The sequence below is a fragment of the Eumetopias jubatus genome, unplaced genomic scaffold, assembly GCF_037043125.1.
Source record: "Eumetopias jubatus isolate StellerSeaLion01/CBP00866 unplaced genomic scaffold, mEumJub1_p1.0 scaffold_15, whole genome shotgun sequence".
Taxonomy (NCBI): Eukaryota; Metazoa; Chordata; class Mammalia; order Carnivora; family Otariidae; genus Eumetopias; species Eumetopias jubatus.
In genome coordinates, this window is record NW_028274821.1 from 56,901,941 (window position 1) to 57,044,813 (window position 142,873).

A 142,873-nucleotide genomic window follows, 5' to 3' on the forward strand; every position below is an offset into this window, starting at 1 on the left:
TGACCAAACCTGATTCAACTCGTGACCTTTAAATATCATACCTGTCACTAAAGAGAAAGAAAAAAAAAAAAGTTCTGTCTATCTGTTGCATTTCTACCTGCCCCCCAAAGGCATCTATTTTACATAAGTCTTGAGACTTGACACTATTCACAGAATTTTAAATAGCTCTTGCATTCATTTTCTAGAGCTGTCATAACAAATACCACAGACTGGTGGCTTAAACAACAGAAATTTATTTCTTCACAGTTCTAGAAGTTCAAGTTCAATATGTCAGCCAGGTTAGTTTTTTTTGAAGCCTCCTTCCTTTGCTTGCAGATGGCCATCTTTTTCTGGTGTTTTCACATGATCTTCTTTCATGCATGTCCTAATCTCTTCTTATAAGAATACCAGTCATATTTGGATTAAGGCCCACCCATATGACTTCATTTTCCCCTAAGTACATCTTTAAAAGGCCCTATATCCAAATACACTCACATTCTGAGGTACTAGGAGGTTATGATTTCAACGTGAATTTTGGGGTTCATAGTTCAGCCTATAAGTCCTATACACTGCCTTCTAGAAACATTTCATCTAAACATAAATTAACATAAATGAACAAAAACCAAATTAAGTAAGCACTGAGCTGTGCTGTTTGCAGTGGATTAGCATTAGTATTACGCATTTTACCTTACACTATCTGAATCATGTAATGAACCATGTCATAAAGGAATTCCTAGAGTCATGCTTTTCTGTTTCTGTATCCAACCTCATGACATGGTGCCATGAGCTCTCAGATCCTTCTTGCTGGGCCCTGAACTGATCTTGTTACTGATCTTTGATTCTCCCAGAGTGGATCTTACAAACTGATAAAGAAGACATGATTTTTTTTTAAAGATTTTATTTATTTATTTGACAGACAGAGACACAGTGAGAGAGGGAACACAAGCAGGGGGAGTGGGAGAAGGAGAAGAAGGCCTCCCGCCAAGCAGGGAGCCCGATGCGGGGCTCGATCCCAGGACCCTGGGACCATGACCTGAGCCGAAAGCAGACGCTTAACGACTGAGCCACCCAGGCACCCCAAGAAGACATGATTTAATCACTCCATAAACACTTCTAGATACCTATTGTGTGCACAGGCCCCTTCTCTGCTAGGGGCTATCGGAAACAAAGATGAGACTACCCAGTGGATTTGGTCCCTACCATTAAATGGCCTTCAGGCTGCTCAGAAATAATAGCAGAAGTAAAAAGGCTACCTTCACTACATACACACTTAGGTGTCTACTGGATTCATAGTTATCATAGATGAGACAAAATGATAAGGAAAATAGCCCAAATTTTCAACAAGTAGAAGGACTTGACAGCCTGGCCACAAGCATGTCTCCAGAAGAAATTCCCATTAGTTTTTATGCTTTTCCCTTTCAAAGAACAAGTTACAACACCTTCTCCCAAGTCTCACAGCCTTACCTTTTTAAATACTAATCCTTCCTTTTGACTGCAAAAGCTTTTCACTAATAGATAGCTATCACATCTGAAGCAAATAATTAAAATATGGACTTAAAAGATATTTTTGCCTGCAAACCACTCATTTTCAAAAGCATCATCAAAAAGACATCTGAATTTGTCACTGCTAGGAGGACCTACCTTAATAATCTCAGAGCAAGTTTTCTTTCCCTCCTGCCAATCCAGCATGTCTCCCTCCCCATCCTCAAAAAAATAATTTTCAGAAATAAATTTATGTGTAAATCAAAGTATGCCTATAGCTTGTCATTTCAATTAATAAAGTGACAAACTTTTGTTAAATGCTTCCTCTGTGCCTAGCCATGTTCTAAGTGCTCGGAGACACAAAAGAACCACAAGGAATCTCTCTGGATCCATTTAAAACGTATTGTCATGTTAAAAATGCCTCAAACGTTCCAAAGAAAAAAGAGACAGAACCTCTTCAGGAAATTTTTTTCCTTTGTAAGCCTTTGAAGCTCATGTTAAATACTAAAGAAGAGTTTTTGAAACTTAGATTCTTTAAGGGGAAAATAAAAGGTTGGCCTGCGGTTTGAAAGAGAGGTTGTAACAGCCACTATGAGGCATTCTTTAGGGAAAATAGTGCTTTCAGTGTTTATGAGTTATTCATTAGAGAGGCAGGGTCTGGCTGACACTGTGGGTACTAAGGCAAAACTTTTTTCCTGGCTGGAAGGTAAGAGCTATAAAGCCAGGTAAGGGCTGCCATGTGTTTCTGGAGGGCAATTCTAAATCACAAAAACATAGAGAAAGAGAGAAGAGGAAACATCAGAGATAGGGAAGGCTTTGCTGTTTTGTCCACAAAAGGAAATGACATGTATCAGATGCAGAGCTGCTCAAGGCCTCATCAGTGGAGGTAGGAGGCAAGGAGGAGACCACATTTTGAGAAGACAATCAGAATCAGAACAGCTACCATAATTTTTAAACTCAAAGGCTAGAATGGTAGAGCCTCAAGTCTGCCTCAAATAAAATATTCAGAGTTAGTTTAAGACCTAACTTTGTTAAGCAGATGAGACTGAAAGATACATGATTAATTGAAATAGATTATAGGCATCCCTGACTTTGCACTGTTCCAACATGTATAAATTTCAGTTATCATGCTTTAGTTAAATTAACACCAGCCATTCAACAAAACAGTTACCACCATTCAAATTTCAGTTACCAACATATATTAATTGTGAGTCATCACATAAAGTGCAAACTTTTGCTGCTAACCTTCAGCCCACAAATCACTACATAGCAGATGGACAGCATGATCAGTGACCAGTGACATCACTTCTTTCAAAGTTTGTCAGTAATGAAACACCGAGCATTTGTTATTCATCTCTTCCACAGACAGAAAAGAGTACAGTTGCATTGCCTCCTTGCCCCCCACTGATAAATTCATGTAATATTTTACAACAAGGATTAAAGTGCCACAAAGAGACAAAAAGTGATAATGCTGGAAGTGAAATTGGATGCGATTAGATTTGAAAAATGGTAACAGAAAAGCAAAGACAGGATGAGATCTAGGCTTTCATGAAGCTGCGGTATAAACTATGTTGATAAAATATAATGAATATAAAAAACAAGGTAGAGGTGCCTGGGTGGCTCACTTGGTTAAGTAGCCAACTCTTGATTTCGGCTCAGGTCATGATCTCAGGGTTATGAGATTGAGCCCTAGGTCAGGCTCTGCGCTGGGCATGGAGCCTGCTTGAGATTCTCTCTCTCCCTCTCCCTCTGTCCCTGCCTCCTCCCTCTAAAAAAAAAAAAAAGAAGAAAAGAAATAAAAATTAAAAAATTTTTGAAAAAAAGGTAAAATTTCTCTAACATATTTTAGTTCAAATTGTGGTAGAAACAGAAAGCCAATTATGGTTGAATGGAGCACACCTACGTTGGACTGAAGGCTGCAATCAACGATAATCCAAATTAGTTCAATTAGCATTCAAGCCAAAGTGTTAACATTAGCTGCCATATTGAAAGAAAAATGTAATTATAGCGAGACTGGAAAAAAGCCTTTTATTGCCAGTGAAGATTAGTCCCACGGTTTCAGATGTCGGCATAAATTGATTAATGTTAAACTATATGATTAAGTAGCTAGCACAAACAAGGATGCTGCTGTGAAATTTGAACCCAGATTGCAAGGATTAGTTAAGGCAGGTAGTTATGATGCTCTCAAACATGAAAGGGGCTATGACAAAAGCATGAGGACATACCAGAAGAAGTGACACTGACAAAAAACAACAAAAACAACAACAAAATACAAGTTAAAGGAACTCTCAAAGGTATTTCACAACATTGGAAGCACAAAGAATAAAATATTGAAAGCTGATCCAAACTTAGAAAGGATTATGACCATTTGCCAAGGCATAATATTGATATAAGCTACAGCACGGTTATATATACCTTGAAATATTATACTAAGTGAAAGAAGCTGGTCACAGAAGACTACATATTATATGATTCCATTAATATGAAATGTCTAGAATAAACAGATCTATAGACACAGAAAGTAATGACTGCCTACAGATTGGGAGGGCAGGGTATGGAATTGGACGGTGATAGCTACAGGGTACAAAGTTTAAGCCATCTGTTTAAATATATCAGAGACAGAGACCTGTCAAAATAGCCAGGATCTGAAGGGCCAAGATTTCAAAGAAAATAGTGAGTCCAGTATTCTTTGCTTCTTTTCCCCTCAAGGAAATGATGATTCTTAGCGTGGTAGGGGTTGTAGTGGGTCAGGGGGGTGGGAATGCTGAAAAGCCAGGCAGAGAACAGATGCTAGAGGCAGAGAAGCCAGTAATCTGATGGAGACCGAGAGAAAACACAGGAGTCAGGGCCTACAGAAGCAGCTTGGCCTTAAGTAGACGAGACCCTGAGGAGGGGAGGCCTAGGAAAGAGAGCCTAATATCGAGGGATTTCCCATCAAGACTAATAAAACTGATGATCCTTTGGGGCGCCTGGGTGGCTCAGTCGTTAAGTGTCTGCCTTCGGCTCAGGTCGTGATCCCAGGGTCCTGGGATCGAGCCCCGCATCGGGCTCCCTGCTCAGCAGGAAGCCTGCCTCTCCCTCTCCCTCTCCCCCTGCTTGTGTTCCCTCTCTCGCTGTGTCTCTCTCTGTCAAATAAATAAATAAAATCTTAAAATAAAATAAAATGTTGGAAAACATTGCTTATGGTATTAAAAAAAACTGGTGATCCTTTATTTAGCAAGACTAATCAAGAAAAATGAGAAAAAGCACAGATTACCAATAACAAAAATTAAAATGAAGACTGACTCACTACAAGACCTGCAGATATCAAAGAGATACTAATGGAATATTAGAACAACTTTATACCAATAAATTGGAAAGTTTAGATGAAATGGACAGGGGTGCCTGGGTGGCTCAGTGGTTAAGTGTCTGCCTTCAGCTCAGGTCGTGATCCCAGGGTCCTGGGATCCAGCCCCGCATCAGGCTCCCTGCTCCGCGGGGAGTCTGCTTCTCCCTCTGCCACCCCTCCCACTCGTGCTCTCTCTCTCTCTCAAGTAAATAAATAGAATCTTAAAAAAAAAAAAGAAGATGAAATGGACAAACCCCTAGGAAAATAAGGCTTACCACAACTGATACAGGAAGAAACCGAATAAAATAAAACCCAAATAAAGCTGTAGCTATTAAAGACACCAAATCTATCATTTAAAAATCTTTCCACAAAAGAACCTCCAGATACAGTTAGTTTCACTGATGAATTCTTCCATTTAAGGAAAAACAAACACCACTACTAAGAAAACCTATCTCAGAAAAGACAATCTATAAATAAGGGAATGTATCAAATTTTCCAGTAAACAAGGTCAATATACAACAAAAATACCAAAGATAAACTATTAGAAAATGACACTTGAAAAATGACACAATAGTAACTCTCATCTCTCCCTTCTCCAGTGGAACTGATTCTTTTTTTTTTTTTTTTTTACATAATCATCTAATGCTGAATTTAACACTTTAAAAGAAGTCATAAAAGAAAGTCTATACTTAAATGGCTGGACTCCTGTTTATCCAATAAACATGAATACATGCATGTCTTCATTTTAGACAGGACTTCAGAACATCTCTCCTGGCATTCAGCTCCAAGAAAACCCAACATATCCCAGGTGTCACCATAGTTCCAGGTATGTCGGCCTGATACCTGGGAGAGAAGACAGGAAGTTAAATCATGATATGATCCATGAGCTCATCCTCAGCTTATTTTCAAGGGGGAACCCTTATTTTCAAGGGACACTCATTCGGTAAGGAAAACTTCCTTGGGCCCAGCTGAAGAACCTGCCAAAAATGTAGACAAAAGGGTAAAGGCCAGAGGCCAAGAAGCCTGTCTGGGAAGTCTCCAAATTTGATGGAAAGCCTGTTTTTAAAACTGTTAACACTTCCCTTCCACCGCTGATGACTGGAAAAGTGATTATGACAAATATAACAAAGGGTTATTAAAGTCCTTAATATATAAGGAACATGCAATTATCAATCCAAAATACCTTTAAGACCTAAAATACAAATGGACAACAATCCTTAACAGAATTTACAGGAAAAAAATATTAACACAAATGTCCAATAACCATCTCAAGAGTGTTGGGCTGGTGTAGAAATCAAAATTAAAATTAAAATGAGTTCCCTGTCTTTGCCAAAATTACTAGCAGAGTTTTTTTTTAACAATCTTTTTTTTTTTAAGTAAGATGGGCACTGTCATATCTACTGGTGGGTGTACTAATATATCTTCAAACTCTGTAGAAACTTAACAGATAGGAGAGAGAGAATTCTATAACAAGGCTAATTATAACCTAAATGCTATAAAGAAACAAATGCTGTGGGGATGGGGGGTTAAGATGTCTTAGCCCACCTTACGTCTAAATAAGTTAAAATAGCTTTTACTTGAAATAAGTACTTTCCTCCAGCTATAACAAATAGAAAAACTACTAATTTCTTTATGCTGTTGACCAACCTGGCCTTTCTATCATGATTCAAAAATGACCTTAACAGAGAGCTAAATCTGGCAAACTACAGTTAATCCTTGAACAATATATATGGATTTTTTTCAATAAATATGGTACAGTACTAAAAACGTATTTTCTCTTCCTTATGACTTTCTTAATAACAATTTCTTTTCTCTAGCTTACTTTATTGTAAGAGTTCAGTATATAATATATAAAACATACAAAACATGTATTAACAGACTATATTATCAATAAGGCTTTAATCTGGGCACCTGGGAGCTCAGTCGTTAAGCGTCTGCCTTCAGCTCAGGTCATGATCTCAGGGTGCTGGGATCGAGCCCCGCATCGGGCTCCCTGCTCCATGGGGAACCTGCTTCTCCCTCTCCCACTCCCTCTGCTTGTGTTCCCTCTCTTGCTGTGTCTCTGTCAAATAATTAAATAAAATCTTTAAAAAAAATAAGGCTTCTAATCAACAGTAGGTAATTAGTAGTTACGTTTTGGGGGAGTCAAAATTTATAGGCAGATTTTCAACTCCACAGGTTGTTGGTGCCACAACCCCTGCACTGTTCAAGGGTCAACTGTATCGTAAGAGTTTTAGCAGAACATATTTCAACAGTCAGACTGACAACATAGTCCCAATATGTCCCTCCAACACACACACACACACACACACACACACACACACTTTCACTCACTCACACACATTCACACACATGCACACATACTTCCTGCAATTTTGCCTTTATTTTCAGAACTTTTCATAACATACCTCCTGTGCATCATCTTCTTTTCAGCTACTTTCTCTCTCTACCAGTTTTCCTCTGTCTGTCCTTTAAACACACCAAAAGGGGGCACCTGGGTGGCTCAGTCAGTTAAGTGTCTGCCTTCTGCTCAGAGTTCCTGGATCAAGTCTGGCCAGAGTATCCAGAAGCTTCCTGCTGAGCAAGGAGTCTGCTTCTCCCTCTGCCCCACCCGCTGGCTTATGCTCTCTCCCTCTGTCAAATAATAAAAAAATAAAATAATAAAATAAAATAAAACACACCAAAATGTTTGCATGCTTGGCTTTCTTCTCTATAAGGTTTGTATCTTCTTTTTTTTTAAAGATTTTTTATTTATTCATTTATTTGACAGAGAGAGGCACAGTGAGACAGGGATTCTTGATAAGTAGTGTCAGATTCTACTATTGCTTCAAGAACTATCTCTATGCTAACTTCCAAATCCATATCTCCAATTTGGAAGGAGATACTGCATGAGCTTTCCTCACCAATACTAAATCAATATTTCTTGTATTAACTTCAAATATAACCTCTAAAATGGAATTTTCCTTTCTTACTCCAACTCACCTACTTTTTGTCCTATATTTATTCACCCATTCATTCAGCAAATAGTTACCAAGTGCCAGCCATTATTTTTTTTTTAAAGATTTTATTTATTTGACAGAGAGCGACACAGCGAGAGAGGAAACACAAGCAGGGGGAGTGGGTAAGGGAGAAGCAGGCTCCCCGCCAAGCAGGGAGCCCAATGTGGGGCTCGATCCCAGGACCCTGGGGCCATGACCTGAGCTGAAGGCAGACACTTAACGACTGAGCCACCCAGGCGCCCCAAGCGCCAGCCATTATCAACCATTCATTCTTCCAAACTAGATACTTGAGAGCCAACCTTCATTCTTCTCAGCCCTTCTCCTGCTTGGGTCAACTGTGTATCCTAACTCAGAGACGTCTCTTAGATTGAGTTCTTCACCCCCCTAACACTTTAGCCCCATTCATCATAATCTCTCACTGGGATGCCTGCTGCTGCAACTTCCTATACATTTTCCCTGCTAGTGAAGTCAGTCTATTTTCCACACAGTTGGCAGAATTATCTTCCTAAAAATAAATCAGGTCATGTCACTCCCTCTTCTGAAAAGGCTTCATAGCACATAGTGGTGGTAGGGTCTGTGAACCAACTGCACCTGAATCAGCTGCCGAACTCATTAAGCTGTCGCTTCCTGAGCCCCAGACCTACTGCATCCATCTCCTTAGAGAGAAGGCCTAGGAATCCCCACTTTTAACAAGCTCCCCAGGTGATTCTTGTGCCCACTGAAGGTGGAGACACGCTGGCCTGCAGGAGAGAACCCAAACTCCTTAGGCAGAAATACAAGGTCCTTCAGAAGCCTCTGGGCCCAACTGGTCTCAAATACTGTGCACCCTACATATCAGTCACACCAAACTTCTTACTTCTGTCTAGACACTTCAGGCCCTCCCATATCCCCCTGCCTTTCTCTATACAACTCCTCTGCCTCCTTCTTCACCTAGCAAAACCTTGGCCTACCTTCTTCAGTGAATCCTTCCCTGACCACCACCCCTTTCTCCATCAGAATTTTCTCTTCCTCCTTTGTTCTTCTGAAGCCCCATCCTCATACCTTCATCGTGGCCAAACACTAGCACTGAAACACAGTTTACCTGGTTCATGTGGTGGTCTCCCAAGTAGACTGTGACCTAATGGTATTATCTGGCAAATTAAAAAATCTTCATAAATGTCTAATGGGTTGATGAATTACTTGATTCACTAGGTCAATTAATTTATTCATCTAGTGTTCATTTTGGCAGACTAACTGGATTCAGCTCTGCTTAAAATCTAAAGTTCTATGAGAAAAAACTAAAATTCTCTCACAATCAGAAAAAAACAACTATTGTCACACAAGCCAGGCCTGCCTCTGGAATTTACAGGTTCTAACTTTATAACAGGTTAGATCACCATAAAACTCCTTGTTTTAGCTGCACACACTCCTCACAGAATTATAATTTGATGTAATGTTCTATTGTCACTGTAATGATTAATTTTATGTTTCAATTTAACCAGAGCATGGGTTGCAGACATTTGGACAAACATTATTTTGAGTGTATCTTTGAGAGTGTTTCTGGATGAGATTAACATTTGCTCTTGCGCTCTCTCTCTTCCTCTCAAATAAGTAAAATAACTTTATTTTTTTAAGTTACTTTATTTTTTTAAATATTTGATTTATTTATTTGTCAGAGACAAAGAGAGAGAGAGCACAAGCAGGGGGAGCGGCAGGCAGAGGGAGAAGCAGGCTCCCCACTGAGCAAGGGGCCCGATGTGGGACTTGATCCTAGGACCCTAGGATCATAACCTGAGCCAAAGGCAGACAGTTACTGACTGAGCCACCCAGGCATCCCAATAAATAAAATCTTTTAAAAAAGAAGGAGGAGGAGATGGGGGCGGGGGAGGAGAGGTGGAGGAGGAGAAGAAAAAGATGACTGAGTAAACCAGATTGCCCTCCTCCGTGTGGGTGGCTCATTCAATCAACTAAAGAACTAAGTAGAACAAGAAGGCTGAATAAGGGGAAACTGCTACCTGTTTGAGCTGGGACACTGGTCTTTTCTAGCCTTTGGACTCACACCAAAACATTGGCTCTCGATGAAATACAACCAAAACAAGGCTCTTGGGTCTCAAGCCTGCCTGATTTCAAACAGGAATTTACACCATCAGCTTCCCTGGTTTTCAGGCCTTTGGACTCAGACTGGAACTACATACATATCAGCTCTCCTGGGTCTCCAGCTTGCGAACTGCAGATTTGGGGACCACATGACCCAATACTGTATAATAAATCTTCTTTATTTATTTGTTTGTTTATATACATATCCTACTAGTTCTGTTTCTCTGGAGAACCATGGCCAATACAGTCACCAGGTGGCCATTTGAGAATTGTTTCTAGGAGCATCTGGGTGGCCCAGTCAGTTAAGCATCTGCCTTTGGCTCAGGTGATGATCCCAGGGTCCTGGGATCGAGCCCCACATCAGGCTCCCTGCTCAGCGAAGAGCCTGCTTCTCCCTCTCCCTCTGCTGTTCCCCCTGCTTGTGTGCTCTTTCTCAATCTCTCTCTGTCAGCTAAATAAGTAAAAATATCTTTAAAAAAAGCAAAGAAAATTGTTACTATGTTAACCCCCATTGAAAACCTTGTCCAGGGACACCTGAGTGGCTTAGTTGGTTAAGCGTCTGCCTTCAGCTCAGGTCATGATACCAGGGTGCTGGGATCGAGCCCCGCATGGGGCCCCCTGCTCAGCAGGGGGCCTGCTTCTCACTCTGCCTGCTGCTCTCCCTGCTTGTGCTCTCCCTCTCTGTCAAATAACATCTTAAAAAAAGAGAGAGAGAGAGAGAGAGAGAGAGAAAACTTGGTCCGTTAATTTAAGTGCTCCATTGAAACAGTGATAGACACAACTTGAGAGTGCTGCTGATACCCAAATGTGTATCACATCCCTGAGTTCCAAACTCATGGATCCAAATGTCTACTTTACATCTCAACTGAGTTATCTCATAAGTAACTCAAATTGAACATGTCCACAACAGAACTCCTAATTTTGCTCTCCAAACCACCTTATGCCCAGTCTTCACTATCTCAAAAGATGGATCATCATCCATCCATATGCTCAAGTTGAAAACCTAGAACAATCTCAATTCCTCTCTCTTATTCCCATCATGCAGCTAATCAGCAAGTCGTGTTGATTCTGCTTCAACCTGAACACTTAATAGCACCTCTACTAGCTTTATCCTGAACCAAGCCACCCTTTTCTCTCACTCAGACCTTTGCAATAGTACCAATAGGGACTCCAGTAGAAGACCCAATTATTTTCCCTGCTTCTACTCTTGCCTCCTGCAGGCTATTCTCCACATAGTAGCTAGTGGGAATCAGAATTAGACATTTAAAAAGCTAACAAAACTTTACCTGCTCAAAGTTTCCAAAAGCTCCCCAATCACAGTTGGAGGGGAAAAAGGTCCAAATCTCTACAAAGCCAAACACTGCTGCCTTCTCTAGTTTCATCTCCTACCAGTCCCCTGCCACTCACACAACTGCTGTATCCCTCCCCAGCTGTGTACAAGTTTTCTCCAGTATTACTGGTTGTTTCTCAAATATATCAAGTTTTTTCCTACCTCTGGGCCTTGGAACTTACTATTTCCTCTCATGAAATGCATTCTGCATGGTTCACTCTTATCATTTGGGATAACTGCTCTTATGTCACCTCCCCAAACAGACCTCCCCACTGTCTCCCCAACACTCTCTATCCCATTAGTCCACTATATTTGCCTTCAGAGCACTCATCACTACCCAATGTTATTTTTTATTTACTAACTTGTTTGTTGACCCTCTCTCTTCACTAAAAACCTCATGAAGACTGAGAATTTGTTTTTCTTGTACACTTCATACCCACAGTGCCTGGAACAGAGCATATGCACAATAAGTAAATGAATGGACAGATTCTTCTTAGTATGTAATACCTAAAAAAAAATTCAGTGTTTGCAAAATGGTATGTATCCTATAAGACATATATATAATGAGAAATTTCATAATGCATGTTTCTCTTTTTTCTTAATTTCTAGGAAGCCCAATTCTAAATTTGTACTCAAGTCCAACAACTTAACTTAAATTGGGTTTCCTTTTTAATTATCTATTACATGCTCTTGATCATTCATGATTATTGTAACATCCTATAGAGCTAGCTATCTTTTATTATAAACCTCCTTAATTCCTTGGTGTAGGCAGACTATAAAGATTAATGCATACATACTCATTTATTGATACATGAATGTTAATATTGTTTCTCTAATATGACTAAAATTCTTGAAAGCAAGCCTATTTATAAAGCCCTTCATATGTCCTCAAGCACACATCAAAGGGCAGAGTTTAATATATTTGCTCAATAACATTCTAAATGTACTGATTTCTTTATTGATTGATCAAGAGCAAAACCACATTTTGGTTACAAGTGAATAAGCTAAGGTGTAGAGAAAATTGTCATCTCCCTTTCAAAAAGTGGACAAGGATTTGTTAGAAGTGAGAGAGCAGGAGTTATCTGCATAAAAAAGAGAACCTGACTTAGTGAGCTGGATAGGGAGGGTCCACAGGCACAGCTAAGCCTGACACAAAGTTTAGCAGGAGAAAATCTAGAAAGGCTGAAACCTTCTCCAATAAAATTCTCCTGGAAAAACTGGTGGGGAGAGAGAGTGAATTAAAGGGGAGAAAATAATTTGATGATGTCTGAGGACAACCTTGAAGAAAGGTGAAGGTATTGATCCAAATCTTGCTGGAGAAATAATGAAGAACTCTTGGCAGGGTGGATGGGGTTAAGGGGAGGTGGGATAAATCTGGGATTAAAGGAATGGGTGCAGTAGATGACTGTCATTAACACTGATTGAGGACTACAGGTGGGGACACTAAAGACATCCCTTTTATCTACCTGTGGGCCCCAGACTAAGGTTAGAGAGACAAGAGAGGGGAAAAGAAAGAGAGAGCTAAGTTCTGCTAGAAACCTGGCAGGACTGCCCCCTCACTGTTAATTCTTTTTTTTTTTTTTTAAAGATTTTATTTATTTATTTGAGAGAGAGAGAATGAGAGATAGAGAGCACAAGAGGGAAGAGGGTCAGAGGGAGAAGCAGACTCCCTGCTGAGCAGGGAGCCCGATGTGGGACTCGATCCCGGGACTCCAGGATCATGACCTGAGCCGAAGGCAGTCGCCCAACCAACTGAGCCACCCAGGCGCCCCCCTGGGTTTAACAAGAATGTTAATTCTTGACATTCAGCCAAAAGTCCAGCAGAGATGTTAAAGACCAGCACTAACCATGAAGGCCAGTGGCAGGAGTAGATGTCGGCATGGTGGATATAGCAGTTGTCCCCACTGGCATCTTTCCAGCTGGCTGGGCCCTCCACATCTTCACAAAACTCTTTGGCAGTGGCCATAGTACTAGACAAGTGCAAGGTTTTGGATTTCTGTAGGTATTTCCCCACCACTCCCCATATGCTCCAATTCCACAATCTGCATCCCTCACACCAAGAGAGGGCCTTGAGATTCTCCTCATTCAACAGGATGGACAAGCTCAATTGAATAAAAATGGTAGACATCCTGCATCCCCAGTCTGTTTCAGCACCCAGAGCCCTCTAATGGATACTTTGCTCAGACATTAATGACTATATAGGGGCCCAGAAATAGCAAGGACAAAATGTGAGGTTTCCTCTGAAAATTGGGCTAAATGACTGCATGTTAGTCAGAGTGACTTATATAATACGCCAGGGTCTTTGCACGGGTTTTTTATGCTCTCGGAGTACAGTTCTCCTTTGCCGAGACATTTACCTAGTCCAGAGCAGGGAACAGACGGTAGGGGCAGTTTCAACATGTGAGGGAGAGAACTTTTGCTCAAAGGACCTTTGCCCTAACACTGGACGAGACCTAGAACCAATAACATTTTTTTTTAAGCTATTGATTTACCAGCAAGGTTTTGTTTTGTTGTTGTTGTTTTTTAATTTTTTATTGTTATGTTAATCACCATACATTACATCATTAGTTTTTGATGTAGTGTTCCATGATTCATTGTTTGTGCATAACACCCAGTGCTCCACGCAGAATGTGCCCTCTTTAATACCCATCACCAGGCTAACCCATCCCCCCACCCCCCTCCCCTCTAGAACCCCAGTTTGTTTTTCAGAGTCCATCGTCTCTCATTAGAACCAATAACATTTTTAAAACCCCTTGTGGTTGGTTATTCATTAAGAGATGCATTATTAACCCCACTAAAAAATCAGGCTACACTGATGCAAGAACTAAGAGATCCTTCATAAATCTAATAGGTATAGGCAGACTAAATGGAATACCTTCACGATAAATCTTGGAAGAAATCATCTACTAACAGCTTCCACTCCCCTCCATATGGCATAGCCATATCCATACAAGATCCCCTCCATCTTCAACACACATGTTCATACATACTTACCATATTCCAAGCACAATGTTACAGCACCATCTCATATAAGCCTCTCAACAGCCCTGTGAGGTAAATACAACTATTATCCCATTTCACAGATGAGGAAACTCATCAAGGTTGAGCCCTCACCTAGTTGAAAGAGCCAGCATTTAGACCCAAGTGTTCTGACTCAAGAACTCCCACTCTCAGTCTCTAGGCTACGCGGTCTCCCACAGGATGGCACAAAGCCGTTGATAGAAATGTCAAAATGAGGCACATCATCCCATGCAATGGTTGCAACTGACCAGGGTGGATTTACACGTCAGAGGCAGAGGAGATGGGTCCTCTTGAAGCTCTGAGTATAATAACTCTGAATACAAGCGGTTTTGTTTGCTAAATTAAACCATATTGCCAGCTAAAATTACAGTAACACAGCAATCACTTTCACTTTCATCTAGTTTATAGTATTTGAAGTTTCCTCCTAAAAAACAAACATTTTAAGCTTAAGAAAATACCTTCTAAAAGATTTCTGAAGAGATGAAATAATTGTAAAGACTCTGCCAATTGATCTCAATGCAGAGATATGCTTAAACCAAAAATTTTAAGCTCTGGGTCTCAAATCCCTGCAGAATATACCACACACACACACACACACATACTTATCACATAAACATCAAACATATACACAAACTACACAAACACCACACACCACAAGCAAACACATTCACACCACACACAGTACACACCACACACACATAACCCACACACCACACACATACCACACACTCCACTCACACACCATAGCACACACTCATCACAAAAAAATGCACCATAAATAACACACATATACCACACACATATACATAACATATATATACCCAACACACAAACCACATACCCATTACTTGTACACACATATACCACAAGACACCCATGCCATACAAACCACCCACGCAACACACTCAACATATACACACAGCACACACACAAACAGTAAAGTTGCATGTGCTGCCTGTGCTTGGGATACTTATTTGTGGTGTGAGATTATTTATGATGAAATTCATTTTAAATTTGAAGAGTACAGCTCTGTAGGGGCAACTGTTTTAAACTTGAGAATAACTTAATTAAATGACAAATTTAGTTAATTGTTATAGACAAAAATGCAGTTTAAATTAGCAAAAAAAAGTATGGGGCTTCAAAAAACATACTCTATTTTTTTTTAAGATTTTATTTATTTATTTGACAGAGAAAGAGACAGCGAGAGAGGGAACACAAGCAGGGGGAGTGGGAGAGGGAGAAACAGGCTTCCCGCTGAGCAGGGAGCCCGATGCGGGGCTCAATCCCAGGACCCCGGGATCATGACCTGAGGTGAAGGCAGAAGCTTAACGACTGAGCCACCCAGGCGCTCCTCAAAAAACATACTCTTAAGCCTACTAAATCACTGCAATTTTAAAATCTTGAATCTGCCATTAGAGGGGGAAAGGAAATCTATTTTGCAATCTGGCACATTCTTATTATGAGTTTCTTACTGTGACTCATGCCATAGATGCCTTGTGCAAATGTATAAGAAAATAACCAGACTGATATGTGAGGAGAATTTCAATGATGGGAGAAAAGCTGTTTGGGCGAACCAAGCCCTTCCCCAGCCTTCCCAGCCCTCCCAGCCTTGCGGCTGCTCTGACTGTACACATCATGCTAAAAAAAAGAAAAGTATTCTTACAGAGTAGGGAAGAACTTCATAGGACACCAGTAGGTGGAAAAAAAAAGAGAATTTTTAAGCTTGCCCTATGTCCACTGAAAAACACTCTTAAACCTAATAGCCTCTACTCTAGCTCTTTTCTTCTCCTAATTCAAAATCTTAAAGCTAAATGCGAGCAGCCTCAACTGCCTTCAAGCTTAAAGCTGAGGAGAGCAAATGAAGGTGAAGCAAAAGAAGGAAGTTGAGGAAATTAGTTAATGGAAGATTAGGCTGAGTGGCTTCCTCCCTGAGCGGGATTCTCAAGGGAGGGGTGGCAGAGAAGAGAGGGTGAAGAGCACAGGGGTGAGGAAAGTGCGAGATGCACATAACTCAGAAGTTCTTGAATAATTCTTTTTTTATTTTATTATATTTAAATTGAGTTAATTAACATATAGTGTATCATTAGATTCAGAGGTAGAGTTCAGTTATTCATCCACTGCATACAGTTCTTGCCTACTTCTTGACACAGTATGTGCCAAATAAGTTTATTAAGTCCACTTTGTACATTGCCCTAGTGAGTTTGGTTTCCATTGCAATTTGGGGTTATCCATGACCATGTAACTATCTCACCCCCATTACTTATTGCATTGTGTTTAAGTTTCAGGGGGCAAAACTGTCAAGAAGTTTTATCTTTTCTTATTTACTAAGATAGAAGAAATCAGGTGTATGTTTTTATATAAATGTTGATTAAGATCAGTCTTTAAGGAAGGTCTTAGAAGTTTACTGTGATCATTTACAACAACGTTTGAGCCATTCATTAATCTTCTTAATAAAAACCACTATTAAAATAATTTGTTTAAACAATATTTCATAAGTGTTAGAGACAGTAAATTAAACAAAGGGTTTATTGTGTGCTACAGGAAAGGAAGAGATTTTTTAGTACTAGGAAAATTCTTATCTTCTCCTTGGGTGTCAGAAGCTGCAGAACAGTTAGTTCAACCAAAACAAATACATTTGTCTTGGAGACTTTTCTTGAACATTCAAAATCTAGCTAACAAGTATTTTACTGATAAGTTGACTTCTGTTCTTAAAGTAAAAATACATATTTCTGTTCTTATAATTTGTTTTCTTTCTAAAGAAGGATTTATGTGATTTTCTTCCATACCCCAGTTGACATAATTTGAAAATAACACATTTTCATGATACAGATAATTTCCATGCTCTAATAATCCATTACAGAGCATTAAACTTAAGGAACAATTTCCTTCATTTAACAAAATATACATCTGCCTGGGGTACCTGGCTGGCTGTCAGTGGAGCTTGCGACTCTTAATCTTGGGGTTGTGGGTTCAAGCTCCACATTGGGTGTAGAGATTACTTAAATATAGAAATCTCTAAAATAGGGGCACCTGGGTGGCTCAGTTTGTTAAGCATCTGCCTTCAGCTCAGGTCATGATCTCAGGGTCCTGGGATGGAGCCCCACAGGAAGCTCAGCAGGGAGCCTGCTTCTCCCTCTGCCTGCCACTCCCGGTGCTTATACCCTCTCTCTCTGTCAAATAAATAAAATCTTTTTAGGGCACCTGGGTGGCTCAGTTGGTTAGGAGACTGCCTTCGGCTCAGGTCATGATCCTGGAGTCCCAGGATCGAGTCCCACGTCAGGCTCCCTGCTCAGCAGGGAGTCTGCTTCTCCCTCTGACCCTACCCTCTTTCATGTGCTCTCTCTCTCTCTCATGCTCTCTCTCTCAAATAAATAAATAAAATCTTAAAAAAAAAACTTTAATACACACACACACACGCCTGAATAGAAAATCAGAGAATAAGAAATTAAGGCCCTTATAAATACAGATACAAGTTTTAGGATCAAGACAGATCAAGTTCAAACAATATTATAGCTATTATTTAACAGCTCCTTGAACATTGTGGCAAATGGGGATAGTGAGAAGGCAATAAAAAGAAACAAGTATAACTATCAGAAAGGAGAAAGAATTATCACATGAGAGTCTATCTAAAAACTTCAGGATATCAACTAATCAGAACTCAACAGAATATTCACTAAGGGGCTAGTTATGAAATAAATTACCCAAATTACTAACTTTCCTATATATTAGCAAAAAGTAAAAAATGTGATGAAAAATTTAAATCCCACTCCAACAGCAAAAGGATCTCTTTACATATAAAGAATAATCACTATGAATAAACTTAAGAAATGTGGAGGATACACATTGAGAGAAAATTACAAAACTATGCTGTAAGACATAAAGGAAGATTTCAATCAGTCTCCAGGAAAGCTCAAGAGCTATACAACTGAAGTTCATCTAGGCCCACTGAGACCCCACTTAAGGTCAAAACCAGTGACTTTGTGATACTCAAACCTGGAGAACAGGGCTTCTTTCAGGATCCTAGTCATCTGGACAATAGAGACTACGCCAAAATGGTCCATTTGTCCATGTTTTAGTGGTAATGACACTTCACACACACACCCACACACCCCAGTGGAGGTGAACTGTTTCCACAGGCTGCCTTCCTGGGGTAGGACTATGTTACTCTGTATTAGTGAGAGCAATGCTTGCCACTATAAAGATAAACCCCATTTTCTCAATAGCAGAAGAAATGGAAATTACTTTCTTGCTTATTAAAAAGTCTAATCAAGGGGCGCCTGGGTGGCTCAGATGGTTAAGCGTCTGCCTTCGGCTCAAGTCATGATCCCAGGGTCCTGGGATCGAGTCCCGCATCAGGCTCCTTGCTCAGCAGGGAGTCTGCTTCTCCCTCTCCCTCTGCCTCTCCCCCTGCTTGTTCTCTGTCTCTCTCGCAAATGAATAATAAAATCTTAAAAAAAAAAAGTCTAATCAACCTGGGATAAGGAGAAAGGACAGGAACCAGGTTGGTGAGGACCTTGCTATCATCAATACAAATAAGAGGACTCCTATTTAATACGAGTTAATCAAATAAACACTGATTTTTTTTATACACGCACAAAAAAAATTTAAAAACCTAGAGTTTTGACCTTAGAGTCAATCTCTTAGACAGAGCAACTTCCAGGGAAGTGTTGATGACTTTCTCCTTGGAAAACTTCTGCCTAGAAATCTGCTGGATACCATATTTTTTTAGATACCATATTAAACAGTTTCAAGAGCCCATCAAAGCCCTGGGAAGCTGATAATAACCAGAGTCATTCTCTAACCTATACTAGAATTATGATGAAAATGTACTTAGCTGGGTAAGAATTCTGGATAACTATACTGTGTCATAAAGGCTTTTCAGAATCTACTTCACTTTTCTAACAAAAACAGTGATCATTAAGTGCATGAAACCAATATGCATTTAGTAGGGTTTTGCCTCCTGGAGTATACACACTAAGGGGTACCCACAAGATACCTTCTGCCTAGTGTTTTCACCCCACCGTGCATGAATCTCTATAATCATGCACATGGATGAAGGCATGAACTCCAGAGTACTCCCGTTTAAATGAAAATACATTCACTGGAAAAGTAATGTATCAGTTAACCCTACCACAAAAATGCTGCTGCAGTTAACGCTACCACAAAAATGCTGCTGATGATTACCCCAAAACCAAGGAGCATGCAACAAGAATTATTTATTCTCAGGTTCATAAATCTGTAGGTCTGCTGGGACAGCTCAGCCTTATACTGTGGGTGTGTGAGGTGGTTGGGGCAGCTCTGCTCCACATGTCATCATTCTTCTGGGACTAGAGAAGAACCAGGATATGTTTATGGCAATGCAGAAGCACAGGAGGGCAAGCCAAAACATGTCAGCATATTTGAAGCCTTTGTTGTCATCATGTTTACGAACAACTCATTGGCCAAAGCAAATCACATGGCCCATTCCAACACCAGTGGGACAGAAAAATATACTTCATCTCTAGCAAGAGGAACCACAAAGTCACCTGACAAAGGGCTGACACCCAGGGAGGGCTGGAGAAATAGGAACAATAATGCAATCTTTCAAAGGTAACATGAACTCACTATTAACCAATAATACAGTAACATTTCAGGGTGCTTGGCCAGCTCAGCCAGTAGAGCATGAGACTCTTGACCTTGGGGTTGTGGGTTCAAACCCCACATTGGGTGTAGAGATTACTTTAAAATCTTATAAAAATAATTAATACAGTAACATTTCTGTTTTCATACTTATCTAGTCATAAATACAGGACATTAAGGAAATAGAAGGAAGGGGGAAAGTCGGATCTAGAAATGTGTCACATTTCTAGGAGGGAGGAATGGGTAGGGGAGGTGCCACAGTGGACTTGGAAGAGAAAATAATAAAGCAGAACATACTCATGAATGAAATTCACCGATAAAAATTAAAAAATGAAGAAAAGCAAGATATGACAGTAGGAAGACATAGGTACATGGAAGGTAAAAGAAAATCCCAGAGAAAGACAAGTTTTTTTTTAAAAAACTGCACTGAGAAATGAAACTGTTCAAGTGTAATTTTTTTCTCCTTTTGAAACTGGCATTCCTTGTATGGCCATCCCTAACCTATTACCTATGGCTTGTGATTTATAATCTGAAAGAGGTTAGAATTTATAATCTGTAAGAATCTCTGCAACAATCCTCTCTATAATAAAATTAAAAAACTGTGTTTGTGTGTGTACACAGAATTTTTCTTTCAAACCAGGCAGATCAGAAACTTCCTAGAATTTAAACCTTGAACATAGGGACATAAAACTGAAAATGGTAAGAGTTCACTCATTCTTCCTGAAGATGCTGTCTCATGATTACTGCTTCCCAGGTTCTCAGAGTTGCTCTATATTCCTGAACCCGCCCCCGAAACCCCCTATTCACATTTCCTTCAACTCTGTGAACCATCCTTTCATCCTACATATAAATATATTTTTTGCTTCAATGAGTAAAAATTTATTTCTGTTGCTTTCAAAGAATTGTATCAGGTACAAGTCCCTTTCCCATTTTCTATCCTCCAAGGAAAGGAGAGACAGAGAAAGAAAGAGAGAGAGAACAATAAAGATGCCTTAAAGCAAATAACAAGGCATGCCATCACTCAAGAATCCAGTATCTAAAAAACTAATGATGTAATATATGGTGATTAACATAACAATAAAAAATTTTAAAAAAAAGAATCCAGTATCTAAAATCATTTCATGAAAATGACTGTTACCATGGCAACCTTTCAGTGTGCATTCAGTGACTTTATGTGCATTCATTAACATTTTAATGTAAACCAAACTGTATTGGTTTATTTGGCCTTGATTCCTTTTTAAATATAGATTGTTTTGTCTCATAAAAGTTATCAGAGCTTCTATTCAAGATGGCTGACTAAACAAGTAAATTTACTTTACCCCTAAAATCACACTGAAATGACACTGTAAAGTAAGTCCTCCATGTTTATCTCCCACCACCACCCTTCCGTACACACACACGTACACACACATACACACACTCATAAAATCCACTAGAATCCCAGCTCCTGTCATTGGAATCTGTTCTAATTATCCAACATGGTCAAAAAGGTTAATATCCCTCCCATTAGCTGATAAATTAAATGCAATCAAGTCAAAATCCTGAGTTTTTTTATTAGACTCTGACAAGTTGAATAGGAAGTTCATCTGGAAAAGTGACAGCCAATAAAATGTTAAAGAACACTGATCAGACAGGCCATGACCACAGAGCAAGTCAAAGTGGGTAGCAGCAAAGTAGCCCAAAGAGCCTGGGGAGATAGAGCCCTAGGGAGAGGTGTGCCTATTTCTCAACCTGCTGAACCACACTCCAGCACTTCCTCATTATCTGCATCCCGGACAAGTTCAGCCAGAACTTTAGGCAGCAAGTGGTTTCCAAGGCCATATGACACCATGAGCACCACATCACATTCATGTGCTACCGGATTCTGAGTTTCGGCAACTCGCTGACTCAGAGAACAGCTTCATCCTTCCTGAAGAAACCAGTCAGGCAGTCAAAGAAGATAAATAAAAGGAAATAAAGAGGTGAATCCACATATACTGAGGTCAACAATTGTTTTTACATCTTCAGAGAACTTAGGGAAAATTTTAAAATATAGTGACAAAAAGAAATAGATTTTACACACACACAAGATCCAAAGGCCTAAAAGGATGAAGCACAAAGAACAAACCAACTAAAAGCAGCAATCCTTCCAATGCCAGCATCCCACATGATGCAAGACCTGGAAGGGGTGACACTGGGCAGCAAAGAAATGGGAGGGTGCTGAGAATGAAAAGGATGAAAATTCTACAGTGAAGAAAACAGACGGAAGCCTATGTCCATTTGTCTCGTCTTCACAGGAGCGTCCACCAAGCTTGGCTAGGTGAAATGGAAGTAGAGAAGAGAAAGAAGGAGGAGTGGGGAGGAAAAGAAGAAGAAAAAGAGTTACAAAAAGAAATTCTGTAAAACTATGGTAATGAAAATTAAAGTGTAAGTTTAGTGATAGTTCAATAAAACTGGAATAGGGAGCCCATAACAGACGTGTGTGAGTAGTAAAATTTAGTTCACCATAAATGTGGCGCTTCAAGTGAATGAGAATGAAGGCTAGTTTAAAATGAGTTGGAGTTAATTAAATAAAAATTGAAAAAATAAAGATAGATCCCTATGTCACACTGAATCAAAATTTAAATACCAGATATAATGAAGACCTAAAGTAAAAAAAACCCAAAGTATAAAAGTACCAAAAGAAAATATGAGAACATATGGATAAGGAAGGCCTACTTAAGCAAAATATGAAGTCCAGAAACAATGAGTTTTTTTAAAAAAGGAATGCATGTTTCGGCTACATAATAATTTTAAACCTCTGTGTCATGAGAGATAGCATAAACAAAACTAAAAGGTTAAAGGTCTAAATTTGTAAAATATTTGCAATATAAGTAAAAATAAGAGAAAGGCAACTCAATTTTTTTCATGTGCAAAAGAACATTGTCAGAGACCACAGAGACTGTTCAATATCTCTAATTTTCATTCTGTGCTGCTTCTGTACTAATAAAAATTTTAGTTGGGCATGGATTTGCCCAAAATAAACAAAGGTTATGTTTCACAGCCTCCCTTAAAGCTCGGTCACCTGTGGCTTGTGGCTGAATTCTGGCCATGGTAATACAAAAAGAAGCGTCATGGAGGAGATTCCAGGAAACTTCTTCAGAGAGTGTGTGAGTCCTTAATCCCCTTCTTCATCTTTTCCTCCATCCTCCTGCCCAGAACACAGATGCTTCCATCTTGGACTTGAGGTCAAGGTGAGGAGTTGGATTTGAACAGGAAGGAGTTCCCTTTATCCTAGGGGAGAAAGTCAAGAATGGTATGTATATAGATAAGTGGCAGTGAGGAGATGGAAAGTTGAGCAAGATAATGCTTCACAGCCTCAATTTGTTTGATGAAGCAGGAGAAAACCTAGCTAAGAGTAAGGGAAGTGAGAACTTAAGGACAGTGGTATTGACATGGCACTATTGTTGAAGACAAAACAGAAGGAACCTGAAAACAGCAATGCCACAGAATGAAAGGAAAGCCCGGCAAGAGTTTAAAGCCATAAATGTGTAGTGGTACCCATCTGCAAGGTTTATTATAAGGTCTACTGATTTTTCCCCCTAACCTTGATTAGCTAATCTTTTTATTTTTAAGATTTTATTTATTTGAGAGAAGGCGCACGCATGCGCAACATATGTGAGAAGCAGAGGGAGAGGGACAAACAAACTCCGTGCTAAGCATGGAGCCCAACACGGGGCTTGATCTCATGACTCTGAGATCATGATCTGAGCAGAAATCAAGAGTCTGAGGCTTAAATGACTAAGCCACCCAGGTGCCCCTGATGAGTTAATGTGAAGATAGGAGCAAAGAAAGCAAACTGAGGCATCAACCTAGGGTTGGGATATAGTACAGTGAGTTTAGTATAGAATAGAAGTAAAAGGGGCATTTGTGGGAGAATATTTTAGACAATCAAACATGAGGTTCATGGAGAAGAAAGCAAGCTTAAGATGGGGCTACTAAACTGGGAGGAAGTGGAAGGACCAAGGAATTGAAAATCTAGACAATGATGAAAAATAGATATAGTGGAAATGAAGCTATGGAAAAGTTGGAGGCTGGAGTCAGGGATCAGGATACTTGAGTTTTACTTGAATATTCTAAAATGAAGATGTTCTAGAAGAAGGCAAGTTTCAGAATATGACCATGCAAAAGACAGGAAAAGTTTAACATAGTGGTAAAGAGCATGGACTTTGATCCAGGAAGAATTAGTTTTATTATTTATCTTCATTTAGCTTTGGTTTCTTCAGCACACCTGTTCATTAGATTGTTGTGAGGATTAAAAGAAATTTTAATTTCTTTGGATTAAAGAGCTTTGTTCAGTGCCCAGCACATACTAAGCTCTCAATAACTGAGTTTAAAAAAAAAAAAAAAGGAGGAGAGAAACACATATGTGCCCTATTATTCTGTTTACCATTAATTAAGATGCACAACACAGGGACAACTGGATGACTCAGTAGCTTAAGCATCTGACTCTTGGTTTCAGCTCAGGTCATGATCTCAGAGTCCTGAGGTCAAGCCTAGCATCCGGCTCTGCGCTCCGTGGAGTCGGCTTGAGATTCTTTCCCTCTCCTTCTCCTTCCCCCTGTGCTCCTCCCCCCACCACTTGCTTGTGCACTCATGCGCACACGCGTGCATGTGCTCGCTCTCTTTCTCTTTCTCTCAAATAAATAAATAAATAAAATCTTTTTTAAAAAAGAAGATTCACAACACATTATTAGGGTGGAAAAATGTAATACCTGTAATACAGATGCTAATTTTGCCTATGGGCAGCAAACATTTCCAAATTGTATGAAAATGCCTAATAAGAAACAAGTGAATAATCCAATCATAAGTTCTTCCTTTCCCTTGATTGTAAATGTCTAAGAAAAAAAGAAAATGTCTAAGAAAATGAGTACACACAATAGTGACTAGTATTCCAGCAATTAACAATTAACTAAGTCAGCAATTACAGCAAAAACTCAACTCCATCAACTAAGGCAACATTCTGAAAAGAGGAAAGAAATGTATTTTTTTAAAGATTTTATTTATTTGTCAAAGAAAGAAAGAGAGCGCGAGAGAGCACAAGCAGGGGGAATGGCAGGCAGAGGGAGAAGCAGGCTCCGCACAGAGCAGGGAGCCCGATGGGGGGCTGGATCCCAAGACCCCAGGATCATGACCTGAGCCGAAGGCAGCTGACTAAGCCACCCAGGTATCCCGGAAAGAAATATTTTTAAATAAAAGATTTTTTAAATGAAAAAGAACCTATTTCCAGATAACAAGTAAAAAATAATCATAAGACAATCATAAGTAAACAAACCAAAGAGCCAGTGTGCTTAGAGATAGCAGAATTATTCTTGGTAAAGCTGGAAAGGATGTCAGAGTTACCCAGTGCAGTCAGCATGTTCAATGTCAGAAAGCCTTCCCTACTCCATATGCCCTTATCACTCCTCCCTCACTCTTTAAATTATCACCTGAAGTATGGGAAATGTATACCTGTACATCAAAAGTATTAAATAAACCAATTCAGCAGAAGCCCTTACAGTGCAGTTGGAAAACAAGTATAACCCGGGTCATGGGCTAAAGGAATAACTGCAGACTTGTTATCTGTTACTTATGTTTGAGGGCACATGGTTTGTTCTGTGATATACCAAAATCCATTTAACTCAAATGGCTTTAAACTACACAGCTATAGGGCAATACCTCCTGTTCTCTGCCTGGCACATAGTAGGTACTCAACAAATGTTAAAATCCATTTGTTTATTTATGTAGCCAGTATTTATTAGGTCCCTAATATGTCCCAAACATTATTGTAGACATCAGAAATAGAGCAAACACATTTTTAAATTTTTTATTTATTTTGCTGTTGTTTGTGTCATGAAAGTAATATATGATTATTGCAAAAAGTAAAACAATACAAAGACATACCAAAATGTTCTTTGTGGTCACATTTGGGATCAACTATTTGAAATGTTCCATGAACATACGGGGAATAAAGTGTTTCTTCTCTATTCAAAGGAAGTAAAGTCTTTCTCCTATATTCAAGAGTACATGTGCATACATGGGTGTATGCGCACATGCACGCAAAGTTAACTTATTACATTGTTCAATTCCTATATGTCCTTACTTATTTTTTTTACTACTGGAGATGTCCAATTTTGATATGCACATACTAAAATCTTACTATAATTATTTTATTTATCTCACTAATCAATGAAAATTAAGATTAAAGAATCATACAATGATGAATTGAGATGCAAGAGCTAAAGTAATCCCTTTGTTAAGTACCACATGCATCAGAAAAACATTAAATGAATTATTAACAGAATGTCTATAGTTAAATACATTGTAGATTAAATAAGGTTGTTTTTTTTTTTTTCAGAAAAATCCTTTTTCTGTTGATGTCAAATTAAATCCCTCAAGCACAAGAACTACATATCAGATCATTTACTTCTTCTGAGTTATAATTATTCCTGGTGGCTCATTTTTAATGTTGGCTTTTGTATGGTTGAAAATGACTGCAATTAGGTAATTCTGTTAAAAGGACAAAAATTAGGTTTTTCTCTCAAGAAACAGAAGCCATATGAATACAGTGATGAGAAACTAAAAAGCAATTCAGGAACACTTTTAACTATAATACAAAGTCCTATTAGGCTAGCCCACAAACACGACTGTGAGCCAAGAGCCTACCTGCATTGTTCATCTTTAAAGGTCCTTCACTATTCTTTTGAACAACTCCTCTTCAGGTTTTAAATAAGGAGCAGATAATGTGCAAAAAATACAATTATTTCATGTGTATAGAATAGCCCCATCCAGAAAGCAATGAGCCACAGAAGGAGATGCCCTGCTGACCATCTTTGCTATTAGTCACATTGGTTTAAAGCCTCACAGGTTTTATGAGGATAGAACAGAAAGAAAACCTTCCCATAAGAAAGAACCCAGAGGGTGGATACTATAATAATGACAAGTGTCTATAATCATACAAAATGTTCACGTTTCATACAGGCATAACAAATGAGTTCATCTGCACCTGGCCAAATGACAGGGAGTTTAATCTTGAAGTGGACTATAGCTCCAAACATTTATGAAGTGAATTCACCTAAAATCTTCACTTACCAGATTATTGTCCCACTTAAAAACTTAATAGTTTATTTAAAGTAGAAACTACTGCTACAAGCTCTTATCTTTAGAAAAGGGACTAAGTTATTTTTCTTGAAATTCTTCTGCATTAAAAATAACTTGTTTTGTCAAGGACGTCTTATTTGGTCCTAGGGTATATTTGGCATCTACCAAAATTAATCTTTTCTTAAGACTGTTCATTGTTGTATAGTTCCTTATGTCATCAAACAAACAAGAATCTCTATGAATAGACTGAACCAAGTCCACCATTAGGTTTCCTTTGAAAACAACTCTTTGCCATAATCATCATAGTTACTTAGTGACCTTCTACCAAGTGCTCTACCCTCATTACTTCATGTAACCCTGCAGCATAGATGGTATCTCAGCTGCTTTTATGAAGGGGACTAAGGAAATAACAAAACATGCCCCAGCCATCCGAATTACTGTCTTCACCTCAGCCAGGCTTGGTCATTCTCAACTTGCCTGCTAACACACCTTGACTGAAATTCAAGGCTCAGGAACCAGGTTAAGGGAGATGTTATGTGTGAATACAGGAGGAGGCACCTGGGTGTGAGGGAAGAGCTCTGTCTTCTGACTATCCAATCCCCCAATCCCCCACCCCCACCTTAATCTGTGTCAGGACCACGCTGAGTTGTAGATTCCTCAAGAAAAGTGAAACTAAAGCCACCTACCCCATGGCCTTCCTGCCAAGGCTGGGGGCTGGCACAAACGGAGCTGCAGTACAGTTTATGTAGTGCCTCTATGCCCCGCAGACCATATTACCTAGACCTCAGCACAAGTGGGGAAAAAAGCTCATCTTGAAGGGACCAGTTTCTATTTCTCATGGCAAACCCAGCATGGGAATTCCTTTTGTCCCCAAAGACCTCCCTGTCCACACTACTCACCAACATGCCTGGGCAGCCTGATGCTCTCTATGTCCATCTCCCTTTCACCAATGAGTTCCCATCTCTTTCTCAAAAAGTAGATGCCCCTCTGGTGTTCCTGCCACCACCAGTAACTGAAAAACAAACTCTGCCGTTATAGAACACTGTGCTCAGTAGGTCAGCCAGACTCCTGGAAATGCACGCCGGAGTTTCAAAAAGATGAAGATTTCCTGGAGGATTTTGTGGTGTTTTGGAGAGTGCCTCTGGGCAGATCACACACTGTGACAAGTTCTTTCCAAATTATGACAATTCAACCGTACCTTCTACAAAGAGCGGACTTTTCACACTTAACCATCGGTGGTAGCTGCCCATGTTCATTTTCCCCCAAATCTTGAAGAGAGTTTGGGATTATGATACCAAGACAAATGCATGGTTTTCTGAACACTGCCCCTATTCCATGGTGCCTGTGAACTGACAAGCAGGCACAGACAGGAGATAAGGGAACTCTACTGATGGTTACACTGGCGTTGGAAACTGTTTGGCACATCCAGCCCAAGGAATGCATCCCACCCCTCCCACCCCCCACAGGTGTCAGAGGGAAAAAAAACAAATAGTTGGACAGGAAGTAGAAATCTCACACTCTAGTCTAAATTGCATGGCCTTCAGCTAGCAGTTTTATGCTTTGCCCTTGAAATTCTTTTCTTTAATCACAGATTCTCATTACAGGGAAGGAGGGAAGGAAGAAAGAGAAACTTCATATAAAAAAATTACCTCATCAGGTAATGCTTAAAAATCTTTTAACTAGATATCCACATGAAAAAAAAGGCGGGGGGGCGCCTGGGTGCCTTAGTCGTTAAGCATCTGCCTTCAGCTCAGGTCATGATCCCAGGGTCCTGGGATCGAGCCCCGCATCGGGCTCCCTGCTCAGTGGGGAAGCCTGCTTCTCCCTCTCCCACTCCCCCTGCTTGTGTTCCCTCTCTATCAAATAAATAAATAAAATCTTTAAAAAAAAAAAAAGAAATGAATCTAGACACAGACTTACACCTTTCAAAAAAAATTAATTCAGAGCAGATCATAGACCTAAATGTAAAATACAAAACTATAAAACTCCTAGAAGATAACATGAGATAAAATCTAGGTGACCTTGGGTTTGGTGATGACTTTACAACACCAAAGGCATAATCCATGGAAAAAAAAATAAGTTGTACTTCATTAAAACTAAAAATCCTTTAACTGGGGACAAAATGTTTTGTTGTACAAATAAAGTTGAAATGTGAATTCCTATCTTAAAAAGATAATGCTGAAGTTTAAAATCATACTAAATAGGGGAGCCTGGGTGGCTCAGTTGGTTAAGCATCTGACTCTTGGTCTCAGCTCAGGTCTTGATCTCAGGGTCATCAGTTCAAGCACACTGGGTCCCATGCTGGGCATGGAGACTACTTAAAAAATAAATTAATAAAATCATACTAAATATAAAAGATTAATGGGGGCACCTGGCTGGTTCAGTTGGTAGAGCATGTGACTCTCGATCTCAGCATCATGAGTTCGAGCCCCATGCTGGGTGTACGAATTACTTAAAAATAAAAAAATCTTCTAAAAAAATTTTTAAATAAATAAGATAAAATACTAATGGCAGATCCTTGCTCGGGTCTTATTGTTTCATGGTTGTGGTGCAGGTAAGGAGAAAAGAAATGAGAACACCCTAACACAATTACTCATTTATAAGAAGACAGGAAGAAAAAATATTTGTGAAACATATAAGGAACAAAAACTTATCCTAGGGATAACATGCTATTTCCACTTTACCATCTTGAACATATGCCTTCTCTGAGAGACACAAGGAAAGCTGATGGTTCAGGTGTTGAAATTAGATTAAATATTTCCTTGTTATCAACAGCCAAGGCCATCTCCGTAAGTCTCAGGTCCAACCCAGCATTCAGTTCACAGTCTTATATATTTCTGCTATTTTAAAAATTCAGGTCTCATTTGCTCTCCCCTTTTCTCCTGATACTTTTTATCAGAAGGTCTGGGTTCCAGGCCACAAAGCTTTCACACATGAATCAATCTATAGAACTCACCCCCATCCCCATCCATCAGAAATGTTTCCTGGAGTCCAAGCAACATTGAAAGAGTAGGCCTCAGGGGCACCTGGGTGGCTCAGTTGGTTAAGAGTCTGCCTTTGGCTCAGGTCATGACCCCAGGGTCCTGGGATCGAGCCCCATGTCGGGCACCTCCCCACTGCTTGTGCTCTCCCTCTCACAATCTTTTTCTCTAATAAATAAATAAAATCTTAAAAAAAGAAAGAGTAGGCAAGAGGTTCATTCCAAGAACTTAAGGATGGTTCAATATTGGAATTTAATAGAACATGCCACATCAACATAACACTCAAGAGAAATTATGGGACCTCAGTGGCCGCTAAAAGACATTTGTAAATACAATTAAGAAGTTGCTAGGACAACAATTTTGAACAAAATGTAGTTGATGTCTCCATAAAAGAGACAGGGATTAAGGTTGGGGGCAAACAGAAAATCTACTTTTCTAGATCTAATAACAGGGAAATCAGATCCAAAATTTGAATTACCTTCATTTGTGTCATCCTCAGGTCCAACTGAACCTGTTACAGCTTGGAATTTGGTCTTGCAGGATGTCTTTCTGCCTCTAAAGGGCTGGAGAACTGATCTGACTCATTAAAATTATTAGCCATTTTTTGTTTTATCAGCTATTAATATAGGTAACTGAATGTTAATTGCATTCCCTTGTGATCTATTACTTTAAAAAATAAAATCTGGGTTTTTTTTCACATTCCCAAATATATATTCACTGTGGCTAATTAGAAATCTGCACAATATAACAAAATTCAAATTACCTACCTTCTCACCATCCGAGGCCAACCACTAATTAACATTTTAGTATATTTTCTCCAAGCATGAATTTGGGAATATAAACACTCTTGGTGTTTAATAAGGACATAAGTTTGTCACTGGTGTTATAACAATAATTTCTGTGTCCCAAACCCCTCACTGGGACATCAAAGGCTACTAGATTAAAGAGTGTTAACAAATTCTCAGGGCAAAAGATTAAACACTTATCTGCCCAAAGCACCAACAGCATTAGATGCCCTCCCATGGTAGTAGAGTAACTTTCTGTGTGTGGTTTGAAAAAAAAGCCCTACCAGATGGTTCAAAATAATCAGGGCCTACGGAATGCACATGCATGTGCATGTGTGCTCATACATGCATGCACACACACACACACACACTCATCAGTTGAGAACCTCCACCCTAGGAAATTCATGGATAACTGATTTGTTGAAAATGTTTGGAGAAAAAAGAAAATGTCTGGAGAGAGCGTCCATAGCTCTCACCAAATTCTCTGAATCTGTGATTCCTTCAAAATGTCAGAAGTCCTGGGGCACCTGCGTGGCTCAGTTGGTTAAGCAACTGCCTTCGGCTCCGGTCATGATCCCAGGGTCCTGGGATTGAGCCCTGCATCGGGCTCCTTGCTCTGCAGGGAGTCTGCTTCTCCCTCTCCCTCTCCCTCTCCCTGCTACTTTGCCTGCTTGTGCTCTCTCTGTCAAATAAATAAATAAAAAATCTTAAAAAAAAAAATGTCAGAAGTCCTGGCTTGTAAAATTCTTTCCAATTCTAATATTCTGGCACTATTTGAGGCTGGGGCATTTATTCTGCCGGCTTAGAAGACAAAAGTCTTAGAAGAGCTGGAGGACAGAAGTGAAGCTGGGTTCTTCTATCACAAGGGGTTTTGAGGGAAGCTGACCCATGGAAAATGCACACATACCTCTTTACCGTCTCTGTGTATCATTTGTCTTGCTTTGACAGGGCTTCCTCTAATATCAAACCATCAGAGACTGATAACTATGTCAATGTAAAAATAACACCACTTTTCAAGGATAGGCCCAGAAGTGTCTGCTCCCAGTGCTACTCCTAGTTACACTTGTGATGAGAATAAGAGTTACTAATCTTGGGGTCAAATTAAGAAACGAGAGGAAATGAACTATCATATTTTCAAGGCCTACCATGCATTTGACATGCTTCAAGACCCTCATCTGATAAATCTCAGACTCAAGTCTCAACCCTGGCTCTAGCTAGTTATAGAGTCTAACCTCAGAGCCAAACAACCTCCCCTTGATGTATGTTTTGTATTCTTACCTATACCCTGGTTTTCTCTCAAACTTCTATCTTGATTAGGACATCAGTTAAACACACATCAGCCTTACTTAAAAAAAAACTTACATATTTTATTGTGAAGCACTGATTCTGAAACATAGAAGAATGCGAAATTAAGTTTTGGATTAGGAAACAGATTAAGAATTTCTTGTTCAAATGCTGCCATCTGGCGGCCAAAGATAGTAACCCAAAAAATAGACCTCCCCTTGAAAAGATATGGAAAACCCCAATAGCCCTAATCACCTGGTTTGCTAGCAAAGATTAAAATCTGGAATGTTATGCACGAAAATATTATCTAGAACATTATATGAGAGGATACTAACATGTTTATGTTCCCCTAATTCTGATCCATATGAAATACTTTATCCATAAACAATGGCAACAAGAGGTTTATTAAAATGTTTCTAAAAGCCAAAGATGCAGCCTCACCAGACACACCTGACAGTTAAATTCAGGTGCAAGAGAGAGAGTGCTGTTTTCTTCATGCTTTCAATGAAACATGAGGTTTCATTCACTCAGCACAATTTTATTGGGATCCTATAATGTTTCAGGTACACTGAATTTCACTGAGTACTTGATGGAGAACCAAAAAACAGCATCTATTCTAGAGAACTTCATGGTCTGGTGAAAAAAATGGGTCCCCAGCCTGTAAGGTTTGGCATCTGTACAGCACCTGGGCCTCAGCCTCAGAGGTGAGTATGGGCTAAAAGCTCCTGCCTGCAGGGTGCGCCTTTTTCTCATTCATGTTACCGGGACCTACTGTCTATCAGCTTCTCAGACAGATAATTCAGATAGGTAAACCTAGTAGGGTCTCTTCCTTAATGCCTGACCAGCCAGAGGGATCACATTTTAGTATTTGACCTATTTCCTACCCTCTCTCTGTCATGAACATTTTCTCTTTTCTGGGTTCTTGAAAGCAAAAATTAGTTTCTGTTCCCTAGTCACTCCAGGTATTTAGTAACCCAGAGAGTATTTGTGATAGCGGAATTGCTGTCCATAGTGGATAAGAATCCAGCTGCTCAACTGGCTTTTCAGGCATCCTTCAAAGTCCTCTCCTCTGCCCTGGCCCTGACCTCCTATCTCCAGAACCCAGCCAAGGACAGAGCAGCAAAGGTTGATGGTCTACTGGTGAACCACAACATGGAGGTGCCCTAGGACCCTGGCAACTCCAACCAGCATTTTAAGAGTATATGCTATAGTTTCTGGGGAAATTTCTGCAAAAGGTCCTTGGCTAGTAACTAATCATTAAATTTGAAAATACGATCCAGTTTTTCTTCCAATCAAGGCAAACTACGTCAGTAGTGGGGGCAGTGGATTGTGTCAACTTTTCAACTTGTAGTTGCCTTAAGTCCAGGACAGTTTGCTTCCTTTTCAGGCTTAGATCCCATGGCGATAGTGTAGGGCCAAAGGAGCTCCCAGCCTATGGGAATGATGTGTGCAGTCCACACGAGCAGTAAACAACTATTGTTTTGCAAACTGCTCCTCCCTCTTCCGTGAAATTCTAGTGTGGCCCTCCACCCCTCATCTCAAGATGGTCCCGTTACTTGAGATGGCCAGAGTATGCCACCCACCGAAGAGACACAGTGATTAGAGATGATTATGTGACCTAAGCAAAGAAGTCAGGGTGTTTTCTCTGCTTTGGCAGAAATGTGGAAGGGTGAGGGGTGGAGAGGATGAAGCTCTCTCACTCTGAGGCCCAAAGCTGTTTGTGCTGCACCTGGAGAGACACAACACAGGAAAGCAGAACAAAGAGATGAAAAGGGAGCCGAATGGTATCATTTAAACCCCTAGATTCAGCTATGCCCTTTGCCTCCCTCATGGGTCCAGAATCAGCATGAAGTGGGGAAAATGAAGACTTCTTTAAAAACTTACTTTACAGGTTAATGCATGAGTGCAAAGAATTTCTTGCACTTTAGAAAGTTCATCTGCCAATTTAGTCTGAGAAGGGGAAAAAAAGACCTTGAGGACAGAGCAATGGGAGCTCATCAGCTGAAGGCTGAGGACTCAAATCTTACAGGGAGGGACTTTAAATATAATCTAATCCAAGGCCCTGGTTTTAAATATGAGAAACCAAGACTGGAAGGGGGAAAGGGCTTGCTTAAGAGAATATTCACTGAGGCTTTACAGATCATATGGGGTTAGAGTCTGGCAGACGAAACTAGGATTGAGTGCTAGACCACCCCAGTGCCTGGCCCTTTCATGTTCATGCTTGTTTAATCCTCAACCTGGGAGGTATATATTTTTGTTCCATTTGACAGATGATGAAATTGAGGCCAGAGAGGTTAAATGACTACCGTATTGCCACACAGCTAACATGGTACAGAGCGGAGTTTCAGATATAAGCCTAAGGTGATTTTTTTTTTCTACTCTACGTTTACATGAAAAAGATATCATGAGGCAGGACAGAAGCAAGTGGGACTTAGGAGAGCAGCTGATCCTTATTCTCAAATAAGATGTCAGTGTCTACAGCCCCTGGCTGGCTCAATCAGTAGAGCATGGGACTCTTTATCTCGGGGTCGTGAGTTTGAGTCCCATGTTGGGGGCAGAGTTTAAACAAATTTTCTTTTAAAAGCTGCCATTGTCGGGGCGCCTGGGTGGCTCAGTTGGTTAAGCAACTGCCTTCAGCTCAGGTCATGATCCTGGAGTCCCGGGATCGAGTCCCGCATCGGGCTCCCTGCTCGGCGAGGAGCCTGCTTCTCCCTCTAACCCTCCCCCCTCTCATATACTCTCTCTCTCTCTCTCTCTCGTTCTCACTCTCTCAAAATAAATAAATAAATCTTTAAAAATAAATAAATAAATAAAATAAAAGCTGCCATTGTCTAAGAGGATCCGGAAAGAGTCGAGAAGAGGATTGCAATAAAGGCCAAGATCTGGTTTAAATTGCTAAATGAGCCCCTTAAATCTCCAAGTCCCAGCTGCCTTCTAAAAATTGAGGAAGTTGAAATAGATGGTCTCAAAATAAATTTATAAAATGGAACAGGCAAAAGGAGTTGAGTAGTGAATGGCCCAGAATCCTAGAGGTCTAAACTCCTAAACTCCTTTCCCAATGCTCCACGGTCTGGCCATTCCCTTCTCTGAGGTTTGGGTAGAGAGCAGCTGCTGACAAGGGAACACTCAGGCACTTGAATGTGTCTGATTTGATGAGTCATTCAACAATGGCCTACATAATGCTAATGCATCAGAGCACTAATCATCAGTAGACTCTAAAACCCAAAACCCATTCCTTGATGGTAGAGTTTGTTTGCTAAAAAAAATTAAAATAAAAATAAATGAAAAGACAAAGAGTAGATTACTCTAGTTCAGAGAGTCTAATAGAATTTGAGAACCCTTTTCTCCAGCTCTGACTTAAGATCTGTAATAAACTATTTAAGGTCTATTCTTCATGCTCTCATATAACGCATTCACTTGCTCAGTTTCAGGTTCCAGTTCATCTCTGTCATCATATCTACCTTCTCCTTAAGCAACAAAAGAACTTGATTATAAATTTGGCTTCTTGACTAGAGTTGAAATAACCACCCATATTTAACCATTGTATTTTAATAAAACTGCTGCCTAGCCTGGATATGATGGGGCTTAAGTAGAAGAGGATAGTCCCTAATTGGAGGAAATACAACTTGGAGTCACAAATATGAGTTATATGAATTTGTTCTATTTTTTCATGCCAGTATGCCCAGTACCTTGAGAAGACTCCATCCAATTGTAACACAATAATAAATCTGGGACAAACAGGCAAAGATCATTTTTTCTACTGATAATGTAATAATAGCCCACTTGGGAGAGAGGGTGGCATGGGATCTATATACCTTAATATTTCAGACCCTTTTTCTGGCCCCCCAAAATCATTATTCACATTTGCTCATCCAAAAATTTTATTATTCAAGGTCAGAGTAGCCTGGCTGAACAAAAAATGCTGAAATGGTCACCTCCCTCTTCCAAATTTCCCTTCATTATATCTCACATATTACTCTGTGATATAGTTTTTCCTTGGTTGCAGTTTCTTATCAAATATTCTCATTTTGATTTTAATATCAATATGCTAAACTACATAGCATTGTTGATTAGGTAAAAAATTTAATTGAATGTTTTTGCAATATCTATTTTTAAAAAGTTCACTGGGCACCTTATAAGTTTAATGTTCTCTAATTCTCAAGGACATTGGCTGAGGCCTCAGTGAAATCTGCCTTAGTCAGAGATTACTTATGGAGTCCAGCACAGTTTGGACTGTTAACATACTGTACCCAAGAGGTATTGCCACTCCCACTATCCTGGGATACATTCATGATGTAGCTGATCTATTTATGCAGATGACTGGTTTTAGTAGTGTAGATTCACTGCCTTTTAGATAGCTCATGGTAAGTCTGTCAGTCAGGGTTCCTAAACCCCTCAGACCTGCTGAGGATTTCTCTATTTCCCAAGATTCCTGTCTCCACGTGATGGCTAAACTAGAGCCAGAAGCCAGAAGGCCCCAGGATGTGCACATGCCAAAGGGTTGAGGGAGGAGCATTGAGATCAAAGGAGAGCATCCCAGGGACATCCTAGAGATGAGGTCTCTCCCCTAGTCCTCCATAGTGATCCCAGACACCTCCTAAAATCCCAGATGCAGTGATGGCGTTTTTCTCCACAGCAGATGTTCTTAAGTTAGAGTCCACAGACCCCCAGGGAGTCTATGGAAGAACTTCAAGGGTACCTAAGATGTATATACATATACATTATTTTGGGGAGTGAACTATGATGGCCTTCATCATGTTTTTAACCTAATCTATGGAAGAATCTTCAGAGCTCTGTGGAAATCTTCAAGTTATAGTTACTGGGATAGAGAGAGGCAGTTAGGTCGGTTCTGACACAGTTCAGCCCTGAATCTCTGATATCCAGCCATATGTAGTATATGTGACTAATTACCAGATTCCAGGCTCCAGAAAACATCCCTGAGCCTGCAAGGACTCAGTGACCAACTCAACTATGATCTGGTCTCTGAAAGGACCATTTGTACCTGGATATCTCAGAGATAGAACCAGAAGAGGAAAAATAGTTTAGCTGAGTTCATCATAGACCCCAGGCCACACCTCTGAGACTGCCCTCTGAACAGGAGGAGGAGATAGGAATCACTGAAGAGGCCTTGCCCCTAAAAGCATGGGGCCCGAGGGCCTCCCCCCAGTCCCTGTAGAAACAAAGCACCAGTCCCTATAACCAGTCATTCTCCCTTATCTAATGCCCAAGGTCTCCCTGGATCCTGAAATAAAACTGACCCTGCAAGGGAAGGCAGGCCTGCAACTAGCCCAGAAAGTCAACCAGAAAATGGTGTGTATATCCTCACAGGATAGAGTCTAATCCAGGAGTTTCAGAAACGCAAGGTGCTTTGAAGCCCACAGTTCATTTATATTGTGGTTCTCAAACTTTAGTATGAATAACAGTCATCCTGAATGTTGTTGGTTTTTTTTTTTTTGTTTTGTTTCATTTTGACAGAGAGAGAGAGAGAGAGAGCGAGCGAGCGAGCTCGAGCAGGGGAAGGGGCAGAGAGAGAGGTAGAGAGAGACTCCCAAGCAGGTTCCACGCTCAGCGCAGAGCCCAACGTGGGGCTCGATCTCACAACCCTGAGATCATGACCCAAGAGAAAATCAAGAGTCAGCCAACTGAGCCACCCAGGCACCCAATGAATGTTTGTTTTATAGTACAGATTCCTATAATAACTGTGATTCAGTAGTTCTGGGGTAGAGCCCAGATATTTACAGGTTGTAAAATGGAACTAGCAATTCTGATCTCAGGCATCCATGGAGTGTACCTTTAGAAAGTATCTAGGGTTTAGGGGCTTTAAGGCAACAGATGTGGAAAGGGGGCTTTAAAGGAACTGACAGTCCTCAGATAAATCACTGAAATGCCATGGAGAGCTTCTGGCCAGCACAGGCGAAAGGTGTATGGCTCCTACTGGTTAGTAATACATTTATATTCTTCAACTAATAGGGAAAATGAATTTGATGCACCAGAACCAAGACCAACTTTGAAGCCCAGCAACCTTTATAGATTATTAAATTTTTATCCTTTAAAGGGTCATAACAATGGTACCTACCCCACAGAATTACATACAGTGAGAAGTAAATGAGATAATTAGAACAAAGTGTTTAGCATAATGCCCAGACACACAGGAGTTGAGTGTTAGCTGCTATTACCATTAATTCCTGCTAATTATGACTATACCCATGCTCACCAAGAAACCACTGTAGCATCCTGTTTGTGGAAGACTGAGGTCAAATGTGGTCTCTATGGACTGAGGTTTTCTCCAAAGAGAAATTATTATTAAGGGTATTCTTTTTTTTTTTAACTCAAAAGCAAAAAGAGTCAAATCCTCAAATAGATCACCAATGTAATCAAAAACATTTTAGATTTCCCTTTACCTTCAGTTCTGACATTATCCAAAAATCAACTTGCTCCAACAGTACCATCCAAATTTGTTCTGAGTGAAAAATGAAGCTATGGGGTTCTGTGCAACTCTTCAGTCAACAGCGACCTCTGCATGCATCAGAACTAAATCTGTGACTGCTACCTGAACTCCCAACAGTTTTCAACTACCTAAAATAGCTGCCCCAAACAAATAAACTTTATTTTCAGATGAAAGATTCAAGCAGACCAGCAAGAAGACTTGACAACCAAACCATGATGAACATTTGGCCAAGTATTTCCTCACCAGCCAGGAACCCCTAATATTAGAAAACCCCATCTCTCCACCCCCTCGTCTAGCCTGTTTGCTTAAAATGAATAAAAACTGGTGAGACATATTTCCTGAGAAGGAAGCATGGGTGGTTTTGGATAGAAAGGAATGAAAGGGACAGAAGCAACTAAGTTTCTCCATGAAGAAAGGAAGGAGAAAGAATATTACAGAATAGATTAAGATCAGAGAACAAGACCAATTAGGGCCTTCAGGATAAATATGAGACCTCTCTAGCTGCTCTGATGAAGAGTACCACAGGCCTCTGGGGAGAAAGGATTAAATGTATGGACAGAAATATATAGCCCACCCTCTTCCATACCTTGCATTAGGTCAGTTTGAACATGGCTTTGCCCCCCATCAGTCAGACCTGACATGGATCCTGGAGCCGGGGGATCCTATCCCAGCCACCATCACCAGAGAACACATCCATGACAAACCCAAATTCCTAATTCCTAAACTACTTCAAGTCACCCCATATTGTAGCCACTCAGGAACAGAAGAAGCTTTGTTTAAAAAAACAAACAAACAAACTGCATGTTTTAATTCAAGAAATAAAAGTTCACAGGCAATCCAGGACAGGTGCCAGGAATTTGCTCTACACAATCAGCCACACCTGCTGCAAAGGTTCAGGCTCCGTGGAATCACTCTGGCCAGTGCCTCCTGAGATGCTCTTTCAGCTGGGGAATGGAAGGCAGTGACTGCTGGCACTCGTGACAACGCAGGGGCAGCCTCAAGAGCTCAGGCATCCCATCTTGGACACTCACTCTGCCAGCGTCCTGCACCATCTCTATCACAGCTGCAAGCAAAGAAAAAAGTTCAGAGCTCAGCTACTCTGAAAAACCAAGATACCCCTCAGAAAAGCAAATCTGACTCCAAATAAAAATATGCCAGGTATCCTAAAGTTAGTAAACTTGAGGTTAAACCCACTGTGGGGAAAATGGGCTTGATCAGATTCTAAATCTGAGCAACCTGTTTTTGAAATAATTACATTCCTTTGGAACACACTGTAAGCAAACCATGTTACATGTCACCACAGTGCTTTACTGCTGGTTAGCCCTCGGTCAGTGGTAGCTGCCATCATTAATGTCCCAGCATACTGAAGTTCCACAGTATACACACTGGGAAATGCTCCCTTCCACATACACGCAGCCCTCTCCTGTTAATTAACCACTTGTGACATGAGGCTGCCCCCAAGCTCCTATCCAGCTGATGGCAGAAAAGACAACTGTTCAGAGCTTTCACATTCATGAATTCCAATAATTCTCAGGACAACCTTTAAGTCCCCTGTCGTTACAATAAAACACCTTTCTGACTCTGACATAACAGTTTTCTAGGTCCCCCGCAAGAAGGTGGTTCAAAGCAAAGTGGCAATCCAAATAATCCAGTTTCTTTTAATGGGTCTCTCTTTATAGGGACACAAAGTGGTACATGGGCTTTTGAGGCCAGGTAATTATCTAAGGAAACAAGAAAATCAAATATAAGAATAGGAAAAAAAAAATAGCTGAGAAAATGAAACAAATGTGAAAACTAAAGAACACTGTTTACCTTGTGATTCTAGGAAGTATTCTGTATTGAAAGAATTCCAGTGTTTTTTGTTTTTAAGGCAAGGAGAATCAAAATCCTGGCTGATCACATGGAGGTGTACATGGCTAATTGAGAGAGAAGGAAATTGACCATTAAATCCATTAAAAACCATGGCTTAATCAAAATGACAAACAGTAAAAGTATGGGTATATAAAATATTGCTAGTGTTTCCATTTAATAATTCATTCACTCATTCACTTAAGAACATTTAATGCTAAGTACCTACTAGAGCCAGCCATTATTCTAGCACTGGGAATTTAGCAGTGAACAAAATGAGAAAGGCCTCTGCCCTTATAGAAATTATATTCTAGTAAGGAAAGACAAATTTTAAAAAGAAAACAAACAGGGAAAATTCAAATCTTTAGCGTTGCTAAGGAGGGCGCCTGGGTGGCTCAGTCAGTTGAGCGGCTGCCTTCAGCTCAGGTCATGATCCCAGGGTCCTGGGATTGAGCCCCACATTGGGCTCCCTGTTCAGTGGAGAGCTTGCTTCTCCCTCTCCCTCTGCCTACTTGTACTCTCTCTCTCTCTCTGTCAAATAAATAAATAAAATCTTTAAAAAAAAAAACTGCTAAGGAAAAACACAAACCAGGGAAATGGGACACAGAGTGCTCAGGGGCTAGAAGTTACCTCTTTAGCTAGAGTGTTCGAGGAAGGCCACTACCAGGCAGTGATTTGAGCTGAGAAAGCAGTCAGGCAAGCAAAGATCTGGAGAAAGAATGTTTTGGGGAGTGGCAATGCCAAGTGCAAAGACCCTAAGAAAGAACTTGGTGCAACTGAGGAACAGAAAGGTGACAGATACGGCTGGAATGGTTCGAGCTGAGGAAGAGAGACTAGGTAGGAGTCAGAAAATAAAGAGTCTTACAGGCTGACAAGAGGTCTGCAGTGTATTCTGCTTACATTGTCTCTGATTTGCACTTTTAAAAGATCACTCTGGCTGCCCTGCAGAGAAAGAACTATAAAGAGGGTAACAATGGATACAGAGATGAGTTAGGAAACTACTGCAGAAATAATCACCCCGAAGATTAGAGCTGTAGTGTTTGGAATATATTTTGCAATAGAACCAACAGGACTTCCTAATGGATTAGATGTGGTTTGGGGGAGGTGCCACTTAGAGAGATGGGGAAGCTTAAAGGAAAAGCAAGTTTGGGGCAGAAAACCAAGAGTTCTCTTTTGGACTTGTTAAACCTTTTTTGTATAAATATGACTCTTAAAATCATTAATATTTCCTATCCTCCCAATAAATAATCAAAACCAACCAATACATGCAGGAATCCAAAATGGAATATAGGCAGTATCAAATAAACTTAATAGTATTACAAATGAATAAGGGAACCACACTGAAGGGGCTCAGGAAGAAAATAACCAGTGAAATGAACTTCGGAAAATAGTAGTTTGGATACTGTAAAGATGGAAAGAACTGTATAGAAATACTGTGAGTAAATGTCTTTCTCACAGGGTTATGGGTTAGCTGGCAATTCTATAACTGTTTTATGTGTATACTAAGACCAAACAGGAAAGTGAATTTATTATAGCTAATGAGAGCCAGATTTTTCACCTTTGGAGAAAGAAATTACAATAAAGGAAAGGGGGAGACAAGAATGAACCTTGCAGAATTGAACTGGAGCCAGAGATATCAGTATAAACTTGTGTTTTTCTGTACACATACACAAATAAAGAAAGAAATACGGAGGTGTGTGTATCTGTATGGATTAGGATTCACGCATGTATTTCCTGGCCCTATCTGCCAAAAGGACCTAGGAGTAAAGACACCCTGGAATCAACCACTTCTCTCAATATAGAAACCTAGTATCCAAGTCTTAGTTTATAAATATCTTTCTTTCTCCAATAAAATGAACTAAATAAAATAAAAAGTTCATTCCAGGGCAAGAACAGGAAAAATACAGGATGAGCCTGGAACATCTTATTCCAGAAAATAAAGAAGTGCTCAAAAAATGTTGGGGCCCTATCAAATGATTCGGGACCCAACCTAAAGGAGCTTCCAAGGACTAAAGCTAGAACAATTTGAGCAAGAAAATGAACAATGATAGACTAAATTAAAACCTATAGAATAAAATATCCATGAGTCCACACTGACAAATAACTAAATACATACATAATGGGGGAGAAGGGACAACTCTTCCATACAGAAGAATTCTAATTAATAAAAAAATCACCATTAGGTAAACACCACAGTAATAACTCTTGCAGGCAAGACCGTCCAATAAATGCTAAAATCACTGGGCAAAAGTTTGGGGAGAAACAGGTTACTAGCATAGTCCCTAACTATTCAAGACATTCATCAATTACAAAGGGAAAAATAGTAACTCTGAGGAGAGGAACCTGGCAGACATCACCCTAAAAAAGTGATCAAGGTTAATATGAGCAATAAGCCATCTCGACATCACGTACTCCTTGATATGAATGTACTGAGAAGGATGCAACATCACCTCTGTGGTGTTGGGGGGGCAGGGGGAAGCATAACCTCAATCTAATCATGAAAAAATATCAGATAAATCCAAAATGAGAGACATCCTATAAAACCAACCAGTAATCGGGACGCCTGGGTGGCTCGGTCAGTTAGGTGTCTGCCTTTGGCTCGGGTCATGATCCCAGGGTCCTGGGATCGAGTCCCACATCAGGATCCTTGCTCAGCAGGGAGTCTGCTTCTCCCTCTCCCTCTGCCTGCTGCTCCCCTGCTCATGCTCTCTCTGACCAATAAGTAAATAAAATCTTAAAAAAAAAAAAACAACAACCAGTAATCATCAAAAGTGTCAAGGTCATAAAAACTAGGAAAGGAGAAGGAAGTGTCACAGGTTAGGGGAAACTAAGGAGAGACAACAAATAAATCCAATGCAGGATCCTGGATTAGATCCTGGAGCAGAAAAACATAAAAATAAAAAAATAAAAAATAAAGAAAGGTGAAATTCAAATAAAGTCTAGAGTTTAATTAGTGGTGATATTATGGAAGATCTTTGGTCTGCTTCACACTTTTTTTATATTTTCTAAACGGAAAATATATTACTTTTACAAGGAAAAAAATGTGTTACCCTTTCCTTTCCATAGTGTTTATTCAAAATTATAAATAGTAATCATAAAAGGGTATGTGAGTGGCAAATTACTGCTCATTTTGCTTCCCACCCACACTTGCCACAGCTCTTTTTAATATTCTTAGAACAATAGCATGTATTACATAAAAAAGGTATGGACACCATGATTACTATGTGAAAAGCACTCTGTAGTCAAAGGGCTCTGTTAGTCATGGGCTGTGCAGCACTGGAGAAATAGGATTATGATTATGGGTGACTTTTGCCCTAAATTTTTTAATAAGATTTTAACAAAAAAATATATACAGTTGATCCTTGAACTGACCCCCCCACACTATCAAAAACCCAAAAGTGTAATTTTTGACTCCCCCCAAAACTACTAATATCCTACTGTTGATCAGAAGCCTCATCAATAACATAAAGTCCATTAACACATATTTTGTATGCTATATACTGAAATCTTACAATAAAAGCAGAGAAAACATTGAGAGTCACAATGAAAATACATTTACAGTATTTTACTATATCAAAAAACGTCTGCATATAGGTGGACCAGCACAATTCAAACCTACGTTGTTCAAGGATCAACTGCATTTTTTTTTAAATGAGGCCCAACATACATCAACCCTATGACCTAGCAACTTCACTTCCAGGAATTTACCAAAGGGCAAAAAAATGAAGTATGTGCATGATATACACAACAACATACATGAATCTCAAAATCATAATGCTAAAAAAGGTCCAACAGAAGAAAAGTACACATTATATGATTCCACTTATATGAAGCTCTAGAACAGGCAAAACTAACCTATGCAGAAAGAAATCAGAACAACACTTGAGGGTTGAAGGGAAGATTAAACGAAAAGCAGCGCAGGGAAACTTTCTGGGATATGACAGAAATGTTCTGTATTTTAATCAGAGTGATAGTTACATAGCATAAATGTTTGTCAAAACTGACCAAACTATAAATCTTGTGCATTTTGTTGTATGTAAGTTATGCCTCAATTTATTTTTTAAGATTTTATTTTTTTGACAGAGAGAGACACAGCAAGAGAGGGAACACACAGGGAGTGGGAGAGGGGGGCAGCAGGCTTCCCTCTAAGCAGGGAGCCTGATGCGGGGCTCGATCCCAGGACCCTGGGATCATGACCTGAGCCAAAGGCAGAGGCTAATGACTGAGCCACCCAGGCACCCCAGTGATGCCTCAATTTAAAAAATATACATACTGATGGGGAAAAAAATGTGGCACAAAAATTTCATTTGGTTAAAGTGGCCCATCATATAAGTCATAATTCACTGAATAAAATGTGAAGAATGTTGGGCAGGTAAAAAAAAATAACCAAAAGAAATTCTGACACATGCTACAGCAGAGACGGACCTTGAAGACATGATCCTAAGTGAAATAAGCAGTCAAAAAAGACAGATACTGTATGATTCCACTTACATGAAGCACCTAGAGTAGTCAAATTTATAGAAACAGAAAGTAGAATGATAATTGCCAGGGACTGTAGAGGGGAACGGGATGTAGTTTGGGAAGATGAAAAAGGATCTAGAAGCAAATGATGGTGATGGCTGCACAACAATGTAAATGTACTTAACGCCAATGAACTGTAATACTTAGAATCGTTAAAATGGTAAATTTTTTTTTTAAGATTTTATTTATTTGAGAGAGAGAATGAAAGAGAGAGAGAGCATGAGATGGGGTTGGGTCAGAGGGAGAAGCAGACTCCCTGCTGAGCAGGGAGCCCGATGCGGGACTCGATCCTGGGATTCCAGGATCATGACCTGAGCTGAAGGCAGTCGCTTAACCAACTGAGCCACCCAGGCGCCCAAAATGGTAAATCTTGTTAGGTATATTTTATCACCAAGAAAACAAACAAATACAAGATAAAAACTCCAAAATCCAATTAGTCTGCTTATCTCGTTGCTCAGCTCTAAAGAACTATGGTGATCTGCCTTGCTTGCATTCTTTAAAAAGATTGTTATTCCTTTCTGAATACTTCTGGGTGTGAGCCAAAGGCAAACAGGCTCTATATTTTTCTCTCATTTTATTTTAAATCTTAGATCTACTGAGTTGTCACAATAAAAGTCAGTGATGTTTGTCTCCTTCAAAGCAATGGTCCTTAATTGTTTAGGAGTTTATAGATGCTTCTGAAAAATCTAATAAAAGTCACAGGCACAAAAAAGAAAAAGAAAAATCAAGGCAAGTCAAGCAGAAGGGTGGAAGTTTCAGCCCACCTTCCTTGGAAACATCCCACCCTAGTCCCCTGGGCCTCGGAACTATCAGCACACCTAGGCTGAATCCATCTGTCCACCTAGACAGAACCAGAATGCACTGGCACTACACACAACACTTACCTCATGCTGGGAATGGCATGGTAACCCAAACGGAAGCGGAGTTTGCTGGACCCAGCGAAATCTGTGATCATCTTTTCCCCCACAGTGTGCATGTGTTTAAGGAGCTCAAGGTGTTCCCTGGTCACAGCCTTCAGACTGGAAATGGAAGCCCATGGTAAGACCAGCCAGTGGTGACGAGCCTTGGGATATTTATCCTTAATCACCACCACCTGCTCATCTTTGTAAACCTAGCAGAGGGGCATAAGAGAAGGAAACAGACATCTACCACACACCTTCTGGGCGCCAGGTGCCGTCATATTCACTAACTCACTTAACTCCCAACACAATCTTAAGTAAAAGGTTTCAGTATCCCAATTTTGTCAGATGAGAACTGAGACTTGGAATATGTCTTGCACTGTCACATAGTTAACAAAGTGGGAAGTCTAAGATTGTAAACCAGGTCTAGTCGACTCCAGAGTGTGTGTCTTCAATCACCACACTACAAAGAATACACAGAAAATGCACAGTACAAAATAGTTCCTAAGGTTCTGATGTAACATCCCCTCAAGCATTAATTCAAATGCACTCTTCTCCACTCTAACCCAGCACACCATGTGTCACAATCATGTGTTCCAAGAAGCCCTATCAGATTTGGCCCTCTGTCATCCAGGATGTAATTTAAGAAGAACTCAAAGACTCCTCCCAGGATGACACCTGACTATTAATCCCAGGCAGCCCAATAACTACAGTCACAATATATTACCTGACACTCCCTTGAAAGAAACCCCACTAAGGTTAACACAACTTCCCTTAATAGCACCCAGAAGTTTAGGAGGAACAAAGAAGAGGGGATATTCATTTTAAGAACTGAGCTTCTTTTCAACGAATTCCAGTTGCTAACTTACTGATAATAGGAAAAGCCACTTGGTTCTCACAAAATAGCCCAATAAAACGAACCTCAGTCAGAAGGGCTGATCTCCTTTGCTCTCACTTGTAGTTATGACCTCTTTGGAGTAGTCACTTAAAACATGAAGTGTATTTCAATGCCAAAATGTTATTCTGACCTGCATTTTGGGATCCTGCATAGAAATTTTCAAGCCTTGACTCCAGTGGCCCAATGATTCCTGAAACAAAAAGGAGCCACAAAAATTGCAAATGTCAATAGTTGTATTTGGCATTAGTTAATATCGTACGTCAGCAAAGCCCAACCAAACTTAGCAATGAGATTAGTTTTTAAGAATTAAGCTATACCCCCATACCATACGATCCAGCAATTGCACTACTGGGTATTTACCCCAAAGATACAAATGTAGGGATCCGAAGGGGTACTTGCACCCCAATGTTTACAGCAGCAATGTCCACAATAGCCAAACTGTGGAAAGAGCCAAGATGTCCATCGACAGATGAATGGATAAAGAAGAGGTGGTATATATAAACAATGGAATATTATGCAGCCATCAAAAGGAATGAGATCTTGCCATTTGCAACGACGTGGATGGAACTGGAGGGTGTTATGCTGAGTGAAATAAGTCAATCAGAGAAAGACATGTGTCATATGACCTCACTGATATGAGGAATTCTTAATCTCAGGAACAAACTGAGTGTTGCTGGAGTGGTGGGGGGTGGGAGGGATGGGGTGGCTGGGTGATAGACATTGGGGAGGGTATGTGCTATGGTGAGCGCTGTGAATTGTGCAAGACTGTTGAATCACAGATCTGTACTTCTGAAACAAATAATGCAATATATGTTAAGAAAAAAAAAAAGAAGAAGTTAGCAGGAGGGGAAGAATGAAGGGGAGTAAGTCAGAGGGGAAGATGAACCATTAGAGATGATGGACTCTGAAAAACAAACTGAGGGTTCTAGAGGGGAGGGGGGTGGGGGGATGGGTTAGCCTGGTGATGGGTATTAAAGAGGGCACATTCTGCGTGAAGCACTGGGTGTTATGCACAAACAATGAATCATGGAACACTACATCAAAAACTAATGATAAAATGTATGGTGATTAACGTAACAATAAAAAAATTTTAAAAAAAAGAATTAAGCTATACCCCCTTTACTCAATCATTTGCCTTTATAACCTAAACCGGCTCCATTTTCTTCCTATACAGGATTCAGAGCTATGTGTCTAGACAAAGGCTGGAGATGCCAGAGTGTCAACTACATCTTCTTCACCCTCTCCCACTCCATCTACAGCCTAACTACATTTCCACTTCGACATCAGGATGCGAATCACATGATCTATGAACAGTGTTCCAATGCTAACCTTCTACAGATAAACATATGACTGACCCATTTTAGCAGTTCCATGCTAAGCACACCATCATTATCTCCCTACCTTCAAGTGGCTTACCTCAGGAATTCAAGAGAAAAGTACATGAAGGGACATTCACCCCAGTGACTGGTGACACAAACAAGTGACTCTTTCATCATGGTTAATAAGCCTTGTCATGGTTAATAACCCCTTATGCGTATCTGGGCTTTACAGTGTACAAAACAATCAAGCAGTCATTGTATCTCATTTAATCTCCACATCAAGCACACCGCCCTCACCTTTTTGGTAGATGCATCTTTCCCTTTCTTTGAAGGCACAGAGGATTGGCCAGGGTCACTCCCAGGTTCCAGTCCTCTACAGGACTCAGCTTCCTGGGCAGCATCCCCTTCTATAGAATCACTGCTGCCTGACCTCTTTCTCTTCCTGTGTGTTTCTAGGCCAGGGCTCTCTGCCTCTTCCTCAAACTCTACAATATATGGATAAAGTTCATTCACCATGTGGAGAATTTGGCCAGGCTGCAGCTTCACCTCTTGGTCCTTCCCAATTATGACCGAGTCAATGCTGGTGGGATTGACCCCTACCTATAAATAATAAAAAAATAATTACAATGATAGCAATAATACCATTAGCAGCATAGCCACTGCTATGTTAACCACTTACTGCATGCCAGGCAGCATGCTTAATGCTCACTTCCACACGACATAGAAGCTTTTATTGGTTGGCACAAACACTCTAAAATCAACATAAGAAAATCATCAAGTATAAAATGGAAATCCAAATTACAAACACACATACCTGCTTCACCTTGACATATCCTTTGTTACACTCTGCTTTCAACTGTACTGAAAGAGATTTTAAAAAGTTAAACCTAAATGCCAGAAAGAACCAAGCACTTGCTCCTATTCTCCTTATAGGACAATGAAGCCTCACTCCAGGAGGCAATTTGACTGTGGTTTCCTCAAAGGCCTATAAGCAAAATTGCCTGTTATGGAGGTGGCTGGGCTCCAAATCCTTCCATAAAATGTCCACCAGCACACATACTCCCTTAGCTCCTGCTAATATCCCTACGAAGCAGCTTCACAGAATCCCCACAAATCTTGTTATTCCAGAGCCCGTGGCCCACTCAGGATCCCAGACTCTGCAGTCAGGGAAGGGACCCCATTCTCTCACAGACTCTTGGTTCATGATTATATCAGGCTTCCACTATTTAATAAAACTATGAGATGCTTTCAATAGAAAAAGGCAAAAGATATACTTCTGGAAAAGAGAAGTTCAGCTGGCCTTAGTAGGCAGAGTGATTATTCTAGAAAGAGGATTGAAGGAACAGAACAGTCTGAGCATATGTGGGAAGAAATAACATTAAACACTTGTGTTCAGAGAAGTGAACAAAGTTTCTGGGGGGAGACAGGGTGCACAGACACCACAGCTGCTCTCCAAGAAGGAACAGGCAGAAGACAGGCTGACATACAAGTCCCTACAGTTGCTGCTGTGAAAAGGGGACAGAGTGAAAAGCAATATCTGCTTCTGTATCTCAGACCTAGCCAGCTCAAGTATGGTTTTTTTTTTCCCCCATTTAGATTAACTCATGTGGAAAAAATAAACAGTACTGCAGACTCCAAGCACTGAGAAACTCTATGGGGAACACACATGTGGGGGTCTGGTAGCAGTGAGCATGTCCAGAGTTTATATGTTAAAAAATGAGGTACATGGTAAGGCTTTTTCCTAAGGACGTTCATTTCATTAAATCCCAGGAAAGGCATTTCAAGAGCTAGATGCCATAGTCTTATAAAGATAACCCCCTCTGTGTGAGGCATTATGTAAAGGATGGAACTATCCCATCACTTCTCAGACATGGTTTCAGGCTGGAGGTCCCAGAATTAACTGTTTCACTGCCCAGTGAGGAATCTCCCTGCGCAAAGCAGGGTACAAGATTCAGGTCCACCACCCCATAGTAACAGGATGGAACATACCTATTCTCAACACTAAATCTTAACCACTTCCAGAGGATAGAATCAGGGGTGAATGGGTCCCTGGTGTTAGCTAAAAGATGGCAGACAAAAAGTTTCTACCAATAGCATCCAGGAAATGTGCATCTTCGGTTATCATTATCCTGAGGAACAAAACACAGTAATCTGCACATTGCTATGACCAAGTACCTTGCTGTCGAGAACATTTCTTGTCAACGATCTTGGTCTCTGGGCCACGCCCAACCATGACTGCTTCCAAATGTGGAAGTTTGATTCGCTGGTGCCGGTTATCCTGTCTCACCAACCAGCACACCCGCATCATTACTCTGAGAGAAAAAAACAGGAAAGAATCACTGGAAAAATTAGCACAAGTCCTCCAGGGCCACACCCCACACCACCACATATGCCATCTACCAGTGACTTCACCTAGGTCTCAATTTTCTCACCTGTAAAACATGATGATGACAGGACTCATGAGGCTGTTGTGAGAATTAAGTAAGATAATGTATATATTTACCTCTGTGCCTAAATCAGGCTAAGCAATCAAATATTATGTTTATTGATATACTCTATGTGCTGACCATTAGCCTACACACTGAGGATAAAAGAATAATTAAACCTTGTCCCTATCCTTGAGGGGCCTGGAGTATAGGTGGGGCAGACTCATATGTCAATTATTACAATATAATGTGATAAGCACCATAAAAAGGGATTAACCAAATATGGCATTAGCCCAGGGAAAGGAATAACTGACTCTTGTAAGTAATATCAAAAACAGCTTAATGAGGAAGGGATATTTATGCTAAGTTTTAAAGCATGAGAAGGAGTTTGCATGGCAGAGAATCAGGACATAAGAATAGAGGATGTTCTTCAGTCCACAGGTGTCTTTATGTATATTCGGTTTCCCTCCTTAATCATCATAACATATCAATATTAGAACAATGCATTTTATTACCATCTAACAGAAGACTGTCATAATAAATATACAAACCTACAATGTTTAAGTGTGAATGTGGCCCCTCTGTGCAATACACAAACTGCACAATAGTGAAGGGACTGGTTTTCTTTTGAAAACAACCTTTAGGGGCGCCTGGGTGGCTCAATCGATTAAGCATCGACTCTTGATTTCAGCTCAGGTCATGATCTCAGGGCTGTAAGATGGAGCCCTGCATTGGGCTCTGGGCTCAGTGGGGCATCTGCTTAAGATTCTCTCTCTGCCCCTCCCCACCCACCCATCCCAATCACCGCTCCCTCTGCACATGCACACGCACTTTCTCTAAAATTAATAAAAAAATCCTAAAAAAGGAAGAAAGGAAGGAAGGAAGGGAGGGAGGGAGGGAGGGAGGGAGGGACGACGGACAACCTTCATGGCCACATAGGGTATCAGTAGAAGGGAAAGAGACAAGAAATCTGGGAGAAAAAAAATAAATAAATTTGGGAGGGAGATGAGGCCTGAACAAAGGCAGGGCAAAGGGAATGGAGAGGAAGAAGATCCAGAAAAATTGTGAAGGTAGACTTAATACTGACTGTATTTGGGGAATGACAAAGGAGTAAAGGGAGACATAAATCAAGACTTCTAATTTGGAAATAGCCATTAACCACCATGAGAAATAAACAAGGAGACATAATTTGAAGTTAAATGGCAGATGAAGGGATGATTTCTGATTGAAACACAGTGAGATTAAGATCCACAGGTCAAGGTAGGATATATGGGTAGAAAGCTCAGGGAGAGGAATGGGCCGAATGTATATATTTGAGAGGCATCAACATGTCAGAGAAGGTGAGGCAAAGAGAGCATGAGATCACCCAGAGAGGGAGAGCAGGAAATTATGGGCAGAGACAGGACTAGGATCTTTGGGATGCCTCCAGAAACTGACTGTTCAAGCCTCTAATACCCTCTTTGAGAAATGTGCCCTGCAGGCAAGGCAGCACTCATCAGGCCCTCTGCACAGCTTTGTGTCCAAAGGGAACAGAAAAGGAACAAGATTTTTAAAAATCAGAGCTTCATTACCATCTGCAAAGAAAGGATAATGCAAAGGAGAGTGAGCAAATGAGTGCTGAAGAGGTACAAAGTCACAGAAATTCAATCAGTCAGGAAAGGCTTTGGAAAGCACTCAAATGAAAAGGCTGAGAGGACTGATAAGGAAGAAAATAAGCGGGAGGGGACATTCCATTTTTTTTAAAGATTTTATTTATTTATTTGACAGAGATAGGCAGAGAGGCAGGCAGAGGGAGAGGGAGAAGCAGGCTCCCCGCTGAGCAGGGAGCGTGATTCGAGGCTCAAACCAATTGAGCCACCCAGGTGCCCTAGGACATTCCATTTTTAAAAGCACAAGTGACAGGGACACCTGGCTGGCTCAGTCCGAAGAGCACGCAACTCTTGATCTCTGGGTCATTGAGTTCAATCCCCACATTGGGTGTGGAGATTCTTAAATAAATAAAACTTAAAAAAAAAAAAGGCACAAGTGACAACACAGATTTCAGCAATAAGCCACAGGTAAGGGGTAGAAAGCAGACCTTATTAGTTGACCCAGAGGAGCTGCCCCAGAGAATCACCAAAAAAGTGCAGAAGTCCTGAACACTAGGCTGAAAAGTTTAGACTTCACAATCAACCAGAGACAACTGCCAAGTTATTGAGCTGCATAGCAAAGTGAAACAACAGCTGTGTATAGGCAGACTGGAGCGGAGAAGTCTAGAGTCAGAGATTAGTCAGGAGGCTGTCAACATAATGACCAGAGTGAGGTCCAAAAGTTCAGCAGGTCTTTGTGAAGGAATGGATGCAAGAGCATGAAGAGTCAGCGGCAAACCTAAAATCCTGAAACTGGATCCTCAAATGATGATGATGCTACAGGCAAGTCCACTTTTAAATGCTATGTGTTCAGAGGGGCATCTGTTTGCACTTGCTGGAAACTGATGAATGAGCAGGTAATGACTGAGAAGTGAAGTATGTCTTCATCAGGCCTTGGGGAAATAAGTCATGGTGACTGACTACTCACAGTAATAAAAGAAATCTGAGAGAGCACAGGGACAGGAAGGAATCTGATGGGCCGCTGAGAGCATGGCTGGCTGTTGCAGGATAATAGGAGCTACCCCTCCTGCCCTGTACACACACACTCATTCCCACCAAAGTTCTCAAGTCATGATGTTCCTATTTACTACTTCTTGAGAAGCTAAAGCAGTGACTGCACAATGCTTAGGCAACTAACGTTAAGCAACATTTTGGCCCATTTTAGCCTCCAGTTCCAATTTCTAGGAATGAAGCATTTTAGAATATGGGGAGTACATAACGATAGGTGCTCCTGAATCTTTAAATTGGTCCATCCAATAAAACTCCATAAACTGCAAGTTCTAATCAAGAAATCAAGCCCATTTTTTTGCTTACCAATATATCTCCAACACTTAATACTTGGCATACAAGAACGCAATATATATTGCAAGTGAATCACCAGATGATAATCCTGTCCAGATTCTCATCCCTTCCTCCTCTTTCCCCTGCTCCAGTTCCTCTTCTTAAGTGGTCCTTTGCTCCTCTCTTTAGGCAATCCCATCCTCACATCTATGCATATTAAATCCTAATTCTCTATTTTCTAACTCCCTACTTTTCATTCCAGAGTTGTAGGGATTGGTCAGGAATATATTCTGGTTATATCTTAAGGAACCAAAGTGATCTGATAGGCCACACAAGCCCAGCAATCTGATAACGTGGAACAGTGCTGTCCAGTAGAATTTTTTGCAATGATGGAAGTGTCATTAACCTGCATTGTCTAATAATGAAGCCACCATGTGACAATCAAGCATCCGAAATGTAGCTAGTGCAACAAAGGAACTAAAGTTCTTAGATTTTTTTAAACATACATTTAAATAGCTACATGTGACTGATGGCTACCATGATATCCAACCCAGCCCCAGAAATTTGCCCAACCTGGTAAGTACCAAATTCTTCAGGCTTGAGGTTAAGACCCTCATACTCTACCCCCACAAAGGTTACTTATGTCACCTCCTACTTCCTTTCATAGAACTAGCCCACCCTTCCCTTGCCCCAGACTCACATACATTTATTCTTACACACAAATACATCTCTCAGGTATGATGTACTGAGTCTCATCTCCCAAGTAAGTCATTCTTAATATGATCTCCTGGCATTGGATTATACCCTTTCCTCCTTCCTAGAATCCCAAATCCTTCTCAATTTCCAAGTCCCACCTCCTCCAGGGAGGCCTTCAGTGGACTATCTTGTCTTCTCTACATCTTGCCACAGGGTGTGGTCAATTTATCTTCACAGTTCTCTGAAAATTAAATGTGGATGTAATTCTACTCTCCAAATGAGATTATAATCTCCTTATAAACAGCCTGCATCACTACCCATCCATACAGAAAACTCAGGTCTCTAGAAGATTATGGCCCTGGGCTAGGCGCGGCCTTATACTTCTGAATATCCTCTGGTGTTCGGCATACCTTTATCTAGTGCATACTATCTGCTAGGCATTTGTTAAATGTCTTTTTTTTTTTTTAAGATTTTATTTATTTATTTGAGAGAGAGAGAATGAGAGATAGAGAGCACGAGAGGGGAGAGGGTCAGAGGGAGAAGCAGACCCCCCGCTGAGCAGGGAGCCCGATGTGGGACTCGATCCCGGGACTCCAGGATCATGACCTGAGCCAAAGGCAGTCGCTTAACCAACTGAGCCATCCAGGCGCCCCTGTTAAATGTCTTACTTTTATCATCTCATTTAATTTTCCCAGCAACTCTTATTCTAAGGAAGAGAAAATTTAAGGCTTAAGAAAAAATAGGTAACCTATTTTTAGTTTGGCATAACCAATGTGTGTGCCAGAGATAGGATTTGAATCAATTCTAAAGAACGGGTTCTTAATCACTACACCATATACCTTTTGTCTTCACTCATTTGATCATTCAATTAAAATTACTATGTGCCGGGGCACCTGGGTGGTGCAGTCAGTTAAGCGTCCGATTCGTGGTTTTGGCTCAAGTCGCGATCTCAGGGTCATGAGATCAAGCCCCACGTCAGGCTCCATGCTCAGCATGGAATCTGCTTGAGATTCTCTCTCCCTCTCTCTCTATCCCTCCCACTCGTGCACTCTAAAATAAATAAACCTTCTTAAAAAATTATTACATGCCTACAGTGTGCCTTGTGCTATTCTAGTACTGAGAATAAAGAAATAATACATCTCACTCATATAATGCAGGTATAATAGATCATTCTTGCCTTCAAAAGGCTGTTTTGTGGGGGAGAGAAACACAAAAACATTTATAGCAAATGTAGTAAGTATAGTGATTGGTCTGTGCAGAGTATCATGGGAGCACAAGGCTAGAGTACCCAACCCAGACATGGAAAAAGGAGATGTCAAGGAAGATTTCCTATAGGAAATGAGTCCTATAAATGAGTCCTATATATAAGCCAGATTAACTAGGTGAAAGGGTCATCCTAATTAGGTGAGGAGAAGGAAGTGGATAAAGGAAATGGAGAAAATTCAAGTCAAAGGGAATAGCAAGGGCAATGCACAAAGAAATAACAGTCTGCACATGAAGAAGCAGTGCAGTGTTGCTACAACCTAAAATATGAGGCAGAAAAGAGGCTAGAGACACAGGCACGTCCAGAATAAGCAGAGCCCTGGGTGACTGGCTGAGAAGCTCAAACTTCAGACATTCCACTGGATTTTACAATTTAATAAACAATAAAAATTTGCTAAGTGAATGAGAAAAAAGATCAGATGAATGAAGACAGGTATTAAAGATTATTAAGCAGGACTTTAACACAGATTTGTGTCAAAGATCATTTGGGGGAGGAGGGCAGGTGTTAACTTATATCACCTCATGTGAGAAGATACATGGGGAACAGGACTGGAGGCAGGGAAATCAGTCAGAAGGCCATCATATTTCAGATGAAAGATGACAGTGCCTAAAGTAGTTCAAAGGTAGGGATGAAGAACACAGATTTGAGAAATATTTAGGGGGTAAAATCATCAGGACTTAGTGATCTATGTGATGAGACCAAGTTCAGGGAAGATAGAGTTCAGTTTCAGGCTTGTGAATTTGAACTGTGGGACTTGCAGGCAGAGCTGTCTAGCAGGGTGGTCAGAGGTGAGGGTGAAAGTCAGAAAAAAGGGTCTGACAACTTTGATTTGGGAGCATGTAGAAGGGAGTTAAAACCAAGCTAGTTGATGTGCTCACTCAGGCAGTGTATACAGAACAAAAAGAACAGTGAGCCAAAGTCACAACTTACAAATACCCAACATTTTAGGGGAGGAAGAAAAAAGACTACCCACAGAAGAAATGGCTAGTGAGAGAGACACATGGAGAAACAGCTAGGATGTAAGCTCCTTACAGGGAGGCACTTTGTCTTCCTAGTCTCTGTATCATAATAAATGTTAAATAAATCAGCTGAATGTATTATTCTGGAAAGCAAAGCAGTAGGGGAGTGAGTTTCAAAAGCAGCAAAGGTGACTAAAAAATGTCTATCTGGTTTGATAATTACTGTAACTTTAAGATTAAAATTTCAGGGGCGCCTGGGTGGCTCAGTTGGTTAAGCGACTGCCTTCGGCTCAGGTCATGATCCTGGAGTCCCGGGATCGAGTCCCACATCGGGCTCCCTGCTCAGCGGGAAGTCTGCTTCTCCCTCTGACCCTTTCCCCTCTCATGTTCTCTCTCTATCTCATTCTCTCTCTCAAATAAATAAATAAAATCTTTAAAAAAAATTACTGTAACTTTAAGGTTAAAATTTCAGGGGAACGATAGTTCTCAAAGGGAGACTGAAGAAAGGAGTGAAAGGTGAGAAAATGGAGATAGAATTTAGAATACTCTTTAAAATAGTTTGAATAAGAAGGGGAATAGAGTTACTGGATGACAGCTAAAGGAAGGATGGATCACTAAGACTTTCTTTCTAGCTTGGTAGGTTAGGGGGCAGGTGACCATGAATCTGAGAAATCTGACATGTTTATACAAAACTAGGACATAGGGGCAGAAAAGACAAATGAAAACAAGGTTTCACAGATGAAAATATAAAACGTAAGAAGCAAAGACACAGGGATTTGCTTTATCAGAGCAGAGTGAAGGAAAGGTAAAAATGGGTTTAAGTCTAACATTTTTTTAAGAAGGGAAAGCAGGGGCAAAAATTTGAGGGAAAGCACATCTGATGACCTCAATTCACTCCATAAAATAGTAGGTAGAAGTGAGGTGTTTGGGAGCTTAATGAACAGTTGAAAAAAATCAATGTAGGGCGCCTGGGTGGCTCAGTTGGTTAAGTGACTGCCTTCGGCTCAGGTCATGATCCTGGAGTCCCAGGATCGAGTCCTGCATCGGGCTCCCTGCTCAGCAGGGACTCTGCTTCTCCCTCTGAACCTCTTCCCTCTCATGCTATCTCTCATTCTCTCTCTCTCAAATAAATGAATAAAATCTTTAAAAAAAAAAGAAAAAAAGAAAAAAAATCAATGTAACACAGTGAATAACATCCGGGCCTCTTTAAGTTCAACTGCTTGAGTTCAAATCATGGCTCGGTAACCTACCTACCCACTGTGTGATTTGACGCCAATCATTTAACCTTAGCCTTTAATTCTTTAGCTGTAAAACAACATTAAGAATTGCTCTACAACACATGGTTGTCACAAGGACTGAATGAGGAAGTATGCAAAGCTCAGTGTCTGGCAAAAAGTAAGCATTCAACACTATTATTACTGGTTAACAGTGAAGACAAGATAAAAGCAAGAGCTAAGGACATGTAAAAAGATCATCCCCCATCACTGACTGTGCAACTTAGGTGGAAGGGCACAAGTCTGTATTGTCTCCCTACGTGTAGTCTTGTCTCAAGTATTTTAACAATTCCTAATATGTTAGATTCCCTAAAGGCTCTAAACCTGGGCCACACTAATTCCAAATGGAAATTATATCCCTGCTTTTTTGAACCACTATCACTGCCTGCATGAGAAAAAGCTTGCTTCTTCTGGCCCTCCTATTAGGCTTGTTGAGGACGATGTGAAGGCCCCTCCAGTTCCTTTCAGGAAACGCTTCTAGAGGAAACAATGCCCTTCCTGACAAGCTGAGCCGCCTCCTGGGCTGGACAATACCCTCTCTCTCTAACCTTTTTTTCTGCTTGTGTTGTGACCAAGCTGTGGGGGGGAGAGGGGAGGTGAACGAACGTGAGGTGGGGCGGCGACCGAAAAACGGCCCAAGGGAGCTTCCGCAAAGTGAGACGCCTAGAGCCCGAGGACGGAGCAAAGCCTGACGGGAAAGAAGCCATAAAAGCATTATTCAAGGAACATCATTCAAGGGCAGTAATGACCCCGGTCCAGGGCCCACAACCACGGTTTCCCACCCGGCCAGCAGAAGAGGTAGGCCAACAACTGCCTTACCTCGAGACCGCGGAGACAGGCAAGCGCAAGTCACTCTTCCGAGCAGCACCACTTCCGGTGCTGTGTGATGACGTCACGAGGCCATCCAGAGAACAACCAGTGGCGTCACCAGTGCCCGTCCAAATATTGGCTGAAAGGGTCTCTCCCAATACCCGGATCGGGAAGCGTCCGCCCTGACTTGGTCCCTCCGGGGTCGAGGTCCTACTGCGGTTTCTGGCAATGATTCTGCGGAGGATTAGCAGAGCTTCTCTCCATCCGAGTGTCTCTTCCCTGTCACCACCTCTCAGTCTGAGTCCGGAGAGACTTCAGGCAGCTGTCCTCTCTGTGGCCGTTTCTAGGCAACTGTGCAGTGCCTTGACACTCCGTTAGTAGAAGCTCACTACCTTTAAGGCCATCTTTTCCGCTGTAGAAAGTATCTGCTGTGGCATCGTTTTCCTGCCCTTTTTCAAAACTGCAATCGACTTTCTCTTTCGTCTGGGGAGAAAGAGCTGGAGGGGCTTGCGGTGGGGAAACCTGATAAGATTGTTTTAATGCTATTTTTACTAAATGAACTGGCTGACAGGCAGGAGAGAAGCAGCAGGCTGCTGGGATGAGATGGGTTTACCGATTTTTATAGCGATTCCAGGATGTTCCCTAAGAGTCATGTATTGTAAGTATTCGAAGGCATTTTGGCAGATGGAACAATTCCTATCTTGTGGGTGAAGGCACAGTTTATAATTTTTCTCAAACTAAATAAAAACAGCTTTAAGGAGTCACATTTCTTGCTCAGGATGGAATGTATTTCCTTCCATAGAAAAGCAGAGTTAACGGTATGACAAAGATACCAGAGCTATTAAAATAGGGTAGAAGAATCTTCCAGGAAACACAGAAAAGAGACTTCCTCTTTTTAGCAGTGAAGATGCAGGTTTATATTAGGGTCACACCAGGAAGTAGGGGAGCACAGGAAGCATCTTAGCCACACAGCCTTCATGGTGGTGCAATGTGATTCACGCTACTGGAGGTAAAATTAGGTGGCTCTGGTCACCTGACCAGTTCCCTCAGAATTAAGCTTCCCTTAGCCTCTGCTTCTACCTGACCTGCCTTAGTGTGTCTTGCATTCAAAATTGGATTGGATTATTCTAATTGGATTATTTACCATATATTGTGCAAAATTGGGCAGAGTTTCCATGCCCAGCCTACTAGGTCTAGCCCTTTGTCTATAGCATATTACTGGCCAGAGAGGCAAGGTCACATGGCACAAGGGCATAACACTTATGACTTTCACAGACCCCACCCAGAACGAAAACATATCACAAACAGATACACAGAAATTAATAAAGAGTTGTTTGTAGTATTATCTAATGTCGTGGCCCTCAAAGTGTAATCCTTGGATCAGTAGCCTCACGACACCTAGGAACTTGTTAGAAATGCAAATTCTCAGGCCTCACCCCAGGCTTACTGATTCAGAAACTTTGGGAGTGTGGCCCAGCAGTCCGTTTTAACAAGCCCACCAGGTTATCCTGATGCATGATCAAGTTAGAGATTCAAATTAGGAAGGCAAAGACTTCAATCTGTACATCATGATAAATGTGTTTTGTGGCCTGCTCTGGGCTTTGGGGGCTTTTTTTTCCTTTTTCAAATTCAAAAAAAAAAATTTTAACTGTGGCAAAATACACACAAAACTTATAAGCCATTTTTAAGTATACAGCTCAGTAGTGTTAAGTATATTCACATTGTACTGAATCTATCTCCAGAACGTTTTAATCTTGCAAAACCGAAACTATGTGTTAAACAACTATTTCCCCTTCCTCCAGCCCTTGACAACCACCAATTTACTTTCAGTTGCCATGCGTTTGACCACTCTAGATACTGCACACAAGTGAAATCATGCAGTAGTTGCCTTTCTGTGACTGGCTTATTTCATGTAGCATAATGTCCTCCAGTTTCATTACTTGTAATATGTCAAAACTTTCATTTTAAGGCTAAATAACACTATTGCATGTATACACCACACTGTTTACAATTGCTTTGTCTGTCAATGGATGTTTGGATTGCTCCCATATTATGGCTATTATGAATAATGCTACTATGAACATTATTGTACAAATACCTCTTCAAGATCCAGCCTTCAATTCTTTTGGATATATACCCAAAAGTGGGATTTGTGAGTCATATGATAATTCTATTTTTTATATTTGAGGAACCACCTACCTACTGTTTTCCATAGCAGCTGCACCATTTTACATTGGACGCAAGGGTTCCGATTTCCCCACATCCTTGATAACCTTGTTATTTTCTGGTTTCGGTTTTGTTTTTTTTTTTAATAGCAGTCATCCTAATGGGTGTGAAGTGATATCTCATTGTGGCCTTGATTTGCATTTCTCTAATGATTAGTAATGTTGAGCACTTTTTCATATGTTTCTTGGCCATTTCTGTATCTTCTTTGGAGAAATGTCTATTCAAGTCCTTTGCCCGTTTTTTTTTCTTTTTGGGCCCCCACTTTTAAATCAAGTTACTTTGTTGTTGTTGCACTGTAGAAGATCTTTTTATATTCTAGATATTAATCCGTTCTCAGATATTTGCAAGTATTTTTCCCCATTTCACAGATTGCCTTTTCATTCCATTATTGTGCCCTTTGATGCACAGAAATTTTTAATTTTGATGTTGTCCAATGATCTATTTTTACTTTTGCTGCCTGTGCTCTTGGTATCATAGCCAAGAAATCATTGGAAGCTTTTCCCCCGTTTTATAGTTTTAGGTCTTATATTTGGATCTTTGATCTATTTGGTCATTTTTTTAATATGGTGTAAGATAAGGGTCCAACTTCATCCTTTTGCATGGGGATATCCAGTTTTCCGAACACCGTCTGTTGAAAACATTGTCTTTTCCCTATGGCATGGTCTTGAAATCTTTGTTGAAAATCATTTGACCAGGGGTGCCTGGGCGGCTCAGTCGGTTAAGTGGCTGCCTTTGGCTCAGGTCATGATCCCAGGGTCCTGGGATCAAGCCCTGCATTGGGCTCCCTGCTCGGTGGGAAGCCTGCTTCTCCCTCTCCCACTCCCCCTGCTTGTGTTCCTTCTCTCGCTGTGTCTCTCTGTCAAATAAATAAATAAAATCTTAAAAAAAAATTAAAATAAATAAAGAAAATCATTTGACCATATATGCAAGGGCTTATTTCTGGCTTCTCTTCAATTCCATTACTCTATACATCTGGCCTTATACCATTACCACCGTTTTGATTACTGTTGGTTTCATAATAACTTCTGAAATCAGGAGTTACGAGACTTCCAACTTTGCTCTTCTACAAGATTGTTTTGGCTATTCTGCTCAGGAGGTTTTAATTATTTTCTAATTCCAACAGAAATTAGTAGATCTCACATGAAAATTGGGATTCTTTGTCTACTGAAAAAAATCAATAAATCCAGCAAATTCTGGCAACAAATAGCCAGAATTGTGAATGACTATCATGCGCTCTCCAGGCTACTGTCTCCACCTACTCATTTATATAACCTGTCTGGTCCCTGAGGGCTCTTCTTTCTTTGAGACTTTGAGAATCCTGGTCTAAGGGAATGGCAGTTGGTGCCAGAGGACCAACCTGGGGATACTACAGTGGTCTGGTCCAGAGATTTGCTCAGAAGGAAAAGTACAGAATCCTAGGAGAGGGCATTGTTAGGAAACTTCATTTTGTTTTTTGGGGTTTTTTTGGGGGGGAGCATAGGGTGAGAGTGGGGTTGGGAGGGGTGTGAGAAAAGACCTGTGTGAGGAAAGGAAAATAAATCAAGTCCAGAAAGTTCAAAAGGAAACAGACAAGTGAAGGCTAGGGAAAAGAATATTCCAAATCTATGATCTACACTGAAAAAAGAGCAATACACAAAAGCCCTACAGGGGGCCTTAAGCACATTCTTCCAGGCATGATAGAAGTCCAGTGGAACTGAAGAGTAGACAGGGAAAGGAAATGGTGAGATCTGAGCAAGGATCAGATAGTAAACCATTTAGGAACTGTATGTGGGTTCACCCTATATTCAGTGAAAAAGCCCTGAAGATTTAGCCGGGGGAATAATATTATTTGGTATTTGTTTCATTGGATGCTGTGGCTACTGTGAGGAAGAAAGGATGGGTGGGGTGGGGCAAGAACAGAAAGGGTGAGAGCAGTTAGGATTATACTGATATAGTGCAAAGGATGTTGGCAGCCTGGACAAGAGGGAAAAGGTAGATAATTCAAGAGATGTTTTGGAGGCAGCATCAACTGGACAAGACATATTCTTCTCTGTAGGCAGACCTAGGTGAGATGCCAAATAATAAAAGTCACTTGGTGGGGATAGGCACAAAACCTAGTGAGCTAGGGGCGCCTGGGTGGCTCAGTCGTTAAGTGTCTGCCTTAGGCTCAGGTCATGATCCCAGGGTCCTGCGATCGAGCCCTGCATTGGGCTCCCTGCTCAGTGGGTAGCCTGCTTCTCCCTCTCCTACTCCTTCTGTTTGTGTTCCCTCTCTCGCTGTATTTCTGTCAAATAAATAAATAAAATCTTTAAAAAAAAAAAAACCTAGTGAGCTATAAATTTAGTTGCATGTTTCATATGTCCAAAATCTTCTTGGGATGCCTGAGTGGCTCAGTTAGTTAAGCAGGGCTTAACCTGAGCCTTTGGCTCAGGTCATGATCCCAGGGTCCTGGGATTGAGTCCTGCATCACATCGGGCTCCTTGCTCAGCAGGGAGCCTGCTTCTCCCCCTGCTTGTGCTCTCATGCATTCTCTCTCTCTCTGACAAATAAATAAATTAATTAAATATTAAAAAAGAAAAAAGTCTCACTGCAGGCACCTACAACTCTGCCTGCTGGATTCCTCTGGACCCAGGAGCTTTCCTGAGTGCAAACACACCAGAAATGAGGGGAATCTATGCCCTTGGGAGCATTTGTGAAATGATGTAAAGAAGTGGATGGGTAAACTTGTTTCCTCACCTTGGGGTGAAACAACTTTGAAGTATGTACAATATTGTCTCCCAGAGGTTCTCCAGCAACACTAAGCCCCAGTTGCCCTGAGTGATAACCTGCACATTGACTTCCTTCCCATCCCAGCCTCGCTTCTCCACACCCCTACAGGGGCTCCTTTGGATCATCGCCTAAATAACATACTGAAATCCTTGCCTTAGTGTCTGTTTCTGGGAGAATCCACCTAACAAACTCCTCCTATTTTCTAAAAATATTATTTCTCTTTTTAGAAAAGTTAATAATTCCTACTGCTTCCCAACTTTTTAATGTCATACTACAAAGATTAAATCATATTCACAGAACACTGGGGTAAACTTATAAGGAACTAGATGAAAAAAAATCATTACATTTCCTTTATAATTAACTATGGTAAGAAAAATTAAAAGCAGAGTATTTGGAAAAATTGTATTGATTTTGGCTAAATATTCAAATAAAATATTTTTAAATTTTTCATAAGAAGCTTGAGCATGTTTCTGTGAATATTATCTTTTTTTATTTGAGAGAGAGAGCACAAGAGCAAGAGAGATTGAGAGAACAAGAGGAAGGAGGGGCAGAGGGAGAAACAGACTCCCTGCAGAGCAGGGAGCCCAACAAGGGACTTGATCCCAGGACCCTGGGATCATGCCATGAGCTGAAGGCAGACGCTTAACCAACTGAACCACCCAGGCGTCCCCTTTTATTCTTTTTTTAAAGATTTTATTTATTTATTTGAGAGAGAGTATGTGTGTGTGAGTAGGGGGAGGGGCAGAAGGAGAGAGACAATCTCATGCAGACTCCACACTGAGCACAGAGATGGATGCAGGGCTCAATCCCATGATCCTGAGGTCATGACCTGAGCCAAAATCAAAAGTCAGACGCTTAACCAACTGAACCACCGAGGCACCCATGTGAATATTACCTTTTTGACATTGGGTTTCATGATGAAATAAAATATATATTTTCTGATTAAAATTTCTTAATCATAATCTTTTCAAATTCTTGGTAGTCATACCTACAATTGGCACACCAGTAGAGAAGTTTTGTCCTATACATCACAGTGTAAACATGCTAATACATCTATAAACTATACCCTATAATTTACTTTAAGATCTTCCACCTATAATTTAAACCTTATTGTTTTCAACTCCGGCTTTTAGGACTGGGTTAACTTCCTACTATGGGTTGATTTCACAGCTTACTCCCTCATGGTTCTAAATTTCCAAGAGTTCAGGAAAATAGTCACCAAAATCCCAAGTAGTGACATTTATACCATTAATGGTTCATGTTAGAACTTTTATTTCAATTCAGCAATTCTTATTTGTGTGAATCACAGATGTTGTGCTGGTCTCTCCTCAAATTTCTTGTAAACATATTAAGAAGAAAGTCACAGGAAGTTCTAACTTGTCCCGCCTTACCTCCCAGCATCTCTTCATTCCCAGCCTGTACCAGCAACACTGAACTTCTTACCCTTCAACTCCCTCCTCCCCGATACTGAGATGACCTGTCCCGCCTCTTCCCCACTACTTAAGATCTATTGAGTATGTGCTATATGGTAGGTACATTCCTCAAGTATGAGGAATATAGAAATGAACAAAATAAAGACCCCTTTTCAGTCTAGTGGACAGAAACCTGACAATAACACACAAACAAATGTATGTCACATGGTGATTTAAGTGCTATAAAAAAATACAAATTATACCATGTTGATTAAAAGAACCCTACTCGGGACGCCTGGGTGGCTCAGTCGGTTAAGCGGCTGCCTTTGGCCCAGGTCATGATCCCAGGGTCCTGGGATCGAGTCCCACATCAGGCTCCTTGCTCAGCAGGGAGCCTGCTTCTCCCTCTCTCTCCCTCTGCTTGTGTTCTCTCTGTCAAATAAATAAAATCTTAAAAATAAATTAATTAATTTAATTAAATTAAAAAATAAAATAAAAGAACCTTACTCAAAAGCATTCATACTGATACCATTTATGTTAATTTCTAGAACAGGAAAAACTAGTCTAAAATCTATAGTGGAAAAAAATCGTAACAGTGCTTGCCTCTCTAAAAGTAGGACCAGGGATTGACTGAAAAAGGCACTTGAAAGAAGTTTCTTAGTGATGGTGATATTCTGTATCTTGATAAGGGTTTGGGTTAACTGATACATGTGTTTGTCAAAACTCATCAAAATGGTACAGTTAAAACTTGTACATTCATTTCTTTCTATGTAAACTTTACCTTAAAAATTTTAAACAAATATTGAACTCTAGTTAATTATATGCAAGCTGAGGTGTTGAAAGGCAAAATGTATTGATACCTACAATTTATTGAATTGTATTTAAAAAGTAGATGAATAGAAAGATGAAGAAAAGTGAGATAGAGCAAGCAGAGTAAAACACCAGTTCTAGAATCTAGTAGTGGTTATATGGGATGAGCTAAGCCCTGGCCCAAATGCAGTACTCAAATGCATTCCTGATGTTCATGCTATTTTCTGGAATGTTCTTTTCTCCCAAATTCACTCTTCCCCCTCTAATCCATTCACACTGCAGCTATAGAATATATTTCAAAACACAAATCTAACCATGTCACTCCCCTGCTTAAATCCTTTCATGGGCCTCCACTACTCATCCAATTAAGACTAAACTCACTGTTTAGTCTTATTTTTACATAAGGTCTAATCCCATCTACTACTCTCCCTTTGCCTATCCACGTACCCAAACACAGGGGCTGTCTTTCAATTTCTTGAACCCATTCAGTCAGGTTCTTGAAAACTACTCTAGCAGAGTAGAAAACTACTCTAGCTAACTTAAAGATGGGGCTGCCCTTGATTCCATTCCCAAACCATATGAATCCTGTACTATCCAGGCCCTCAACCTCATAATTACAGATGGTTAACAGTAACTCCCAGAACAGAAGGGCCTGAACTCTTGGCGCTGTCAAAATCAGCTCTTCCCACTAGTAAGAGGGACATGGCTGTACGAACCCACATGGACACATGCATCCCACATTCTCCAGTGTCTTGGCCTCCAGCCAGATGAAAGCAGAGAAGTGCTAGTTCTCCATTGGCTGGTACATTTATTCATTCATTCAAGTATTTCTGAGCACCTTCTACTTGTCTGACATTGTTTTAGGTACTATGGCTACCACAGTGAACAAAAAGTTCCTGCTTGCAAAGAGCTTACATCTAGTGGGGAGGGGCAGATCATAAAGAAGTATACAGGTCACGTGAGGATAAATGCTATAAAGAAAAAGCAGTATTGGGGCACCTGGGTGGCTCAGTCGTTAAGTGTCTGCTTCGGCTCAAGTCATAATGCCAGGGTCCTGGAATCAAGCCCCACATCGGGCTCTCTGCTCAGCTGGAAGCCTGCTTCTCCCTCTCCCACTCCTCCTGCTTGTGTTCCCTCTCTTGCTGTCTCTGTCAAATAAATTTTAAAAAAAGAAAAGAAAAAGCAGTATAGAAAGTGATGAGGGTATTCTGTGTATTATGAAAGGCCTTTTTTGAGCACAGACCTAAAAGAAGAAGTCATGTGGATATCTAGGTGAAATGGGAAATAATCAAAGGATTTTATTGTTCTTTGAAGATTGATTGATTGATTGATTGATTTGACAGAGACGCAGCAAGGTCAGGAACACAAGCAGGGGGAGTGGGAGAGGGAGAAGCAGGCTTCCCGCCGAGCAGGGAGCGCGATGCGGGGCTCGATCCCAAGACCCTGGGATCATGACCTGAGCTGAAGGCAAACGCTTAACCAAATGAGCCACCCAGGGGCCTCTTATTGAAGGATTTTCATCAGAGGAGTGACCCTTTTTTTTGAGCTCTGCCACCACCAACATATGTTTAGGTGACATATTTTTAAAGGATCATTCTAATTATTTCATGGCACCAGGATCTTTAAAAAAAGGGAATCGTTTACAATTCTGCTGTTTCTTCAAACCTTAATGTCTGTATCCATTCACCACTGAGAGTGTCTCCTCTGTTTTAGGCAGGGAGCTAAGTGGTAAGGATAGAGAAGTCAAGCCAGACACAGCTCCTCCAATCAAGAGTCTTTTAGTCTCGTGAGCATGGGGCCTGCATACTTTCACATTTCACGGACTTACCTCTGAGCTATTCTACTCTCCTGAGCCCGTCAATATCCTTCCTGCCAATCCTTCACATACTGACCTAGCTGCTCTACATCAGACTGGATGCCCAGTGGCATTTTCCCGACCAGGGTTTGGCTCCTCTTGGTAACAGATTTGTATGGCTACACTTTTACACTATTCAGACAACCCCAAAAGCCTCCTACCTTGTCACTCGTTTTGTCAGCAAAGCTCCATCTCTGCATATCAAAGTTACACAGTTTAAAATTTACTCTTTCTTTCTACACACATAGAATAACATAACTCTAAATGATATCATTTGTAACAAAAGTTTTTAGCCACTCTCCAGAGGGCTTTTGATGCAGAAAAGACCTCACTTTCTTTTTTTTTTTAAAGATTTTTTATTTATTCATTTGTCAGAGAGAAAGAGAGCACAAGCAGAGGGAGAAGCAGGCTCCCTGCTGAACAAGGAGCCCGATGAGGGAACAGGGAGCCCGATGAGGGAACAGGGAGCCCGATGCGGGACTCGATCCCAGGATCCCGGGATCATGACCTGAGCCGAAGGCAGACGCTTAACCGACTGAGCCACCCAGGCGTCCTAAGACCTCACTTTCTACCTATGTGACTTCTCCCTGATGTCGTAGAGAGGGGGGATATGGCGAACATGATTGAAGAGAAAAAAGAACAAAAACATTTTTTGGAAAAGGTAGATTTAGCCTCTCTGTGGTAATCTAATACTTTACTAGACCCTTGATTCTCACTTCTCAGAATTCTCACCTCTATATAGTCCCTCCCCACACTGACTCTGGTCTTGGTCAAGGGACTAGCTTTGGCCAGTGGGACATTTACAAGTACCAGCCTTGATAAGTCTTGCATATTATGGCCTATCCTCTTGGGGTGTCCTCTTCAGAACCCAACTGCCATGCTGTGAGAAACCCAGCTTAGCCATGTGAAGAGATGTGAAGGAAAACTGGGGTCCTGGCCAACCACCCCAGCTGAGCTCCTGGCTAACAGACAGCATGTGAATGGTCCAGCTTGGAAGGACCCTCCAGCCCTAGTTCCACCATCCCAGCAGTCACCACACAGGAAAAGATGAGCTATGCCTGCTAAGCCTTGTTCTGATCGCAGAATCTTGAGCAAATAAATGACTGTTGTTATATTTTGGGGACAGTTTGTCCCACAGTCTTAGATAACCAGAACACTCTTTTCTTTAAAAAAATAAAATAAAATAAGGGGGCACCTGGGTGGCTCAGTCGTTAAGTGTCTGCCTTCGGCTCAGGTCATGGTCCCAGGGTCCTGGGATCGAGCCCCGCGTCGGGCTCCCTGCTCGGCGGGAAGCCTGCTTCTCCCTCTCCCACTCCCCCTGCTTGTGTTCCCTCTCTCGCTGTGTCTCTCTCTGTCAAATAAATAAGTTAATTAAATCTTTAAAAAAAATAAAATAGGGCGCCTGGGTGGCTCAGTTGGTTAAGCGACTGCCTTCGGCTCAGGTCATGATCCTGGAGTCCCAGGATCGAGTCCCACATCGGGCTCCCTGCTCAGCAGGGAGTCTGCTTCTCCCTCTGACCCTCCCCCCTCTCATGTGCTCTCTCTCTCTCATTCTCTCTCTCAATAAATAAAATTTTAAATAAAAATAAATAAATAAATAAATAAATAAATAAAATAAAAGAGGCACTGTTCCACTGTCTGCTGGAATTCTTAAGACTGAAATGTATAAACTTCAGGTCAAGGTTCAGCTTCCCTAACAAGAGAACTGCCTTATATACTTGTGTAATTGTTAGCTTAATGTCTGTGCCCTCATTCATCTGTAACCTCCATGAGGGAAGGGATTATGTCTGTCATGGTCAACATTGTCTCATTGACCTAGAAAAGACCCTAGCACATAGTAGGCACTCAATCAATATTTTAGTAAATCAATATTATGTTGATTTACTAGCTATGTTAGTTCCTATGTTTGAATAAGATAGTAATTCTTTGACCACTGTTATTTTTAGCAAACACTTCTACAATGTTTACTACCTGTAGGTACCTGTACTTTACATTGACTCATTAACTATTTAGTCTTCACAATAACCCTATGGGCTAGGTACTATTATCATCCCCTTTTACAGATAAGGAAACTGAGGCACAGGAAGGATAAATAACTTGCTGGTCGCAGGGCCAGGATTCAAACCCAGGGAGTCAATTTCCAGAATCCATATTCTTAGCCACTACATTATCTCTCCCAGATTCCTATCCTAAGTCTGGCAGCACCACTGCTGTTGAAACAAGAATAAGGTGACACATTAGAAGAGGAAGAGCATCACTGTGATAAAGACATCGCTGTGACTCTGTAGATAGAAAACTGCACACAGAGACGAAGTTCTTGCTCTGAAACACCTTTACGATGTCAGTGACATCAGGAATGAAAGGTGGTGACATCCTCCAGGAAGACCCTTATGCCAGGCCCTACCCCCAAACTTCCAACTCTGCTAGCTAGAAGGACTAAACACCAACCTATGAGCTCAGCTCAACCCCATTCACCCTACAGGGCTGCAAAGAGCTCTGAGACAGTGGCTGCTAGGTCAGCACTGAGTCTCTTTTAATGCCCATGCTAGTGAAACTATGACTGGGTCTTCCTGATGCTCAGCACAGAAACCGACGGCAAAGGCGCACCATGGCCTCATCACAAGCCCTACCTTTCCTTAAAGGAAAACTTGGATGTGGAAGTCTGGATTTAAGCCAGCAGCACTCTCAAGGTCACCTGCAAACTGACCTCCCAGTTTGATGAGTACAGTACTTTCTTAACCCAACACCACCACTACCACCACCAGCAAGCGTGTATACACACACACAAATGCCTCTGGCCTCACTCCCATGTTTGGAGAAAACATAAGAAATTTAATGTTAAAATACTGAAATGGGTGGTGCAGTCAGTTAGGTGTCTGACTCTTGGTTTCAGCTCAGGTCATGATCTCAGCGTCCTGGGATTGAGCCCCAGGTCAGGCTCCTAGCTCAGCGTGGAGTCTGCTTAAGATTCTCTCTCTCCCTCTCCCTCTGCCCCTCCTGCTCGTGCTGTCTCTCTCTCTCTAAAATAAATAAATGAAATCTTCTAAAAAAATTACTGAAATGGCGGTTTAACCCAAGAGTAGAATTATTTCATAACTGCATTGCTAGATAGGTACAAAAGGCGTGCAGAGTTAGGGAGCAGGATTTTAAGTCTTGGAAATTAGAGGGGTCTTTCTAGAGAGAGTCTTCTCCGTTTGACAGTCACTCAACAAATACTTTTTGCCCCCTGTTATATGCCAATAACTGTGCTGGTGCAGGAGATAAAACACTGTGAAGCCATGATCTCTGAGACAGCCCCCAGCTCAGTGAACCCACTGAATCTCTTTTGGGTGTGCTGCCATCCGGCTGTAAGAGGCATCCTTGTGAACTGGCCGCCCTGCCAGTAATGCTGTCAAGGACACCGCTCCTGATATAACACACTGTTCTCTTAAGAGCAGCCCCGGGAAACAGTCCAATCTGATCTCAGCTCAGGAAACAGTTTTACTTTTGCAGAGTAATGGGTTTGTTTTTTTATCAATGGACACCATGAACTGTGGAACCAATGAGGCTGTCAGCTTAGAGATAAATTCATGGCCCAGCTGTAGCAAATGTGAAGGTCATTCCTACATGCACTTTTAGCTTTGTCCCTGTTTCTGTTTGGTCTCTACCCATGTTTTTATTTCTTCATTTTCTGCACTTTTAATTTATAGCATCTTGGGAGTTGGGGTTTTTTTTGTTTGTTTTTTGGGCTCTTCTTGTATCCTTAGAAATGGCTATGAACACTTCTGGAAGAAGATATCACTGTCAATGTTTATAATACACTATACACATATACACATATGCTATGTTAGAGGTGGGTTCACAGCATGATGTGGGAACACAAGAGAGCTTATAATTCTGTAAAGAGCATGAGAGAAGACCTTGCATAAGGATCATGCTTGCTTGAGTTGAATCTTTTGCTTGTTCTTTGTTTTGTTAAGGATGTTGTAGAGTTTACTGATAATGTGACAAGCATTAAACAAAATTAACTTGCTGCCAAGTACAAGATACTAAAAAAAAAAAAATTCTTGCAGAGATTTTTATGTCATTTCATGGGTTCATGGGACATCATAGAAACTGTTTACAACCAACTGAGTCTACTTCCATGAGTTTCCTCTCATCAAGTTTTTATTCTGACAAAAAGAGGATGGGGACAAACAATTCACATCTACATCAGAATTTATGTGCAGAGAAGGAAATTCAGATGGAATATCAAAATAAAATTGGAAAATACTTGATTGCAAAGGGAGGTGATAAATTAAAATATTTACCTACAAGATATATATCTACACAAAATGTTATCAAACTGCATTATTCAAATAAAGGAAGACAAACAAGATTTAGGAATTAAAATGATCGAGATCAAAAGTCTCAGTTTGGAGGGGATATTAAGAATCATTTAGTTCAGTTGCATACCTGTGCAGCAGTATTGCTCCTTAATTCTTCATTCCATCTTGCAGGTAGACCCCCGGCCTTGGACTTTCCCTGGCTGCCTGTGTGAGAAAAGGGTGAGAAAAAAAATAGTTGCTGACACATTGTTTTAAGTGTGCTTGATCAGCAGATTATTTTTAAATACACTCAGTTTGAGCTCCTTTTCTTTTCTTAAAAAAGAGCTCTATCGATGTAAAAACTCATATTGACCCACTGCATACAGAGGACCTCAAAAAAGAAGTAAGTCAGGATTACATGGATGAAGCATTCCGCAATTTACAAAAAGACAGCAACAAACATGTTAACATCCTTTCATTCTTCAGCAGTGCGAAAAATTACAACTGTCTTTCTTCACGTTAGAAAAAGAGAGAAATAGAAAAGGTAAACCAGATAGACTCCATGACCTCTTTCAGTTATCTACAAGGCCTGGCACTTTAAAGGGGATACTAGTCTGTCTTTGCATTGGGGAAAATTATTGACTTTTAACTTAGAGGGACTAAAGAGAATGCATTACTCTTTTTGCCCCTCTGCATTTCTCTTAGAATTTTTTGAAAGCCTTAGAAGTAAAATTATCAGGAAATTGCTCACTGCTAAGACGAAAGGCTACTCTGAACTCGGCAATTAGTCATGCTGACATTTCCTAGAGGAGGGCAGCCCAGGCCCACAGAAAAGCCACCATAGCACCAAGCTGGACGCTCCACGAGGGCAGAAACACCTCTGCTTCTTCACAATGTTAGATATTCAGCTCCTGGCTTAGAGTCTGGCACAATGCATATTCATTTATTCACTCAATAAATATTTATTGAATAACTACTCTGTGCCAGGCAATGTTCCAGATGCCTGGGATATATCATAAAACAAAACAAAGATTCCTGCCCAAGTGAAATTTTAGTTCAATTGGGATAGGGGTACAGAGAGAAGAGACAATGGGTAAATAACAGGTTATGTCAAGAGTGCAGTAGACACAAGAAAAAGTAGAGCAGGTAAAGGGGGGATTGGGAAGTGCTGAGAAGGAACAGTAGATTGCAATTTTGAATAGGGTAGACACTGTGGGTCTCATTGAGGTGACATTTATTTATTTATTTAGATTTTATTTATTTGAGAGAGAGAATGAGATAGAGCGAGCATGGGGGGGGAGGGTCAGAGGGAGAAGCAGACTTCCTGCTGAGCAGGGAGCTCAATGGGGGACTCGATCCAGGGACTCCAGGATCATGACCTGAGCCAAAGGCAGTCGCTTAACCAACTGAGCCACCCAGGCACCCGAGGTGACATTTAAACAAAGCCTTGAGGGAGATAAAGTGCTCAACAAACATTTGTTGATTAAAAGCAGGGAGCCTGCTTCTCCCTCTCCCTCCACCTGCCGTTCCCCCTGCTTGTGCTCTCTCTTTCTCTGACAAATAAATAAAATCTTTAATAAATAAAGGAATTAAAGCAAAATTAAGAAAGCAGAAAAGTATAAGGCATGTTCAGGGGATGATGAGAAAAGTAGAGAGAGAGGGTAGACTATTAGAGATGAATCTGGGAAGGAGGTAGGAGGCTCACTAAGAAGGGCCCTGGGTGCAAAGAGCTAAAGGATATCGATTTACAAAATTTAGAGTTTACAAAGAACTCTCTTTTATGGTCTTATTTATCATATCTCCAGCAAAGTTAAATTCATCTCCATTTTACCAATAGGGAAACTATGCTCAGAGAAGTTTAGTAATTTTCCTGAGATCACATAGCCAATAAGATGCAGAGCCAGAACTTAAACCTGACTTCCAACTTCAGGCTGTCCCTACAGCCATGACATCTCCACCAAGAAAAAGTACAAAGGTAGTAGAAAGAAAGGAGAGTTCTAAAATACACAGTAAAATACATAAATGATCACATGCCAGTTATCAAAAAAGATAGGATATAAAAATAAAATGTAATGTAAGCTCTTATTTTTTTAATTTTTTTAATGTAAGTTTTCAAAATTATACACTCTGTAGAGCAACCAATAGATTGTAGGTGCGCAACAAAAAATTAAAAGACAGTAAACTAGGGCGCCTGGGTGGCTGAGTCAGTTAAGCATCTGTCTTCAGCTCAGGTCATGATCTCAGGGTCCTGGGATCGAGCCCCACATTGGGCTCTCTGCTCAGCGGCGGGTCTGCTTCTCCCTCTCCCTCTGTGATCTCTCTCGCTTTTGCTCTCTCTCAAATAAATAAATAAAAGTCTTTAAAAAGATAGTAAACTAAGAACCCATTTTGAATCATGCCACTGTGGTTTCAGCAACAGAAAATACTTAGCTACAAATCTATTTCTACCATAAGAGCCTTTCTTTTTACTACAAACTTTTCAGATTTTCTCTTACAAACACAGTAATACTTTGTAATTTGCTTTTCATTAATAGAAAGCATTATTTCTCAATTATGTAAGAAATACATGAATACTTTATTTAAAAAGTTGAAGTCCCTAACCTCAGAGATAAGTAAGCAGTACTATCAGACTGGAGTGTACCCTCCACTTCTTTTTCTATGGATACTTGTCTATCCAAGTGCTTCCTGACTACATGTGAGGATTAATATGTTTAAAACTGAACTCACCATTTTCCCCTCAGAGCTAACCAGGTCCCCTGACTTCCTGTGTCAGTAAATGGCATCACTAATCAGAAACTTTACATTCCATATTTTATCTGCCCACTCACCTATCATATCTGATCATCAATCTATTCCTATAAGTTTACCTCTATAAGGTCTGTTGTTAACAGCCTCTCTTCTCCATTTTCACTTCCACTGCTTTAATACCGGTTCTCTTTACCCACTGATTCTACTACTGCCCAGCCAGGTTCATGGCTGTGTGACCTCTGCGGTCACACAGGGTCTCACACTTAGAAAGGCCACGTGCTTGGTTTAATGCTCTGCTGGCACTGTCTTAAAATTATTAATAATTTTTTTAACAAGGGGTCCTATGTTTTTATTTTGCTGTAATAGCATCCTAACTGGTCCCCATTTTCCCAATAAGGCCCTGCTGCAACCCACCCTCCACAACTCTGTAGGGAATTAAAAAAAAGATATTCAATTGGAATTAGGTCAAGCAATACATGGCACAGAGGTCTGCCAAATTTGAGGCTGAGAGTTCTGAAGTATGACTTTAAATTGAAAGGATGAATTAATGAAGAATTACATTTTGATATAACCAAAGAACTAACCCCCTTATCTGTGGATACTTTTTGCATTACAAGTACTTAGGGAAAATGGCCAAAGTAAACACAACACTCTGTGAAGCCAGAGTGGTAGGGAAGACAACAGGCCTTGCATTCAGAAAGATTGAGTTCAAATTCCAAACTTGACCACTTTGGTGGGACTTTGGGCAAGTTATTCAAATTCTCAAATTTTTATTTTCCTTTTTTTTTTTAAGATTTTATTTATTTGACAGAGAGAGACATAGTGAGAGAGGGAACACAAGCAGGGGGAGTGGGAGAGGGAGAAGCAAGCTTCCCAAGGAGCAGGGAGCCCGATGCGGGGCTTGATCCCGGGACCCTGGGATCATGACCTGAGTCTAAGGCAGACGCTGAGCCACCTAGGCACCCCTCAAATTTTTATTTTCCTATTGATAAAATAGAGAAAATTATCTGTCAGGACTTCTGTGAGACTCAAAAAATCATAGAGACCCAGTTCAGTTCAACAGTTACTGAATGTCTGCTCTGTGCCAGACCATGCCTTTATGCCAATGACATCAAGATGAATGACTTCCTTCTCAAGGATACATTATGGAAAATAGGAGGTGACTGAGGTGAGGAGTAACTTTATAATGGAAAAACCTAACAAATGCTACCTCACCAGGTGTGATCAGTTAAACATCGACAGTGATAAGCCAGGTTCATAGTATGTACCTTGGATACGATATAATGAAACTAAGTACTTTAACCCTGTGGTCTTACTCCCCCAAACCCATTTGTAGGACCAAACTAAAATGGAGTCACTTATGTCAAGGACAAAACGGAGATGGTCAATGCAGGCATATAAGGGAAACTTAACTTAACCTTACAGGAATTTATAGTTCTTCTCAGAAATCAGCAAGTACATTAGCCAATCCCCAAATGCCAAGTCTGTTCATGCCATCTTTGGACTTACTCATTCCCTACTCAGCTTACCCTAATACAAACAAGAAAGAAGACCACTAGGCAACCAATCATCTGAAAAAACCAAGCAAGTTCCACATTTACCCCATGAAAAATCCCTTGGACTGTGGCAACTTGAAACTCATTACTCTAGTTTCCCTAAGCTCCCCAGCTTGCAGGCAGAAAGCCTTACAACAAACTCATCTTTCTGTTTTGTTTTATTCAGTGTGCAGTTTGGATTCTGACACTATAAACCCAGTCTCACCATGAGAAAAACATTAGACAAACCCAAATTCAAAGACAGAGTCTACAAAATACCTGGCCAGTGCTCCTTAAAACTGTCCAAGTTATCAAAAATAAGAGGGGCGCCTGAGTGGCTCAGTCATTAAGCATCTGCCCTCGGCTCAGGTCATGATCCCAGAGTCCTGGGATCGAACCCAGCCCCACATCAGGCTCCCTGCTCCGTAGGAAGTTTGCTTCTCCCTCTCCCACTCCCCCTGCTTGTGTTCCCTCTCTCACTGTCTCTCTGTCAAAAAATAAATAAAATCTTTAAAGAAAATAAAAAAAAATAAATTTTAAAAATCTGAGAAACTGTAGCAGTTAAGAGGAGTCCAAGGAGACATGAGGACTAAAAGTACTGTGGTATCCTGGATAGAGTTCTGAACAGAAAAGGGACATTAAGTACAAACTAAGGAAATTCAAATAAAGATGGGCCTTAGTTACTAATCACGTATCAGTATTGGTTCATTTGTTTTAACTACTATTATCATTTGAACACTTTGAAATAGGGAAAACTGGATGCCAGCTATAAAGGAATTTGCTGTACTAGCCTTGCAACTTTTCTAATCTTAAACCATTCTAAAATAAAAAGGGTATTTTAAAAAAAATAAAAACTGGGGGTGCCTGGGTGGCTCAGTCACTTAAGCATCTGTCTTCAGCTCAGGTCATGATTCTGGGGTCTTGGGATCAAACCCCACGTAGGGCTCCCTGCTCCCTACTCCCTCTGCTTCTCCCTCTCCCCTGACCCTTCCCCCTGCTCATGCTCTCACTCACTTTCTCTCTCTCAAATGAATAAATTAAAAAAAATAAAAAAATAAAAAAATAGGGTGCCTGGGTGGCTCTGTCGGTTAAGCATCTGCCTTCAGTTCAGGTCATGATACTCAGGGACCTGGGATCAGGCCCCTCATTGGGCTCTCTGCTCAGCAGGGAGTCTGCTTCTCCCTTTCCCTCTGTCTCTCAAATAAGTAAATAAAATCTTTAAAAATAAATAAATAATAACAACTGGAAGGGTGAGGGGTTGCAGGAGAGAAGAGCTCATAAAGAAGATAAACCATGTATAGTTATAAAGAGAAGAACAAGAACAAATTGGTGATACTCAAAAAAAGTATTTCCAAAATATGCAATGAAAAAAGAGTCTCTTCAATAAATGGTGCTGGGAAAACTGGACAGCCACATGCAGAAGAATGAAACTCGACCATTCTCTAACACCATACACAAAGATAAACTCAAAATGGATGAAAGACCTCAATGTGAGACAGGAATCCATCAAAATCCTAGAGGAGAACATAGGCAGTAACCTCTTGGACATCAGCCACAGCAACTTCTTTCAAGATACATCTCCAAAAGCCAATGAAAGAAAAGCAAAAATGAACTTATGGGACTTCATCAAGATAAAAAGCGTCTGCACAGGAGAGGAAACAGTCAACAAAACAAAGAGGCAACCCACAGAATTGGAGAAGATATTTGCAAATGACACTACAGATAAAGAGCTGGTATCCAAGATCTATAAGGAACTTCTCAAACTCAACACCCAAAAAACAAATCATCAAGTCAAAAAATGGGCAGAAGACATGAACAGACACTTCTCTGAAGAAGACATACAAATGGCTAACAGACACATGAAAAAATGTTCATCATCATTAGCCACCAGGGAAATTCAAATCAAAACCACATTGAGATACCACCTTACACCAGTTAGAATGGCAAAAATGGACAGGGAAAGAAACAACAGATGTTGGAGAGGTTGTAGAGAAAGGGGAGCCCTCTTACACTGTTGGGAATGCAAGTTGGTACAGCCACTTTGGAAAACAGTGTGGAGGTTCCTCAAAAAATTAAAAACAGAGCTACCCTCTGACCCAGCAATTACACTCCTGGGTATTTACCCCAAAGACACAGATATAGTGAAAAAAAGGGCCCTGTGCACCCCAGTGTTCATAGCAGCAATGTCCGCAATAGCCGAACTGTGGAAAGAGCCGAGATGCCCTTCAACAGATGAATGGATAAAGAAGATGTGGTCCATATATACAATGGAATATTACTCAGCCATCAGAAAGGATGAATACCCAACTTCTACATCATCATGGATGGGACGGGAGGAGATGATGCTAAGTGAAATAAGCCAAGCAGAGAAAGTCAATTATCATATGGTTTCACTTATTTGTGGAACACAGGGAATAGCATGGAAGACAGGAAAAGGAAGGGAAAAATGAAGTGGGAGAAATCAGAGGGAGAGATGAACCATGAGGGACTATGGACTCTGAGAAACAAACAGGGTTTTAGAGGGGAGGGGGATGAAGGGATGGGGTAGCCCGGTGATGGGTATTAAGGAGGGCACGTACTGCATGGAGCACTGGGTGTTATACGAAAACAATGGATCGTGGATCACCACATCAAAAACTAATGATGTGTTGTACAGTGACTAACATAACGTAATAAAATAAAATAAAATAATTTCTAGCCCCCCTAGGCCCCACAGTCAATTAAAAATTAGAGGTTTCAAAAAATATAATTTATACAAACATAAGAAACAGCATTTTAGCTGCAATTTACTTTCCATTTTGTGCTTTCCAATAAAAATTTTTTTTTTTAAAGATTTTATTTATTTGAGAGAGAGAATGAGGGAGAGAGAGCACATGATGGGGGGAGGGTCAGAGGGAGAAGCAGACTCCCCGCTGAGCAGGGAGCCCGATGCAGGACTCGATCCCAGGACCCCAGGATCGTGACCAGAGCCGAAGGCAGTCGCTTAATCAACTGATCCACCCAGGCACTCCCAAAATTTTCTCTTTTTAATCTAAAGAAAAGAGTATAGCAGTAACTCTACACATCCAAAACTGGACTCACCTTTGCCCTCCCCAATTCTGCCCCACCACAGCCTTCTCATCCTCCTCTTTCTGGGCCTCCTATCTCAGGAAGGGCCTCCCCAATCATTGTGTTGCTCAGGCCAGAACACTGGAAGTCAGCTATGACTCCTTCTCCCTTACCTCTGCAGCTGGTCACCACGAGCTGCAGATTCCACCCCTATGTTTCTATTTCTATTTCTCTCCCTCTCCATTTCTGTTATTTAGGCCTCACCACTTGTGATCTTATCTATACAATAAAAGCTTCCTAAGAATCCATCTTTCACATCAGTACCAAATGACTGTTTGAAAATGTAAATATGATCAAATCCCATCTGTAAAAAAGGGTTGCTGTGAAGATTAATGTATGACAACATTTGTAGAAAGTTCAGCACAGTGCCTGACAGGCACTCAGAAAGAAAAAAGTCAGCTCATAGTGGTTATATTACCATCCTCCCTAGAATCCTCCAGGGGTTTTTCAAGATAAACATCACACTACTAGCATAGTGTTCAAGCCCTAATGACTTGGCTTCTGCCATGCCTCTAGCCATTTCCAGCTACCTCCTTGGACACCTGTAATCTGGTCACATGGTTGGGGAAAGTTATAAAGCATACCACTGAAATAAAATAAATGGTAAGACAAGAGACCATTCATGATAACAAAAAGACAGCGTTTAGTAACAACTTCAAGAAGAAATGATCAGGACCTACCTTTTATTTATTTATTTAAGATTTTATTTATTTATTTGACAGAGAGAGACAGCGAGAATAGGAACACAAGCAAGGGGAGTGGGAGAGGGAGAAGCAGGCCTCCCACTGAGCAGGGAGCCTGATGCGGGGCTCGATCCCAGGACCCCAGGACCATGACCGGAGCCAAAGGCAGACGCCCAACGACTGAGCCACCCAGGCGCCCCAGGACCTACCTTTTAAAAAATAGCAACTATAAAATACAATAAAGGGAATATGCAGCGGTATGCATAATATACCTTGTCCACAGGTAGGAAGATACAACCTTATAAACATGTTAAGTCTCCCCAAACTGACTTAATGTATAAAAGCACTGTAATTGTAATCACAATCAAAGTCACATTGGAATTTGGGGGAAATTGGCCAGAAATATTTTTTTTTTTTAAAGATTTTATTTGTTTGAGAAAGAGAGAATGAGAGAGAGCACATGAGAGGGGTTAGGGTCAGAGGGAGGAGCAGACTCCCTGCCAAGCAGGGAGCCCGACGCGGGACTCGATCCAGGGACTCCAGGATCATGACCTGAGCCGAAGGCAGTCGCTTAACCAACTGAGCCACCCAGGCACCCTGGCCAGAAATATTCTTAAATTCATCTTGGAAGGATAAACATACTAGAAAAGTGCCAGGAAAAACTATAAAAAGGAACAGGTGCCTGGGTGGCTCAGTTGGTTAAGCAGCTGCCTTCAGCTCAGGTCATGATCCCAGGGTCCTGGGATCGAGTCCCGCATCAGGCTCCCTGCTCAGCGGAGAGCCTGCTTCTCCCTCTCCCTCTGCCTGCCTCTCTGCCTACTTATGCTCTCTCTATCTCTGTCAAATAAATAAATAAAATTAAAAAAAAAAAACTATAAAAAGGAGGAGCAGTGAGGGGAACTAGGCCTCCCAGACATTAAAATGCATTTTAAGGAGCGCCTGGGTGGCTCAGTCAGTTAAGTATCTGCCTTCAGCTCAGGTCATAGTCCGAGGATCCTGGGATCCAGCCCCACATCAGGCTCCCTGCTCAACTGGGAGTCTGCTTCTCCCTCTCCCTCTGCCCCTCCCCTGCTCATGCTTGCACTCTCACTCTCTCAAATAAATAAATAAAATCTTTAAAAAATAAAAAAAATGCAGGGCACCTGCGTGGCTCAGTTGTTAGGCGTCTACCTTCGGCTCGGGTCATGATCCTGCGGTTCTGGGATTGAGCCCCGCATCGGGCTCCCTGCTCAGAGGAAAGCCTGCTTCTCCCTCTCCCACTCCCTCTGCTTGTGTTCCCTCTCTCGCTCTCTCTCTGTCAAATAAATAAATAAAAATCTTTAAAAAAATAAAAAAATGCATTTTAATGTAAATTTACTATGTGAGAAAAATGGCATTTCACATTAGGCAGGAAAAATAGAGTATTAAGGGCGCCTGGGTGGCTCAGATGGTTAAGCATCTGCCTTCGGCTCAGGTCATGATCCCAGGGTCCTGGGATCGAGCCCCACATCAGGCTCCTGGCTCAGCAGGGAGCCTGCTTCTCCCTCTCCCTCTGCCTCTCTCCCTGCTCATGCTTTCTCTTGTCTCTCTCTCTGTATCTCTGTGTCTCAAATGAATAAATAAAATCCTTTTAAAAAAAAAAATAGAGTATTAAAACAGAAAAACTAGCTCACCATTTGAAGAAAAATAAAACTCAGTTTCTTACAAATAATCCTCAGCACTTAAACCAAAATCAATTCTAGGTGGAAAAAGATTTACAGGGTAAAAAATGGAACCATGAAAGTACTAGAAGAAAACCTGGGAGAATACGTTCATAATGTTGGATTGGTGAAAGCTTCCTAAGCATAACAAATGAAGAAGAGGGGAGAGGGAGAAAGAATGGAGAAGAAACACAAAAGCCAAAAAAGGGAAAGGGTAGTTACTTATTACAATTTTAAACCTGCAGTTAAGTTGTCCCAGCAATTTCAATTCTAGATGTCCATCGTACAGAAACACTGGTATGAGTGTCTACAACTATATTTGAGAATTTCTCTGCAGCATTGTTTGTAAAACACTGGAAATTGCCAAAACGTTCGTCAATAGGGGAATGGTTAAATAAACTGTAATACCTGCATACTATATATTATGAAGCCATTAAAAATAACAAGGTAGATTTATTTATTCTAACATGGTAAGATGACAATAAATTAAATGAAAGCGGCAAGTTACAAACAGCATGTATAATACAATACCATTTCTTAACCCAAAAAAACACACAAACTAAATTATTGCTCATCTTTTTGTTTTTTATATAAATAAGAATGCTTAAAAGTGCTAAGTTCGCTTACTGAATAGTTAAAATATTCATAAAGACATATTTTTAGCATCATTAAGTTTCTATGAAAGAAAAATATTACAACATATGTAATGATGTTCTTTAAGGCCACCAAGAATTACCTAAATTTGCTGTTGGGGTGACAAATTACGAGTTCAAAGCTTGAATTGGGAGGAGAGGATTTTATACTTTTTTAAGTTTAATTTTTTAAATAAGTACTACATTCAAATAGGTTAAAAATTCCAAAGTTACAAAATGGTATATTCTGAAATGTCTCCCTCCCATTCTCCTCTCACCAGCATCTACCTCTCCCCAAAGGCAACCATATCACAAGTTTTTTGGTATCCTTGAGAAATATTCTATACACATACAAGTAAATAAGCACATAGTCTTCCTTTTCTTTTAAACCAACTTTTATGCCCCTTATTTTATTTTTAATAAGTAATTAAGCTCACTTAGCTTGCTGGTTTTAAAAGTATTTTTGATATCACATTTCATAGCTTTATGTTGACTTCCATCGTTCTCAAAGCTGTATGAATTTCCATTGGATTCCTGAGGCAAAAAGAAACATAATATTTAAGTATAGTAATATTTAAGAAATACTAGACACAGTAATATTTATTGTGGAAACTCTCAGTTGAAGTGATTTGATATATATTCTACTTATCATTTCACATGCTTAACCAATGTTAGATTAACAAACACACTGTTTATAGTATGATAAAGTCAGAATTTTAGAACTACAACGCCTCAGAACACATGAACAAACTTGTCATTGTTTACTGTTCTCTATTAATTGTTTATGTTCTTATACCTGCTGGTCTCTTGATCTGGAATACTCACCTGGACGTGCAAGGTTCTGCTATTCCGAATCTCAATACTCTTCCTTTTCCTTTATTGGCATTTACAACACAACTCGTCCTTTTTTGTGTGGTGAGATCCTCAAAGGCAGGAACATGATTTAAATGATTTTTATATTACCAAACCCTAGTGCTCAGCCTGCAGTATTAGACTTCCATAAGGGTTGGTTAAAGAAAAAAAGTTTTTACCACAGGCAATAAGTTGAGATGGTAACCTCTAAGATTGTAAAGATTTGGTGCCTCTCAGTGGAAGCAAAAGCAGAGAAGTGAAGAAGTGCATCGAGGAAAACTGCTGATAAGCTTGGTGTAACTAGGTGCAGTTTAAATAAAAGAGATAATGCTGAAAAAGTACGCATCAGGATGCATTCAGGGTAAAGTTCAAAATCCTGAGCTTAGCAAGATATATCCAAGGTTGTTCCCCAAATAGCTCTGAAGCCTAGCCTACTGCCACCAGCTCCCTTAGCTGTGGTAACATCCAATTATTTGCAATTCCGTAGAAGTATCACATTCTTTCACTTCTTAGCCTTCTCTTGTGCTTTGTTGGGAATGTTTTCATCCCTTTAAAAACTCAGATCAATGGAGGTTCCTCAAAAAGTTAAAAATAGAGCTACCCTACACTCAGCAATTGCACTAAGTACATACCCCAAAGATACAAATGTAGTGATCTGAAGCGGCACCTGCCCCTCAATGTTTACAGCAGCAATGTCCACAGTAGCCAAACTATGGAAAGAGCCCAGATGTCCATCAGCAGATGAATGGATAAAGAAGATGTGGTCATATATGATGGAATACTACTCAGCCATCAAAAAAATGAAATCTTGCCATTTGCAACAACATGGATGGAACTAGAGAATATTATGCTAAGCGAAATAAGTCAAAGAAAGACAATTATATGATTTCACTCATATGTGGAATTTAAAAAACAAAACAGAGAAGCATAGAGGAAGGGGGTGAAAATAAAACAAGATATAATCAGGGAGGGAGACAAACCATAAGAGACTCTTAACCATACGAAACAAACTGAGTTGTTGGAGAGGAGGGGTGTGGGGGATGGGGTAACTGGGTGATGGGCATCAAGGAGGGCACGCAGTATAACGAGCACTGGGTTTTCTAAACAACTGATGTATCACTGAACTCTACCTCAGAAACTAGTGACACACTATTTGCAATTGAATTTAAATTTTTTAAAAAATGACATCTTAAAAAAGAAAAAAATATCGGCTCAACTACTTTCCCACGGATGCTTTCCCTATTCCATCAGATTTGATCTACCTTGTGGTTCTCTCAAGTTCGTTGATATGCCCGGTTCCCTACTAAAATCTAAGTGATGTGAACCGGGCTTTTTCTACTTTGCATCTCCAGCTTCCTTGGTGGTAGATAAATACTCCCATATTTAGTATTATTGAATATAAGCCTCCATTTTCCATTATGGCCCCCATCCCAACATTTTAAAGTGCAAGGACTCACTTCGCAGACTGTAAATCCAAGTTCACAGACTGGTAGGGCTTAAAAATTTAGGTCAAGTAAGTCGATTTGGTGCCTCTCACTGGCCAACAGGGTGAATGCCAGGCCAGGAGTCCAAGGCCCTCAGTTTGCATCAAGGTATTCCAAACATTTCCTGGTGCCCAACGTGTAGGACACAGTCAGGGCCAAGGCAAATAACATACGTACAGGGGCCTAGACTTGCACAAAGAGCTCTCTCTTCCCACTTGCAATTTGGTGGATTACAAGGCCATGGACTACGCATGAAAAGGAGCAAGATCAGAGGACTGAGATTGTCCAGAACAAGGCACTTCTTCCTCGGCGGGTTCCCAGAATCTCAGGGCTGAGGAACTAAGACAATTACAGATGCCCAAAGCTGCAAAAGAGAAGCCGGCAGGAAGGGAGTACGGCGGGGCTTTGTTCTAAGAGGTTCCTGTTCCGAACTCAGCTCCCGCATGGGGCTCGGTTCCCAAGCCGTCGCAGGCGGCAGCGGCTGCGCCGGCCGCCCTGCGGTTTCGGGAATCCGGAGTTGGCCCGTTACTGCACCGCTCGTTAGCAATCCCTGCTCCCGCCCGAGACTTCCGCACTCTCTGGCCCACGGGGTGGAGGAAGGAACTCCAGAAAGTTCCACAAGCACCAGAAACCCAAGCTTGCACCCACCCCCACAAGGCCCTTCGGCAAAGCTCCTCCCAGCACGATTGCCCACGCGCCGTTGCCCAGGTAACCGAGGGGCGGTGGCAGCGGCGAAAGGGGCGGGACTTCCGTCGAGTGACGCGCCTGGACTCGGCTACAAAAGACGACGGCTGCGGCGCGCCGGGCGGAACTTTCCAGAACGCTCGGTGAGACGCGGAGCAGCGGCGGCTGCCCGAGCTGCGCCCAGCAACGCGCCCCTTCCCGCTCCCCCACACCGGCCTCGGCCCTCTCACCGGTGAGTTTCAGCCCTCGCGCTTCCTCTTGTCCCAGGGCCGGCGCCATTGTTGGCACGGACAAGCCGGATGGAGTCGCGGTCGGAGGCGGTTGGCTTCGCGTGGGCGGAAGGGTTGTTGGTTCCTGTATCCACGATTCTCTTTTTGGGAGGGCTGGTGTGGTGCCGCGGCAACCCATCTCGGGCACGCGGTGAGTGGGCCCGAGACGTTTCCTGAAGCATTCTCCACTCTCAGTTTAGCCCGAGGTCCCCAAGGACTTGCCACCTTCGGGTTTCCACCCGCCCCCCCCCCGTGCGCGCCCCCGCGTCCCCTCCGCCCCAGCTTGCTGGGGGTGGGCGACCATGCGCGCACGCGCGGAAGGAACGAGGGTCGAGGGGCTGCGGGGGGAGCGGGGCGGAGGCTGCGGCCGCTTCTCCGGTCTCCCCTCCTCTTTGTTGAGGGCTGGCTGGGGTTCTCCCACCCCTTTGGTCAAGGTGGGAGGAGGAAAACCTTAAAGGTCTGTACCTACGGCAGGGGGAAACCTAACGACGTGTAAACTACGCTGGCTTGTGGGGGCGAGAGGGGTTCGGTGGTCAAAGTGGAAGTGCTGTAAGTTCTGTGATTGAGAAACATCTTGGGGGGGAGGGGAGCTTGCTTTGTGCTTTTAATCAGTTTCATAAACCAATCCGTTTCCCTCTCCCCCGTGCCCAAATTTTTTTTTTTTTTTATCTAGGGAGTGTATGGCTTATCAGATTTACCAAAGACAGTGATAACGTAATAACCAGTAGACTGAACCTATTGGTGCTCTTTTTGATTACTGCTGTCAGTACTGGAAAGTGAAACAGGAAGAATCCAGATAATAGTGGCGTTAGTATGGAGCTTTCCTGTGGGAGAGGGGGAACCAGCTGCTGTAGAAGGCCTTTGAATTATTCCTGATAATTATTAGTTAACACTTAGTTCGTTAGAATTTATGGCTGAACTACCAAAGGAACCTTCTCTGAAGTTTGGGGAAGGTGGGTTTTTAAAACCAGATTTGGGGAGAACAGATTTCTTTGCCATATCGTTGATTTTGACTAATTAAAATTTCCAGTTGAAAGTCAGTTAAAACTGCTATATCTCTGATTTTGACTAATTAAAATTTCCAGTTGAAAGTCAGTTAAAACTGCTTTTTATTTCAGGCTGTAGAAAATGGTGAAAGAAACCACTTACTATGATGTTTTGGGGGTCAAACCCAATGCCACCCAAGAGGAATTGAAAAAGGCCTACAGGAAACTGGCCTTGAAGTACCACCCTGATAAGAATCCAAATGAAGGAGAGAAGGCAAGTGATGTAGTCCTACTCTTAAATGCAGCGCTGTGGTTCTTTGCCAGGTGTATAGTACTTACTACAACCTGACGAGTATGTGTAATACAGTGACTGCTTTGCAGCACTTTTAACTGAAATTTCTTTTTTCTCAAACAGTTTAAACAGATTTCTCAAGCTTACGAAGTACTCTCTGATGCAAAGAAAAGGGAATTATATGACAAAGGAGGAGAACAGGCAATTAAAGAAGGTGGAGCTGGTGGTGGTTTTGGCTCCCCCATGGACATCTTTGATATGTTTTTTGGAGGAGGAGGAAGGATGCAGAGAGAAAGGAGAGGTAAGAGTAACCTAGTCCACATGGAGCAAATTAAAGTAGCCCTTGGTGAAAGCAAATTCTTGAGAAATCATCTATTTGAAATGCTTGTTTACATGTTGGTATAATATTGCAAACCGACATAAACTGCCACCTTGATTTATGATGTAGTTTTTTTAAGTGAGACTGATGTAGCCAGAAATAGCTAGGCCAATCAAGTTTTAACAAGTAAATGCTTGTAAAGGTCTCTGACATGCACGACTTCAGGAAGGTTATCAAGCGTTAATTAAAGGAATAGAGTATAGGACAGAGTCGTTTTTAGAGCTCTTTTTTGATCCCTTCCCCTACCCCCAGCCTTGGAGATACATGGCCTTGTTCAGTTAAAAGTGAGTTAAAGTTAAGAAATTAAAATTTTTTCAAGGTCACATATGGCAAGGCACCAGAGTCAGTAATGGAACACAGGTTTATTAACTCCAAATAGGTTATGGTCTGTTTAATCTTGTTTCTGCTTTCTTATTAAAATATGTGCCCTCAACACTTACCAAATGTGGTTATGGAATTCATTTTAGAACGATTTGCAATCGTAATGAATTGTTTAGGATTTCTCCCACAGAAAAACAAGCGGTTTTTATTTAGAAAAAAAAATTTAAGGAATTGACTGGCAAACTTGGACTTAGATTAATGAAAGATTTTTTTGTTGTGATACTGGAGGATACGTAACCACACTAAAGGAGTTTTTGTTTGTTTTCCTTCCCTGTTTTCTCAGATCTATAAAGCTAAAGTAAGGGGGGCAGTTTCTAACATGCCAGAACCAACTGCATGTGACTGTATCTGATACAGAACCAAAGGTGGAGCTAGGAACAAAAGGGTATAGTTAATGGTGCTTCACACTTGTTTGGGAACTAAAAGTATTCATTAGGTGCATATAGGAGCAAGGGAGCTTTTTTCACTTAGGCATAAGGCAGTACTGTTTGGTGGGTAAAAGTCACTGGAAGAATTACTAACTAGGAACTTAACCATTGGCAGGTGATTTCATTTCTGTAGCCTTTGTGTCCTTATGCAATTTCTATCTTCCACTTCACATTTTAAGATGAGATAGGGCACTCCTTTGTAGCCCGTGGCCACATTTTACTTTAGATTAATTCAAAACAAAAATTTCTCTCTGGTAGCCTTACTAAGGTGCTAAATGGCCACATGTGATTAGCAGATACTGTATTAGATACCATGGATATAAAATATTTGTCACTGCAGGAAGGTGTATTGGACCACACTGTATGAAAAATACAGTTTTTAAGTACTGCTGCCCCCAAAAGTAAGTGCTACTCTTATATCACAAAGAAGTGGGAATTAATAGATTTATCCAGTCTCCATAGAAGACTGTCTGCTTCACTGGCCAGTCTTGCATAGTTGGAACTTGTGTTGAAGAATTTTTGGATGAAGTAATTGGCCATATCATTACCATACTAAATGAAAGATTAAAAGAATATTAGGAAAGAGATGCTGTTTGGATTAATTTGTGAAACCTGATATTTAACATTGGTTTTCCCAAGTGATTTTTGCAGTTGAGGTTTTTGATTGCTTTAGTTTGTAAGATGGCCACAAATACGTCCTTAGGCAAATTACTTAACTCACCCAATTTTCCTCATCCGAAATTATATCTCAGTTTGAGAATCACAGGTGATAATGTGACCAACTTCTGTGTATGTAGTGTAGTAGGTGTTCAACAGATGTATCTTACTGTTTTTATTTTTTATAAGATTTTATTTATTTGAGAGAATGAGATAGAGCATGAGAGGGGGGAGGGTCAGAGGGAGAAGCAGGCTCCCTGCTGAGCAGGGAGCCCGATGCGGGACTCAATCCCAGGACTCCAGGATCATGACCTGAGCTGAAGGCAGTTGCTTAACCAACTGAGCCACCCAGGCGCCCCTATTTTACTGTTTTTAAAGTGCAATGAACACATGTATAAGAAGTAACACCTCAAATTTTTAATGAGCAATGTTTTGTTTCAGGTAAAAATGTTGTGCATCAGCTCTCAGTAACCTTAGAAGATTTATATAATGGTGCAACACGAAAACTAGCTCTGCAAAAGAATGTGATTTGCGATAAATGTGAAGGTATGGTCTTTTAACACCTCTAAGTATAATTGAAAAGGAAACTGAAACTTCTGGATATATAAAACTGACAGTACACTACCTAAATCTTGCAGACTACAAGTGTGAAGAAAACCTGAACCTACCACCTTGAGAAATACTAGCAAAATACCACCTTTCTTTTGTTGTGTATGGGGTTTTTTTGGGTTTTTTTGAAGATTTTTTATTTACTTATTTGACAGCAAGAGAGGGAACACAAGCAGGGAGTAGTGGGAGAGGGAGAATCAGGCTTCCCGCGGAGCAGGGATCCCGATGGCGGGGCTCGATCCCAGGACCCTGGGATCATGACCCGAGCTGAAGGCAGTCGCTTAACTGACTGAGCCACCCAAGTGCCCTTTGTTTGTGTTTTAAATACAATTGGGGTCAATTGAATTTGGTGTCTTTTCCTCAACATTGTGCAGAGGTGAACAGTTTCTGTTCTCTCTAAAACTTTTAAGTATCATTCTAATAGTTTCAGAATCTGTAATATGTTTTTAATAGTGTCTTCTCTTTTTGGACATTTTACTGTTTAGACAGATTCTTGGCTAAGAATCTCTGGTCTTTTTTGTAAGTTATTTGTTGGAAATGCTCCTTTCTAAAGAGCATATGCTTTAAAATGTTCATCTCAGATAAAGTAGTCATAAGAATGGTGCTTTGGGAGCATATGTTTAAAATAAAATTCTGAATTGGCGCTTTTTGGGAAGACAGCTGTCAAAATGTCAGTAGATAACTGAAGCTGATGGTGGCTCTGCTTTATCAATTATAAGAAGGCTGAATCGTAGACTTTTAGGGCAGAATTCCATCAGATCTTGGAAATTAAATGTATGTAAGAACTCATTTAAAACATTTGTTGTATCTAATACTAAATTCAAACATTTCTTTTTAAACTAGGCCGAGGTGGTAAGAAAGGAGCAGTCGAATGTTGTCCCAATTGCCGAGGTACTGGAATGCAAATAAGAATTCATCAGATAGGACCTGGAATGGTTCAGCAAATTCAGTCTGTGTGCATGGAGTGCCAGGGCCATGGGGAACGGATCAGTCCCAAAGACAGATGTAAAAGCTGCAATGGGAGGAAGATAGTTCGAGAGAAGAAGATTCTAGAAGTTCATATTGACAAAGGTGAGTTCTGAGCCACTTATTTTGAATTCTTGAGTGCTGTGGCAAGTTATTAATACTACATTTTGTAATTAAAAACTATCCTTAATAGGCTTTATGTATGATCTTATCACCCAGGGATAACTCTTAGCTATGTAGTAAGTGCTTTTTCATGCCAAGCTTTTGTACGTTTGTAGGGAATACTTCACGGATCTCCTCACTTAATGTAACACTGACATCAAATGATTGAATAATGTTCCACACTTAATTCTCTTCTATTAAATCAGTTTTTCCACCTTTTTCATTGCAATTAACTTCACACATTGTTAATTTTCTTGGGAACTGCTAGATGAAGGGATATGCCTACCTTTTTTTAAAATTTTATTTTTAAATAATCTCTACACCCAACACAGGGCTTGCAGTTAGAAGTCTGAGATGGAGAGTCACATGCTCCCTGACTGAGCCAGTCAGGCACCCCGGAATATGCTTGCTTTTAGGTGAAGAATTCAGGGCGGTCTCAAAAAGATTTCCTTAATTTTTCTAAACTAATGAGCATGTTTCATTAATTGATATGTAAGAACTTAGATTATGAATATGTGGTAATGTTTTTCAGACTTTACTAACTTAAAATGAAACTTAGTATTACAAACTGCATATTGGTGGAACTATTGATAGTATGAATGTTATATATTATTACATATATTTATATTAAGTTAAACTCCTGTAATAGTATTCATCCATGTGAATCATGGTACTGACTCTCCCTTCATTTTTTCCTCAATTGGTCCATGTTTAGTATGTTTTCTCCTTAATTGGTCCATGTTTAGTATGTTGGTAGGACATCCCCTTTTGCTACCAACAATATGTATTTTGGAGGGCATTAGTGGCAAGTGAAACCATTTTTGCTGCATTTACCCACGTCTTTACAGTAGTGGAACAACCAGTAAAACCTAGTTGTTTAATTGCTTCACCACTGTAACAAGATACTTGGCTTCACAAATGATTGAAGGCTGTTTAGTTTTGTCAGTGTATAATACTGATACTGTGGTTTAAGTTCTTAGTATTAGAGTACATACTGAAGTATTATGTCGGGATTTTGCGTCAAAATATGTAGGGGGGGCATGGGTGGAGGTATAATACATGAAATAGTCATGAGTTGATAGCTGCTTGATCTAGTTTGATGAATATATAGGGATTCATTGTAGTATTGGCTACATGTGTAAATTTAATAGTTTCCATAATGAGTAAAACAAAGTTCTTGTGTGGGTCACCTCGATGATCATTGGTTCAGGAGATAAGGATGTAAGTAATGAAATTGGAATAATTAACGTTTATGGTTAATAATGTTTGCCAGTCAGCTGATTCAGGGGCAGTGTGGGCCCTTTAATAGTCAAAACAGCCCTGATGAGGTAGGTCTCTGGGAAAGTTGGTATTTTTTTTTGGAAGGTTATGCAACTTGCTTTCCCGGGTAACCCAGCGAGTAGTAAAAGCTCTAAAATGTGGAACCTCATCTGTTTGCCTTTATAGAGTTTGTTCTCTACTATGATCACTTTCTTCAGTAAGAAATCGGACTGATTTAATCATGGCATTCTTAGCCATTTTGGTAAATTTAGCATCCACAAAGACATGACTTTTTTTTTCCGCACAAACGTGCATCAGTGTTTCTAAACAGACTGATTCTGGCATTAGTTGGATGTTGAGTATAAAATCTTTTGTTTTTAGGCATGAAGGACGGCCAGAAGATAACATTCCATGGTGAAGGAGACCAAGAACCAGGACTGGAACCAGGAGATATTATCATTGTTTTAGATCAGAAGGACCACGCTGTTTTTACTCGGTAAGAACTTTTATGAACTACTCAAACTGACCTCTTGCAGCATATTTTTTTAATGAGCTTTTCATTACTTTAAAGACATTTCTTGGAATTACCGTAGAAAAGTATAGCAGGAGAGAGTTGGGTTATACAGGATGTTTTTTCTAAAACGTTGTTAACCACTGTTTCAATAAGCTAAAAACAGAAAGGATCAGATTTGGGGATTTTTCTAAACTTAGTTGTTACCTAACCTGGAATTTGAAGGATGTGCTTTTATTACAGGTGTTTTCTATGAGTATAAATGGATGGGTTAGGGGATACATCCCTAAACAGTCTTTGTATAGCATTTAATTTGAAATAACCTAAAACTAACTCTTTCAATCATGAATTTGTGATATGTTGGGTTGTTTTTAACTGTAAACAAATGTGTATAACTCTGAAAACTATATAAATTTATTACTATGAAACAGTTTATGAAGAGCTAAGAGTGAAGCACAAGAATGATTTAGCAATTTGTTAAATATCTATTCTTTGCTAATTTAAAGCATTGGATGAGAGGAGGGTTCCAATAAATCTGTTGGGAATGACCTCTGAAGGAACTGGTTTTGAGTTAATGAAAAAACATTCCCACAAATGTCTCAATGGAAAATGCTGTCATTTGAGGTGAATCTTGTTAAAAAGAGTTTGGAGTACTCGATAAAATATTTTACTAATACGGATTGGAAAAGAAAGTTTAAGCACAAGTAGCGAGTGGGATGAAGAAATAGTTCGGGGATGGTAGGTAGTTGAGGCTGCCTAGAATGTGTGGACGGATTCTAAAGTCATGTCCAGGAAACAGTTGGCAGGGTCCATGTATATTGGCTGTTGCGAGAACGGGGAAAAGAAAGGACATCTTTGTGAAAGATACCTGATACCCTTGCTGTTAAGAAAACACAATTGCCTGCCATGGTACTTCTAATAATTGGTGATTTGAAAGATCTAAGGCGATGTCATTGACATTGATATAGGCGAGGAGAAGACCTCTTCATGTGTATGGACATACAGCTGGTTGAAGCACTGTGTGGCTTTCAAAAGCCAATATCTACTCTTGACAACCGAACCATCGTCATCACCTCTCACCCAGGTATGATATTTGGATGAGCTTGTTTTTCTATTCTAGTATTGTCATGATCTGCTGTCAGCTGGCACAGGCCCTGAGAAAACTGGTATTTTACTTGGTCAGTTAAATATCTTTCTTGGGAGCTGAGCTGAAATTGTGTACGGTATTGGGTCTTTTTGGAAGCTTCTAAAAAGTTAATGGATTGCTTCACATAAATTCAGTCAGCACATTCCTCTATTCTGTATTTTCCCTGCCTCATAAAAACGTGACTAAGGAAAAACTCGGCTTCTGTGTTTTTAGGTCAAATTGTCAAGCATGGAGATATCAAGTGTGTGCTAAATGAAGGCATGCCAATTTACCGTAGACCATATGAGAAGGGTCGCCTTATCATTGAATTTAAGGTAAGCTATAAAGTACTCTAGGAATACTGGAGAATGATTAGCTTATTTAAACTAACGACAGAATTACATTTCTGAATGGTAAGGTACATCAAATTGGTACTTCTTGTCCCAGGAAGAAATAAGCTAGGGCGCCTGGGTGGCTCAGTTGGTTAAGCGACTGCCTTCGGCTCAGGTCATGATCCTGGAGTCCCGGGATCGAGTCCCACATCGGGCTTCCTGCTCAGCAGGGAGTCAGCTTCTCCCTCTGACCCTCTTCCCTCTCGTGCTATCTCATTCTCTCTTTCTCTCAAATAAATAAAATCTTTAAAAAAAAAGAAGTTAATACAAGGCTATAATTGGGATCTTAAAGTTCAGCAGAAGCACTCAAAATAACTACTGTGGCTTTTTAGCAAAGTACTACAAAGCTTGGTTTGCTAATAGGATGGTTTATAAAGCAACCCTCAGTCATTTTTTTCAATCTTAAATTGTCTGGCTCTTGACCCATAAATACAGCTTTTATTAAAAACATTTTGGGAAGATGCCAAGGGAAGTGTGCATTTTTGATAAATTCTGGTGACCATATAGTTCAAAATACTATTTTTTTTTTCTTTAACAGTTTTATAGAAATGGAGAATTTTGTTTTAAAAAACTTGGGCATGGGCGCCTGGGTGGCTCAGTCATTAAGCATCTGCCTTCGGCTCAGGTCATGATCCCAGGGTCCTGGGATCAAGTCCCGCATCAGGCTCCCTGCTCTGCAGGGAGCCTGCTTCTCCCTCTCCCACTCGCCCTGCTTGTGTTCCTGCTCTCGCTCGCTCTCTGTCAAATAAATAAAATCTTTAAAAAAAATAAAAAATTTGGGCTAAGGACTGCCTTTTTGAGGACAAACAGCTTTTAAAAAAATAAAAGGGATTAGTGTTTCAGGATGGGTTCTTATATGTGCTGAATAGAACGGGGATCATCACAGTACAATTTAACTAGGGTAATTTTTTTTATTGCCTTAAATTGTAGTTCAGGTACTAGCTAGATACATGCTGTGCCTTTTAGAACACGTGTTCTAATTTGGGATTGGCAGATTGACCACATTTTTTGGGGGGAGAAAATGGATCAGTGGTAATATATCTAAGGAGCTAATGAAGTGTATCAAACTGAACTTACAGTAGAGATTTCTTTTTATAGGTAAACTTTCCTGAGAATGGCTTTCTCTCTCCTGATAAACTTTCTTTGCTGGAAAAACTCCTACCTGAGAGGAAGGAAGTAGAAGAGACTGATGAAATGGACCAGGTAGAACTGGTGGACTTTGATCCAAATCAGGAAAGACGGCGCCATTACAATGGGGAAGCCTATGAGGATGATGAACATCATCCCAGGGGTGGTGTTCAGTGTCAGACCTCTTAATGGGGCCAGTGAAAAAACACTGCTGGCATTTTATATGCAGTAGTGAATGAGTGAAGGACTATAATCATAGCTCACTACTTGCTATTGTTTTTGTTTTAATATTCAACTATAGTAGTGTTTTAAATGAAGAATAAACTCAAATATAAAAGCTCTGACTTTGCCCTGTATGTATGATGACTTCAGTGTGCAAGATAAAAGTTTAATATTTGTAAAAACTACTTTAAAAAAAAAAATCTCCCCTAGCATTTGTTTAGGCCATACATTGTAATTAATTTCAGCTCTATGTATATGAAACAGCTCAGACTGAAATACTAGGTGTATGTATTGACTTCAGTGTATGACCCTTAATTGTTAAGCTATGAAGTTAAAACTTGTATTTAATTGGCAGTCAGACAAAGCATTTGTAGAGAAGTGTTGGTCTATAGTTAAGTGGGATTCATTGTGATGCCTCTGCATTTATTGCCTCAGCTGTTACTTGAAGATGGCATGCTATGTAATTTGGCCTGTGGTATCATTGACAGGATACCTCTTTAAAGAAGGGGTTTATCATAATGCTGCTGCTTGAGGGCTTGCACTTGTAGAACTGCATTGCCTTCTGCTGTGCCATCTTTTTTTTTTTTTTTTTAATATCAGTCCTGGTTACACTTTTTTTCTTTCTCTTTGGACCATGATAAGCTTCAGACTAGTGACTTCGGGAGCAGGTTAACTTAGAGTGAAGAGACATTATGTGGAGAAGTTAATTTGCATGTATGAGATAGGAAGGTGTTTTTTAGGTATGTTACAGGCTTACTTTAAACCATTTAACTTATGCTCCGAAGTAACTGTAATTTAATGTTGGTAGTATAGCAAATTATGATGAATAGCTTTAATTGTATGTTTAAAAGTCATGTTCACAAGCTTAAATCTGGGTATCAGAATTAAGCAAATGAAATGTATGAATGTCTCCTTAATATACTGATTACAAAGCATTTCCAATGTGTCACTACAGGCTTTTTTTTCCCCTAGATTAAAAGCATTGGCTTTTCACTAAGATAGGTGATTTCTCATTTAACTAGTTAAGTGGGTAATAGAAAATGCTATTTAACTACAGTTAAATGTTAAACAAGAGCGGGGAGTGAATGTGGGTGAGGGGTGAGTAATGAGCCAAAAGGGGTTTTAAAAACTTGGCAAACACTGGAGTGAGAATGTGAAGAGGTTTTCCTTTTTTTTTTTTTTCTGGTTCTGCTGCATTTCCTATAATCAGGAAGCTTAAACATTTCCAACCCAGAAGTGATCCATGTCATAAGTTCCCCTCATAGAGCACACCTGAATTAAAAGGAGAAACCTAATCTGTAAGAGTAGTTCCCACACCTTCAGTGGTTCTTGTCAGTAATCCTAATTCACAGCCTTTATTCTTACATTGTCTTTTTTTAGTCTCTACCTTACAGCTACCCTCATGTTCAGATATGATGGCCAGGTGCTCAGGAAAGCATAACGAAGTATTCAAAAACAAAGTATTCAAAATATAATGGCTGTGACAAATCTTAAATTTCTGCAGAAATTTGTATTAAATGTATATTACAATACACTTAACATCTTTTAAAAAATAAGGCTTTCCACCTCAGTCATGAGGGGAGTATAAATCAAAACCTGGACCTGGACCTTTATCACTTAATTTAGGGTTATCTCCTCCGCAATCTGTGAGACAGAACAAGAATCAAAACACCTACTCTGTAGGTGGAGAAACTGCCCTCCAGTCTGCTGTTCTCGAGTTTGAGCAAAGTTGCTGAGCCCGCACTGCCACAGTTGCCAATTCCATAGGTCAGGGACAGAAGGTTAGCCTTTCGGGGTACTTGGAACCACTGCTCTGGCAAAAGTGAAACAGAACAGCAAAAACTGGAGTCCCAATTCTTGTAATTCATGCTCTTTTACTCCTCTGTCTGTAGCCAGTTTAGATAAATAAGTTGTTTATGGAATGTGGACAGATAATCCAAGCATTCTTTGCTTTTCCCAAACCTGAAGAGAAGCTGAGAGCAGCTGGATTCAAAGAATAAAGAAATTGAGCTTTGGGATTACACCAAGTTTTCAGTGTGTGCTCCAGGAGCAAGGTTATGGGAACCTCTGGAAATGTTTCTTCATATTATGGGAACCATAATAGGCTGTCACCTCACAGAGTAGTTCTGAGAATTAAATGAGGCTGCTTACATAGGAAGGAAGGGCTCAATAAATGCTCTTAGTTCTAGTATTAAGTTGAAAAATAACTGAAGACATTGAATAGTACCTGAGCTTTAAAAAGAAAAAAGGTTGTCTTGAAATACCTTCAGATCTTCAGTGATTCCAGTCACTAATGCAACAATTGAATGGGGTTAGGACAAATGTCCTTAGCCTTACAGAGTTCATTTTACTGCCATGTACTTAAATTTTAAGTGCTGGAGGGAAATGATCTGTCAGCGGCAGCAGAGGACCTCCCTAGGAACCTGACACAACTTGCTGTTTCAGAAGAGCCCAGTTGTCCGTCTATCCTCTCCCACTATTCGCATGGAATACATTCCAAGACCCCCCAGTGGATGCCTGAAATCAAGGATAGTCCTGAGCCCTATATACATTTTTACCTATACATACCTACCTGTGATCATGTTTAGTTCATAAATTTGGCACATAATAGAGATTAATAGCAATAATAAAACAATTAGGACAATATGCTGTAATGAGTTACATGAATGTGGTCTCCCCAACTGCACTGTACTCACCCTTGTCACGATGAGGGAAAATGCCCAGAAGAGGAGATGCAGGGAGGTGAGTGATGAAAGCACTGTGACATGGTGTTAGGCTACTGTCGACTTCGATGCTATGTCAGGAGGAGGATCATCTGCTTCCAGGCCACCTTGACTACATGTAACTGAAACCACAGATAAGGAGGGACTACTGTATGCCATTGGTTGCTGGCATCAAGCTCCCATTTGCTTAATCTCTCCTGCTTATACTGTTAAGAAGCCAATAATATGATCTTTGCCATCTCTTCGTAAAGTGAGCCCAACTGTTGGCTCCAGGAGGTGCACAGCACCCACAGCTGGTAAGGGGCTCCCTAGCCCAGGATGCAGGCCAGTTCCAGCACTGCTCAGCATCACCCAGACCTGAAACAAGGGCACAGACCCCCACTGTCTGCCTGGAGGGTCTGAGGCCCTCAAGCAGCTGGACAGTGGTACAGGCTGGTGGAGTCGAGCCTGGGTGGCCCTTCTCTCACCTTGGCCTCAGTCCCTGGGGCTCCCCTCCTAAGAAAAGCTAGGTGTAGAGTAAGTGTACACACTTTGAACGTACAAAAGGAAGAGACGTGCACAGCAGTTACCTGGGAAAGGCAGAAGATTCATTGTTTACAACTTTACGTGTTATAGCAATTCATTAAAAAAAATAACTACTTAAATGGCTCCCAATCCAGGCTTCTCTCTCCACCTGGTCTCCCAAGATGCTACCATTTGTCCAGCATATGCCTTAGAACCCATGGCAGTGCCTGGAAAGACTCCTACTAACTTGGACCGCCAAACCCCTTTACCCACAGCTCCTACTGATCTTATGGTCAACTCCTCCAGGAAGCCTTTCCTAACTCAGAAGGGCTAATTAAGTGCCCTTCCTACCATTATCAAAAAACTCCCAAGATTTTCTCATATCCCCTTTTAAGTACTCCTTTTAACTTCAGTTTCTTCCCTATTCTATGACAGGAACTGGTCTTAAGCCATCCTCAGTACTTGGGTACAGGAACAGACATTTGATAAATTCCTAGGAGTAAGTGAACGTGTGCTTACCATATTCTTACTCTTCATGATCACAAAGGAAATACTGTTAAAATTCAACTGCAAAATTGACTTTATTCAATGGTTAGTGAATCCAGCAACATCCTAACAAAAAGGAGTTCTGAAGAGCTGTACAAAACGAAAGGCTTTTATAGACTTTAAGGGAGTGGGAAAAGTAAATCTCCAGCAGTGGATTGTTTCATGCAAGGTCACCTTCCTGTAGAAGGGGCCTATCAGGCAGATTATCCTGTAAGTGCTGAATCCGGTAATTACAGACTGGTTAAAAATTACAGCCCTGGGACAGGCTGAAACTGCAATTTGGGTAGGCATTAAATCTGGCTTTGCTGATGGGCTTAGCACAAGTGACTCCATTTTAGAATTGATTTATTTGTGAGAGCATGAGGTGGGGGGGGGGGGAGCGCGGGTTAAAGGGAGCCTTACATGGAATCAATCCTGTGACTCCGGGATCATGACCTGAGCTGAAGACAAGACACTTAACCAAATGAGCCACCCAGGAGCCCTTGGCCTGTTTAACAGTACTGCTCACTGCCTATTCATGGGCTAAATACAGAATCCCAATTTCTTGAAGACTTTTCTAAAGAATTTTAGCATAAGCTGTTTCCTCTTTGCACCTTAAACTTTTTATGTTAAACTTAATTTCACTGGGATGGGAGACCAGAATTCATGGATTCGTGGCTATGTTCAACTCTCAAAATGGCCACAAATGACATGTCAAAAGGCATGTTTAAAGATTTATTTGGAGTCAGAGCTGGGGGGGCAGGGGGACTCTCAAGGAGACCATGCTCAGCACAGAGCTGGACGTGGGGCTCAAACACAAGGACCCTGAGATCATGACCTGAGCCGAAATCAAGTCGGATGCTCAACTGACTGAACTACCAAGGCACCCCCAAAAAGCTGCAGGTTTAATGGCAAAAGGAAAAAAATTGGGAATATGATTGGGGAAGAGTCATTTCTTAGTGCTGCCAAGGATTAATTCAGCCAGTATTGAACATTATTGTGCTATATTTCAATCAAAGGTAAATTACAACACTCTAAAACTTTTTTAAAACTTTCCCCATTAGTTTGTACCTAATAAAGGCTAAAATTAAAAGGCATAAGAGGCCCAAACAAATAAGGTCTCAATTTCTTGAAGTGATCCCTGCACAGCACCTTCAACATCTACATCAGTGCACTGAATACATCTTTGGTTGAAACATAAAAGACACCCATGTGCAAAGTATTTTCAAGAGTTTTGCTGGCTTTTTTTTAACTGGTAAGGATGCACATAGCAAAAGACTTCTCTAAATCTCAGGTCCTTTTCCTTCAGAACAATAGCACATTTTCAATGCCAAAACTGAATTCTCATAATGGATCCTGCAACTAGTTCTGCCCAGAAGATGGAGATGACAGTCCCTGGAGTTGGCCAGAACACATGAGAAAGCACAGCCAGGAAGAGTGAGTGGACGGTGAGGGCAATGAAAGGAGTACCCTGTGCAACACCCAACCTTTGTACATTCGATCTGTCTTGCTAAATAGGAACAGACTTCCTGCTGTGCTGGGATTAATAATGCTTTGTCCCACCCTCCCACTAGATTCTAAATAAATATGTTAACTAGGTGAGCACTTATTTAAAAACAAAGCCTCCGAAAAGGGTAAAGTTTATTAACATCTTAAAAAAACGGACCAGCAAAGAGCTACTGAATATGGGATAGTTACTTATTCACAAGTTTTACTGCAGGAGGTACATTTTCATCACTATTTCAAATCAAAGGAGTACAGTTTTCTTCTAGAAAGCAGTATTTCACTCTTCAGGTAGATTACTGAAAACATGAAGTGATGACTGCCCCAGTTAGAAACAGATAAATGAATACCCTAAAAATATATATAAAAGGGTAACTGCTACTTAAACATGAATTGAATTTTCACAAAATTATTCTTGTTCCTAATTCACACAATTGTTTAGAAAAGGTAGCCTTAAAAAAAAAAAATACATGAATATGTCTTAAGTACATGCTCTCAAGCAAGTTTTAAAAGAAAAGTGGAAATTAGGGTTTCCAGAGCTTTAGGAGTCCATCCTCACTGTAGGTAGCAATCAGGTTCTGATGAGGGTGATGTGCAATACCAATCACATCCTTCTCGTGAACCTGGGAAAAGTAAAGTACTGGGTTAGAGGATATAGGTCTATAAAAATCACCCCGAAGAGGCTTCCAGAGCTGAGTGGGAGAAGAGTGAAGCTTCTACTTCTCACCAAAGAAACTGAACCTAAGGCAGCCTTGAAGAGGACTAAACAAAACAAAAACAAATGAGGCTATCACTCTGCTAGTTCACATTTTTTGTACTGTTTTTCATAATGTGTGAATAATGCTTTGTCCCAAATCACTTTTGCATTACAGCTGATCCTACTCACCATCACTATTTTGTAAATTCTAGGCCAAGACAGTGGCTAAGACCAAATGATTCCATCAACTCAGTGAACTTGTATTTTCCAGACCCCTCAGCTAGGCACCCCTGAGATCTGTATGGACGCCTGACAGGGCAGGTGCATCAAAAGCTCACTCAAGAATCATGTGAGACCAAGAGATGATTTTCTAACATGGGTATGTATATAATTTTTTATATGTTCATACCACTTCTCTTTCTGGACCACAGAAAACTACATTTTCCCTGTCCCCCTGGCATTTAGTCAACCATGTGACTGAATTCCAACCAAAAAAGAATGAGGAACAAAGTAACATAAGCCACTTCCAGATTGAGTCTCAAAAACATCCAGTGTAGCCCTCAGCTAGTTTTTCTCCTCCCGAGATCTTGGAGGCCATATATTCCAAATGACACAACCAGAAGATGGAGGAAGACTATCTAACTCCTATCACACTGTGGCATAACAAGAAATAAGATGTATCTGTCACTCTCTGATCCCAGCAGGGAGGATATGGCTAATCTAGCTAGCTAGACAGGCATGTTCCCTTTCTTATTTATGTCCACCCATTCTATTCACTTGAAGCTGAGGGCTCAATGAAGGATGACCTTTCCTGAGAGAGGAGGTAATTCCATACCATTACTTATGGGCCCTTTATTTTATTTAGTGATACAATTTAGTGATACAATAAATTTTTTATGTACCAAGCTTCACACAGCAGTCTGGAAAAGGTTCATACTTCAGAGTTCAGAAAGACAAGTATTAAATTTCTTGAGATGGCCTCAAGTCAGTAATACTCACTGTCAAAGTTCTCTCCAGTTTGCCAGTGACTGTGCTAAAACAGTAGAGCACAAAGTCCTCCCCGACACAGTAGATCCACTCACCGCGGGGAGACAGGGCGCAGCAAACAAAATCACCACCTTCCCTCTTACCAGAGCTGAAGCTCCTGACAATCTAAATCATACCATACCCGAAGGCAAAAACAAAATATCTGCATTAGCAGCAGTTCTAAAGCAGCAGTTTTAACTAACATCTTTACATTGTTAAGTTTGCATTTTGGTTTACTGACATTTATAATTAGATCACCAATTACACTCACCGTGTGCTAACTCCTCTTGCCTGGGAAATATTCCACGGGGTAAGCTATCTAAACTTAATCATATATCCCAAGTTACCAACCCTGCTCTTTAGTCTACTGTCATTTTCCCCTGAAGCAAATTCATTACCACCCAAACAATTTCTAAATCAATATACTACCAGTTCTCAATGCTCTGTGGACTTATACTCCACTGTTTCCTCTAACAGAATGGGATGCTTTCCTCATGCAAGATGGAACTCTGTCTCCAAGACCTTGCCTGCTCTATTTTACACACCACATCATCGTAAATCAAGCTGAGTGAAAGCAATCTCACGAGGTTAAAAGGTTACATACCATATGATTCTATTTTTACAACATTCTCAAAATGACAATAACAGAAAGCAGATCAGTGGTTGTTAGGGGCTAGGGATGGGTGGGGGGAAGGTTTGACTATAAAGGTGTAACATGAGCAAGTTCCTCTGGGGATAATGAAAACAGTTCTGTATCCTGACTGCAGTGGTAGTTACAAAAATTCATGGAACTTGTCGCCTCAAAATGAACGCATGTAAAGACTAGTGAAACCCAAATAAGGTTTGTATTTGAATTAACAGTATTGTATCAATGTCAATTTACTGGTTTTTGATAATTGTACTATGGTTACATATGATGTACCAGCAGAAAATTAGGAAGTGGGCAACTACAGCTGTTATTCAGGGACCCAGGAAATAGTGCAGACCAGCCATCTCAACCATGTGCTCTTTTTTTGTAAGTTAGTTTAGTTAGTTCAGTCAGTCTATCTCTGTCTCTATTTAATCTCTACACCCAACCTGGAGCTTGAACTCACAGCCCCAAGATCAAGAGCTGCAAGCTCTTCCAGCTGAGCCAGCCAGATGCCCCTCAACCATGGGTTCTAAACTACAAATCTATCAGTGATAAGAGCTAATGGGATGGAGAGATGGTTCCAAACACCAGCCCCTGGCTCTTCTCCATGCTCAGCAGAATCCCCAAGGGCCCAAGCCAACATTTCAGTAGCACCACAACACATTCCCAGGGCTTGAGACCTTAATCTTGACACTCCTAATGTCCCTGGTGCTACAAAAGTGCCCTGATTACAAATACGTATCATGAAGACACTGTTGCCCTTCTCCTATGACTCGAGTTCTACCTCAGATCGTGTGGTAACTAGGAGATGCACTGAGTAATCCACATACTGTAGCTCCCTTACTCAGACAGGGAGTGTTATTAACAACACAGGTTTGAACTGCCCATGTCCACTTATATACAGATTTTTTTAATTTAATGTTTATTTTTTTTTAGTAATCTCTACACCCAGTGTGGGGCTCAAACTCTGAAATCAAGAGTCGCATGCTCTTCTAACTGATCCAACACTCCATGGATTTTTAAAAAAATACAGTATGGTACTGTAAATGTATTTTCTCTTCCTTATGATTTTCTTAATAACATCTTTTTTCTAAGCTTACTTTATGGTAAGAATACAGTATATAGGGGTGCCTGGGTGGCTCAGCCGTTAAGCGTCTGCCTTTGGCTCAGGTCATGATCCCAGGGTCCTGGGATCAAGCCCCGCATCGGGCTCTCTGCTCGGCGGGAAGGCTGCTTCTCCCTCTCCCACCCCCCCGCTTGTGTTCCCTCTCTCACTGTGTCTCTATCAAATAAAATCTAAAAAAAAAAAAAAATACAGCATACACAATACATACAATATACAAAATACATGTTAATTGTTTATGTTATCGGTAAGGCCTCCAGTCAACAGTAGGCCATTAGTAGTTAAGTTTTGGGGGGAGTCAAAAGTAATACGCAGATCACTGTCCAGGGGGTTGGTGCCCCTAACCCCTGTATTGTTTTGGGGTCAACTATGTACGGTTTTTGGAGTGATGAACCCATATTTGATTATTGGAAGGGCCAGAACCGAGGCATGATTTAGGAATGGACCACAGGATCTGTGCAAAGGCACTTTCTGAGCACTCACCTGCCCCTGCATGTTCATGATGACCACTGTATTTGATCTGTTACACACCACAAAGTGCTCTGGATTTTTAGGAAGCAGGATCACACTGTTGACAGTGATATCTGTCCCCGCAGTGCTGCCCAGGGATTTAAAGGTATTTGAACATTCTGTGGTCTTCATATTCCAGATCTATAACACAAAAATTTAAGGCATTAACATTTTTGGGGTGTAAGAATTTATAAAGTTTGGGGATTAAAAAAATGAAAATTTGGTAACTAAAAACAAAACTGACAGGAAAAAAGGCTTCTTGATTTTTAGTCCTGTCAAATACCTAGCTTTGCCATGTACATAGTAAGCACTTACCATGTCTGCTGATTAACTGGTATCAACAAAAGTCACAAGGCTATGATCTTTTCTTACAAAATTTTCCTAATGAGCTATGTATGTTCAAAATTTGCCACGCATCAACACTGCTACTGTCAACCAGAAAGCTACCCTTATCTGGATATCAAAATAAAACATGGGCTTTTTAGAATTATATGCTTAGGACTCTATCCTGAGATTCTGATTTGATAGCTCTGGGGTGGGGCATAGACATGTCCATTTTTAAAAAAGCTCCACAAATGATTCCAGTACAGCTTGAACCACTGAAAAGAAGCGACAGTATTGACACACATGAGGATCCATGAAGTAGAAGTCTCTCTTGGACACGTGTATTACCTCTCCCAGCCCAACATCTCTTCTGGTAATAGTCCCCATCCTAATGCTTTTCACCTTGCCCTTCTGGGCTATTATGACCTGCTGGGGTTAAATCAGACATCACAGTTATTGAAATCTGAGATGTGCTTGGAGAAAAATGGACCAAATCTTGAATGGCATTGTCTGGACACCATTCACTTGATGAGGTATACAGACACAAAAGCCTCAAAGGCACGGACTGTGTTGTCTCCTTTGTGCTTTCAACAGAGCTTAGCACAAAACAGATGTTGAATACCTATAAACAGGAGGAAATAACTGCCCCACTAATTCCCCAGTGTTTATTTTCCTAATTTATACTGGTATCATCTGCCCCAATCTGTTCTCTAAAGCCCAATTGCCTTCAGGAGAGAAATGAACTTTTCAGTAAAGAGTTCTAAGGCTCCCAGTGTTTTCTGTCCAAAAAGTCAGTGAGATGCTTTACCTGACTCACTGAAGAACTAAAGGAAAAGACCACAAAACAAAGAGGGATAGACAGGCAACCTCCCACTGGCATTTTACAAGTTTGTAAGGCCCATACACAAAGCACAAAGAGGGCAAATCCCATGACTAAAGTACTAAGAGCTCTGTGTATCTCCCCAACCATCCTGAGGAAGACTTTCCTACCCTCAGGTTCCTGGTTCAATTCCCAAGCCAGAACAAGCAATTTCAGATGGGGGGTCTTTTAGGCATTTGTGTTAAAATGCTTAGGTCTGCCACAAACTACACACATACATAAGGCAATTTAAAAGCAGGTCCAGGGCGCCTGGGTGGCTCAGTCGGTTAGGCAGCTGCTTTCGGCTCTACTCGTGATCCCCGGGTCCTGGGATCAAGTCCTACATCGGGCTTCCTGCTCTGTGGGGAGCCATCTTCCCCCTCTGACTCCCTTTCTCTGTCTCTCATGAATAAATAAATAAAATCTTTTAAAAAAAATTAAATAAAAGCAGGTCCAGAATGTAAATGGGATTGTCTCAAAGATCTCCAGCAATTTTCTATTTGGATTGCTCATCTCTTTTAGGAAATGAGGCCTGCTATTAAAATAATCAGACCTCTTAAGGTGCTGAAGATCCACTATTTGCAGCTCAGAGCTGAGGACAGTAAATGAGTATTTGAGAAAGGGCTTAGTTATACTCTACACCTCTCCTGCCCCTCTACAAATGCTGTTGGGAAGGCCCCCTAAATGTTGGGGGGTCAGGGGTCGGGTGAGACTGTGCAATAAAAAAAAGATCTATTTATCTGGCCACTAAGCCCTTTGTAAACTTGACTATTCTGGGTGAACCATACCTTTATCAAGATAGACTTTAACGACTATAAATGGAGTGTGACTTAATATAGGCCTCCACACCCTTCCTCTTTTCCTACACATGATAAAGTCTATTTTGATTATGTAAGTTTGAAACTGGAGGTCCTTCAGTAGGGATCCACCAAAGAATATTACTACTGTCTCAGACTCTCCTCATTTACAGCTAAAACAGTAAAGTTTACTCCACCACAATCATCACTATTATCACCACTGAAAACTCTTCAAAGGACAAAAATAGAAACCCCAAAATAGACCAGTAGCAAATACTTAACCTTTACAGTGCCATCAGAGGATGCACTAATAATATAATGTCCATCTTGTGTAAAAGTTGCTTCATTAACAAAGGAGGAATGGCCACGAAATTCCTTCAATGTTTTCCCAGATTTTAAACCATGAATTCTATCACAAAAAGAAATTTACAATTAATATTCTATAGAATGCAGGGTGCCCGGGTGGCTCAGTCAGTTAAGTGTCTGCCTTGAGGTCATGAAACCAGGGTCCTGGGATGGAGTCCCACATCAGGATCCCTGCTCAGTGGGAGTCTGCTTCTCCCTTTCACTCTGCCTTTCCTACCCACTCGTGTGTTCTCTCTCTCGCTCATTCTCTCAGAAATAAAATCTTTAAAAAAAAAAGTTTATGAAATAAAAATTTTTTTTTAAAGATTTTATTTATTTATTCATGAGAGACAGAGAGAGAGAGAGAGAGAGAGAAGCAGAGGGAGAAGTAGGCTCCCAAGGAGCAGGGAGCCCGAAGCGGAACTCGATCCCAGGACCCTGGGATCATGACCCGAGCAGAAGGCAGATGCTTAACCATCTGAGCCACCCAGGCGCCCTAGACTGCAATTGGGACCAAATATTCTTTCAATGAGGGGCGCCTGGGTGGCTCAGTCGTTAAGCATACGCCTTCGGCTCAGGTCATGATCCCAGGGTCCTGGGATTGAGCCCCACATCAGGCTCCCTGCTTAGCAGAGAGCCTGCTTCTCCCTCTCCCCCTGCTTGTGTTCCCTCTCTCGCTGTTATCTCTGTCAAATAAATAAATAAAATCTTTAAAAAAAAAAATCTTTCAATGAATTACAGAAGCTCAAGTTATAATATCAGATGAAGAAAGAAGACTATGCAATTATGTATGTAGTAAAATTTTCATTATGCCAAACAAAACAAAAACAAAAGCTTGGCACAAAGACTGGAAGAAGGGGCACCTGGGTGGCTCAGTAGTTAAGCGTCTCCCTTTGGCTCAGGTCGTGATCCCAGGGCCCTGGGATCGAGCCCCACGTCGGGCTCCCTGCTCCGCGGGAAGCCTGCTTCTCCCTCCCCCACACCCCCTGCTTGTGTTCCCTCTCTCGCTGTGTCTCTCTCAAATAAATAAATAAAATCTTAAAAAAAAAAAAAAAAGACTGGAAGAAAATATGCCAATAATACCATAGGCTTCTGTTCAGGGACAGACTTCTAGGTCTTGGCTATATTTGTAATATGTCCTCTATGGTGCTTCTGCTGCAGGTGGGTCAAAAATCACACTTTGAGAAACTTGAAACACTGCTATAATCCCTTTCTAATATCTCTTCTGGGTGGACTCAAATGAACAAAATAATAACAAGGTCTCACATACACTCTTCATATAACACCATCTTGGTGAAAACATAAGGAATCATGAGTACCTCCCTCCAGTGCTTCATTATAGCAAACCCAACTGAGGGAGTTTGGGGACTCTTACTTACCGAATTGTCTGGTCAAAAGAGGCACTAAGGATCTGACTACTATCCTTAGAAAAGCTTAGACAGGTGACACCTTTACTGTGTGCCCTTTCAAATCTCCTTAAACACTGTCCACTCTGAATCTTCCATACCTTTATATATAAAAAAAAAAAAAGTAAAAACTTGTAAATAGAGTCCCACTCTAGCCTGCAAAGCCAAGCAAGATGCAATGCTCAATAGTGTACTAAAAACAGCATTAAAAATGCATGCTAATAGTTGAATATGGCTGCTTCACATAGTGCAATAACTGAATCCTCTGAAACTTAAACCTCTTTCCTTGTAAATTATTAAAACAAAAATTCAGACTCAAAGTTCACTTAGCAGAGACTTTTCTGTATTTTATCTAGCCCAGGGTGTTTTACCAGCAATTAAATACAAACCACAGCTAGTCAACAGCAGACCATCCCATTCCCTAAAAAAAAAACCCAAAGTACAACACATCATATAAGGGGAGCCAGGGTGGTACAGCAGAAAGGGCATGAGGAGCAGATCTGAGTTGAAGTCCCAATCTAAAAGTTACCAACTGTGTGACCTTAAACTGATTATTTACCCTCCCAAGGCAGAGTTATTAGGATTAAACAAGAAAAAGTAAATTAGCATAAAGTTGATGCTCAACAAACAGTTACTGCTATTAAGCTATCACATGTGGAACACTACCTCATTACAGAAGTATCAAAATGTCTACATATAAAGGTCTGTGCCACTAATAAATACCTTGATTTTTCCATCTTGGGCCCCGGTTGCTAACATTTCTGTATCTCTGCTGAAACACATGCAGAGGACAGCATCATCCATCATCATAAAGTTATCCTGGGCCTGGTATTTAAGATCCTAAAGGAAACAAAGATAAGCAGTTACCAAAATAACTCAAAACCCCCAGTTATGCCAGATCTCTACAAACTCACTAAAAGCAGAATAACGGATTGTGCCTACTCTAAATTTCTAAAGCAAATACTAGTGCCATGTACACATGTTCCTAATGAACAACTGCTAGTGCTGGGAATAAGTAATTTTGTACACTTCAAATTAATACTCTAAAAAATTCCAAGGTAACATCCTACATCTTTTCCTTACTGATCTTTTTTCTACGCAAAATTCCCCTACAATTCCACATTGTACATTTTTAATGTATCTGAATTTATTTTAGGGTATGATGTGAAAAACCAATGTCTTTTCCAAATTGTCAGCTAATTTTCCTAAAGCCATATATTGACTAATCGACTTGTGACGTTTCTTTTATCATCCATTACTATTGAGAACAAAGTATCTTCATCTTTTACTAATTACAAAGTAAGACTGCATCATGGTTTAGGAAAAAAAAAAGCAAAGTATAAGGAAATATATGAAGCAGAAAATGAAAACCACTCATGAATTCACTACCCATGGAATGGAAGTTAGTATTCTATGATAAAGATTATATTTTAAATCAGTGGATAGTCAATAAATACCTATTTAGGAAAAAAAGTTGGATCTACACCAACTTCACCCCCCTAAACAAATTCCAATGGATCAAAAATTAAACATAAAATGAAACATGAAAGCACTAGAAGTTGTAGAAGAAAAAGATGGATAAATATAATGATACAAAAAAATTAAGTCTATAAAACAAAATGATGAGCAAAGTCAAAAGATAACAGTCAAAACTGAAAAATATTTGCAATACATTACAAAGATTGATTTCCTCAAACTATTCCTAAAAATCAGTAAGAATCCAAAAGAAAAATAGACAAAGGATACGAAGACTTCACAGAACAGGAAATATCAGTGGCTTTTCACATATAAAAAGATATTCAACTTCATTCATAATTAGAGAAACAATTAGTACTACAATTACGTTAGAATAGAAACAGTAAGTAATTGCTTACATATACCTAGAAATTCCAGGAAGGTTACATAAGAACTGATGACCCTGGCTGGACCAAGGAAGAGAACTGACCAGCTGAGGGACAAGGATAGGAGCAAGACTCTTGCTCTTGCTCCTGAATAACTTTTCTGTTTTATAAAATGTTGTATCAGATAGGGGCACCTGGGGGGCTCAGTCGGTTAAGTGTCTGACTTCGGCTCAGGTCAAGATCTCAAGTGTCCTGGGATGGAGCCCTGTGTCTGGCTCTGCGCTCAGCAGGGAGTATGCTTCTCCCTTTCCCTTCCTCTCTGCTCCTCCCCCTGCTCATGTTCGAGCTAGCCCTCTCTCAAATATTATCTTAAAAAAAATGTTGTATCAGATGTATATATTATTCATTTAAAAAATAAATTTATATTGTAAAAATAACAGGTAATTTAAAAACAAAAAATAGATAATTCTCCCATTAGAAAAGTTAATCTATTTTAAATACTTTACCTTCCTGATTTTTCCAGTCGTAAAGTTCCAGACTTCAATGAATCCATCAACAGACCCAGTGACCAAATACTGACCATCTGGAGAAAATCGAGCACACTCCACATGTGATTTCTGACCAAACTGTTTCAAATGAAACAATGAAACAGATGCATTTTTATCTACTGACCTTAAAACAATTTCCATTTTAACCTTTTGAGAAATTCTGCCCTAGCACAAAGGCATAGCTAGCCTATATTATGGAGTATTGGAGGGGTATTTCTATATCTGGACAGAGACAATGGATATATTTTCTCTGACAGTTTTAAGTCTGGGCTCTCAGTTTAAACTAGGTTTTTTAACGTGAAGTTGGTATTCCCAAAGCAATGTGAAAGGACTTAGAACAAATAATCCTATTAAAATACTCAGTAAGTTTTTACCTGAAGCAGCCACTATCAGTATGACTTTCACACTCAGTATGAGACAATATGTTGTACATCTAGGGGACAACAATTCATTTTTTCAAAATAAATGTCTGTTTTCCTATACTGCTTTGTAAACAAATTTTCCAACCAGTTTCTTTTCATGACCTTCATTTAATCAAGTGGTAACATTTGGCTGACTGACTCTAGAATTAGAGCTGACAGACTATTTGCCTAGATGTATCCTGAGCATTTACCAGCAACGATGTTCCCAATAGAGGAAAACTACAGAACATTAGACAAATGAGAACAGAGAAAAGCTCTATTGTGAATTTCGTTTTAAATGCCAGAAAAGGAAAGTCTTTATAAAAGAAAATCTTAGCCCAGCAGCATAATTATAATGGATTTCTCTCTGTCTCAAAGGCTTCGGCCAGGTAAATAGAACAGTGCTACTCAGAAATATCTTTAGATGCGAATCAGAACACATAATCCAGAAAAGATAAATTCAAAGCTCTAAGCCAAAGGTCCAAGATTTGAGGATTATGAAATATTTCAAAATCTATAAATTCAGTAACAGCACAGACCCAGAGAGAAACTAATAGAAAGGAGATGCTGAAGTAGCAAATAGGCTTGAAATTCTAGGAATTACAGCAATTTCGTGATGGTGCTTTGTCCTAGAAAAGTCTCAGATTAAAATAATAAACAAACAAACAAAACAAGAACCAGCCATGAGATGATAAAATTATTTTCCTCGACCACCACACAAGCCTGCTTTACAATTCATGCCTGGTACTTTGCCAGACATGTAACAGGCAAAAGCAGCAATGATGAACAGGACGAATACACAGAAAGTTCACAGTTAGTTCCAGGCATACCCAAAGAGCTAACCATTCTTCCAAATGAAGGCCTCCTGGGAGGAAGTGCAAGGGCAGAGGATGGGCCAGCTGCCAAATTTATGGATATACACCCGAGGTGTGCCACTGCCAGACCCCAGGAGGAGCCCAGTGGTCACCAGCAGCAACCCTGAATGTTGTCAGCTCCTGGCACATGGCCTGGCTGAGCAAGCAGAGTCCTCAACAAATGATGAGCAAATGGCTGAGTATCTAAGGATCCTACCTTAATATGCCTGCTCAGCTGTGTAGGAAACTTTTCTTCTTCCACATCTTTGACAGCCGCTTTGCCGCGGAACAAATCTATGGTCATGCCGGGAGGAAGCAACCCCTGGTGCTGCTGCCACTTCAGTGCCTGTCAGCAAAGAAACACACACTAACCTGCTTGGCTGTTTCTAAGATCTAGTCCTGACTGCTTAAAGCCCAGCCCGAAAGGACCAGGTTAACATCCACACCCACACACCTTTGGCCCTCCAAAGACAACATAATCTGTGCAACTCTGTGTCTTAGGAACAGGCTGATCCCAGGGTGCAAGGGAACTCTGAGAGCCAACAGGTCCGTATTTCCATATCTATTTTCTTAGAGGTTTGACTTTTATTATAAACAAAATTTGGAAAACAAAAATCTCCCATAGTCCCAACATCCAAATAGAGCCACTGTTGGTTAGCATTTTATGTATACTTTCTAGTGTTTTCCCCCTTACGTGTTTATTAACATATCTGTAATAATGTTCTATATAAAATTTTATATCGTTTTCACCTATCCTCAGATCATGCAATGACGTAACTATCAGTTCGATGGCTGTAAAATATACCCTACGTGGTGAATGTTTTAAGTTTAATTGATATATTAATGGACAGTCACACTGCTACCAATTTTTTACACGGTTAAATTATGCCACAATAAACACTTCTGAACGTAAGGCTTTTTCTATTTAAGGGATAATACTCACTGAGAATAGATTCCTAGAAGAAAAATCATTGAATCCAAAAAAGAATATGAATGGTTAAGGCTCTTGATAGACACTGCCAGACCGTTTTCCCAAAAAGTTGCAACTTCAACAGTGTTTATGACTGCATTATGGGGAGTGGAAAAATCATGGATTTTGGAGACTGATGGTCCTAGGCTAGATCATTTGCCAACTCTTATTTTCATTTATGTTCTTTGCCCATTTATCTATTGTATTTTTACTATTTTTCCTATCAATTTTTGAGTTTTTAATGTGATTAGGGTTGGGACTATGAGCCCCACATTGAGTGTAAAGATTACTTAAAAAAAAAAAAGGTCCAGAAAAGTTAGGTAATGTGCCAAAGACCACATTAGTTGGTAAGTGAGAGATCTTGGATTCTAACTATGGTAAACATTTATTCCAATTTGCCTTTGACAGTGTCCTGCACAATGATCAATAGTACCCTTAAGCCATCCCAAATGGGATAATAAATTCTACGATCATCCTACTTCTAACTAAGTCTAGAGCTTATGCTATTAACCACTAATCTGTATTGCTTCTCCCAGGAAAAATGAGGGTGGCATGGCACAGGTATTGGTACAAGCAGCTCTACAGGTAGTCCCTAATTCTAAGGATGTCTGATTTCTTTAGCCTGTACATATATTTTATATATAGGAAACAGTACCAGGAGTTCAGGGTAATTTCAGTTCCATAGACTTTAATTACCTGCCCCAGCAATGCCATGAGACGAGATGGAGGCACCACACTGACTTCCCCAGCTAAGGCCTGGGCAATTGCTGCTCTTCTCTTCTCTTTGCTACTTCCATCTGGGTATGCCTGAAAAAGGAGAAGGATATGAGTGTGCTTACTTAAAAACAACAATAATCATCAAGCAAAAACATTTTTTTTTTAAGATTTTATTTATCTATTTGACAGAGAGAGAGAGAGCCTGCACAAGCAGGGAGAGCTGCAGGCAAAGAGGGAGAGGGAGAAGCAGGTTCCCTGCTGAGCAAGGAGCCCGATGCAGAACTTGATCCCAGGACTCCGGGATCATGACCTGAGCTGAAGGCAGACACTTAACCGACTGAGCCACTCAGGTACCCCAAGCAGAAACATTTAAAAAATTTATAAAAAAAAACTACCTGGTTAAAGAAGGGATTAATTATATTAATTAGTTAAGACAATTCCCAACTCTCCCCACTTGCATTTCAAAAGTATGAGTTGGGAGAGACTTGAGGTCAGCCAATCCACAGTTATTTCTGAAAGGGTCCTACCAAGTAAACCACATCAAAGCCAGAGTTGTTTTTCCAGTTTTTTGAAAAATCTGCAGAGCTGAGGATTCTTTTAGTAATTCTTTGGTAATTTACTTCAGTCCAACGACTCCCAGCCCAGAAGTTCTTCACCACCTCTAACTTGAATCCTGTTATGGTAATCTAAACTTCTTTCCTTTATCCTCATGGTTTCTGTGAGTTTACCCTAACTTTCCACTCTCTAGGACCTATTAAATTCTTCTTCTTCCTCTTTAGACTAGTAAAAGGCTGGGTGAGAAACAATGAAACAATGAAACATATCATAAGGTTTGGGAAGAAGAAAAGAGTATCAGTCACCACACTCTACCAGTAAGCATAACTGGCTGAGACAAAAGCACAAGCTTTCTAAGAACTAAAAACGAGAGAAAACTGCACTTGTTGGGCCAAGGGACACAAATGCACAGTAAATATGCTAGCAGTCAGGCAGCACTTCAGGGTCAAATAAGTACTTGGGCTAATGTGGAAATTATATGAGAGTAAATTTTTTGCTTCTTTACTAATCAACATACAACCCTCTAAAATGAAATGTGTAGGGGAGGGAAGACCTTCAAATATTCAGAAAACTGAACAAGATTATTCTCTTTAGCATATGTAAACTCCAGTCAACACAAATAAACAGTAAAGTATCATTCTCAAAAATTAAATCAAAATCAGTATCCAATAAAATGGTAAAAAACAGATTCCATTGTTGCATTTTCTTTTTAAAGTTAACAAGAGTTTCTTGTCATACCTCACGAGGATCAAAATAAGACCTGGCCAAGAGGTTCTCCAAATGAATATACCGCTCTGGCTGTGTTTGTTTTAACATAATCATGGGGTCAGTCTGTCTCAGGAGTGATCTGGCCGCTCCCAATTCACGCAGCTCTATCAATTCCAGAACAACCTGGAAAATTGAAAGAAAATGTCTGTTTCAATGCATTCTCTTAGTACTCTTTCAGTACAATTTCTGACTCAGAAATGGCCTCCCAACATGATTTCCAATATTAGGAAATATTCCTTTCTCTTTTCCCTAGCATTTTCAGGTGGATAAATGAAGCAATTATAAACGGTAACTTCAATCTTTCTTTTTTTTTTTTTAAGATCTTATTTATAAGAGAGGGAGGGAGCACGAGGGGGGGAGGGGCAGATGCAGATTCCCCGCTGAGTGGCGGAGCCTGACACAGGACTTAATCTCACAACCCTGAGATCATGACCTGAGCTGAAGTCGGACGCTTAAGCAACTGAGCCACCCCAGTCTTTCAACTTCTTTCATTTTTATCTACCCATCTCCTCTCCTCTCTGGCTTCCTGTTTCAGAAACTGAAAAAACTAAAGATGAGAATATTTCCAAGGGCTCCAGAGAAACCTTTCTCCAATTAACGAAATTTTCTTTAGGGATTACTGAACTCATGTGGATTGTAAATAAACAAACTATCCTATTTTTATTTTAACAACACTACATTCCTATTTCCAGAAAGCCCATTCTGTTATTATACAAGTGTATAATAACTAATTTATATGATCTTTGTCCTGGTTTCCTGGCACGGAGCTTCTAAAAACCTTGGAATTTTCCTAATGATCGGAATATCTTCATTATTAATGAGCCCCCTGCATCACATATGAGTTTGTGCTATGAAGACAGCTCATGGAAAGGGCTGGTTGCCAGAAAGACCAACCACATTATAGGGGTGAGGTTTTGAGCCAGCCCAACCCCCAAGGAGTGCTGGGGAGCTGAAGATTGAATGAAACCGCAATAAAAACCCCAATGGAGCTTCCTAGTTGGTAAACACATTAATAAGCCAGGTGAGACACTCTGATTCCACAGGGAGAGAACATTAGAAGCTCTCCACTCAGGACCCTCCGAGACCTCACCTTTATGTGTCTCTTCATTTGGCTGGTCCTGATCTGTATTCTTGATAATATAACTGTAATCATAAATACAGCACTTTCCTGAGTTCTGTGATTCATTCTAGTGAATTATCAATTCTAGAGGGGTCACGGGGACCCAGATATGCAGCCACTTGGTCAGAAGTGTGGGTGGCCTGAGACCCCAAAAAAGTGCAGCTTGTGTCTGAAGTAAAGGGAATCTTGTGAAGGGCTGAGCCTTTAGCTTGCAGGGTCTGCACTAACTCTGGGTGGTTAGTGCCAGAACTGAATTGTAATACACTACTTGGTATCAGAACAGTTTATTTAATGATCACTTAAAAAATAATTTTAATTTAGGAAAATCTTGGCTTTTCAAACAAACAAACAAACAAACATACAAAGTAGTACTCAAGCCTTAACAGTATAAGTTTTAAGGGCTGTTACAGTCCCAGAGTGCTTCAAGGAATGCTCACTGATGCTTCCCAGTGAGGGGGCCCTCAATAAACCAAATGAAGGGGATCAGCATCACCTCCACTCTTACCTGTTCATAGAGATCAATGAGGGTTTTGTCTGGCAATTTCAGAGACTGTATAGCCTGTAAAACAGTATCCCAATGGCCACTATTAATGTCAGCTACAAAACTCTCAATGCTGTCCACCGTATTCAGAGATACTGTAGTCTCTTCCTGTAAAGTTGCTAGTGCCCGATGTAAACTGTTCTCCTTTAGGTACTGCATGATAAGACGGATCACGCTGAAAAAAGAAAGCAACTCATTTAGTTCAGGAATCCTCACACACCAAAAGAGTCCACAAAATAAAGCCCCCCTAGCTTATTTCTTCTATTCAGCCATCCTCCTTTCCTCTTTGCTTTCCTGTTCTTTATCATGTAAGTAAAACTTTCCAAAAATCACAGAATCTCGAGGTACAAGGGACTCTGAGGATCATCTAGTCCAACCTTCACCTCAAAATTCAAGAACTGGGGTTTAGAAAGGGGAAATAATTTGCCCAGTGTCTCACAGTCAGCTAGAAAAGGAGTTGGTACTACAGTGACTCTCTTACTTCCAAGGCCTGAAATCTTTTTATTATGCCAAGTTTCTTATTAACTTGGCATAATGTATGATTATATTGTTGAATACTTTTTTAAAACACTTATTTATTGGGGCACCTGGGTGGCTCAGTCATTAAGCATCTGCCTTCGGCTCAGGTCATGATCCCAGGGTTCTGGGATCGAGCCCCACATCGGGCTCCCTGCTCGGCAGGGGGCCTGCTTCTCCCTCTCCCTCTCCCACTCCCCCTGCTTGTGTTCCCTCTCTCACTGTGTCTCTGTCAAATAAATAAGTAAAATCTTAAAAAAAAAAAAAGACTTATTTATTAGAGAGAGAGAGAGTGTGTGTGAGCACATGGCGGGGAGGGGCAGAGGGAGAGGGAGAGAATGGACCCAGGGCTTGATCTCACAATCCTGAGCTCATGACTCGAGCTTACCCGACTGAGCCACCAAGGCGCCCCTACTGTTGTACACTTTTGTGAAATATTTAAACCTAGTCCAGCCATTGACACAATATACTCGAAATGCTTATAGGATGATTTGGTCTATTCTTTTAAACAATAAAAAAAAATATGAATTGAGATTTTCTTAATGGGGATTTGTTAAACAATAAGTAGAACTATACTGTATGTAAAAGTGAAACAAAGTAACACCTACCCACTGCCTTTATTACCAAATTTTCAGGACAAGTGAAATAAAAACATTGTGGATTCACTTTCCCAAGGGAAAAGAGCCAGATAATTTCCAAATATTGAGAGAAGAAACAACCATTCAACATGTGACAAAACTTTTAAGTTATTTATAGTTACATATAGTTATAGTTAAAACTTCTTGATCTTGGGCTTAGTAAGGAATGTGGTGAAGAATCTGTTCATACAGACTATAAAACTGCACTGTACAATGTTGTAATACACTGTTTTCCTTCTTTCCTTAGAAGTACATATGTGGCTCACACTGTATTTCTTTTTTTTTTTTTTTCCTGTTTAAAGAGGGGAGGCAGAAGAGGGACAAATAGAGAAAATCTTAAGTAGGCTCCACATCCAGCATGGAGCCCATTGTGGGGTTAATCTCACAACCCTGAGATCGTGATTTGAGCCAAAATCAACTGTCGAACGCTTAATCCACTGAGCCACCCAGGCGCCCCTCATACTGTATTTCTACAGACAGCAGGAGTATAGAGGGTCAGACTGTCCTGGCTGGAAGGAATTACAGATTGGACTTTAGCCGATTCCCTCTATCAGAGAGAAATAATAAACATAAAAAAATGAACAATATTTATTGTTTATTATGTACTTACTATATACCAGGTAGTTTTAAGTATTTTAGGCATATCGATTCATTTATTCCTCAAAACAATCCTATGAGGTATTACTATTATGTCCATTCTACAGATAAGAATTTGACCAAGTAACAGAGATAAATGGAAAAATGAAGGCTCAAACTGACAATGTGGCTCTTGAGCACACATCCCTGACAGGAAAGCAAACACCCTCTTCTTAAAAACTCCTGCAGAAGGAAACTGATTACTGCTTCTTGCATTAAGTAGTCTTTTCTCTCATGGCCCCTTTGAGAGATACTCAGGTTTAGAGCCCTGCTATTCTAGTACCTACTATCTTTCTTAGAATACTTCCATTTGCACTCCCAAAAAAGGCACCCTCCCTCTAAAAATCTCGTATTTGACACACTTCAAATCAAAATTTACTTTCCTCCAACTCAATGGACAGTTGACTCTTGAACATGGATTAGGGGCACTGACCCGCTGCAGTCAAGAATCTGTGTTTAACTTTTGATTCCCCAAAATCTTAAAAGTTAATAGCCTGCTGTTGACAGAAGCCTTACTGATAACATAAAGAGTCGATTAACATATATTCTGTATGTTATAGGTATTATAAACTGTGTCCTAACAATAAAGCAAGCTAGAGAAAAGAAAATCATAAGGAAGGGTACACTTACAGTACTGTACGATAAAAATATGCTCAGATAAGGAGATCTGCGCAGTTCAAACCCATGTTATTTAGGGGTCAACTGTAATACATAAAGACCTAAAAGCTTTGGAGATAAGCTGGGATTTGAATCAGAGTTCTGTCACTTACTGTGACCTTGGGCAAGTCAGTTAACATCTCTGTGCCTGTTTCCTCATCTGTTAAGAAAAATACCTACCCTGTAGGGTTGACTTATACTGCTTATAGCATGACTGGCATAGAAAATACTCACTAAATAGTAGCTATTACTGATATTAAAAACATGCAGGGATGCCTCACTGGTTCAGTCAGTAGAGTGTGAGGCTCTTATCTCAGGGTTGTGGGCTTAAGCCCCACACTGGGTGTAGAGATTACTTAAAAATAAAATCTTAAAAACAAACGAACGAACAAGCATGCAGCAGCCCAAGGATGGGAGAATGGTTGGTGTCTGCTCTTATTTAGACCCCAAAGCACGGAATACTTTCCAACTCCTGCCCTGACTTAGCTGTCTTAGTTGCCAGCACTATCACTCTTCTTTGCTTTTTCTCCACAACACTTACTACCATCCGTTAAGTCTCATATTTTACTTATTGTTTTTGTCTGTTGTGTGGGCCCTCCCCAATCACAATGTACATTCTATAAAGGGAAGGATTTTTGTGTTTTGTTAACTACTGCATCCCCAGCGTCTAGAACAGTACATGGTAGACTTCAATATTTGTTGAATGAATAAACCTCCCTTCTTCCTGTGGCAGGTCTTCAAGACAAGTTCTCTCCCTTACTTGCACTCAAGACACAAATGTTATGTCTGCTGGCTTAATTATTATGTATAGGCAAGGGCAAGGTAGACGGTGGAGTCCTAAAAAAGTTCACTAAAGACCGTCTTCAGTCATTAGTCCGCCTCCCCCCCACGTCGATCATTCTTCTGGCCCAATCTTCAGATTCTGTCTCTCCTTTGTAGCTACAGAGAACTCTCTGACCAATCAAAATTCAGCGCCAGATACCGCTTGATAAAACAGCTAATCATTCATTCCAACGGCAGTAATTGAGGCTCTACGGTCCGGTAAGCACTGGGACTATACAGAAAAGGAGCTCCTAGGCGCCTACACAGGCCAGAGAAACAGCTACAATACTGGGTAAGTAAGTGCTGGGCAAAGAAACGCAAAGGGGCCATATAAGCATAGAGGAAACGCATCACACTGTTACAGGGGGAGCGGGAAGAGAAGGAAGCTTAGAATCCAAGCTCCCTTGTGCAGGTAATTAGACTGGAGTCCAGAATGGATGGGCAATTTGATCAGTCACAGAACGCGCCAGGAGTCGGCGATGGCTAGTACTCAGATCTTCAAAGCCTATCCTTCCTCCTAGCCCCGTGCAGTCTCCCATGGGGCTTTGGGCTTCTCGTCCGCGACTTTCTAGTGGGCCCGCCTCCGACGTAGCCAGATCCAAGAAGCTTCTTTGTAGGCAAGAAAAAGCCCTCCACTCCCTAGGCTCTCAGACGCCTCCCCCTGAGCATCTTCCACTCCACACCCTTCACCTCCCCGCCCCTTCGCGAACTTCCGCCACCGCGGGACTCACTCCGAGGACTCGATTTCGATCGACATAGCGATATCTTCACGGGGGAACAAACCAGTCCACTCTTAGGCCCAGTCGCGCAACACACGAAACGCACCTCCGGCGGCCGCCTTACACCACTTCCGCTCGACGTCCGACGCCCACTCCGGAGACGGCGTGTACGACAGAGGGGCGTGGAGTGCGTGAGGGGCGGAGCTTCGAGCGACTTGTTAGAGGTCTGCGTCTGCGTTCCTGCTCCGCCTACTCCGGAAAAGAATTCTCCCATCTCCTCCCTAAGGGAAAACTGCTTAGAAGCGCTGGTTTGGAAATTTTGCTTTCATCTGATGCAATTAGTTGACTAGGTGTAAAGATAGGATTGAATTCGCAATACCTGACTGGGAGATTAATACATTCGAAACCAGTGGAATACTAGCCAACATTTGCAGGAAAAGTTAAATGGGAAGAAATAAACAGAAAGATGGATTTAAAAGAATAATAGGACTTCGAAGCCAAAACAGTTTAATCAGTCTAATTATGAAAAAGTTGGGGACATAGTTGGGATTTGCATACCCACTTCTTGGAAAGAGCTAAAGTATTTATAGCATTTCCAACTAAGTATTTAGTTTAAAAGAGTTTCACTGCAGTGGTAGATTACTAGAAAAACAATGAAACCAAAGCAAATGTTCAAAGGGAGACTTGAGACTCCTTTTTCTAGATTTCAAACCGTACATTATTAAATTAATAGAGACAAATGAAATGTAGAGATGTCAATGAATTTCATAAAGGCTAGTTTTTAAAATATTGTATTGCCATTCTCTATAATTTAAAAAAAATTTGCAGCAAAATGGCAAATCTATATTGTGAAAATTACATATTGAAATGATTTATTTGGAGATTTCCTGTTGGCTTTCAGTCTTATCTGATACTGTCCCCAAAGTTCTGCACATAGTTTCTCTCTAGCCTCTTAAATACTGCTGCTTTTTTTTCAAATCTTTCTCTATTTCCCATCAACTCTTCAAGGACATGGTCTCCAATATCACAAAGGTCTTATAATCTAAATATTTGCTCCAATATGCGGTGAGATAGGTGTGTGATTTCTGAGATTCTTCCACTATCCCATCCCATGACACAACATAGATTATTACATCTTCCTTGAAAAGAGCCAGCTCATTCTCAACAATAGCATATTCATTGTCGCCACCTAGTACTTGTCATGTTATTTTTGCTTCAATCAAGGCTACTTCCCTATTTTACTTATACAAATAAGTCTTCTCTATAATTATTTAACCACACGTTTTATTCTAGTGTCCGCTACACCTCTGCCTTCATTTTAAATGGAATAGCTTCTCTTCTTGTAACTCCTATTAAATCTTTAGGCCCAAGGATTTAAATATTGAAATAAATATTGCTATATTTTATAACAGTTTTTTCATATGTATTAGACATTATATTTATTTTTTCATCTGTATGAGTAGATTATATTATCTAAGAATTTCAAGATACCAAAGGAAATATTACCAAATATTTGGAGGACCTTGAGTCTAATAGTACTTGAGAACCTACAGGGTAGATCTCCATCACAGATAATTCCAACATAATGACTCCAATCTCTTACTCTATTTTTTTATCCTTGGAAAAATATTTTAGAAAATAATACTTATTTTGAAAAAGAAACATTTATGTAAAGTGAGGCAATTCCTTTGGTTTCACTTTGGTTTCCTTTTATTCAGACAATTACAGGTACAATTAAATTGGTTGTTTTTTCTCTAAAAAAAAACATGTATTATATTATCCTATTCTAGGAAAGCACAGGTCCACAATTCCTTACCTAAAATTCCAAAATCTAAACAGCTGTGAAAAGTAAAGGTATTTTATGTTACTTGGCAGCACAATCTGTCCTGAATTTAAGTAAGGCTGTTTGCAGTTTTTTAAACATCTTTTAGTGTGAATACTCATATGCAGAAATGTTAACATATTTAATTATGGAGTACTGCCTAGATCCTGCTGGGAGATATTATAAGATATAAGATATACAGCATATAAACCATACTATCTTTTCAAAATAAAAAAAATCCAAAACATGTCTAGCCCATTTTCAGAGAAAGTGTTGTGAGCCTCTTCTACCTAGGTATCTATCTAATCTTTTGTTTTTTAAAGATTTTATTTATTTACTTAGAGAGAATGAGATAGACAGAGCATGAGAGGGGGTAGGGTCAGAGGGAGAAGCAGACTCCCCGCCGAGCAGTGAGCCCGATGCGGGACTCGATGTGGGACTCGATGCGGGACTCGATGCGGGACTCCAGGATCATGACCTGAGCCGAAGGCAGTTGCTTAACCAACTGAGCCACCAGGCGTCCCTATCTAATCTTCTATTGTATATATATGTAAAGGCTCTTTGAAGTGATATTCACCTAACCTCATCTGGATGATAAGATTTGGACTAATATTTTATTCTCTTCATTTTTCTGCATCATTAAAATTATTTTTCATAAGCATATAAAATATTTTTTTGAATTTCAAGAAGAAAAGTTATAGTATTTAAAGGTGCAGGTATCAGTTATCTGAAAATTTAACTTACATGGAAAAATTCAATCTCTGATAATTCTAATTTCAGAGAAATAAAAATTGCTTCTAAACCAAAAAAAAAAAAAAAAAAGGTGTGGGGGCAGTGAGGGGTGGGAGGGTGCACATAAACTGTATTCTGTCTGCACTGCTTACTGCTTTAAAAAAAATCCCTGTTGCCAAGCGGCCTTTTTCAAGTCAGAACTTATCTGTGGCCGTGTCTGTGGTTTATGCATCCACGACAAACAGACATCATTCCTGAGAAATGAAATTTTATTACAGTTAGCAGCCTCATCCTTCATCTCTTAGATGTGTTGGATTTTTAATCTCTGATTAACAGCCAATATCTGACATCACATACTCTCCTCATCCATGTTTCCTCTGTAATAGCAGATTTAAATATGATGTTTTTGTTACTGTGTCCTAAAACTGCAGTCTTTACCTAGTTAGGAAGGTTCTTTTCCCCCTAAACTAGCTGCTTATATAAGTCTTCTGTATCCCAACTATATAACCCATCAATTTCCATATCCTTTTCATACCCAAAGCATAAACTTTTGTCATCTTTCTGATCCCTTATTAGCAAAATGATAAACTTTAGCAGTTACTAGAAGACCAATTTGTCTATGAAGTTTTGTTTTTACTACCAGACAAATGAGGTCTCTCATATCTCTGTATCTGTAAAGAAACTCACCAACACAACTTCTAACCTCTAAACCAGGCATTTGTATTCATCAGGAAGCTTCCCACTTTCCACTTAGGGACTAGGTTACAGCCTCCTAGACCTGATCTCTGGTGAACAAATGGCCTAGAGTGACCCCCAAGGGAAATCTAATTTACTGATCAGGTCCCCTTTCCAGAAAGTGGGCCCTTCCCAGAAGTCCGTGTCTCTGCAGTCTATCTCCTTAATCCAGCAGAGGGCAGGCTGACCAAAGAAAAGCTTCCATTGTAAACTGGATCGCCAGATATGTAACTCGTTATTAAGGAGGAGAGGTATAGGGGAGAGAGATCCTCCAATGAGCAAATGAAGTAGAAGGCAGGGTCAATATTTGAGTGACAAAATGGGGCAAAAGATTGACTCTTCCTATTAAATGAGATCAATTTCATCTAACATGATAATAAGGCAAAGTCTAGAGAAAACTTAGCACACGATTCTACCTATTCGAGGCAGGACATGACTTACAGGTCTTATAACTCAACCTTTTTTTTTTTTAAGATTTTTTATTTATTTGACAGAGAGAGATACAGCAAGAGAGGGAACACAAGCAGGGGGAGTGGGAGAGGGAGAAGCAGGCTTCCCCCGGAGCAGGGAGCCCGATGCGGGGCTTGATGCAGGGCTTGATGCAGAGCTCAATGTGGGGCTCGATCCCAGGACCCCGGGATCATGACCTGAGACGAAGGCAGACGCTTAACGACTGAGCCACCCAGGCGCCCAACCTTCTCCTTTTTAATTCCCACCTCCTTTTCCAGAGCAGGAATCTCTGCATCATCCCTGATGAAGGACTTTCATTTTTTTTTTTTTATATACCCACTTGATTGAAAGCCACCTGTTCCAACTTGGAACAAAATGTGCTTTTCTGTAACTCCCAAAGAGCAATCCTGTTCCCTTCAGAGATTACAGTGTGGCCCTAGCCCTACTCAAAAGGGCGGTTTCACCTATTTGTGCAACATAAGGAATAGCATGGAGGACATTAGGAGAAGGAAGGGGGAAATGAAGGGGGTGAAATTAGAGGGGGAGATGAACCATGACAGACTATGGACTCCGGGAATCAAACTGAGGGTTTTAGAGGGGGGCGGGGGAATGGGTGAGCCTGGTGATGGGTATTAAGGAGGACACATATTACATGGAGAACTGGCTGTTATATGCAAACAATGAATCATGGAACACTACATCAAAAACTAATGATGTACTGTATAGTGACTAACATAACATAATAAAAAATTATAATTAAAAAAAGGGCAGTTTCTCCACATGGATTTTTATCAGGAACAAAAATCTTTTCCAGAAACCCCTCCCCCTTCAGCTGATACATTGACCAAGATGGCAGTATGTGTCCATGGTGAAGTTGAAGCCATCACTGGTGAGGGGAATGGAATTACCATGGTCGGCCTGACATGCACATGTGCCACCTGGGGCTATGAAGAGACTGCTTTCCTGCGCATCCAAATACAATGGCAGATCATCCAGCAAGGAGGAAGAGATGAAGCTAATTGGGTGGACAGCCAACCCTGACTGCATGGTCTGGTCTGTGAGGCCAGTAGGAGGCACTGAAGAGTCCCATCACACAAGAAAGTGGAGAGGGGGAACGGAGGGCTCTGCCCAGATCTCACAGTGAGTCCCAAGCTTGTAAGAACTCAGTTATGCTGACTTCTGTCCCTTCCCTCCCTTCTTTGACCAATGTCCAAATCAATGGCTGCAGATGCTGTCCTCAGTGGACCAGCCAAGTCCAGGCTTATAGGACTACAGAGAAGCAGAGGGGGAAAGATGCCTTCCTAGGAGGGCAAGGAAATGGGACTAACTTGGGACACAGAGAATAGTTCTAGCCTGATGACATGATGCTTAGACAGGACCTGAGCTACACATGCATATCATGGAGGCACCTTCTGAGGAAACAGCCTCACCCACAGCACCACCTAAAAGGGCAACCATAGGCAACCAGATTTTATAGCATGTGACTCCACTCTCCATCTTAGTCCGAAGTGATTACGCTAGAGGTAGATAGCATACCCAAGAGCAGACAAGCCATAAGCTGACTGGCATCCTACAGTTTGAACTGACTCAAACTTAGTTTTTCTCTCTGTCTCAGAATTATGACCTTGAAAATGTAGAGAGATCAGCTGAAAGGTTCTAAGGGAGGGAGAGCCATGAGATGAGTAAGACAAAAGTGTGAGGCAGCTTTAGCTAAGAGAGCACAAAGGTATTTAGCTGAGGGAAGGCAAGCCAGTCAGTATATAAGATGAGCATGGAGCAGACACCTGAAGTCTGTTGAGTGGTGTCAGTGAAGGGACTCTGGGGTGGTGAACCTTGAGCTCCACCTTGCTGCTGAGGATGCTGAAGTGACTTCTGAGCCCTAGACAACCTCCATTTCCAGACTCCTAAAGGCCTGAACCATGGTGCCTGTATTTAGATTTCCAAGCTCTTCCATCTCTTTCTTTTAGCCAATTTCTATCCTTGAATAACTCCTGTTTCCTTGAGTTAGCTTGTGGGAAGCTTCTCACTTCCAAAGAGTCTAAGTTCTTTGCTTCCAAAGAACATAAGCAATACACACAATTAGAGTGAGAGCAGCAGTGTTGGGAGTGGTTAACAGCCCAGATCGCCCAGGTTGGAATCCCAGCTCTGTCACTTACTAGCTGTGTGACTTTAGGCAAGTTACTTCTCTCTGCCTTGTCTCTTCATCTGTGAAATAAGGATAATGATAGTACCTACCTCAAAGGTTATGAAAATTAAATGAGTTAATATATATGAAACACTTAGAGCATTTGCCTGGCAGATAGTAAACACTGAGTAAGGGTTTGCTATTATTATGATGATATATTACAAAGTAAAAGCCCTTCTTTTATTTATGTTTCTTAACACAAAAAGAAAATTAATATTGAGGGCACCTGGGTGGCTCAGTCGGTTAAGTGTCTGACTCTTGATTTCAGCTCAGGTCCTGATCTCAGGGTCGTGAGATCAAGTCCCACATCGGGCTCCATGCTCAGCACAGAGTCTGCTTGAGATTCTTTCCTTCTCCTTCTGTTCCTCCCCCTACTCGTGCTTGCTCTCTGTCTCTCTCTCTCTCTCTCTAAAAAAAATAAATAAAAGAAAGAAAGAAATGAAAATTAATACTGAAAGTCAAAATGAAGTCTAAAACTGGTCAGTTTTGGAGGGAGAGACTCCTCCCTCTTTGATGCGATGCTGCTCTCACAGATGGGTGTATACTTTTTCATGTGCCACCAGGTGGTGAATGGGTGGTTCCCCATAATCTTCCACTTTGCCTTGACCCTTGGGATCCCTATCTGTGTCACTACTGGCCAAGTCAGCTTCTGTGACCCAATGCCATAATGGGGGGTGTGGCCAGCACATCCTTTATTTACACAGAAAGGGTTCTTCCCACAAGCCTGGGGGCTTGGATAGGAGGGCAGGGTTGGAGAGCCCAGTTCCCCACACCTTGACTTGTTAGCACTTGTGGTTTCCAGAGGCTTCTCTTAACACTCTTTGATCTAGTATCTGTACAAATAGAATCAACAGGGCCAGGCCAGAACGAGCCCCAGCAGCTTCATGTACTTCCCCCACGGGGACTTCCCACTATTGTCCTTTTTTGTAACTAGCATCTCTGATCTCCTTACCCAGACTACTTTCCTTCAACCTCCAGGGACTAGAATAAGGACAAAACTTATACACCTGGAATGCTTGGCCTTTCTTTACATCGAGGGGAAGCTTCTAGCTTCATTCCCCATATTATTCCTGCTCATAAAGCAGACCAAGGTGTCCCATTCTCCAAATGCAGTTGGACACCTTTTGGGATGTCTGGCCAACCCATAATTCTCGTTTCTTTCTGAAGTGCTCCAACGACCCCCAGGGGGGTGCTGCATTTCTCTCCTCACCTGAATGGCCCAGTGGTGGACACTAACCCAAACTAAGCTGATAGGATTTTCTCTCCCAAGTATTAATATTTGGGATCTAAATATTCTAGTTCCAGCTGGCCTGATATGCTGAGGAGTTGCGGGTGGTCACTTTCTCCTGCATGAATGAGGAGCAAAGACAGTCAGGCTGCAGAGAAAAAAATGAAACCGCTGCATAGAGAAAGACATGATAGCCATCAGTAGTGCTCTCTGGGTTTCTGGTGGCTTTTTGTCCTCACAAAACTCTATGTGGTAAGGACTATTAGTAGCCTCTTTTACAGACGAGGAAACAGAGGCTCAGAATCGTGACATTATCCAGGTGGTATGACATGAGCCCCTCCTAAAAAGAATACAACTTGAGGCATCCTAGTTGTGTGAGCTAGTAAAGGATCCTTTTCTATCTCCTTAAGCTGGTTGGGTTGGGATTCTGTCACTTTTTATTAAAAGCGTACTGACAGGGGCACCTGGGTGGCTCAGTTGGTTAAGCATCCAATTCTTGATCTCAGTTCAGGTCTCGATCTCAGAGTCATGAGTTCAAGCCCCATGTTTGGCTCCATGCTAGGCATCGAACCTACTTAAGAAATGTAAGTGAAAGAGTATTGACAAAAGAGAACGGAGATGGATTCTTTTGGATGGATCTAGCCTTGGATGTGAGGAAGGACACCAAGATACAGAAAAAGGAGATGAGAATGGGTACAGCTGCAGACAAGTTTGGAGGTGGGGGGGCAGGAAGTGGGGGAAGTTTACACCCATTAACCTCAGGGTTTATTTTGCTTTTTTCTGTGAGGTGTTAGGAGGCAAAGCCTCTGTGTTCAGATCAACTGAAGCACTTGCAGTGGGGCAAACGTTGCAACTGGAGAAAGGAATCACTATAAATAGGAGAAGACCATTTGTATCAGGTAGAGGAAGCCCCAGCTGTGGTTACAGGTAATAAACTTTATTTAAGTAGACTCATCCACCCAACTGTGTATGATTTTTCTCCAGTAAGGTTCAACTACATTGCTGGGGATTAGCTGGGTGAGATAAAATTGGGAGGTTAGGACACTGAGGGTCCGAGGAGAGAGCAGTGGAAGTGATAGACCTGGAAGTCAAGCCTGAAGGGGAAGGGGAGCCATGAAAGGCTGGAGGCCCCGAGGATGTAAAAGACCCGTGGGGTGAGGGTCAGAGCACGAGAGAACTAGAGAGAGGGCATGTCAGAATCTGAAACATTGGATCTTGAGAATTCTGAGATGGAGCCCTTCTCACCGATGACAAGATTCAGGACAGGACCACAAGAGGGAGTGGCTGAAGTGAGTCAAGGAGAAATGTTAGAGGGGATGAAGTCATGGGATTTCGGGGCTAAATACACATAAACATATAGGCTTAGAACACATACAAACATACATCAGATACACCCAGAAACATGATACAGACATACATGCAGATAGACACAGGCGCACAGCATAGGCAGGCTTCACTAATTCATGGATACAGGGCACAATACAGACCCTCCCCTCTGCTCACTCTCCACGTACAACATAGACAGGTGCACAGCCAGGAACTCAGGGACACATACACACACACACACACACACACACACACACACATGAAATACACATACAGAGACACATAAAATCATGTGACAGACACAGAAACTTTAACACATACACACACCACAGCACTGTGACTTAAGGGAGTAAGTTTTTCCCCTGGGTATCATTTTTCCTGTTGATTTTGGCCGCTGTGTTACCCACGTGGCATATCCCCCGTTGTTAGAAAAAAGACAGAAACCTGAAGCTTCTCCTAAGTTAGAAACAAAGGCCCTGGCACAGCTCAGCCCTGGCTCACCAGTCCAGGATATCTGCTCCCACCTTTGTCTCCCCAGAACTGGAGTTCTGGCTCAAATGCTGCCCCAGAGACTCCCAGTCAAAGGAAACAGAGTCTCCTCAGGCACAGCGGGTAGCCCTGGGACAGTCAGCCAGGCTGGGCAGACAAGTTGAGACACCCAGAGCCCCTACCTTCCCCAACCCAAGCATCTCTTTCTCAGCCAGGCCAGCTTTACCCCACACACTGGCCTGCTGAAGAAAGGAAAAGAAGGGTGGGTGGAGAGGGGTGAGGCTGGGGAGACAGGTAGGATTTAAGGCTTCAGCCAGAGGAAAATGGGGAATGAAGAGGTATTACTAAGAGGGAGACTGATGTGTTTACATTTGCATTTTAGAGCTCCCAACACCTAGAATAGGACCTGGCACATAATATATATGCATGGCTCTGGTGACTTCTTGTAGGAGGGGCTGGGAACTGTAACCCTAATGGTGGGAACTTCAGTCAGGAGAATCAGATCAAGTAAAAGGGAATGGGGGCTTAAACTAGGACCAAGCATGGCATTGGAGTGAGTAAAAGAAGAAATGAAAATGACTAGGGATGTGATAAGGAAAGCTAGCTAGAGCTGACCATGGGACATGGGCTTTGACTCACGCTAATTAAAACACCACTATGTGGCTGACATAGAAAGCCAACTCGTGAATTTAACTGTCATATGGGTATGAAATATACCTATCATGAGGATGGCAAATATATAGATCATCATAAGCATTCCCAGCAGCATACAAATATGCTCTAGTACTCTGAGTCTTAAAATTTTCCTTTGACCAACATCATTCCTCAACATCTTCTACCTCATTTTTCTTCTTTCCTTCATAGCCAAGTTTCTGGAAAGAATTGCCTCCAAATGCTGTTTCTACCTCCTCACCCCATTCACTCCTATTATTCCAATCTGACTTTCATCTGTACCATTCCACAAAGCATGCTTATGTCAAGGTCACTGGTGACTTCCATGTTGCCAAATCCAACGAACACATCCAGGTCTTCATCTTGAGAAAATTAAGGTTCAGAAAGTTAAGTAGAGTTTCACTTCTTGTAATTTGGCCCATCTCCCCTAATGAAGACAACTGGAAAATATAAGACAAATCTGCCAGAAGGCATAGAAGAGATAATAAATTAATGTTTGAGTCGTCCCTCCCCTGCCCCCGAGGGGTATTTGTCAATGACAGAATGGAGGACCAAGAGACAGATGGCTTTTTTGAACAGAGGACAGGGATTGGAGTTTAGGAGTGGCCAAAGTGAGGAGCCCTGCTGAACTACGCTTGGGTTATTATACTGAAAGCCTGAACCTTAAAAATAAGGCTGAATTAGAAGTAGATAGGCCCTCCTCACAGGGATCAGTTTCAGATCATCTCAATCCTTAAAATTGGAATAAAGTCATTCTAGAATGCCAGTAACTCCCAAGAGCCTGGCAGAAGCAAGTAAAGGTAATCTTCTCCGGAGGAGGACAAGTTAGGCCTCAAATTATTGCCATAAACAATTTTTTGCATTGTGTTTTACAAATACAAGGCCCATGTACAGACAATAGGGCATAAATGAAAATCAGCAAAAACAATAGACAATAGAAACAATTCCACAGGGTCTCCAAATATTGGAATTATAAGATACAAACTTTAACTATATTTACCATGTGGTATTACCATGTTCAAGGCAAGATTGAGATTTTCAACAGAGGACTGGGAACAATAAAAAAGAACTAAATGGAAATTTGAGTGCTAAAGATATAATAATAAGAAATCATGGATAGGTTTACCAATTCATTTGACAAGCTAAAGAGAGAATTCATGAATTGGAAAATAAGTCATAAAAAAATAACCAGAAATAAGTGCAGAAAAACAAAATTTTGAAAATACAAAAGAGAGAAATAATTCATAAAGAGTGTGATGAAAAGATCTAACAATGAGTAATTCAAATTCAAGAAAGAAAAGACAGATAGCAAAAGTTGAAGGGCTAATGGTTGAAAACTTTCCAAAAGGGAAGAAGGTATGAAGCCAGAGATTCAAGTCTTGGAAATCCAAATAGGTTAAATAAAAAGAAACCCATGCCTAACCACATCATAGAAAAGCTGATCAAACCAGTGACAAAAAGAAAATCTTGAAAGCATCCGGGGTTGGGGGGACCCTATAACCTTAAAAAAGAAAAGGGGAGGGGGGTGGGGGGATGGGTTAGCCTGGTGATGGGTATTAAAGAGGGCACATTCTGCGTGGAGCACCGGGTGTTATGCACAAACAATGAATCATGGAACACTACATCAAAAACTAATGATGTAATGTATGGTGATTAACATAACAATAAAAAATTATTTAAAAAAATAAATATTAATTGACGCCCTTAAAAAAAAAGAAAAAAGGCAAAAATTAAACTAATACATATCTTCCCATGAGGATCAATGAAACCAGTAGACAATGGGATTGTATCTTAAAGGCACTGAAAGAAAATAACTGACAAATTCAATTCTATATACAGTGAAAATATCCTTGAAGAAGAAAGGTGGGATTCTGATTCAAAAAAATTATAAATTAGAACATACGAAACAATTGGAGGAATTTGAACACAGAATATTTGATATTAAATAATTATTATGTTTAATTATTTGGATTTTTAAAAAGAGTATCTTTTCAGTGATAGTAAATACTTACAGATGAAACATTACGATGTCAGATATCTGCTTTGAAATAATCTGAGACTGGGTAGGAATGGGTGGTGTGAAACAAACTGAGTGGGTACTGATCATTGTTGAAGTTTAATTATGAGTACAGAGGTTCATTACACCAGCCTCTCTGTTTTTGTACTTGTTTGAAATTTTGCATTCTAAAAATGTGATCCAGAAATAGTGAAGGTGAAATAAATAGACAAAAAAGAGCGCGCGAGAGAGAATTTGTTACCAGTTGAGCCGCACTGAAAATGTTGTTCAGGCAAAAGGAAAATTATTCCAGATGGAATCATTGAAAATGCAGAAAATAATGAAAAATGGTAAATATGTGGATAAATTCAAATTGATATTGACTGTAAAACAATAACAATAATAATCTCTTGTGAGGCATCAAATATAGTGAAATTAAAATGCATGACAATAATAACACAGAAGTCAAGAAGGGATAAAAGGAGCGAAAGTGTTCCAAGGTTCTTGCGTTGTTCTGAAAGAAGGCAAATTCGTAGTAGACTTTACTAAATCAATAATTGATCTGGTAATCCTGTAAAATAACTACTAAAAAAAACAGTAAAAGAATGCATAATTTCTAAGCCAATAGAGGGGAAACAGAAAAGTTAAAAATACATAGTCAATTCAAAAATAGGTCAAGGAAGGAGAGAAAAGGGAATACAGTGCATGTGAGACAAACAGAAAACACTTAATGAAGTGATAGATTTAGATGGAAATATATCAATAATTACTTTGACTATAAATGGAAAAAATTCTCCAGTTAAAATACAAAGATTGTTAGACTGGATTTAAAAAACATCTATATGCTGTTTATAAGAGACACAGGTAAAACATAAGGATACAGAAAAATTTAAAGGGCGGAAAAATATGGAACGCAAGGACTCTAACCAAGAGGAGAGGTAGATTTTCTCATACCATTTCAAGTGTACAACTTAATAATTTATTTTTATTATCTTCACAAGATTATGCAACCATCACCACTATCTAATGCCTAGATAAAGCTGGCTTTAAGGCAAAGGCTGTAAACCAAGAAGATATAATAATTCTAAGTTTGTAAGCCTCTAATAATATACCCTCAAAACATGAAAGGTAGGAAGGGATAGAACTACAAGAATAACCGGAAAAATGCACAATCATAGTGGAAGATTTTTAACAAAGGGTATAGAAGATCTGATTTAAAAATTTGTTAAGGCTATAAAAGATTTGAACTATACAATTAGCAAATTTGACCTAATGGGCATACACAGAATGCTGTCCTTCAAAATTCTGACTACATTGTCTATTTTATGCACACAAGAACATTTGCAAAAGTTGACCACACGCTGGACCACAAAACAAGTCTCAACAAATTTCAAAGGATTGATATCATACTGAAGATGCTTCCTGCTTACAATGAAATTGAGCTGGAAAGCCATAAGAAACAAACAGAAACTTCACAAAAATTTGAAAACCCAAGTATTGATTCAAAAATTTGGGAGCTTTCTGGGTGTAATCTGAAACTTGCTACTGTACACAAGGGGTAGGGAGAGACGGAAGAAAGAGGCAGACCACTCCTGATTAGTAAGTGGCAGTTTTAATAAGCAAGGAGACTTATTTATGAGACTTGTGTTAGGCTACTGCAAAAGCAGTAGATTTCTGCACCCATCCTCCAAATCTTAAAAGTTCATATAGAGGCCTTAACTGGGTTCAGTCACGTATACTATCCAGATTATCTCAGCAACACCTTCCTCTCCCAAGGCTACATCCTTGCAACAGTTCCCACTGTGGGAACAGTAAGCTTAGTGTACATTCTAAGGACCAGGGAGGGGGTGAGGAGACTCGATTGCCCAAGGTCCAGCTTCTGGGTCAACTGGCAGTCACATTCTCTCCATGAACATATCTCTACACATGATAGGACATTTAAAAAGCATATTTCTACGTTATCAGTAGATGAAAGAAAAAAAAGTCTATTGGAATTAGAAAAAATTTCAAAGTAGAAACTAGATAGTAAGAAACATGACACAAAATTGTAGAATACAGTTAAATATGTGCTTAGAGGGAAATTTAAATGACTATACTTAAATATATATCAAGAGCTAAACCCTAGTCTCAAAGCATGAAAGAAAAGCAAATTATACCCAAATAGAGTAGAAGGAAATCTTAAAAATTAGATCAGAAATTAATGAAATGGAAATAAAATGCAATAGAATCAAAACCAAAATGTTTTTCTTTGAACAGACATATAATATTGAAATGAAAAGGAAAAATAATTCCTTCAGAAATTATGAAAACCTGATGAGGATATTATGAGAAGGAAAATTACTTGCCAATCTCATTTATGAACATAAATGCAAAAATCCTAAACAACAGATCAATCAACCAAATCTTGCAGTTTGTAAAACAGTGAATAGATTATGACTAAATTGGTTCTGTTCTAGGAACACAAGTTTGGTTTAATAATTAAAAACCAATCTGGGACACCCAGGTGGCTCAGTCGGTTAAGCATCCAACTCTTGATTTCAGCTCAGGTCATGATCTCAGGGTGGTGGGATCAAGCCCCATGTCAGGCTCCACGCTCAGCGGAGAGTCTGCTTGAAGATTCTCTCCCTCTGCCTCTCCCCTGACTCTCACGTTTGCACGTGCGCTCTCTCTATCAAATAAATAAATATTAAAAAAAAAAAGAAGTATGGTCTGGCCTAGGATAGATAAATAGAGCAACACACCAGAATAGAGTCCAGAAATAGACCGTCACACAAAGGTGGCAATGCAGAGCAGTGGGGAAAAGACAGCCTTTCCAATAAATGGTGCTGAGATAATTGGATATCTATACAGAAAAAAAAGTAATTTGCCCAATGTCCTACAATGTCTATATGATGAAATCAGGTCTTTTTGTTTTTCTCTCAAGTTTATTTATTTAAGTAATCTCTATACCCAGTATGGGCCTCAAACTCATGATCCCAAGATCAAGAGTCACATTCTCTTCCAACTGAGCCAGTCAGGCACCTGAAGTCAGGTCTCTGAACACAAATATATCTGACTATAATGTAAATCCATACCCTTTACATTCTGCCAATGGCCCAGCAACAAGACCAGAAGTTAAGGAAGTGCTTTGTTAACTGGTAAGTACTGTGAGCACCTGTGGGAGAGGCTATGTCTGTTGGAATGATTTGTGCCTTCCAGGCAAGTAGAGGGGCCTTGTTCCACAGCCCTAAAGCCCCTGGTGGGTCTGTCTCCTCTCCTGTAGATTGCAGCTGGACCTGAACACCAAGTCCCCTTTAAAAGAGTGGCCCTCCGGTTAGCTACTGGCAGGGGAACTTGAGCAGGAGGCTGACATGTCAGCACAGATGCTCAGGGCTGGAGCCCTCCCAGGGAGTGGTGCGAGGCTGATGCTCTGATGTTCCCCTGGGGTCTGTCTCCAGCAGCGTTTGGGAGAAAACAGGAGCTAGGCCACCAGAGACCCTTGGGACAAGTCTGTGTTTCACTTTGTAAGCTGAACTTCGTGTTTTTGCAGCCTCAGTTCAGGTGATAAGGCAGACTAAAGAAGTAAGAGCAGCAACAGGGCCTTCCCAAAAGGCTTGCAGCAAAGGCCTAGCTCCCTTTGGACTGTGAACCATGCCCCTGGGAATGTGCCTCAGGACTGCCTGGAGTTGCCTTTCCTTCCACCCTCCTGGTTTTCTGGATTGACAAAGGCGACTTTTGTTTCTGGCCTTGAGTCTTGTCTTAAGCACCCCAGCAGCAACCTCAAACAGGCAGAAGGAGCTGGAGAAATAAAACAGCCTGGAGAGTTTTCCTAGAACCATGGCTGGCAGCCCTGAAGGGTCCTCACAGCCTCCCCACCCAGTTTCTGGCCTTGGTCACCCATCGGATCAACACTGGGTTCCCCGTCCAGGGCTTCCTTAGCTCCCTCTACTGCCTGCATCTGCCCAAAGCAAAGCAACCGCAGCTGTGTCCTCACCTCAGAGTTGGTGGCAGGCCAGTGAAAGGCCTGGGAGGCCTTGTTTCCCATAAAGAAAAGCCCTGGAACACTGTTCTGGAAGGTGCGGGCAGTGAACCTGCAAGATAGGGCAGGCCCAAGATGGGGAGAGTGCCCACAGGCCCTGGGCAGCCAGCAGGGCCCAGCTCATCAGCCAGACCCACCAGTGAACATGGCCAGGGCCTGTGAGAGATGAAGCTGAGCCCCAGCACCTGAGTCAGGGAGCAGAGCACCCAGCTGCCAGGCAGGGCCCAGGCTGGCCTCTGAGCTGACAAATCAGTCATGGGGAGGTCTCTTCTGTCCTCAGCAGCGGATCTTCCCCCCTCATTCCACAGTCTCACTGCGGCTGGGTCAGCTTCCAGCCAGGGCAAACCACATGAAACGTGAATCACTGAGGTCTGGAGTCTGATAAAGTCAAACCCAAAGACTTGCTTTTTAACGCTCTTGGTTCAGCCTGTCTAAAAACCATGAACCATCAGACCAATCAAAACCCTGTCCTGGCTTCATTTAGGAAGGTGCCTTTGGCCAAGAACGTTCGGAGGGATTGGGAATGGTGTGGCACTGCCCTCCTTTGGGCAGAGGCTGGATGGTAAGTGGGGGACAGGTGCCCAGAAGGACAAGGGAGGGCTGAACCGAAGTCCAGGCGTCTGTCTCCACCCTCCGCCGCTGGTCTCCACAGCCTTGGGTCAATACTGTGGTGAATCCTGGATGCCAGGTGTCAGCCCCGGGCAGGGACGGTGCTAAGCGGGGGCATGAGGAGCGGTGCTGGCACTGAGCCAGCTGGTTGCTTCCCGGAGTGAGGCTTCCAGGCGCAGAGAGCAGCCCCACTTCTTCAGGGCCACATGGGGCCCCAGCCCTCAGGGGTCTAACCCCAAGACCCAGGTCTCCTGCATCCTCCTGGAGGATTTCAGTGCTCACCACCACGTCCCCCACCCCGTGTGTCTCCCAGACTGCGGTTGCACAGATGTCCCTGCTCTGGGAGCCACTGCCAGGAGGTATGGCCTGATCCCCAAGTCCCCTAAACTGTAAAGGGGAAAACCAAACAAACTGAAAAACACACAAAATAAAAACCGTGCTCTTGGGCCCAGTCCTCAATCTGCACTGCACTTTCCTGGGCAATGCAGCTGGCGCTGGGCTTGAAGGAAGGGCCACATCTTCCTGCGGGGGTGGGGCACCACTCAGCCCGCAGCCTCTACCTGCCACCTGCTTTGTGGAGGGAGGGCTGCTGAGTCTGGATGAGTGGTGGACTCATGGTCCAGGGGCCGGTGGGACTCAGGAGAGCTGGGTCAGACACGAACTCTGGGTGACCTTGTACAAGTCACATGACCTCCCTGAGCCTCAGTTTCTTGTGATGGGGAATACTGTATGAGCAGCGCAGAGCAGGTAGGAAAGTGCCAGGCGCGCTCCTAAGGGCCCACACGCAGCCGAAGCCATTCACCCCATCTGCCTGCAGCCGCCCTTCCTGGCTCCCTCACTGCCGGCATGCCCTTGGTGAAGTTGCCGACTACAGAGCTGGGACCTTGGAGCTAGCCTGTCTCCTGGGCTGTTGTTATCAGAGCAGGCCAAAATTACTGAGAGAACACAGGACACTTTGACACCAGGGCCCAAGGCCCTGGCTGGATAACCTCCCCTAGCTCACCACGTCCAAATTTCTCAATGAAGCGAACCCCATCTGGCTGGGCCCCTTGGAGCCAGCTGAGCAGGGTGGGGCGGGGCTGGGCACACAACTCTTGGCATCCTACCAGATAAGGATCGAAAGTTAGAGGCCTGGTATCCCCCCACCCTTCTCTGGCACATGCCTCCCAGGCAGGGACCGGTCCCAAGAGCACAGGCCAGTTGTCCAGCACTCACATCTGGACCGGACATGAGTCTACAATAGCTCCCTGCTCAAATCTGTGTCAGAATCCAGATGTCAGGGCCTCCCTCAGCAACAGAGCTCCTGGATTCTGGGGCCAAAGATCCGTGGGCAGTGGGGGCTCCCTCACTTCCTCCTAAGCTCACCCTTCTCACAGGGTCCTGATCAGGTGCCTCAGGCCAATCTTGCCCCTTGAGAGCCAGGGAACAGTGCCCCCTCCCATTCTTTTGGCTCTTGAGCATTTCTATTACCCCAAGTATAAAAGGCATGGATGTTCAGTCGTGCAGTGGCAAGAAACGTCCTAACTTGGGGCGCCTGGGTGGCTCAGTTGTTAAGCGTCTGCCTTCGGCTCAGGTCATGATCCCAGGGTCCTGGGATCGAGCCCCACATCGGGCTCCCTGCTCAGCGGGAAGCCTGCTGCTCCTTCTCCCACTCCCCCTGCTTGTGTTCCCTCTCTCGCTGTCTCTCCTTGTCAAATAAATAAATAAAATCTTTAAAAAAAAAAAAAAAAGAGGGCGCCTGGGTGGCTCAGTTGGTTGAGCGACTGCCTTCGGCTCAGGTCATGATCCTGGAGTCCCTGGATCGAGTCCCGCGGTGGGCTCCCTGCTCAGCGGGGAGTCTGCTTCTCCCTCTGACCCTCCCCCCTCTCGTGTGCTCTCTCTCACTCTCTCTCTCAAATAAATAAAATCTTTAAAAAAAAAAAAACTTCCCTTAAAAAAAAAAAAGAAATGTCCTAACTTTGTTTTTCTAAATCTGAGAGAATAGCTAGAAGCTCATCGGCCCCAGCTGAGCTCCTGTCCGGCCTCCATGAACATCCCCACATCCTACCACATGGGAACAGGCCACAGGCCTCCACCATTCCCTGTGGGAGGAAGCCCCCAGCTTCCTTCCAAGTCTGGGCACTGACAGAAAATGCAACCCCTCCCCCACCCCCAGGGGACAATCCAGCTCATTCTTTCAATGGGGCCAGCACCGTTGATGGCCTCAGCCCTCAGGCAACCCCCCAAACACTAAAGATTGTTACCCCCAAACTGGAGCCTGGCTGTATAGTCTGTGCGGAGAAGGGAAGATCGTCTCTTCATTTTATTGCTCATGCATCTGCTCCCACAAACAATTACAGAGTAATTTCTGCACTAGATTATCCATACATTTCCCTGCCGTATATGGAAATACCATTCTGTAGTTTGCTTTTTTTTCTTATACCTCTTCCCAATCCATAAATATAGATCCACTTCATCATTCTCAATGGTCACACTGTACTTAATTGCTCGGATGCACCTCATTTTACTTAGCACAGGCCCCCACTGACGGTAGCTTCTAAGTGTTCACATTACAAGCGCTGGCTGAGTAAACACTACTGCGCATACATCTTGGTGCATGGCTTTGCTTTCGTCAGATAAATTCCTAGAAGCTGAATTGCAAGGTCGATGGAGAGGCCCACTTTTAAGATTTATTTCTCTACTGGGGCACCTGGGTCGCTCAGTTGGTTAAGCGGCTGACTCTCAATTTCAGCTCAGGTCATGATCTCAGGGTCATGGGCTCAAGCCCCACATTGGGCTGCAAGCTCAGTGCGGGGTGAGGGGTGTCTGCTGGAGAGTCTTTCTCTCCTCCCTCTGCCCCTCCCCTGCCTCGAGCATGCACGTGTGCTCTCTAAATACATAAATCTTAAAGAAAAAGAAAAAGGATTTACTTCTCTACAGTCCACTCCCAGAAAGGTTGTACCAATGTAGCAGCATGAGGGTGGAGGCCCCCCCGCCCTCACCCACACCAAGTCATAGGACCATCTCTCTGAAGTGTCCCTCCTGTCCTCCAGAACTCATCCTGACCCTTGGGGGCCTTCCCCTTCATCTGGACAGAACTTGTCTAGGTGACTGTTTTCATGCCTAGGTGTAATCTGGCCAAGCTTGTCATTTTTTCCTTTAAAAAGCCTCCACCTCAACCTCTAGGTTCTGCCAACGGAAAATGGGAACCAAGGGGGCACTCTGGGAGTAAGTACCTCCTTGCCCTCTAGTCCCGATGTCCGGCCAGAGTCCAAGCTCCACCTTCTCCACCCAACGCCCCCGGCGAAGGGATTGTTGTATCCGTGTCACAGCTTTGCTGCATCTAGCTTCCGTAGGGAAGAGTGTTTGTCTTAGGCAAAGGTAGCAACTGAACAGCCCGTCATCTGGGGCAGAGGCCCACGTTGGAGTCAGCAATCAAGCTGAGTGCCCATGATTTGCAGATCCTCAGGTGGCACTCCCCACATGGCCAGCTCTTCTCACACTGAAAAGCTCCGGGTGGATACTGGACTCAGCCACCTCCAGAGCAGGATGAGGTCAAGTTTGGCGACAGGGAGCTGCCTCCTTTTTAAAAAAGTTGTGGTAAAATATACTATCCTGGTCTTTTCAGCCTGCTATCACAAAAATAACATAGACTGCATGGCTTATCAACAGCGGAAATTTATTTCTCACAGTTCTGGAGGCTGGGAAGTCAAACATCAAGGTGCTGGCAGATTTGGTGTCTGGTGAGGGGCTGCTTCCCGGTTCACAGACTGATTGCCTTCTTGCTATAACCTCACATGGCAGAAGGGATGAGGGACCTCTCTGGGTCTCTTTTATAAGGGCAGTAATCCCATGCTTGAGGGCTCGGTCTTCATGACACAACCACCTCCCAGAGGCCCCAGCTCCAAATACCATCATATTGGGAATAAAGTTTCAACGTGAATTTTGGGAGGGGGACGCATTGTCTGTAGCAAATATAACACGGAATTTATCATTTTAACCACTTTTAAGTACACGGTTCTGTGGCATTTAGTACCCTCATATTGTGCAACTATCACCACCATCCATCTTCCGAACTTTTTCATCTTCTACAACTAAAACTGGACTCATTGAACACTAACTCTCCATTCTTCCCTCTACTCACTCTCCCCTACGGCCCCAGGGCACCCGTCACCTGACTTTCTGTCTCTATAAATTTGACTACTTAGGTACCTCATATAGTGAGTGGAATCCTGTAATATTTGCCCTTTTGTTACTGGTTTATTTCACTTAGCCTAACATCTTCAAGGTTTATCCATGTTGTAGTATATGTCAGAATTTCTTTTTTTTATTAAAGATTTTATTTATTTATCTATTTCAGAGACAGAGAGAGTGCGGGGGCGGGGGGGAGGCAGAGGGAGAGGGAGAGAAAGAATCCCAAGCAGACTCCAGGCCAAGCAGAGAGCCCAATGCAGAAGTTGATCCCATGACCCCAAGATCACTACAGGAGCTGAAACCAAGAGTCAGATGTCCAACTGACTGAGCCACACAGGCGCCCCAGAATTTCCTTTTTAAGGCTGAATGATATTCCATTGCATGTATACACCACATTTTGTTTATCCGTTCATCTGTTGATAGACAACTGGGTCATCTCCACCTTTTGACTGTTGTGAATAAGGCTACTATGAACATGGGTATACAAATTATCTGTTCAAGTCCTTGTTTTCATTTCTTTTGGGTATATACCCTGAAGTGGAATTACTGGACCATATGGCAATTCTATGTTTAAGTTTTTGAGGAATCACCATGTGATTTTCCACAAGGGCTGTATCATATTACATTTCCACCAGCAGTGCCCAGGGTTCCAATTTTTCCACATCCTCTGCAATATTCATCCTGCTATTTTGATGACAGCCATCTTAATTGGCACAAGGTGGTATCTCAGTGTGGTTTTGATTTGCACAGGGCAGGTAGGGGTGATCCTGCTATTTTTATAAATGAAGACTCAGAGATAAAGTGACTTCCTTCAAGGTGGTAAGAAGGGTTAACCTCAGGTACAAGAGGAAACCCAAGATCAGGGCACTTCCTACTGGGGAAAGGGCAGAACTATGCGGAGACCAGAGGTGGATTCTGGGAGCAAGTCCTGAAACAGAAGAAGAGCAAACTGAGGGCTCAGAGAGGGGAATCAACTTGCCCAGGGTTACACAGTGAGTGGGAAGGCAGAAAAGAGCCAGCAGTAATGATCATTGTTTATATGGCCTTTTCCCGGCCATCTTCCCAGGCTCCCTGCCTGGTGACCTGGCACACAACTTGCTCAAGGGCAGATGTCCTTGGAGTGTCATATCCCTCTGGTTTCTGGTCTACTGACCCTAACACTCCTCACCCACAACCATGCCCTGAAGGTTCCTCTGCCTCACAGCCCAGGTACAGTTCCCTGAGCCCAGATGAAGTCAAAAGCCACGTTCCCTGCCCAGGGACTCTGCCAGAGGAGGAAGTAAGACTTGTCTGGCATGACCTGCTCAGCCAGACAAACCTCATTTTCTTTCTAACAGGGTTGAGAAGTCCCAGTTCTAAGAAACTGGCCCCGGGGAATGAGCAAACTCTCACCTCCTGGAACAAACAGGAGGAGGGGAGCCTGGAAGTGTGGTGGAGACTTGGCAACACCTAGAACTTGGCCACCCTCCCACACATGGCTTCCCTCTGTCACCAACAGCAAACAGTCCTGCCTTGGGAGGTCCCACTCATACCTGCACAAGTGCCCACCAACCTGGGTACCACGGCCCTGCCTCTGATGGACGTTTGTAAGACAGTGATTTGGCACCCAGGTCACATTCTCCCATGGAAAAAGGTACTGTGCTGGGGGACCTGGGGCCCACTGAATCCGTACTCACAACTACCAGGCTCTGCCTGGCTCACACTTGGTCTGGGTCCATGTGAAGTGGGAGACTAGAGACAGAGCACATCTCAAGGAAGTGGCCAACCCCAGGGGCCTGTCTGCAGCCCCTTCCTCCTGCCTTCTTCCCTTCCTGGCACCCTTGGAGCCCACCAGGGGTTCAAGCCCCCTTCCTCCCCAGTGCTGCCCTTCCAAACACCTTTGCTGGTGTGAGGCAAGGAAGGGGTGGGAAAACACGACTGTGAGGTCCTGGATATCTCCAGAAGGGGACTGGTCACGTCACAGCACTAGGAAGAGGCAACAGTAGGATTTGAACCCAGGCACTCTGGTCTCTCTTAGGCACGTGTCAGGTGTGTTATGCATGTTAGTATGTATGTATCTGTGTGAATATGTGCATCTTTGGGGACAGAAGGGTGTTCCACTTAACCCAGACCTTCTAGCTTACAAAGCCTTCTAAGGCAGCACTTTGTCCAAAGGACCAGAGTCTTGTCGTCTCCTGTTTGAAGGTCAGATCTGAGCCCAGGGCCACCTCTGTTCAGGTCTGAAGCCCCTAGGGATCCTTCTAGCCATCACAAGGATGGGTGGGGACAGCCAGATGGCACTGTGGGGGCTGTGAAGTGCTGCCCTTCCTGCTCCCGTTGCCCAGTTGGTCCCACATTCCCAGCTCCATCAGCCTGGAGAGCAGGGGTGACCCCTCCTGCACCCTGGTTTCCTTGGACAC

At 41.3% G+C, this 142,873-nt stretch overlaps 3 protein-coding genes across 8 annotated transcripts; 1 reads left to right on the forward strand and 2 right to left on the reverse strand.

Annotated features, from left to right (window-relative positions):
- Positions 1 to 5,518: 5,518 nt before the first annotated feature.
- Positions 5,519 to 83,673, reverse strand: APTX (aprataxin). Of its 6 annotated transcripts, none has more exons than XR_003611137.2 (10): positions 58,263 to 58,343; positions 50,091 to 50,227; positions 48,730 to 48,776; positions 48,213 to 48,515; positions 46,727 to 46,786; positions 45,684 to 45,910; positions 40,243 to 40,346; positions 39,311 to 39,493; positions 22,878 to 23,086; positions 5,519 to 5,632 (listed from the first exon to the last, which is right to left on the reverse strand). XR_003611137.2 is itself a non-coding variant. In XM_088019016.1 (10 exons), the coding sequence occupies exons 4-10, from the start codon at positions 50,221 to 50,223 to the stop codon at positions 39,339 to 39,341; spliced, it is 1,029 nt and encodes a 342-aa protein (XP_087875142.1). In that variant the 5' UTR covers positions 50,224 to 50,227; positions 71,739 to 71,815; positions 82,413 to 82,509; positions 82,801 to 83,673; the 3' UTR covers positions 39,222 to 39,338. The 6 variants fall into 6 exon arrangements, 5 of the variants coding, with proteins under 5 accessions (XP_027970946.1, XP_087875142.1, XP_027970945.1 ...); XM_088019016.1 differs by lacking the exons at positions 5,519 to 5,632; positions 22,878 to 23,086; positions 58,263 to 58,343 and adding exons at positions 71,739 to 71,815; positions 82,413 to 82,509; positions 82,801 to 83,673 and having other exon boundaries at positions 39,222 to 39,493; XM_028115145.2 differs by lacking the exon at positions 5,519 to 5,632 and having other exon boundaries at positions 22,695 to 23,086.
- A 1,670-nt stretch (positions 83,674 to 85,343) lies between these two features.
- On the forward strand, positions 85,344 to 95,698 carry DNAJA1 (DnaJ heat shock protein family (Hsp40) member A1). The gene is made up of 9 exons (XM_088019018.1): positions 85,344 to 85,415; positions 86,383 to 86,581; positions 86,666 to 86,843; positions 88,829 to 88,933; positions 89,840 to 90,067; positions 91,766 to 91,880; positions 92,864 to 92,979; positions 93,256 to 93,356; positions 94,512 to 95,698. The coding sequence occupies exons 2-9, from the start codon at positions 86,393 to 86,395 to the stop codon at positions 94,728 to 94,730; spliced, it is 1,251 nt and encodes a 416-aa protein (XP_087875144.1). The 5' UTR covers positions 85,344 to 85,415; positions 86,383 to 86,392; the 3' UTR covers positions 94,731 to 95,698.
- Positions 95,699 to 100,139: 4,441 nt separating this feature from the next.
- On the reverse strand, positions 100,140 to 120,180 carry SMU1 (SMU1 DNA replication regulator and spliceosomal factor). Its single transcript, XM_028115127.2, has 12 exons — positions 120,052 to 120,180; positions 116,016 to 116,226; positions 114,361 to 114,513; positions 113,047 to 113,157; positions 111,598 to 111,726; positions 110,084 to 110,203; positions 108,460 to 108,576; positions 107,710 to 107,837; positions 106,268 to 106,394; positions 103,979 to 104,146; positions 101,715 to 101,867; positions 100,140 to 100,641 (listed from the first exon to the last, which is right to left on the reverse strand). The coding sequence occupies exons 1-12, from the start codon at positions 120,075 to 120,077 to the stop codon at positions 100,543 to 100,545; spliced, it is 1,542 nt and encodes a 513-aa protein (XP_027970928.1). The 5' UTR covers positions 120,078 to 120,180; the 3' UTR covers positions 100,140 to 100,542.
- Between the last annotated feature and the right edge of the window lie 22,693 nt (positions 120,181 to 142,873).

What these genes read in the sequence shown, in the direction of transcription:
- DNAJA1 (XM_088019018.1), top strand. Translation starts at nt 86,393, where the DNA reads ATGGTGAAAGAAACCACTTACTATGATGTTTTGGGGGTCAAACCCAAT. An exon ending in CGTCATCACCTCTCACCCAG is followed by an intron (nt 92,980 to 93,255) that starts GTATGATATTTG and finishes CTGTGTTTTTAG; the next exon opens with GTCAAATTGTCAAGCATGGA. An exon ending in GCCTTATCATTGAATTTAAG is followed by an intron (nt 93,357 to 94,511) that starts GTAAGCTATAAA and finishes TTCTTTTTATAG; the next exon opens with GTAAACTTTCCTGAGAATGG.
- SMU1 (XM_028115127.2), bottom strand. Translation starts at nt 120,077, where the DNA reads ATGTCGATCGAAATCGAGTCCTCGGA. An exon ending in TCATTGATCTCTATGAACAG is followed by an intron (nt 114,514 to 116,015) that starts GTAAGAGTGGAG and finishes TCAATTTTCCAG; the next exon opens with GTTGTTCTGGAATTGATAGA. An exon ending in CTTATTTTGATCCTCGTGAG is followed by an intron (nt 113,158 to 114,360) that starts GTATGACAAGAA and finishes CTCCTTTTTCAG; the next exon opens with GCATACCCAGATGGAAGTAG.
- APTX (XM_028115145.2), bottom strand. Translation starts at nt 50,223, where the DNA reads ATGATGCGGGTGTGCTGGTTGGTGAGACAGGATAACCGGCACCAGCGA. An exon ending in TGCAGGATCCCAAAATGCAG is followed by an intron (nt 45,911 to 46,726) that starts GTCAGAATAACA and finishes CCCCTCTGCTAG; the next exon opens with GTTTACAAAGATGAGCAGGT. An exon ending in ATACTTCCTAGAATCACAAG is followed by an intron (nt 39,494 to 40,242) that starts GTAAACAGTGTT and finishes CTTTGCTTGCAG; the next exon opens with CTGTGATAGAGATGGTGCAG.